Source organism: Sebastes fasciatus, chromosome 6, assembly GCF_043250625.1.
Source record: "Sebastes fasciatus isolate fSebFas1 chromosome 6, fSebFas1.pri, whole genome shotgun sequence".
Taxonomy (NCBI): domain Eukaryota; kingdom Metazoa; phylum Chordata; class Actinopteri; order Perciformes; family Sebastidae; genus Sebastes; species Sebastes fasciatus.
The window spans coordinates 22,133,110-22,250,239 of NC_133800.1; the positions used below are offsets into that span (position 1 = coordinate 22,133,110).

The 117,130-nt window shown below is 41.2% G+C and overlaps 6 protein-coding genes and 1 long non-coding RNA gene across 14 annotated transcripts; 5 read left to right on the plus strand and 2 right to left on the minus strand.

Annotated features, from left to right (window-relative positions):
• Nucleotides 1-764: 764 nt before the first annotated feature.
• nfu1 (NFU1 iron-sulfur cluster scaffold homolog (S. cerevisiae)) lies at nucleotides 765-4,773 on the plus strand. The gene is made up of 8 exons (XM_074638445.1): nucleotides 765-901; nucleotides 2,635-2,735; nucleotides 2,836-2,971; nucleotides 3,391-3,457; nucleotides 3,551-3,668; nucleotides 3,772-3,835; nucleotides 3,940-4,114; nucleotides 4,417-4,773. Exons 1-8 carry the CDS (start codon nucleotides 843-845, stop codon nucleotides 4,453-4,455), a joined length of 759 nt encoding a protein of 252 aa, XP_074494546.1. The 5' UTR covers nucleotides 765-842; the 3' UTR covers nucleotides 4,456-4,773.
• Nucleotides 4,774-6,859: 2,086 nt separating this feature from the next.
• gfpt1 (glutamine--fructose-6-phosphate transaminase 1) lies at nucleotides 6,860-25,025 on the plus strand. Its single transcript, XM_074638446.1, has 19 exons — nucleotides 6,860-6,992; nucleotides 10,169-10,276; nucleotides 11,042-11,149; nucleotides 11,259-11,384; nucleotides 11,511-11,569; nucleotides 11,669-11,803; nucleotides 11,916-11,977; nucleotides 12,064-12,143; nucleotides 12,223-12,331; nucleotides 12,483-12,646; nucleotides 14,182-14,277; nucleotides 14,577-14,674; nucleotides 14,878-14,998; nucleotides 15,377-15,534; nucleotides 18,725-18,839; nucleotides 19,297-19,424; nucleotides 19,813-19,980; nucleotides 21,585-21,746; nucleotides 23,148-25,025. Exons 1-19 carry the CDS (start codon nucleotides 6,986-6,988, stop codon nucleotides 23,190-23,192), a joined length of 2,049 nt encoding a protein of 682 aa, XP_074494547.1. The 5' UTR covers nucleotides 6,860-6,985; the 3' UTR covers nucleotides 23,193-25,025.
• Nucleotides 25,026-28,398: 3,373 nt separating this feature from the next.
• Nucleotides 28,399-52,207, minus strand: antxr1a (ANTXR cell adhesion molecule 1a). Its single transcript, XM_074638447.1, has 18 exons — nucleotides 51,676-52,207; nucleotides 48,439-48,510; nucleotides 48,266-48,337; nucleotides 47,654-47,735; nucleotides 47,435-47,468; nucleotides 46,156-46,235; nucleotides 45,453-45,521; nucleotides 44,879-44,959; nucleotides 43,994-44,054; nucleotides 42,740-42,838; nucleotides 40,084-40,153; nucleotides 39,890-39,968; nucleotides 39,459-39,554; nucleotides 37,478-37,519; nucleotides 36,493-36,588; nucleotides 35,908-36,075; nucleotides 34,996-35,076; nucleotides 28,399-30,255 (listed from the first exon to the last, which is right to left on the minus strand). The coding sequence occupies exons 1-18, from the start codon at nucleotides 51,855-51,857 to the stop codon at nucleotides 29,806-29,808; spliced, it is 1,914 nt and encodes a 637-aa protein (XP_074494548.1). The 5' UTR covers nucleotides 51,858-52,207; the 3' UTR covers nucleotides 28,399-29,805.
• A 2,976-nt stretch (nucleotides 52,208-55,183) lies between these two features.
• Nucleotides 55,184-57,060, minus strand: msmbl (microseminoprotein, beta-like). Its single transcript, XM_074639806.1, has 5 exons — nucleotides 56,913-57,060; nucleotides 56,432-56,502; nucleotides 55,974-56,061; nucleotides 55,780-55,885; nucleotides 55,184-55,424 (listed from the first exon to the last, which is right to left on the minus strand). The coding sequence occupies exons 1-5, from the start codon at nucleotides 57,049-57,051 to the stop codon at nucleotides 55,295-55,297; spliced, it is 534 nt and encodes a 177-aa protein (XP_074495907.1). The 5' UTR covers nucleotides 57,052-57,060; the 3' UTR covers nucleotides 55,184-55,294.
• Nucleotides 57,061-60,548: 3,488 nt separating this feature from the next.
• On the plus strand, nucleotides 60,549-73,037 carry kansl3 (KAT8 regulatory NSL complex subunit 3). Of its 8 annotated transcripts, none has more exons than XM_074638456.1 (20): nucleotides 60,549-60,701; nucleotides 61,906-62,180; nucleotides 62,300-62,470; nucleotides 62,589-62,679; nucleotides 63,393-63,578; nucleotides 63,693-63,821; nucleotides 63,938-64,054; nucleotides 64,145-64,243; nucleotides 64,727-64,798; nucleotides 64,925-64,999; nucleotides 65,153-65,310; nucleotides 65,439-65,502; nucleotides 65,631-65,819; nucleotides 66,814-66,970; nucleotides 67,324-67,401; nucleotides 67,702-67,881; nucleotides 69,165-69,252; nucleotides 69,472-69,599; nucleotides 69,995-70,101; nucleotides 72,160-73,037. In XM_074638456.1, the coding sequence occupies exons 1-20, from the start codon at nucleotides 60,669-60,671 to the stop codon at nucleotides 72,394-72,396; spliced, it is 2,634 nt and encodes an 877-aa protein (XP_074494557.1). In that variant the 5' UTR covers nucleotides 60,549-60,668; the 3' UTR covers nucleotides 72,397-73,037. The 8 variants fall into 8 exon arrangements, with proteins under 8 accessions (XP_074494557.1, XP_074494563.1, XP_074494558.1 ...); XM_074638458.1 differs by having other exon boundaries at nucleotides 60,701-60,837; XM_074638462.1 differs by lacking the exon at nucleotides 69,472-69,599.
• A 265-nt stretch (nucleotides 73,038-73,302) lies between these two features.
• On the plus strand, nucleotides 73,303-75,262 carry LOC141769413 (uncharacterized). Its single transcript, XR_012594294.1, has 2 exons — nucleotides 73,303-73,446; nucleotides 74,250-75,262. It is a non-coding gene; the product is annotated as an uncharacterized LOC141769413 (long non-coding RNA).
• A 5,117-nt stretch (nucleotides 75,263-80,379) lies between these two features.
• bmp1a (bone morphogenetic protein 1a) lies at nucleotides 80,380-116,602 on the plus strand. The gene is made up of 20 exons (XM_074638455.1): nucleotides 80,380-80,616; nucleotides 89,647-89,760; nucleotides 95,322-95,447; nucleotides 95,657-95,774; nucleotides 97,209-97,387; nucleotides 97,806-97,911; nucleotides 105,245-105,369; nucleotides 107,035-107,150; nucleotides 107,289-107,391; nucleotides 108,298-108,414; nucleotides 108,836-108,981; nucleotides 109,085-109,280; nucleotides 109,542-109,667; nucleotides 110,813-110,973; nucleotides 111,131-111,311; nucleotides 111,439-111,564; nucleotides 111,729-111,856; nucleotides 112,348-112,561; nucleotides 113,635-113,885; nucleotides 115,288-116,602. Exons 1-20 carry the CDS (start codon nucleotides 80,469-80,471, stop codon nucleotides 115,420-115,422), a joined length of 2,916 nt encoding a protein of 971 aa, XP_074494556.1. The 5' UTR covers nucleotides 80,380-80,468; the 3' UTR covers nucleotides 115,423-116,602.
• Nucleotides 116,603-117,130: the final 528 nt, after the last annotated feature.

Genomic DNA, 117,130 nt, shown 5'->3' on the forward strand with positions numbered 1-117,130 from the left:
CAAAGAGTGTAAAACAGGCAGATATGATCTTAACCATGTGATCTGTGATATACTGTATTTTGCGCCAGTAAAGGCTGTTGGGAATGACTATAAACAATGAAAAAATATATATTACCATGTAATCCATTTATATCTATATAATCCATCCATCTGCAACCGCTTATCCCGTTAGGGGTCGCGGGGGGGCTGGAGCCGATCCCAGCCGACATTGGGCGAAGGCGGGGTACACCCTGGACAGGTCGCCAGTCCATCGCAGGGCTGACACATAGAGACAGACAACCATTCACGCTCACACTCACACCTACGGGCAATTTAGAGTCCACAATGTAATATAATGTCTATTTTCTAGTAAGTATATTATGAGTATATAACATACATGTATAATAAACTGTAATTGTTTTGTGAGGAATGCATCTTATGTGTGTAAACCAATCCTTTGGTCAATAATTGTATTGTAGTGTAGTGTAATATTATATAATAATGGCAGGAGGGGAAATATTAGTGTTCTTAGTCACTTCTGGAAAGTGGCATTGGTTTAACCAGTGAAGATCTGAACCACTTCGGACGTCATCAATGACGTAATTGGTCTAAAACGATACAAGCCTCGATACACGCGTCGCAGAAAACTTCCTGGATTACTCGACACACGCTCCGAAGCCTCGGCACAGCACGTAACATCACTAATGATCATCCTATCATTCTGCCTTGAATTAATAAAAAAAAAAAAAAAAAACGGCTCTCGGACGGGAGCCGGCTCTTATCGTTCACTTACAAGAGCCGGCTCAATGAACCGGCTCGTTTCGGACCAACACATCTCTAGTCTTTAGGTAACCATAACAAACATGGCTACGTACAGGCAGGTCGGCAGGTTGTTGGGTCTTTCAGCAAGACTTTCACGTCCGTAAGTTTACCTGTTTCTCAATTTGTGACAGTTTGCTTTGTTTAATGCTTATACGAATGCATCTTCCTCTCAAGTACCTGACGTTAACTGTTAGCAGCTAAGATGCAGAGTGACGCAGAAGCAGTCAGAGCAGCATGATGCAATGAACCTGTCTTATCGTTTAAACTCTTTACATCAGAGTCAGACAGTTATTAAAGCTGTTTGGACACTGTTCAATTAATGTCCTACTATAAACAATTATTTTCCTAATACAACAACATTAGGTTTACAAATAAATACACCCTCTTCAAGTCAAATGTGTCCATGTGCGCATCTGGATGTTGCACCGTTATTATAGCAAACATCCAGTCAACTTTCTGTGAGTGTACAGCAAGCTCTGAGGTCTTGACTCTGACTGGACTCTCTAGTGTAGCTTTGATTTTATGTTTGGAGTTGTTTTGTTGGAAAATATAGCTTTTTTTCTCACTGTGCAATATCATTTTCCACTTTCCAATTTTGTTAATAGTCTGTTTATTGTCAATACTGTATATACTGCTCCTATTTTTATACTTCCTTCTATTTAAATGGTTCATATTTTGTTACACTTTGTTTAGCTCTTCTTTTTTTTTACTGTGTTAGCTGATGCATCTTGTTTTTTTGCACTATCCCCTTTGCTGCTGTACACTGCAAATTTCCCCACTGCAGGACTAATAAAGGAATATCTTATCTTATCTTATCTTACCTTATCTTTTGCAAGTCACAATTCTACCTCAAGATGCTTTTTTGTTTAGTTTCTTTACTATCACTGTTGTAGGCACTGTTGTCTCCCATCTCACGCACTACTTTGTCATTCTTGTCATTTTATTATGACAGGAAAATGACACTTAGGAACTTCCAGAAGTGATCACCATTAAACTAATTATGCCACTTCTGATAACAATTGGCTGAACCAGTTATGTTGTATGATTATCATAATGAATGTGGTGAATAGTTTTTTGCAATAGTTTGTGGTTTTTATGTAGTACCTAATTTTAAATCACCATTGAGATGTCTGGTTTCATTTTGACATTAAAGCGTCTCTATCAGTTGATGCGTGTCAAGAAAGCTTAATTAATGTGAAGTTGTAAAACAAGATGGTTAATACTTTTTGTTGGCACCAATCCTAGGACGAGAGGCGAGGTACACCCTGATTGAGTCACCAGTCAATCACAGGGCTGACACCTATTCACACTCACAATCACATTAGCTGCCAATTAACCTAACCCAGAACTTTCTCTCAGACGACAGTAACACCATGCCACGCATATAAGATCATATACTGTATGTCCCATTGTGTATATCTGGATGTGTTTTAATTCAAGTATTGATTGCCATTTTTCATTTTGCCAGATAAAGGCACTATAGAATAAAAGTGAATGTAGTCAAAGACATGTATTGTGACTTCTCCTTGCCAAGGACAAGACAAATGATGACTAAAGAACATAATATGTGCAGCATGAGTCATTGCAGGGCTATTTTACTTATTGCCCTAAGGACTTAAGTGTTGTATTATCACTCTGCACAAAAGGGTTTTAGTGGATAAGTTTTATGCAAGTGATTCCTCTCTGAATGTGCTAGTCCCTACCATGTGGTAGGGAGGAAATGAAAAAGGCTTTCATGGGCAGTGAACATTCTGTTTTTTAGTAGCATAAATGTGGCAATGAATTGTGATTTTTGCTGTAGTAACCTTTTGAATCTCTCGTTTGTGTTGTCAGTCTTGCAGTCAGTGGATATCAGAGTGCTGGATTACACTGGCCTTCACATAACACAGCAGTCCCAAACAGATGGCCACAAAACCCCCATTGGGTTGTTCCTGGTTTGTATTCTTGCAGCATCCTTGCGGCTGTCTAACTTGGAAAAACACTATATAATGACTGAATTTACATTCTTGTTCTTTATGTTTTGTCTCCTTCCAGGAAGGACCATGTTTGTGCAGACGCAGGACACACCGAATCCAAACAGCCTAAAGTTTCTGCCCGGTCGTACAGTTCTTGAAACAGGGACGATGAATTTTGCCAGCCCTCGCGATGCTCATTGCTCACCCTTAGCAAGGTATATGACTTCTTAAATACAAGGTTACTGAACAGAGAGTGATACATTGATTTCTCAGCAGGGAAAAGCACCTAAATGGAATGTAGCCATTATAATAATTAGTTACACTTGTGTTTCGTAAGATTTTTTCACCTGCCATACCAGTTGCACGAGAAACAAAGCAACACCTGTACTCACGGAATAAGAAATAAGACTCCTGTGTGCTCCTCAGGTTGTCCTTGAGTCTGCAGACACTGTACTTAAAGCTTATCTGTCCAGATCTGTTTCTCTTTTTAAGCATAATATCTGTTACTGGTTTGGTTTGTATAGCATCGTGTTTTTTTTAAATATTTAAAAACATTTTTAAATGTTTTAAGTGTCAACTTTGTATTTCATCCCACATGTAATAAAACCTCAGTAACGTTCTGTGTTGTCTACAGACAGCTGTTTAGGATTGAGGGAGTCAAGGGTGTCTTCCTGGGCCCCGACTTTATCACCATATCAAGGGTAAGACCAAGTCAAGTTCACATGAACCTCGCGTTGTAGCACATTAGAATGTCATTGCTTGGAATAGCTCGTTTTCCTTTTGTCTCCATTTAGACTGATGAAAATATGGAGTGGAAAGTAATGAAGCCCGATGTATTTGCTGCCATTATGGACTTTTTCACTTCTGGACTTCCTGTGGTCAATGAGGACAGCACGCCTAGCGCAGATACAGGTACGGATTTCAACCAGCTTTACAGGAAAACAACACTGAAATAGACAGAATGGGTAGGGCAAACTGTTTTCTGAACGCCAAGGAATCCCCACTTGTCTTTCAGCACCATCAGAAGATGACGACGAAGTAGTCGCTATGATCAAAGAACTGCTGGATACTCGAATAAGGTAGCTGCTTGTGAAGATGCACTCTGATACTGTATCAGCATCTGTTCCCTGTTACCATGGCTTTCTGTCCTTTCTCCACACTTGTCGATGCTTTTCTTCCCCAGGCCAACAGTGCAGGAGGATGGAGGGGATGTTGTGTATCGGGGGTTTGAGGACGGCATCGTCAAACTGAAGCTGCAGGGCTCCTGCACCAGTTGTCCAAGTTCCATTGTCACTTTGAAGAGTGGAATCCAAAACATGCTGCAGTTTTACGTCCCCGAAGTTGAATCAGTGGAACAGGTCTGTTTTCCCACCAGAGGATATGTTGTAAACATGCTGCATATATTAGAGTGGCTAAGACTTTAAAAACAGATGTTTTATGGTGTACTTTTGTTACTTGTATAAGCACTGTATTTTTAAATTACTTTTTAGGATGTAAACTGGCACATGCCTTGTCATTACTCAAACCTGCCAGCCACAATTGGCACACAAAGTTGCAGGACAACCAAACCCTTCAAAAATGCGTGACAGAAAATATGGGGTGGGAAAAACCTGTGCTACTTTAAAGTGTTAAACAGAACTTGTTATTATTTTTTCCCCAGGTGAAGGACGAAGATGAAGAAGAGGCTGCTCAAGTTTGAAGTGCACTGAATCCACATTTACACATTCCTCCCTCCTACGGTCACCTGTTTCAATGCGAGCCATAGTTGCAATAAAATGAGCTGGTGTATAGCATAGCTGTCTTCATCAGTCATCCAGATGTTATCATTGATTTTGGTGGCTATTTTCTGGGGACAGAAGAGTTCAGTCATAAGCACTGATGACTGTAGAGCTGACATACATTGTATTTATTATTTCACATTGTTATACCTTTTGAATCAGCCACTAGTCAAAACAGCCTTAAACAGGCTTAAAATACATATACTGTGTGTATATAAATAAAGTTTGTTGAAATATTGTGACTGTCATGCCTCCTTATGTATGCTCCTAATCTGACAGTATTTTGTTGTGTATGTGGAGTGATTAATGTATGTGCTTAATATTACAGACAAGCATCTTGTAAGCAAATAAGTACAAGTACAGTGCAAATGTACAAGATTACAGTTGTAAGATATCACAATCATAGTATTTTATGAACTATACATTATATACACTGTCATTTTCCATGTAGAAATGCCTTAGACAAATATGTTGGTTAAATGTTATTCCATTTTATTAAAACAAAATGGATGTGGTAGTCTCTACCAGTATTACATTATTCCATACCTGGTAGTGTAGAGATGGCGTTGACATACTATTTATACAATAGTGTACTGTAGAGAGATACAAATTTGCAGAAAATATCATTTAAAAGTCAATAACTTAAAGGAGTTGAAGAGTTGTGATTTTGTGAGTTTTTTGGTGACTTGCCCAAAATTTCCAAAAGATGTGTGGGTTGAGCTGGAGAACTTTGGACTTGAGACAAGAAGCAGTATTTCTAAAATCCCTGCTACTTCCTTGGCGTGCACTGAGTTAACATGTTATTGCCAAACGATGAGTCAATCGATGTAAACAATAATCTACATTAATTATAGTGCTGCATTGTTTTGCCAGATTTTACATCTGTGTGCGGTTGGCAGAGAGCACAGGCCTGTCATTACTTAGTAATGTTGACTTTATACTTGCTGAACAGCAGCAGCAGCAGCAGGGGGGTCTATCCTGCCCATGCCCAGCCAACATGGTTATGTGGGCCCCACATGGGTTATGCTAGGGGTACCTGGATACCAAGAGGGTATGTGCCCAAAATGGGCATCTTATCTGGGGCCCACTTGGGTCAACTAATGTGGGTTCTAGGTGGGTCACTAATGGGAAATTAGTGTGTGGGCTCAGAATGGGCAACGCAAATGTGGCCCAGTTGAGTCAACTAAATAGGTCCCACATGGACTCCCCCAAGTGGGATACCCATGTGGGTCCTAGGTGGGTCACTAATGGGAAATTAGAGATGGGTTTTGGTTTATGTTGCCCAGATTGGGCCCAAATAACACCCAGTGTACTCCTGCATGAAACCCACAAGGGTAACTGGCATGGGGCCAACATGGAAACTGGACAAACCCCCTTACAACCCATATTTCAGCCCATGTAGTCCCCATGTAGTACCCACATAAAACTTAAAGCACACACAGTTTATAGTCTAAGTATATAATATATAAGTCTAATGCAGTGAGGGTCCAAGTGCAAATGTACGATGGAGTATTAGGGTCACATTGAGGGAAAAACATCTGAGATTTCCAGAATCAAATCAAAATATTACGTGAAATTTTTTTTAACATTCCGAGAAAAAAGTCATAATTTTATGAGAAAAAATTGTAATATTACGAGGATAAAGTCATAATTTTACGAGAAAAAAGTTGTAATATTACGAGGATAAAGTCATAACTTTACAGGAAAAAAGTCATAATATTACGAGAATAAAGTCATAATTTTACGGGAAAAAAAGTCGGAATATTACGAGAATAAAGACATAGCTTTACAAGAATAAAGTCGTAATATTACGAGAATAAAGTCAGAAATTTACGAGAAAAAAAGAAAAAAAACATGTAGAATTACTACTTTATAATATTCTGACTTTATTCTCCTAATATTCTGACTTTATTCTCATAATATTTTGACTTTATTCTCATAATATTAGGACTTTATTCTCATAATATTTTGACTTTATTCTCATAATATTATGACTTTATTCTCATAATATTATGACTTTATTCTCGTAATCTCAGATTTATTATTTTTCCTCAATGTGGCCCTAATACCCTGTCGTACTGTCGTACCATAGACCTACAACAATGATAAATAAAAATGAAAATGTAAACAAAAAACAGTTATTCATTTCCAGGGAGCCACTGGAGAGGAGCTGAAGAGCCTCATGTGGCTCCAGAGCTGCAGGTTGATGACCCCTGTATTAAAGAGAACAGGTCCCGCCCACCGGATCTGCATCCTGATGCCACGTCAGGAGTGCCTGCGTCGGTAGGTGCAACCTTGACTGACAGGCGGCTCGACCAATCAGAAGGCGCCATGGAAGAAGGCGGTTTGCTCTGAGTCACTGTGACAACAAGAGGAGGCGACTCTTAGCTTATATGTGACAGGCGTTTCTCAGCTACCAGAGGAGCTGTAACTGGCAGCCAAGCTGTAAACATGTGTGGTGAGTACTGAATAAACTCTACATTTATATTATCCAGTGTTGAAATATATAGTATTTGATATTTTACCAGAACAGCATCGTTAGTTTAGGAGCTAAAGGAGCTAAGTCAGTTGCTAAGGGAGGCTAACCTGAGCTAGCTGCTGCTGATGCTGTTAGTTAGTCCGCCTAATATAAAGCAACCCACTGTTTCATGTTGATGTACATGCTGTAATGTTATGTGTTTTCGGAGTTGTGACAGTGTCTAATGGTAAGGCGATATCTGGGAGTACTGTTAACATGTTTCCTTCCTGGTAATGCAGCTTTGCGTAGGTTTGCGGTGACGTTACGTCCATCACGCAACTCTCCACTAAATCAATGTGGTTTGTTGATTCAGAGTTAATGTGTCCAGGTAGCTATGAGTTATTGCCATTATGTTTTTAATTGGGAGTCTTCCACACTGTGTTTTGCTTACAAATGAAAGAAAAGAACACTGGTTGGATGTAACACTATTTTTTTAAATTTATTTGCACATATATAAAACTGCACAAAATCCAGTCAATGAAAAAAACAAAACAATAAATGTATCAGGAGAGGTCAAGAAGCCTTACAGGCTTATACAAAGGACCTCCCTCCAACCCCAGGAGAAAAAAAAAACAATAACAAAAAAGGAAGAAAGATCTAAACTATCATCATTTTAAAAATACAACAAAAGTTAAACAACAGCAAGAAGTACACAAAATGTGCAGAAAAACCAACCAAACAGTGGAAAACAATCCAATAAAACAATGAAATGCATATAAAAAAACAGTACAGAAGAAAAGAAAATATATCTAAACATATTTATTTTTTATTTACTTATTTGCACATATATAAAACTGCACAAAATCCAGTCAATGAAAAAAAACAAGAAATGTATCAGGAGAGGTCAAGAAGCCACAGGCTTATACAAAGGACCTCCCCCCAACCCCAGGAGAAAAAAAACAATAACAAAAAAGGAAGAAGGATCTAAACTAACATCATTTTAAAAATACAACAAAAGTTAAACAACAACAAGAAGCACACAAAATGTGCAGAAAAACCAAGCAAACATAGGAAAACAATCCAATAAAAACAATGAAATACATACAAAAAAACAATACAGATGAAAAGAAAATATATCTAAACATATCAAAAGATAATTAGACATCATTAATTAAATGTGATGATAATTTCCTTTTAAAATGTTCTCAGGCTAACGAGCTCTTGATAACATGTATTTTGGTGTTCCATATGTGTACACCACGATATCTGAGGGAGTACTGGCCAACACTAGTGTATTGCTGTCACACTGCAATAACTATTATTGAGAAAGTACCTGGATATTATTTATTTTGTCATAATGACAGTTTGGGAAATGTAGTTGAGATCTGTCCCTCTCTCACATTGTCTGTCTTCTTCTCTCTCACGCCTGATAACCGATGCCTCTCTGTCTCTCATCACTGTCACTACAATCTCTGTCTACACCTATCAGACCTGATAGACTAGTTGGTATTCTTAGAATATCAAAACAAAAGCTTCCCTATTAATATCTACTGTCACAGCAAGATGTCACTTTGCTTGGGTTCATGTTTACTCTTCACAGACCTATTTCTTAAGGTTAGTCTTGTGAGTTTTTCCTTCTTGCTGCAACACTTTTCCTTGGCGATTTTCTCCACATTTCCTTCCCCCATCACCTGCTGTTGTGAATGAATGCTCTGTTGAGCCAGGGAGCCCTCTGGCTCTATACTTGCATTTATCGGTTAGTGCTGCTTAGCCGTGCAACAGGGCTTTATTTCATGCCTCCCTTTGGCTAATTGACGTGTCAAACCTGTCAGTGTAAGTTATTCGCTGGATAAAGATTGCGCTGGCTGTGGATGCCAGATAGCTGCAGGAAAGACTGCTGATTATTGCTGAAATTTGTCATTGAAATGCTCAAGTCTTGATTCATGTGGGACTGATATTGTACCGTAAAAGAGCTTTGTAATTGTACACAGACAAATTTAAGTCGGATTTACAGAGTGACACTGTAAACATTTTTAAAATCGTGCTAAGAGGATTTTAATGTGCGGTCATAGCTATAAGTATCTTGGACCAAAACATCTTGAGTTAGATTTCTTGTGTTGCTGTGACACTCCCTGGGGCAGGAGATATCAGCCTGCGAAATGTCAAGTCCATAGATATACGTCCATTGTCTCTAAGCAGGTCTTACTGTCCAGAGGAAACAGAAATCTATTTTTTTTTCAGTGCTCCTGTAAGACTGGTTTCTTGTACACAATAGAGTTTAGACTTATAGTCTAGTAAATGGTAGAGGTTGACATCAGTAAGTAATACTTGTCCCACTTTCACATTTCTTAAGGAGTCACTTTACATTCTTCTTGGTTTCAGCCTTTACATATTCATTCTTGTCATTAGTGTTGGTCAGAAAGTCAATATTATCATATATCGACTTCTGGTGGAATCGTGTTGTGACGGTATGATTATAGCATGTTTTGGTTTTACAAAATTCAGCTGTACAACTAAACATTCCAAGAAAAGTTTTGTCTGATGTAATGACAGTAGAACACAGATTATTTTCTGTGATTGATTTTGCACACATTTGTCAAATCAGGATGTATATTTGATTAGAGCTGCAACAATTATTGATTAATCGCCAATTAATCGGTTTGAGTAATTTTTAAGAAAAAAAAGTCAAAATTCTCTGATTCCAGCTTCTTAAATCTGAATATTTTCTGGTTTCTTTACTCCTCTATGACAGTAAACTGAATATCTTTGACTTGTGGACAAAACAAGACATTTGAGGACGTCACCATTTTCTGACATTTTATAGACCAAATAAGTGATCGATTAATCGAGAAAAAAAATCAACAGAATAATTGACAATGAAATCAATCGTTAGTTGCAGCCCTGTATTTTATATCCAAAATATTCATATTAATACAGTATTGTGATATTGATTTCAGCCATATCACCCAGCCCTAGTCCTTTTTGTTCCATCCACATGGTGCTACAAACTCATTTTGGGGATACTAGCATCAATTAAGCATTGAGAGGCAGCTGCGAAACAGCGCTGAATCAACAGCTAACGAACACTTTCACATGGATGTACCACTCTTGACAGGCAAGGCTTTATATTGAAACACATCACTGAATCTTGACATTTTGTTCCTTCCTCTCCCCAGGAATCTTTGCCTATCTCAACTACCAGGTGCCAAGGACTCGCCGTGAGATCCTTGAGATCCTCCTTAAAGGTCTGCACCGTCTGGAGTACAGAGGCTACGACTCAGCTGGTGAGAGAGATGGAAAAGGCTCATATCAACAACAACAACACACTTTCTTTTCTATTAGGTCTCTTTCCTTCACTGTCCCCTCACTGTCTGCCTGCGGGACAGTTATTCTGATAATGCCAACAAGTTGCTGATGGTATTAACAGTGTGTCCAATGTAGCGTTAATGCAGCATTAAACTCGTCTCATCAGTCACACTTGATGTTTTATTTGTTCTAATGAGTTAGGAACGCAAAGCAAGACTGATGTTCACTCTGAATAATTGAACAGCTATTTTCTTGTTGCTGGTTTAGACTTACTGCGTCACTAATGGAGCTAATTCACTGTATGTGAAGTCCATTTTGCATTTCACGCAGCTCTTAAAGTGTTTATGCTTCCACGCTGGTGACAGCCGTGGCCGGAGGCATTGTGTTTTTGGGTAGTCCGTCCGTCTGTCTGGACCATTCTCGTGAACGCGATATCTCAGGAACACTTTGACGTCCACTTGCACTCAAGGATGAACTGATTCGATTTTGGTGGCCAAAGGTCACTGTGACCTCACAAACTGGCCATAACTTAAGAATTAATATGCTAATTATGACAATTTTGCACAAATATCTTACAGGATAAAATGATGAAGTGATGACATTTTAGACAGACATGGGTGTAAACTGCAACTTGACTGGTGGGTGGAGGCATACTGTACAACCGCGAGGTGGTAATTCTAGCTTATAAGCAAGGACTTGTGATCACTATAATTCTCATGCTATTCTTTTTATTATTTTGTTAGGTGTGGGAATTGATGGTGGCAATGGCAAAGACTGGGAGACAAATGCGAAGTCTATCCAACTGATCAAACAACGTGGAAAAGTGAAGGCTCTGGATGAGGAGATCAACAGTGAGCTGAATCAACCATTAACAAATGAAGCCTTGTTGATTTGACATCCTGTACACTGTGGGATATTAAACATCGTCTGTGTTGGCGTGTGTTTGTTTGACCTTTTTAGAGCAGCAGGATATTGACCTGGATGTGGAGTTTGATGTTCACCTCGGCATTGCTCATACCCGCTGGGCCACCCACGGTGCACCAAGCCCAGTTAACAGCCATCCACACCGATCTGACAAGAACAATGGTCAGTTGTGATTAAAGATGGAAATGCAGCTAAATGTTTTACCCTGTATTCCACAACAACTCAGTCACTTTTTTGACCTGGTTGCAGGTATATCTTAAAGTTTCTGATAATCTTTCTGGTCTGCAGAGTTCATTGTCATTCACAATGGAATTATCACCAACTACAAAGACCTGAGGAAATTCTTGGTGAGCAAATATTTTCATAAACTATGGTATTCCAGACATTTGTTCATCACTCTGACAGGAGGACTAACTCTCTCTCTCTCTCTCTTTCCAACTCCACAGGAGAGCAAAGGCTACGAGTTTGAGTCAGAGACCGACACAGAGTCAATCGCAAAGCTGGCGAAGTACATGTATGACAACCGGGAAAATGATGACCTCAGTTTCGCTACACTGGTGGAACGGGTGATACAGCAGCTGGTAAGAACCTGCTCGTGTATGCACATCGCTGCTCCTGTATGCACATCGCTGCTCCTGAAGTGATCAGCAGATAAAAGAACCTGTCTGATGTGTTTGTTTTTCCACCTGCCAGGAGGGATCTTTTGCACTGGTCTTCAAGAGCGTCCACTACCCCGGAGAGGCAGTCGGCACAAGGTACACTCCCACTGATGCTGTCAAACTGTTGCTGTGAGTCATTGCAGATTGAAGTATTGTTAGCTCATAAAAATGTTGCTGTTCAGGAGGGGAAGTCCCCTGCTGATGGGAGTGAGGAGTGATCACAAGCTGTCCACAGATCATATTCCTGTGCTCTACCGCTCCAGTAAGTTTACATTTCTGTTTTTAGTCTAATTTGTTTGATTGCACAAGTGTGACTGAGGTTTTCTTTTCTTCTTCCTCAGCCACTAAAGAAAAGAAGGGCTGCAGTCCCATTGCCAGGCTGGACCAGGACACCTGCTTGTTCCCTGTGGATGAGAAATCCGTGGAGTACTACTTTGCCTCTGATGCAAGGTAAGCAGATACCCGTGTCTTTGCACGCCTTTTACAGCATCCAAATATTTTCCATGAAGCACGCTCCCCAGTTCATACGTCTCCGCTATATCTGTGGAGTGTAATTCAAATGTTTGATGTTGTTTTTGGTCCGTCTCTCTCGTCACGACAGCGCAGTGATCGAGCACACAAACCGAGTGATCTTCCTGGAGGACGACGACGTGGCTGCCGTGATGGAAGGCCGCCTGTACATCCACAGGATAAAGCGTAGGGCCGGAGACTACCCTGCTCGCGCCATCCAGACCTTGCAGATGGAGCTACAGCAGATCATGAAGGGTGAGTGGAAGGTCAGCCTTTTATCTGTTCATTTTCCCCCACCATACATTTCCCCTGCCCGTATTTGCACATAAATCATTGGTGAACTGCCTTGTAATTTGTTCCTGAACCCTGTTGTTATTGTGTAAATATTAATGGGAGACTGGCTGCTTATATAGCTTAGTGAGCTGGCTGTTAACGTCCAGCCTTAGGCCATCCTCCTTATCATCCAGCTAGTTAAAACCCTGCTGGATCAGTTGCACCCCCAAGGAAGCCACTGTCATTAAAATGACCCCTGAGTTGCAGGACTTTATCACCCTCACCTTACCTCTCTGACATAGAGGGCAGTCAGTATGTAATAGGTCCGGACAAACCGACACTCGCTCACGTTAAGCACACAACCTACGCACCTTTCTTAAAGGAGTATAACACATTTTAGTTTAAAAACATCTTAAAAATACATAGATCCCCGATGCTTAGGCCTGTCGGGGAATTAACTTAGGTCCAGAAGGCTGCTGGTCTTGCAATACATTGGCGGAAACCCTGAGACATGAGAGAGGTATCAATCCGCTCACATGTCTCGAGTCTTGTAAAAGAAAGCGAAGAAACTTATTTCCTAAAATGTGAAACTACTACTTTTTAAGGGGACTAGGACTGCATTTTCATTATTCCACTATCTTCATTATTGATCTGCCAAATATTTTCTCGATTAATATTTAGTCCATGAAAAGTCAAAAAGTTGTGAAAAACTGCCATCACGACTTCACAGAGCCAAAAGTGATGTCTTTAAATTGCAGGTTTTATCCGACCAACAGTCCAAAACCCCAAAAATATTACTATCATACAGTATATGACAAATAGGAGCAGCAAATCCTCATATGTGAGAATCTGGAACCAGCAAATAGTTAATCGCTAAAATGTATTGATCAAATCAAATATAATTGTTTGAATTATCCTGCTGCTATGTGTGAATTTTTGTACTTCCTTCTTCTCCATTGACTCTTCCTCAGTAATCCAGCAGAGGGCAGAGGTAAACTGATGTTGGCTGCTCTTGACATTCCTTTGTGGTCCTGTCATTACTCAGCCTCTCTCCTCCGTTTCAGTTTCTGGAGCCTTTCTGCTGAATAACCTAATTCGCATGACCCAAATTGCTGTCAGCGGCAGGCTGAAAAAATGCTCACATATTTCAGTGTCACAGTTTATTATTGATGGAAAACCACTTATCTCCCTGATGTCTCATGTTTGTTTTCCTTCATTAAAGGGATGACTTACCCTGTGGCTCTGAATATGTTAATAAAGCAACAAAAAGACAGTAACTCCCTACATTCCCCAGGAAGCCTGATTTATCAGTAAAACATTGTAAAGATGTTCTTACTTCTCCAGAAGTGGTTTGAGTTTTCAGGTTAATGTGTGTCAACACGACCCTTCTCACACGGCCTCATGTGGGCTCGCATTTTATACATCATCACTGTTTTCTTAAGAGGCATTTATCTTTTTTTTTTTTTTTTATACTAGTGTTGGAAATGTTCCCCTGATTTCTGATCCTCCCACCACAGGCAACTACAGCTCCTTCATGCAGAAGGAGATCTTTGAGCAGCCAGAGTCTGTGGTCAATACCATGAGGGGGAGAATCAACTTTGAGAACAACACAGGTTAGTTTTCCCAGTGGGGCATTAATGTAATATAACCTCTATAAATACACTTTTTCCACTCTGTCCCATCATGCATGTTGCTCAAACACATACATGAACACACGGATTATTTCAGTTGCATGTCAAAATAATACGATTTAAAACAAGGGGAGTTCAGTTTGTATCCAAGATGAAATTGGTTAGATTTCTCACAGTGATTGTTTTCTTACAACGGTCTCATGTGGGCTCTTTGTGGCCCTTTTTTAATGAGGTGGAAACGAATGGAGCAGAGTGATGGATTAGCTGCTTTTCCTTTTCAGTGACACTGGGTGGACTGAAGGACCACATCAAAGAGATCCAGAGGTGTCGGCGTCTTATCCTCATTGCCTGCGGCACCAGCTACCACGCCGGGGTAGCGGTGAGTAGCCACTAACCAAATACTTTTATTCTTCTTTGGCGTACATTCACATAATGGAAACTGTCTGCCATCCGCATTGAATCCATCAGACCAGCAGGTCATGTCTGTATTGTGGACACAGGTGTGAGGTTTGTGCGCTGGCACATTCTCCGCTGGCTTGTTTAAACAGAGTGATGCTGAGCAGTGCTCTGTTGCTTTCCCAGACCCGCCAGGTCCTGGAGGAGCTCACCGAGCTGCCTGTCATGGTGGAGCTGGCCAGCGACTTCCTGGACAGGAACACTCCCGTCTTCCGAGACGACGTCTGCTTCTTCATCAGCCAGTCAGGTGGGGTAGCCGGTGCCATCTGGACATTCCCCATTTGTCCACTTTCCATCTCTGGGAGCCACTCCTGTTCCTGCTGATTTATCTTTTCTTGTGCTCATCTTGAATCTTGTCTTTATCAAGTCAAACTTGAGCAGTACACTTGAGTTTTCTGTATCTGTTCTGCCCTGCTGTAGTCTTCTGTGTGTGTTTCTTTTATTATTTTTTTCAAGATGTGTGTGTGATATTTTCGTGGTGGTTTTTCTGTGAAGCTGTTTCCAATCAGTCCTGTGTGGCGCAAAAGCCATTTCCTAACAAACCAATAAATCAGCATTATTTTATTATCAGAACTGTTACATTGCATAAACTGCTATGTTTTTTCTATTCCTGCCAATTCTCCAGGGGAGACCGCTGACAGCCTCATGGCCCTGCGCTACTGTAAGGAGAGAGGAGCTCTGACTGTGGGCGTCACCAACACAGTGGGCAGCTCCATCTCCAGGGAGACTGACTGCGGAGTCCACATCAACGCCGGGCCTGAGATCGGAGTAGCCAGCACCAAGGTGAGCCTGTTTTTTTATGTATTTCAGCCAGCGGCAATATCTGGGAAATGTCTGCAGTATCTACAATCATGCATTTTTCAGATAAAGGGTTAGGTCACACAAAATGCAATACAACTTATTGTCCTCCTTCCCACACTGCTGCCATAAAATCCAGGAACTCACAATAATTCAGACTTTTTAATTAGAGCTGAAATGATTAGTTTATTAGCTGATTAGTTGATCAAATTTATTAATTAATCAGGAACATGTTTGATAATCAGTTTTTAAAGCAAAAATCCTAAGATTTATTGATTCCAGCTTCTCAAAGGTTCTGACAAATTGAATATATTTGGGTTTTGCACTGTTGGTTAGACTCACTCTTTTTTTCTTTTTATATTTTATAGACCAAGAAACTTGGAAAATAATTTTTAGTTGCAGGCCTAGTTTTAATTGGCGTACACCTGCCAATTTTCTAACTCGTCACAGGGATGTTTGCTTACACTTTTTGACAAGACGGACCAATTAGGGAGAATTCAAGTGGATGTAAACAGCTAGCACATATTTATATGTACGTCACCAGATACTTCTAACTTGCCAAGCCCCACTGAACTTATTGTTCAGTTGAGAAGAACAATGTGTCCATTTAATTCTGGTCACAAACACATGTCCATGAGAACTACCACATTTTCTTAGGAGGAGTACCTCGCATCAAATCCCACCAAAAATATTTGCATGGATAGATGGCACCCGGGTCAGAAGTAACATACTTATATATTAGGTGAACCATTGAATCTGAAGAAACTGAACACCAATCTGTTGCATTATCTCATAAGTGAACTCAACGCCCACTGACACTGGATGAAACCCAGATGACAACTCCATCGTGAGTCTGGCCCCGCCTCCTGGAAGCTGACATTTTCCTCCACTCTGAACCCTCGGGGAGTTGAAAAGAAGCCTGATATTCTCATTTCAACTTAGCAAAGCAAAGATCCTCCTTGGTTTTATGCCTCCCCCCACCCACCCCCTTCTCAAAACCAAAAGGATTTGCCAATTTGGAACAGAGAAGTAGTGGAGCCCCAGCCCCAGCTAGTGAGAGTGGAGCAGGTCCCTCCCTGGCCCAGCCCTTGGGCTTGGCTCAGGGATTCTTGCGCTGCTCCAAAGCCCCTGAGCACGCCTCAGAGACGCCATCATTTACTGCTTGGCTGGCTGGGCCACATACCCACACCCAACTCAACCGAATGCTGCAACCTAGCTCATCAAATCGCTGGAGAACACGTATCGCACCCAACTACTAAGGGACCCCAAATTCATCTACGTGGCCTCTGTTTTCTTAGTTTCATGCTAATTTGAGGTTTTTTGTTGACTGGAAAAGAGGGGGGGAAAAAAGGAAAAGAGCTTTTTCCTATTCCTATGATCATATTAAAGATTTATGGAATAAGTGGAGACAAAATACTTTGATGCTATCAAAAGGCAAATCCTACTGGCAGGTCAACTGACGACATGGAGGGAGAGTGGCTTTATGAATAAGCAGAGTCTATTGGGAATTTACATGGTTACAAGTTTGTTTTCTAGTCCACAACCGCGTCTGTTTGAGAGAAATTTGTTCATGTTTCATCTTTATGTAAGGGTGGACAACAGTTGGCATGTTATGCATGAAATGCACTAAATGTGTGTGACATGAACATCAAAAAAAACAAACACCACAGTTTACTATGTGGATTAAATATGTTGCCACATCTGACCCGCCAGCACAGACTGTCAGAGTTTTCAGGGACTGTGGTTAGCGTGTTGTCAGGGAAAAAAGAAGTGTAAAGGTTTTACAGCTATTTTCTTGGCACTAGATACTGGCATTTCTGAGTCTGGAGGGTCCCGTGAAATGACTTGGCTTCACTCGAGCACTGATTAAATCTCCCAAATGGGCATGGAAGGCCTCCAAACGTGCTCGGAGATGAAGGAACAGAGAGAGGGTGGGCGGTGAACGATGACGGCAGGCATGGAGTCTCCGATGTGCTGAGGTTGTTGTGAGCGGTGACATTTCCAGAATGATCAGAGGGTGTGCTCTATGATGTGATGTTGTGTCTTCATTAAGGTTTCCAGGATGAGAAGCGCTAGCTCGAGTGAGCTGAACTGCATGCATTTTAACGCTGCTTGGCGTGTACTATATCCCATCTCTCCTTCTATTTCTCATCTGGTGCAGATTATTAGCTGGAGACAGAGTTCACTATCAAAGCAGGGAGATGAGAAGCACAAGAACTACACTGAAAGAGAGGCTCAAGTCAGGATCTGGTTGATGCTCTTTGTATTCACTATTGAGCTACAAAACAGGAAAACTACTATACCTTCCTCCCACCGTACAAAAGTGAAGCCGTCTTGAGATGTTGACATCATTTGGAGCCAGAGTCTGCGTAGTAGTGATCTGGGGCTGGAGCCGTGGTATCAAGGTCCCGCCTATGCACCCGCCCGAGTCAATCACGAGCCGAGCACGGCCACAGCTTGGTAGTGTGAGCCACCTAGCTGCTACGTTAGCACCGCAGTAGCCGTTTGGCTAGAAAGACACAACAATTAACCATACTATCTCTAGAAATACATTTATGATCAAATTGACACATTCTATTAGATAGACTCGTGACGGCTATGGAAAGTTAAAGTTACATCTCCTCTCTCGTACAATTTCCAAGCCTCCGGCTGTCTACTTCACTAAGAGCAGCCGTAAATCACAGCTGTCAATCATGAAGTCTTAGCCCGTTTTTATAGCATGAAATCACGAATTAAAACCAAACTTGTCCGAAAAATGAACACTTGAACATACATCAGCGTGATAAGAATGACCTAAAATGACAGAAACCATCCTTGGGAAAAATGTATTTGACTTGACTTTGACTTTTTAGTTTGGCCCATGTCCCACCCTCTAACATGGAGGGGGCGGGATTTATGACCTATACTGCAGCCAGCCACCAATCAAGATGTTCAGGATGTTTTGGCTTCACTTTGGGGGAGCTGTCATGTCGTCCACCTTTACATACATAACAAGCAATGTTGTAAATATGTGACCATTTCTACGTTCATGCATGGGTCGTCTGACAGCTGTTTTTTTTTTATAAATCGGTGGATGAGAAAAACAGTGAAATATGAAAATGTGACTCAGAAATTGCAAAATAATGCTAACATTAATAACACATTCACTCTGCTTTTCTGACTTTGTGCTCTGCAGGCCTACACCAGCCAGTTTGTGGCCCTCATCATGTTTGCGCTCTTGATGTGCGATGACAGGATTTCCATGCAGCCCAGACGCCGAGAGATAATCCAGGGCCTGAGAGTGCTTCCAGGTAAATTGAGCCACGAGTGTTCTGGTTCAGCCAGGGAAATCCTGATTACATGTGAGATTATAATGTATAGGGATGGAAAACCAGCTCTCAGAGCAAAGATCAAGTACACCGAAAAGACTTTCATTTTTGTTGTTTGTTCAAACAATCGTCTTAGAAGAGGAAGCCAAGTGATGAGAGCGGATCAGAGGAAGAGAGAGCTGTTGGCTGTAGGCTCTCTCGCGTGCTTCTCTGGATCTAAAGCATATGATGGCATGTCCCTAATGGTAAACTAATGAGGAATGCCTGGCTGCTCTACTGCTCCCTGCCCAACATTATGACTCTGAGACCATATTCCAGGATGTTGACACAGTGTTTTATTCAAGATTATTCATGGTAGCTTCTTTTTTTTTTTGCTTCTAGTATGCCACTTTTCAAAAAATCCTCAATCCCATCTGTTTTTCTGTTACGTTTGTGTTAGATCTGATTAAGGAGGTCCTCGGTTTGGATGATGAGATCCAGAAGTTGGCAACAGAGCTGTACCAGCAGAAGAGTGTACTGATCATGGGCAGAGGTTACCATTATTCTACCTGCCTGGAAGGAGCACTGGTGAGCAATTACAACCTTATTTTCAGCCAGCTTCATCAGTTCTTTGTTTTTTTTCTTCCAATGTATTAAAATTGCTAGGTGTCTCTGGAGGGCTTTATAAAAGTAATACCAGACTGCAAGAAATATTTTACCTTCTCTTTACTCTGAGAAACCCAAAAAGTTGGATATCTGTAGTGAGTTATATTATAGATACGGTACTTGTCTCTGAGTGTACATCTCACTCCTCCTTTTTTGAATATTAAAATACTGAGCAAAGCAGCTTCAAGTCTTGGAAAAGTGGTGTTACTACAGAGATCGACTGAGGTATTGTGTTTTGAAATGTAAAGCATAATGACTACAACGTAATCTTAGATTTTCTTAACCCGTGGGTGTTTTTCATCCTGTGTAGAAAATCAAGGAAATCACATACATGCATTCAGAGGGCATCCTGGCTGGAGAGCTGAAACACGGCCCCCTGGCGCTGGTGGATAAACTCATGCCGGTCATCATGATCATCATGAGAGACCACACCTACACCAAATGTCAGAACGCCCTGCAGCAAATTGTTGCCCGCCAGGTAAGACCCATACACACACCCCAAAAAATCATATGTAACAAATGTTGATATATTTAGTAAATATTAAAGGGCGAATCCATTATTTTTATTATTATTATTATTATTTTTATTATTATTTTTTAGGTTTTTCTATCATTCTCTAGCTTCTCAGTGGTGTTCTGTATGTATTGAAATCCAAACATTAAAATTTTGATCGAAGTACTTATGTTTTAGCGTCAAAATGCTATTTTCCCAAGCCCCTCTAAAAACTTTTTTCTCATGTGACCTGACGTAGGTTTCTGCATGATGACGCTGCTACATATACAGTATATACAGCTTTATAGTCAGTAACTTAGATGGCGGTTGGCATGCTCCCAGTTTGGAGACGCAGACAGGAGTACTGGCACGGAAGCTAAGCAATGTACTGCTGTGGACGCCACGTCCAAAAGACCCACAATAATACAAACAAACTGACTGATCGATGCAGTAGTAAACCAACAACTCTCGTGTTCTGTGAATTAAAATGACTGTTTTTGTGAATGGAGTCTGGTCTGGTAGCTTTGAAGACAGCAATATAACGGCTTCAGTTCCCCGTTGGAAAGGTCTGTTTGATGGCGAGGTAAATCTGTGAAAATATACAGCTATAATCTATATAATATTTTATAGCGTACACTTAAACTGATATCGATATTTTTTTTTTTAGGTGGCTAAAATAAGTTTTTCTGCTGCTCTCGTCCACAGCCGCTTTACCTCGCTATCAGACAGCCCTTTCCAATGGGGGAAATGAAGCAGTTATATCCCTCTCTTCAAAACCACCAGACTACATTCACAAAAGCAGTAATTTTACCTTGCAGAACACAGGAGTTTACATACAACCCCATTTCAAAAAATCCGAACCAACCCTTTCAGTTATTTCCAAACTTAGCACAGCTAACTTTGACTCAGCTCGTGCTGGTGTTCACATTATTCATAACCTTATTGATTAGCTTTGATTAGCTTACTTTACCTACGTCACTGCTTTTCACAATGGCTGAGTGGGCATTTCTATTTGAGAAAAATGTCACCCACCCTTTAATATATCCTGTTGCTGCGCTAAACCCAAATGACTGACCCTGCAGATTGTTCATTTACTCACTAAAATGCTCAGGAAACATAACGTTGTGGAAACTGACTAAGTCAGTTAATTTGAATTCTGATTTTACAAGCAGTTTTTTTTTTTTTTTTTTCAAAAATCTTTTTTATTGAGTTTTTTGCAGACGTGGCAAAGTCAGCGTATCAAATCTAGAACATGGAAGGGTGTCCAACAAGCAAGTTTTGTTTTTTGTGCCATCATTGTGATTCAGAACATCTGAAGAAGCTACATTTCCATATTTTAATTTTAAACTGCCTGAGCACTTGATGACCGCAGCACATTTTGCATGTTAGGTTAATTTTCACAGTCCTGTCTGTGCCACGCCCCTGATCCTTCACCTCAATAAATACAAGGGAGGGGTCGTCTCGGCGTGACATCATGGGCTGTTAGTAATCTGCAGCAGATGTGGATGTTTAAGAGGTGTGAAAATCAACCGAGAGAGATCCAGGTTTAGGAGCATATTAACAGATGATTTGCTCTGTTTGATTTACAGGGCCGCCCCATCGTGATCTGTGACAAAGATGATTACGAGACCGCCAAGTGCTCCAGCCGCACCATCAAAGTGCCTCACTGTGTGGACTGCCTGCAGGGCGTCCTGAGCGTCATCCCGCTGCAGCTGCTGTCCTTCCACCTGGCTGTGCTCCGAGGTTACGACGTAAGTACTGTCCCTTCAGGCTCGGCGGTTACTGATAATCCTGACCGTTTTACTAGATGAGATTTATTACCTCATCTGTCACTTAAGACACAAAAATGCAGTAAAATATCATTTTCTGAACTCCCCCATCTTCTCCACCAATTGCCTCTGCAGTCGTCATTCTAACTAAAAACTTTCAGTATCACCAATATGCCAGAGTTTAAATATGCTGGTCACAATAAGAGTATACAAGTTAAGAACAATGATTTTGACTTTAAGAGAGGGAGGGACTAGCTACCTAACTAGCCAGCCGTCAGTCTCCGGGAGCTGCATCCGTTCTCCTCCCGACGAGCTGTAACGACACACATTACCACACCACTGACGCGTGTTCTGTTGTCGCCATAACAACTAACAAAAATCACCATTTTCTCTCGCCCCCGGCAAATTACCACGTCAAACCGTTCAATGACCCTTCTACTCCTATTCTATTTTTTTGATGCTGCACCTCATTATAAGGGAGATGCGTCAGTGTAATTGTAAGCCGAGTGTCCCTGATCATCTGGCTGTGTACCACTTGACTGCTCTGATGCCAAAGGCACCGACAACCACCACCAGAAATAAACAACATGCAGTGTTTATACAGTATGTGCAGATCTCAATGTTCCTAACTCACTTAAACAAGTAACTTAATTTTGAGTCAAAGTATGTAAACTTGCTAAATCCGAACACTGTGGATGAAGGTGATATTGAGTTTAGCTGCTGCACTGAAATGATTACAATTACATGTAAACACCTCCATGTGTGCACAAATTCATACATTTTTAACTGTAACAAAAACCGTGTTAGCACAGAACCCCAACTATCACTGTTATTAGTGTTATTATTGTTTCTTTCTCCATTTTTAGATGTAGCTTACTATTTAAACAGGATTGGACGAGTATACTTCACTGGCTTTGCTGTATTGCAGGACGTCAAAGTTCGAAGTAAACAGCTTAACTGAAGTATGGCATGTAAATACAGCCAGTGTTGATGCTAGTTTTGGAGCACTTCACTTCAGAGAGATTTCCTAACAGTGCAGCCCAGTAAGCTCTTGTTTTTAAGTCAATAACCATTCATAACCGCGCCAAATCGCGCTGCTGTTCTGACAGAGAAGCAAACATTTATGTGCACACAGCTCTGTTGTGCGCCCAACAGTAAAGCATGTCCAAGTATCTGGAGTCTGAGTGATGAGAAGTGAGGATTTGGGAATTATTAGTCTGTCAAGCTGCCATATCACTGGCTGTTTTTGTTATGATTTTGGTAAATCGTGCTTGATAGATTGACTGTAGCATTTAGTCAACAGCAGGAGCTCTGTGTTGCTTGTTGTCCGTTTATTTGGCCGTTGTTTGTCACGTAGTAAATGATCTTCTGTTTTGAATACAGGTGGACTGTCCAAGAAACTTGGCCAAGTCTGTGACCGTAGAGTGAACCGCACCATTCATCACATAACAACAGAAGCCTGGCGGACGCACATTCAAACACGTACAGATGGCGAGGGAACGTCTGTACGCAGAAACCAAGAGAAAACTATGTCCCGTTTATGTGTCTCGTGTCACGGCTCTTTTTAATGCAATCTTTTATTCAACAGTTGTGTACCTCACTGTTGCATTTCATCTGTATCTCACTGTCTATTTTTCCCAGGAACCTTTGGCATCATTGTCGTATTATTGTTAGAGAAGCGGTTTTGTCTGTGGTGGCGAGGTCGGGGCTGGCGCTGACATATGTTCATAACGCTCTGGGTTTGTGAAGCTGTAGAAACCGACAGTGACCGTGTTTATTTGCGCTGATTAGTCTCACTGGGAGCTGCTGTTAAAGCCGTTGACTGACAGAGGTTGTGTTTTAAAGACCTTACTGGCTCTTTTTTTTTTCTTTTAGTGCAATGATTTGAAGTTTAGTTTGGATATTTTTCTTTGGCAGCTAATCATTTGAAGTGTCTTTACTCCACAGTTGAAGTAAACGACCGCCTTAAATCATTCCAAGCCCCACAGGTCATCGCTTCTTTGTAATTGCAGCTCAGTTTGCCAGTTTTGACTCGCTTGGACTTTCCTCTGAGGCCACGCAACTTACTGCAAGAGCAACATCACAAATTAGATCACAGAAAAACTTGCAAATACACACTGCTGTGTAAAATCTTCTTGGGTAGGTTACAAAAGCTTGTTCTTGTGTATAAACTTAGTGTTTCGGATTTCAAACTCTGGTCTCGGTGGGATCACTTAACGAGAATGAGCCTTGTTTACTGAGCCACCTAAACCAGAGTGTGAGATTTAATTTTGTTACAATAAACTGTTTCTGCTTTTACCGTTCTCTGTACATTATACTCTCACTTTAAAGCTATTTATGCACAATTTAGTGTTTGATTGTTCGTCTCCAGTTTACATTTAAACTATAAGCTGAAGTGATTCAAGTGAGATGAAGTTACTAACCTGAAGTAGAAGTTGCACCCAGTTGCCAGCCCACACCTCACCACCACAAATACTGCAATATTGGGACCATTTGTAGCTATTCTTTCTTTCTTTTGTTATATTTAATTTCCTTTTTTTTTTTTTTTTAAGGACTTTTATATTATTGAAGTTACTCTTGATTTGAAATGTGAATGTCACTGTCATTTGTCCTGTCAAACCAAAATATCTCTACAATGGCTTTGGCTGTTGTAAACCAAAACATATATATTTTATATGTTCATCCTATATTGTAGCCAAACATGTTACTGATGCTGGTAGATGTGTGTGTGGTATGAAGACGCTTTGAGGCCTATACACAGATTTATGGCAGTATGTCATACTGCAGATGTTTATTTAGATAGGTCAGATGCCAGCTGTGTGGGTGATATCTCAAATGTCTGTTTCAAACGCCAAGGATAGATTGGTGTTGTACACACACACAGTTGTGTAGTGAAGAAATAGGAGCTGCTTGTTTTCTTTTCTAAGCCCATCGCATATTTTAGGTTTAAAAATATTTATCTTGCTTTTGCAATCAAGCCTTAACTTGACTTTTGCATTTATTTCCCCCCTCCAACATTGAGCTTCTCCCGAGGCAGTGAAAGGGTTTGAAAACTGGACAACGTTGTTACAGGTACTTTTGTAACCCACATACATGCTGTAAACAGATTAGCAGATTTAGATTTCTTTGACTGGAAGAGGCATTGGCAAAGGATGCTGCACTGAATCTCAGCAGCATCTGTTGGAAACTGTTTGGTTACTGAGGGAGTGGGGCACTGTTTATTAGTGGAACCGATGCAATAAAGTGTCAAGTACTTCCCTTTTTAAGTGTCCGAGCTCATCATTCGATGACGAGGTGCGGTTCAGGGTGTGCGGGCTTGTTCGTTATAATCTCACACATCCTGAAATATTGACAATGATGCCAAATATTGTGCTTTATTACACAGGTCAGCAATGTCATAATTTTATTGGAATAAAAACATACAGTAGAAATCCATTTACAGATTTGGAATGATATTAAAAGTTAAATCATTTCTGGTTTTATGTACATTATATACAAAGAGTCCGTGTACAGAAGGCGTTCAGGGGCTGCTTATGGGTGATGACAGATCCCAAATGATTCCAAGTACCTGTGCAGAGTAACCAGTCACAGTCTGTAAGGTGGACAGTAATGGTCTGATACATCCACATAAAGTCATAACGGTGGTGAGAGCGAACTGTGAATGTCGGCGGAGTGCAGGCACGGCATGCAGCGCAGACTTTAACCACCTCGCAGTTCTCCCTCCTCCACAGCACAGAGGAGAGCAGCTGTTGTCTCTGAAGGTCTTTGATGAAGCCCAGGTGGAGCAGCTCGAATGCCTGTGTGGGTCCAGTCCCTCTCGTGAGAAGAGCACACCTGCCAACAGCATTGGCCTGAGGAATTTGTTCAGCTTCAGCATGGTTGAAAGGTAAAACGCTAAGCTGTTGGTGAAAGCGAGTGCAATTCTCAGAAGGATTTCATTGCACTGACTAACCACAACGACGGCTTCAAGTGCAGCTGCGGAGTAATTACAGAAGACGGCCACAACTCTGAGCAAATACAGCCTCCATTCTCCAACCACAGGGAGCATTGTGGGTAGTCTCACATCCAGAGAGGGCATCATTTGAAGCATTTCAGGTAACATCCTCTGTGCTGCAGTCAAGTCCTTCACTAGCGTGTACAAATGAATCGCAGCTGCTTTATGGTGTCTGAGTGATTGGGTAACTATGTGCAGGTGTTTTCACCACGGTGACCTTCATTAGTTGAGACATGGCAGTGTGTTCCAATACCCATACTTCCTTACCATTTAGTATGACAGAAAAAGATTCAGTATGTCCCAATACAAAGTGTGTCAAACATGGTATGCCAAAAATACCAGGATGTCCTACTACATCTGTCACATTTTGCAGTGTGCAAACCAGCATGCTTTTCTGGCAAAGAGGGTCAAAGTTCAAGGCACAATGTTGAGACAAAGTAGTACATCCCAATTGTAGGCATACTACATGCAACAGTACGTACTTTGTAAAGGCAGCAGCAGTATGTACTAAAAGGAAAACTACGATTTGGAACGTAGCCATAGTAGATATGATTTATTTATTTTTTTACTTGTCACCACAGGTGTAACACATAACACTTAAGAATGGCTTCATTGTATTAACGTGTCCCAGTGAACCACCACTGACAAAACCAGGAGCCTGAACTGGAACACCTAAATGGATCAGAGCCATTGTCAATGTGATTAACTACACCTGTGTTTCTTATGCTATGACGAGCCAAAATGTCAGCTGTGAAAACGGACAACGGTAGGGTGAGATGTGTTGTGTTTCTTCCTCATTTTGAGCAAGGAGGGTGAAAAGAGGAGATTTCACGTGTCATCAACGCGTCATATCTTTGGGGTACAACACATGCACATTAAAATCTGATCTGCACTCACTGAAATTAAGCCAATAGCAATGCACAACCTCAGCTCCAGTTACACTGCACATACGTCATTCCCCAGAATTCAAAACCGTGTCCCAGCCTCTTTCAATAGGCCTTGATTTTGACAGTGCTTTTTAGGATTTTCCAGTAGATCTAGGAAAATAAGAAGTGTAGGTCTAATTTATGCAGCTGAGCAATCAACTGCCACACCCAGCCTTCCTGCCTGCTCCTGATGATAGTTTTAAAGTTAAACTGAAAGCTTAAAACTGCAGTAATGCCTTTTTTGTCCTTTTTAATCTTAGAATATGGCTGGGCAATATGACAATACATATCGACAAAAACAATATAAAAATTGTTTTTTTCTATATCGTTTCTATCGCAATATAGGCTAGGCCTATATTTATTTATTGATTTCTCTATAAATTCACTTAAAACTGCTATGATCATTTTGCACTCAAGTTCTTAAGAGAAAATAGTTTTAATTTGTAAAGTATTTAATTCACACAGGAGTTTACACAAATAGGCTTCACCATGTGGTTATTTCATAGACTATTTATTGAATTACCAGAAAACATAAAAGCTATGTCGTGATATACTGTATATTGTTATCGAGATATGAAATTATTAATATTGTGATAGAATATTTTGTCTGTATCGCCCAGCCCGTAGAAGTTCGATGCTTTTTTAGAAGTGAAACCCAGTGTTTTTTAAAACTTGTTTGATCAGTAAAAAAGTCCCTGATTATCAGTAGTTGATGAATAATATTTAGATATAGATAAGCACATGGATTTCAGTTTGAATACTGACTGATCTCACGCACATGAGCTGATTTTTGATAATCTAATCTGCCATGCAAGCTGTATGTAGGCCAGACACTCATAGTGCTGCCAAAGTCTGGAGGAAAATCTATTCAATAAACTCGCTAATTAAGGTCTATAGGGTTCATCTCTGATTTAAATGTTTTATACTGATGATAAACTCCACCCAAATTCTTCCTAAACAATTCTATAAAAGGAGACGGCACCCAGCATAACACTAGCGCCTATTGTTTTAATCATATGGGAGACGTCTGTGTAATAGTTATATTCTGTGATGTAATGTTTATATAGCATACGTTAGACATCTGTGCTGTAATTCTTAAAGCAGAGTGGAAACAAAAGCTGGCAGCAGACTCAGTGACATCTTGCACTGAGTTTGCCTGACATGGAAAATCCACTGAAAACAGCCTGATAGAAAACATTCATGCATATTGTCAGATGTTAATCAAAGTCACTTTCTTTGAGACATTCAGAAGCTCGTTACTCCGCTCTGTCCCGTCCGATGTCCCCACATTATGTCACACACGATTAGCACCAGGACACCTAGCCTGCAGCCTGTCCACATTTCCTGAGGATTAGCTGGTGTCTAATATTTTCCAAGATAGCTCACTCCATTCGTGCATGTGACATAATGCAACATATGAACATCTGGGATTAGTTAGCCGTGCTCTGCATATTCTTTTCTCTCTTCTTTTTTTTTCCATCACAGGGAGGGAGTGAGGTGCTCTGTGCTTTTTTGCAAATAGCCACTGTCCACAGGGTGAACCCGTTGATCCCTGCAGCAATATCTGTTGTATAACCGACTGTGAAATAAGAGAATACAGAAGTTCAATTAGAGTGTTACACAATATCCCTTTTGGTGAAAGCTTAGAAAGTACATTGTCAGGAAGTAAACCACGACAGTTTACAGATCAGTAACAGAAAGACAAAGAGTCCACTTTTATACATTTAAATTGTTTACTTTCATTTTGAATGAAACAAACAAGGTGTCACTGTGCTGTACTGGTGGAAAGTTACACATAGTCTTTGTCTTTTCAGTGTTGCCATGACATTTATATAAGACTCTTTGAGTGAAAGACTTTCTGGTTGCTTAAGATGAGCTTGCAATCTGCACTGAGACTCTGATCACCATCAAAGAACAGCTTCATATTATTAACCGTTAATTTAATCTGCACTGAACTTTATATGCCCCATGAAACAACATTTTATCTTTTATCGTGTCCTATGCTTTGAGGAACTGAAAATCACCCTGTGCAAAAGAAACACTGGTTGTCACAAATCCGTGTAGTAGACTTTCTTTTGGACACACACGCAGATATCTGAACACACATGGTTATATCAAAAATGATTATTTACATAAAACCCCTTTGCTAGAGGCCGTGGATTGATGAGCAAGACGGTGAGCAAAGCGTTTCCCTGACTCTGACATATTCTTGTCTACATATTGATAGACGGAGCATATGCAGTGATTGCAGTCATCTTGGTCATGCAGGTCAGTTATAGTAACAGGGCTAAAAATGCATCGGTCACCCTGATGTGCACAAAAAAATGGGCCAGCTGTGACTCACATTCGGCTGGTTTAATTTGGCACGGTAGTCAGATACGTTGCATTGCTGTTTCAATACTGTACATGTGTTTATCGGCAATGGCTGTTTTTCTAACATGAAAAATGTGGTCTGCTCGACAATAAAAGTACAAATAAAAATGCATTTGTGTTGTATAAAACAAGGTAGAAATGTTAAAAAAGAACAACTCAAACACTTGCATGCAATTGCTCAACATTCAAGAGTACAACAACGGGGATTTTTCTTCTTAATCATCCTAAATTTGTTGTATGAGGAACATTTGAAACATGAGTCTTTTATCTCTTATCAGGAAATGTTACACAGGCACATATTTTAGTGTTGTGATCATTTGAACACGACTGTGCTTTAGTTTAGTACAAGCTGTTGTTCCTCTGCTTGGTCAGGATTCATACAATCGTGCGTCCGCATGGAGGGGACAACGGGGCCATGAAGCAGCTCTGAGGACCACGGAGGCGAATGTTTCTGAGCCGGCCTGCATGACCTCATTTGTAGGGAATGTCTGTGTAATTCAAGCATCCGAGCAATTGCACTGTTGGGCTAAATGTGTACAAAAAGTCACTGTAGACAAATAGCTGAAAACATGTCCTCACTGGTCCACTTCACAGGGCAGAAAGGCCACAGTTCACTGAGCGTGGCACGAGGCACTCGCAGGTCCTCGCCATGTACAATCAAGGATGGTCATGTGCTGATTGTTGGTGGGATCCTTGAGTTGCCTTTTTTAAAATCCTATTAAATTCTCTACCATCTGCTCCGGGAGCTCTACAGGCCAGGGCGAGGAGGTGGGCGGGCAGGTGGAGGGGCTCGCCCCGGAGGAGGTCCCTGTGGAAGAGGAGGCAGGGAGCCAGTCGGGGAGGCAGAGGGTGGAGGGGTGGGTGGGAGTGCTAGCGGGTCAGGTATGTGCAGGTTGGTTGGAGGAAGAGCCCGGTTGGGAGGTGGCGTGTAAGGAGGGGGCGTGATGGAGGTGGGAGGGGGCGTGATGGAGGTGGGAGGGGGCGTGAAGGAGGTGGGAGGAGGTGTTGGAGGCAGCAGCGGAAGAGAGGAGGTGGAGAACGTTGGAGATGATGGAGGGCTGCCGGGGCTCGGAGGAAGGTCGCCCTGCGGCGCAGGTGGATTCCTGCTGGGAGGGTTGTAGATGGGAGACGGGTGGTGGTGGTAGTCGGGGTAACTATGAGAGGGAGACTTTGAGCGGATGAGGTTCATGCATCTGCCCTGAAATATGAAAACAGGCCAGATTTTAGAAGAACATACAGTATAGTGATGATAAACAACCTGGCCTAACAACAACTGACGATGTATTATCGATAATCTCACTTAGATTTGAGGCCTTCTAAATGGCCTATTATTATTATTATTCCATTTCCCTCACCACATAAAACATTTTTATTGTGCATATATAATGAGATGGGCGTGTCCATGTTTATTTTTTAACTGTGTTTGCTTCTCATTTTGCCAATTTGATCAAAACTATTCATTTCATATAGTCTGGAGCTTGGAAAATGGCATCCTTGCTTGAAGAACTTTGCTTTTCTAAATCTGATTTCTTTGACAAAACGCACAACTTACCTTCTTTGACAGCCGAATTAGTCAAAGATGTAAAAATGTCCCTTGCTGCTTTCTGCTAGTTTGCATGGACTGATGACTACAGCAGATGGTGACTCTAACTTAAAGAAGCCTTTCCTATTGCCCACACACACCTATGACCTATAGGCGATAAACATTCTGTAATTCTCAATCACAGGTTTAGTCATGGGCAATTATTCGTATGCTGTTTACTCAGCCTGACAAAATGACCTGCCACCACTCTTCCCGTCCAAACCGAAGTGAGGTCATGCAAGAGAGGCTATCATATTCCAGAAACGAGCTACACCCCTGGAGCAGCTGCACCGTGGGGATCAGGGAATTGCAGTGGGCTGATGATAAGGGATGACAGCGCTGCTCTGTGTACCTCCCATTGACCAACATGTTACACATACATACATGCAGGATGGAAAAATAAACTCTAAACCTATGTTTAGTGTGTGAGGGACAGTGAATACCTTGGATGTTAATGGAATATTTGTTTGGACCAAAGAGTATAGAAGCAAAGAGACGAAACTCAGGTGTTTTCGCCATTCTGGATGATTATAATATTTTATTGTTCAACACAGGCCATTTCGGTAGAATATGACAACAGAAGAGAAATACATTTGTTTTACTTTTGTACAGCACTTTTTAGGCGGACGTATTACTGGTGTCCGGTAGTCGCTTTCAGTCCAAAATGGCGGAAGCATATCTTTACTGCTGGGCGCTAATGTTGCGATTGAACGAACAATTCTTGGCATATATCATATCGTATCATTTGATATGTACAAATTAATTTGAGATGAGTCCTGTTTCTTTTATTTCATGTTATATGTATATTTTGTTTGGGGTCCTCCCCCAGAAAAATTTGAGTTTCAGAGACTTTGTTTCCTGAATTCTGGTGACTCTGGTGAGGACTTTCTGGTGCACTGCATAGCATGCGATTTCGGACGAAGTCCATGTGTTAGGTGGCGGTATGCACCTCTAAGCTGGTTTGCTAACTGACAATAAACACAGAAGAAGAAGAAGAAGAAGACCTCAAGGTAACACCTGCCACAGATGTTCAATTTAAGGGTGCACTGTTACAGCTAACTTAAGAATCTGTCAATACTGAAGAAAAATGAGATAGAAAAGTGTTTAGTTGCGTCTGGTGTTGAGTTTTTACCTTGCTGTGTTGTACCCTGTTTGATTCCATTACTAATTGCTAAAAACACCTGTTTTTAGAGGCTCAGAAATTTATGACACATTACAGGAACCTGACTTTGGGTTTCTGTCAGACAGGCAGTAGGATCAACTGGCCTCCTCTCCCGCACCACTGCATTCATTTAGTGGAAGTTATAAAAGCAAGGCTTTGACAAGAGACTCCTAATTGCAACCAGAACAAGCTTGTTTACTGCAAATCATCAAGGATACTAGAGCCGAGCTGCTTTTTCCAGTGCACTAATGAAGAGCTTTATAGTGAGGAGGACTCACTCATATACTTCTAATTGCAGGGTGGTGTGGTAGATCCACTTACTGTAGGCCTACTGAGGAAATGAAGCAAGGGATGTGACCCTCTGAATATAATTCTATTGTTTGACTGTGAGTGTAGTAAAGTGAGCTGGTCCACCTTAAAGGTCCCATATCGTGCTCATTTTCAGGTTCATACTTGTATTTTGTGTTTCTAATAGAACATGTTTACATGCTGTAATGTTAAAAAAAACACATTATCTTCCTCATACTGTCTGCCTGAATATACCTGTATTTACCCTCTGTATGAAACACTCCGTTTTAGTGCATTTCAATGGAATTGCAACGGAATTGCGTTGCCAGGCAACAGTTTGGGTCCCTGTTTACTTCCTGTCAGCTGATGTTATTTACATACACTGCAACAGGAAATAAACTGGGACGCATTTAGAATGTTTACGTTTGAAACCGTGTAATGGTCTAAATATTGTATATTTGTGACATCACAAATGGACAGAAATCCTAACGGCTTGTTTCAAACGCACAATTTCTGAATACGGACTGTGTGTATTTCTCTGTATATTGAGCGTTTTGATAGTTTAACAGTATTTATATAGCACTTAAATCTGCTTTATAATGTAAAAGACCTGAAAATCTCCCTTTTTACAATATGGGACCTTTAAAGATTGGTTCACCTTCAAGGCTGATTAGATAGTATGCCTCAAGTGCAGCTTGCTGTGCTCCTCTACATAAACTGAATATGTTGCTAGACTGTCAGTGCATTTCCTCAGTGTCCAACTGCACTGCATGTTACCTGGAACTGAAGCAAGATAAACTGGCCTTGCTAAGTGATTGATCTAATAAACCCTTGTTTATTTGCACATCTAAAAAGATGCCAAAGCTTAAGTCATAGCTAATTATTTTCGTAATATAACATCTTGTTGTTATCACACCAGAACTAGAATATTTTCTTGTTGACGCCAGTTTTGTATAAATTATATAAACTTAACTGCTGACCATGTGCCAAAGCATACCATACTGTCTTACACTGGATTAGATTGTCTATGTCCTTGAATATGCTGAAAGAAATCAGCACACTGTAAACATACATCAATGGTGTGTTGAAGACAATGCAGAACACTATGTGTGATCTCATTTTGATTGAAACAGCTCTAATTATGTGCTGTGTATGTAATGTGTTTTAGTGCTTTGGCTAGTTTTCTGTTAGTGAGATGTCTGTCAGTTGGTCCATAAAAAGCTGTAAAATGAACCCTTAAAAAGTCGTACTTCTTAAAAACACTGAATGATTGTTTGGCATTCTGTTGGCTTGTTATCACAAAATGTCACACATCTCTTGTAGCTACAGTATATGATGCTTGCATTGAGTGAAATATTTCTATTTCAATGGCTGCACCATGAATCAAAATATTTATTTAATAATTTAATGCACTTTTCTGCACTACCAGCTATAGAGCTGGCAAGAATCTGGCGATACGATACGTGTCATGATACAGGGGTTATGATTCAATATATTGAGATATGTTGTGATAATGTAAGCAATGTGACATATTGCAATTTTTTTTAAATCTAATTTTAGGAAAACTGTCATAGTATAAAGAGCACACCACCATACCATCTCCGTAAAAAAGTAATAATACGTTTTTTATGCAATCAGAGCAGTGGGATCTGCATTTGCATTTATCATTGTCCCTGTAACGTCTAACATCATAGCCAGGGTCTGAAATTACGTTTTTCATTTGTACCGACATTTGTAACAGACATTAGAAATATGGACTATATCATATAATGAATCCCTGCCTATTATTAATTTAATTGCTTTTTAAACTAATATTAACATACGAGAAACCACCGTTTACCCTATATTTGGCAGGTGACGGGTGTTAATTTAATTCCCCTGATCATAGTCCTACTTTTTGTGCAATCTGCACCACTGTCTTCTACGAATCTTTGCATGTAAACTATTAAAAATCAATAGTGTTTTTGAGAATCAATACAGTATCACAAAATATTTTCTTACACTCCTAGCTTTACATACTGTATGGTTACGGTATCTTCATCTGTAAACTGGTCCTGTTATTCCTTCTCTACCTGTTTTCCTTTTGTTGAAACAGCAGCACTTAATGATGATGATGGCATCCTAACACATGGAGTTTCATTCTTCCCAATTCAGTTTTGTACTCCTCTATGACTTCAGAGTCAAAACAGCTGTGTGCACCCTAAACATCTTTGTGAAAATAATTGGACCAGCATTTCCCCACATATATAAAAAGGCCTGCGTTTAACAGCAGACGTCGTTGTGTGGATTGTTTGCACATTCACAACTGAAGCGGACTATAAATTCTCTAAAAACAGTAAAGTAACCTTAACTAGAAATGATGCTAAATACTTGTTAAAATGTACAATTGGCAAGACGGTGAAGTAAATCTGAAAGTTTCTGAAGATCTTTTCTGCTCTTAGATCAAAGTGTCTTACTCAGGGAAAGATGAAGCATTACATAAACGCTTGTGGGTGAGGGATTATTTTATTATACACAGACTTCCCTCAGACTCATTTTTTCAACACTTGTAGATCGGACTACTTGTCAGCTGCCAACAGTAGAGGTCATCGCGCTGCTATCCCCCCACACTACAGCTGGTCTTTGAGGAATTACATTTGCCTTTTTATAATGACTCTCCCAGACGTCTTTACATTGCAGTGCACTGTAGCGAGGCGCTGCAGTCTAAATCCCAACTCACGCCAAGTTTTCCCATGAGCCTCGCTGCTGTGCACACTTCATTGCTCACAGCTGGTCCATTTTTTCAACATTTTCAGATACAAAAGAATTTCCTACTTTGCCAAAATGATAATGAACAGCCAAGACCTTACGTCAGTGGGTAAAATGTGGGATGATTAATGGTTTCATGCCTTTTGAGTGATCCTTACCTTGTCACCTGGATGAGGTCTCATTACAGACACGCGGTCGTAGCCTTTTCTTAAAAGTACCCACAATGCATCCAGTTTGCTCTATGGGAACAGAGAAGGAATCAAACTTAATCTTAAATTACCTTTATTCTTAAAATCAGGTTTCCCTTTTGTTTTCTCTCCTCAAAAACACAGTTCCACACTGTGCACCTAACTCGAGCTGCAGAGAAACTATTACCTATTATCCACTATTATCCAATTCCTACTGCCACTTCACAGTGACAAACTGAAATGGTTTCAGTTCATCGTGAACTGACTCTTCATAGTTTTCAAACACTGCAAATACTTTGAGGATAAGAGTAGAAAATGCAGCTGTTTTTCCTCACAAAAGTGCTGGCTGTGCAGCCCTGCTCCCTGGAGGTCAGTCCAACAGGAGTCTGGTTTCTATTAGCAATCCCCCGCTGACTGCAGGCTTCACAGCGACTCCTAAAACCCCATGCTGGCCCCGGAGGAAGGGATTTACGCCAGTAGTCACCTTACCATTATTACCTCAACACATCTCAAGCTACTTTCACTATGGCATTTTAATAATGCTATTACTTATATTACATATCCTCAGCCAGATTAACATGGAGTAATTTGTAACAGATGTTGTGCTTCATGCAGTACACATGCTAACGGATGAAAAAAAAGCATTTATCCCAGCAGAACCAAACAATCCTGGATGCTTTAATAGATTAACATAAGCTGAGCTATATTCACAGACTTCGTAAAACAACAACAACCATTTCTTCTTTTGTATGTTGAGCAGTTGAAACTCATCATTCCTATATGTTTGCTAGTTGTAGTTGTTGTCAACAATGAGACTTGAAAGAGCATCTGCAGACCGAACACATGATAGTTTCCTCCTGGCTGTTTCTCTTTGTACTGTACCTTGATGGGTGAGTACCACTTGCGTGGCCCCGGGGGTTTGTGCATGCCGTTGTTGAGAACTCGCATGGGGGCCTCCACATAATCCTGATCAGGCATCTTCACTTTGGCATTTTTGGCCTTTTCCAGCTTTGCTCCTTCTTCGGTGGAGCCTTTCTCACCCCAGCGGACCTGAAAACCGGAGAGTATGGAGAGTCAGAGATGTGTGACGGTGCCTCACACTGCCTTTAATGTTTTACATCATTGGAAAAATTATGGAAAAAGATGGTCAGGATCGTTTAATTGTGAATCTGTCCGACTTGAAATCCATAGATGAGATGCTTCATTGGTGCAATTAAAGTTTGATTGAGTGTTATTTGAACTTTCTGTAAGTGTTGCTGTCTTAAATCAATCAAACATCTTTAATTGACCCTTCGCTAGGTCCCGCCACTCGACTGCAGACTGGCCAATCATAGCGTAGCATTGGGCAGCTTCGACGAGGCTCCGACAACTACACGACTCTGCTCCATATAGACTCTCATGCAATTGTTTCATTGTTAATTAACAAAACAGATTAGTTTAGATAACTTGAGATTTGCTTGATCTCACCTCCATCCGTTTGATTCCCCCAACTCCTCTTCCTCCGTAGTAGGAGGCGTCTACAGTCGGCCATTTCTTCTTAGGGGCTTCAAAGTCGTCATCATCCTGTGGGAGAGTGACAGGAAGTAGGCTTTGTATTTATTAATGAGCCATTTGACAGGCTAGCTAGCTACAGTTAAGGGGCAATAAAAGGGTAAATTCACTGTTTTTTACATGAATGCATGCATACCAAATGAACACCAAGGAGTTACACCTGGTATAAATACCCTATCACTGGTCACTAAATACCTCTCCGTCTTCCCTCCCCCACTCCAAACCCGGCCCTTATTTCTGTCCCTCTGTGCTGTTTGTCAGATCAGAGGAAATTAGAAAGCCCACTGGCCAAGCTTGTTATGTTTTAGCTCTTTAATACACCCTGTCTGACTCATAATCTACTAGGATGTCAGACATGGGAAGCCATAATGAAGGCTGAAAGTTGTCTGTGAAGCCATGGTTGTCATGGAGTCTGTTTTTGGAATAGATTTTACATGTTTAAAACAAATTTTCAGTTTAATTGGTGCAAATAAATGCAACCTGGTGTGTCCCGCAGTCGCATGTCAGCTTGCTCTTATTGCATTGTGAGTTTAGGCAGTCGAAATGTATTTTAACAACATGAATTTGTTGATCAAATTTATGTGAAATAATTTCACTAAATATTCCATGACGGTCCAAAGAGCTCCACAGGAAGTGATTTGGAAGACATGAACACTAAAAGAGAGGAGGGGAAAAAAGTGAGGATTTCACTGTTATTCTTAGAGGGCGTTAACTCACATTGGATGAATTACTAGATGAGTGATATCAGAGTTTTATGCCAAGAAGCTAGTGGATGACGCCGTATGGTGATTGAGGTTTAAAATACACAACCTAAACACTGGCAGCTGTCTGAATCTTTAAATAATGAGCTTTTCTTTGCAGTCATAAGAAACAGAGCGAGTGGAGACGGTGCAGCTCCTACCGAACTCTCGTCCACAGCTGGCGGAGGGGGTTCATGGATGATCTGTGGAGGGGAAAAAAGATTGCATGAGAGGAGAAGAGTGGGGCGGGACAATGAACATCACAAACGCATATCAAAATTGATTTTCATGTAGTTTGCAACAAGATACACAACAACACATCATTGAGGAATTGTTTTTTTCACTGCACTGACCTAGAAATCTGCTCTCCAGATTCTTTTGGCCTGAGATTGTTGATTAAGAGAAGGGAAGAGTCTCTCATAAGTACCATATTATTTGCTCCTACGTTCTGCATGGAGCAGTATTATAGTATTTATACTTGTTGAGTATGTTGTGCAGCCGCTACACAGCATGATTGCACATGACCAGGATGTATTTTTAAGCAGTTTGGTCTGCCTTGCACTATCCCCTCGTGTCCTTTCCCGTCACCACATGAGCCGTCAGTGTGTGTTTTCACCAGTCTACGCTAAATGCACTTGGCAAATTAAGCGATCCTGATTCTTATTTGTGATTTTTCCTCCACGCTTCTCCAAATCCTGGAGCACGAAACGATTCCCCATGGTAACCTCACATCGCTTTCCGAAACAGACTTGCTGCACAGGCTCGAATTTGCAAATTTTAATGGACAAGAACAGAAAGAGTAAAGGGAGGGACAGCCATGTTGTAAAAGCTGACATCTCTCTCTGGCAGTTCTCAACTTTCCCGTTTCCAGCTCTGGAAACATTGGAGGGGACTCTGAAGAGACACTACACTCTTCATTTGAAAGTAGAAATACAGATTTTTGACAGCGAGCGGCTGGTTACAAGGGAGTTTGCTGAAATATTGTGACGTTGGCAGGTGGACCACTGTCTAAATAGTGGCACAGGCATGTTTTTTCCCGGGCACATTTCCTCTTGTTAATGTATCCCGAGCATAAAAATACTTTTCATGAAACTTTATATTTATGGTGAGTTATTTTGCTTCCTAAAATCTCATAGTAACAAACAAATAGTTTCCACAACACTAGCTGGAAATTCAAATGATTCAATCGGCCTCATTATTGATGGAAGAATTTGTTAATTCTTTAGTTTTCCAGTGAATGTACTGAGGAAGTATTGAGAGGTGATACCAATGGATGTATAAAGAGAACTGGGTACAGCGTCGGAGGCGATGCCCCATTCATTCCTATGAAAGTTTCTCAGTCGCGCATGAAGCAAAAAAAGTTTGACCTTCGAGTATGAAATTAACTGGATCTTCCTGCGATCTTGCGCATCGATTTGGGCCAATAAAGCAGGAGCAACGTTTCCTTTATTTTCGCCTCCCAGCCCTCGGTCCATCCTCGGTCTGGGGCAAACTCACATGAACAGAGGAAGATAAATAACTCTGGATTCGGCTATTAGTGCATTTTACAACTTTTAGGACCTAATGATTTAAATAAGGACTATTCAAGTGTTTGTACCGGGAAGTTGATTTAGCTAAAATTATTTACAGACGTCTCTTTCCCAATGTAAGTCTACAAGAAAAAGTATTTTTGTGCCCAATATCACGTGAGGGACACAGAAGTTGTAATTCCACCATTTGTCCCCTATTTATAATTTGCTTAAAAACCCAGCGCTATTCCCGGGGGCTTGGGTGACACTCAGAGGTCACCTGCTGTGACCTCTGGAAACAAATTATTTAAACAGCAGCATAATTACCTAAACACACGTTCACCCGGTGGCCTTGACCTCTTCTGGCCTAAATTCAGCGCCCTTATTGACTCATAGACCCTAACCTTCTCACCATGGGAATGTTGTTTAGGTTAATAAGATGCCTTCAGGGGGCGTTAGCCAGACAAAACAGACCTGGCAAAGACATTTCGCTCTGTCTTATTGTCTGCAAACAATGTCACTGCATTCCAAAAGTGTTTGAAGCCATCTAAAATTTGAGTAGAGTAGACCATGGAGCTATCTGTAAAGCAGCATGTGCATGTTATTATTGCACTGGTGTTTTAAGAAAACTCACCACAGTGCAGCAGAGAGGCCAGAACCACCAGAGGAGAGCCAAGATCAGGAGCAGCATCAGGATGAGCAAAGCTATGGCCAGGATGGTCCCATCAGACTGTGACAGAGACAGACACGTCAACACAGACTCTCTGAGCATGCAGAGCCATGAGAGCCAGAACCACTTCTCAAGGCTTAATGCTGTTCTCGGGAAAGAGGCTCTATTGGTTTTTATCTTCCATGGAATCAGTACTTAATGACTGTGATTCAGCTGATGCTGAAATACTTTAATTAAACCGCATCCATCATGTAGACATCTCCTTAAAGTGTGTATTGCACTGTTTGGATTGGTTTGTTGTCTATTGTTAGTGATATTTTTTTACAGTTGGAGTGCATCATTAGCCAAAAGAACATAGTTTCAACGCTAAATGCTGCCACATTATATGTACTCACACAGCCCACAGTGGTAATGGTGACCGAACTGGAGATGAAACTGAGACCTTCGTTCATACTGACATAAAGGTTTGCTGCCCTGGAAAAGGAAAAAAGAAAAACGTCTCGGCTGTCACTTATGCGGCGCCGTAGAAAAGCACAGTGGATGGTGTCATATGAAACTCGCATTTATTTTAATACATTACAGGACTTACATCCCCTCCTCTTGAAGTACTGGTGCAGGGCAGAGAAGATAAGTATCTTCCACAATCAAAGGCTTCACCACTAGAGAAGAGGAGGGAAAGGGGGTCATGAAAAAAGGATCAGCCAAACGTTCCACTCTTGTAACAGTCAGTATTCACAGACATGTAAAACTGAGTTTTACCCACAAATCATGACCTGTATCACCTTTCAGATTATGTCATTGTTTAGCCTGATTACAGTCTCACTTTACAGACTGAATGATGCCACATGACTTCATTGTAATTCAATAAGTACGCACATGTCAACAAAAGTTAAATGAAGTCACATCTTTCACCGTAACTCGATTAACAAAGTGGCTGAGAGGAGTGTTTCTTCAAGACATATGCTTTGTTGTCTACTGTCTGAAGACATCTGTGTGAAACACCAGTACCACCGCAGCCTTTGTTTTTCAGGCAAATGTAGATCCTCTCCCTATCCAGCTGGCTTTTAGGAAAGCGGCTCCAACAAGCATCGTCGCCCAATCCTGTCTGTTTATACTGGCAGGGGAGAGCATACCCCAGAACTGAGGAAATCAACACAAGCAACCGCTTGGGTCGCGATTTGCTCTTCTCTAGAAACACCATGCAGAATGAAGGAGAGGGGGGGGGGTGATCAACGCTGCCAAAAACAGCTCACAAACTGGGCCAGATATGATCCCCTCAGAGTTCACCTCTGCACCCACCTCGCACTCAGAATGGTCTGACGCTATTAAAGCATGACGAAAATGCGTGAGAGCCTTCGTCAAAGGTCAAATTACAGCGAAGTCCAATAAAGAGCTGGTGGGAGCTGATCCTGCAGATTTCCACTGTTTAAATCTCTTGAGGATTAAAATACTGGCAAACATCCAGAGTCCAGGTCATGATGTTTTATTGGACTGTTTACTCCCCCAAGCCGAGAGAGAGAGGTCATGTTTTACTGTGAGGTGCAGACAAGACAAGTGCCCACTAAGTTCAACTGTAACCATAAAGTTAATTGGAATTACTGTTTAAGATGATGGCAGATGTGCAATCTCTGAGAGACTATTCACTGGGACGGACTGTCGGCAAGGTCAATTTACAGTCGATTATTAAACAGCAGCATGTTTGAGTTGTTGAAGGAATTTACGTAAATTATTTGAATTCATCAGACAGAATTGTCTCGGTATTAATATCATGTTAATAATACACATATGATAATATTGTGTAAATAATCCAGAGTCTCTTAAAAACGCTCAATAAACAAACTTAACGATTCATTTTACTTTTCTTTTTTTTTCTATAGATATCGTGATTGTAACGTTATTATGAATTATTTTTGCCACGATAATGAAATGATGAAATGAAAATCTGATATTTTGACAGCCCTAATTCACACTGTTCAATATTGTCCATGGCAACATCTGTCACCAAAACAATGGACAGCTCAGGACAGGGCCTGCCAATTCCCAGCCCGCCTGACTGTATTTGCTGCTACTTTTTCCTGGAGACACAAACTCAAACATAGATTCATCTGCTCAACACATGCAGTTAACATATTGCTGCTTTCCTTTTTACCATGTCACCATATTTGCAAAGTATGCAGAGGGCTGTAGCGGGGGAGTCAGCGGGGGCAAGTAAAGAGAAACGTTTTTTTTCTTATAGCCACACATCACATATTAATCTACCGGTGAGCTAACCCTGGCCTAATTATTTACATTTAATGTTTACCCCTGATGTGAAGTAAACAAGTTCCAGAGGATTGCGTGTAAACAATCTAGAGAATTGAACAAATCTGGAGGAGTATACAAGTATAATGGGATTGACATAAGGAGATAATTTCACTCAAATTGTTTCCATATCCGCTGTTTGTCTGCAGGAAATTTGATGTTGTATCACGCAGATATGATTATGATTCTGAGGAATTGTTAAGTTTCATTAATACTGAGAACTTTCTTTGATTCAAAGTGCAAGTACTGACAGTCCCTGTGGATAGCTAATACAGCATGCATGCTATAAAATACAGTATAAACATGAGAAAGCAGAACAGATCAGAGTATTTGGAAGACAATGAAGTCCAGCTGTCTGATAAAGTCATGGAGATGACAAAAAAGATAAAAAAGAAACCCGCCTGTTCACCACCTCTCCTTTAGAGGAGCTGACATTTTGTTTGCAACTCAGTGCTGGTGAATATCGTGCTTTGTAATTAGACCAGTACGTTCTGCAGCTACTGTGGCATGCCTAGTAGGAAGTGGTTTTAACAACTAAACCACCAGTAAAAGAAACTGGCTGTATCCTTAAGGCCTTTTTTCCTCCTTGTACCTCGTGTGTGGTACTCTACTTCTCCAGTATCTCTTGGTTCAGGCTGTAAAATTACACAATGCGTTGTTTAAAACAACAAAAAACATGAGTAACATCAGCATGGCTGTTTGTTTGATCGCAGAGGAGTCCAGCTGTGCGGATGACTTGGTGTTTGACTTTTTGGGAAGCTCAGTGAGGTATCATTCAGATGAATGTTACACTCCCATGTTTATTCCAGCTGCTGTTTTTATTGCGCGTGTTCAGCTTTGAGTCAATGTGTACTCAGTTAAAACACTTGTGTGACGAAACAGTGCATTTACTGGATTAGAGGTTGTTTCAACACTTGGGAAATGTTCAGCGATGTTTCACTCACTCTTGGTGAGGGTGTCGTTGATGCGGAAACTGCATAGGACCTTATCGACGTTGCGGGCGTGGAGGAATCCATTTCCTCTCACCACCACCTGGAAGGACTCTGAGCGAGAGGAGAAACACAAACATCAGCTCAGGAATTGAAAATACATGTATCTGTGATTGGTGTGTGATTTTTGTGCTGGTTTATAGTTTTAACCATTAATGAGGTGGCTGTTACATTTCTTGACACCAGCTGTGTTTTGCTAGTAAGTTGAACAGTCTGTCCCGTGTTGAACAACGTAGGAGTGACGTTGCCGAGAGCTTTTAATACTGTTAGCCGCAGTGTAATGCAGAGCGCGTCCTACTGGTCAGAATATGTGATAACAATATTAACGAGTTACCCAAACATTGTTATTGCATTATGTTCAATTATAGTGTTTGTGTCGGCGCAAATCGGACAACAAATCGCAGATATTGATATATCTGTGAAAGGCTAATATCGGCCGATTAAATCAGATGAACGATAAATCGTTCGGGCTCTAGTATCTGTTATTAGAGTGTGTTAATAAGAGGTAATAGGTAATGTCGCCACTACATGTAGAATATGTAAGGGATAATATACAGCGAGCCGGTCATTATTGTGAAATAAACTCCGACAGGGCGGAGCGGAGGGGTCTCTCATTGCCCTGAAAGGGTTTATTTCACAAAAATGACCCGCTAGTTGTACATTATCCCGGTTATTACACTGGAACTGCAGCCATAGCAACGGTCTGTTATACATAGCAACGGTCTGCTATAAAGAAATAACAGACCATAGAACGCCGTGATTGACCAATCAGGATAGAGTATTCAATAAAGCCGTGTAATAAATACACATAGTGTAGCCTACATTTATTTGTCTGTACATGTCTTTTAGGCAAATATGTGTTCATGTATGAGACAACATAAAAATCTGATAATATTTCCTTATTTGGTGCAATAACAATGTTTTACGGACGTGTCTGTGTTTTATCAAATGTGCTAGCCCAGTTTGTGGTAAAAGGAAGGATTACCACTTCAATACTTTTCTACATATTGGCTTTAAATATGGTCAGAAAATATATATTCAGACAGAAAAAAAAGTTGATTTAGCAATTATTAGTTTTACACATACAACAGGAAGCCAGTGTCAACAAAGGTTAAATCATGAAGGGTCAACTAAGATGTGCTACAGTCTGATTTCATTCATTAAGTGGCCTGATGAGGAAGAACAGGAGGTAAATCTTCCTCGTCTTACCTCCTGCACAGATACTAGAGGGCTCTGCTGCCAGGATCTCGATACAGGACTTCTTCAGGATCTGAGGAGATGAGAAGAAACACTTTTCAGCAGCCAGCCAGCAACTCTCAGATGTTGGAGCATTCTTAAACGAACCAACAAACTCTTTTACTCAACCACAGCCATGACTTTATGTGCCAATTAATTAACCTTTCCCCCCCGGGGTCTCTGGCCTTGAAGTTTCTATTTATTTTCATTTGTGTAGTGCAGATGTATCCGTACTCGCTGCTTTCTAGGAACTTACTAACCGTAACCCTGAAGACGAAAAAGACTGATTCATGACCCCCTGCCCCGCTCACGTGAATGAGAAGCGACAGCTTTGACTTTGCTGTTAATCAGCTCCAGATGACAGTCAGCTGGCTGACCTTTAACTCAGCTCAACAAACCTCGTATCACAGTGACAACAGCCCTTCATGCCAAACTGGCTTTCGTTTCTCGAGCTAGCAAATACAAAAATTGAAGTCAACACCACTGAAGTGGGTCTTTAGAGATACAGCACACGCTTTGATCGTGTTTGGCCAGACGTCAGCCGTGATGATCAAAAGCAGAGGAGTAACAGTCGCAGCAGGTTTTCCTGGAAGTCTGTTCCTGGCTGGGCTCCATGGGTGGAATAACTTGTTGTGCTTTAAACCTGTTTTCGTCTCGTTTCCTGTTCGCTATTTGAGCAGCGTGTTGACGGAATAAAGAAGAAGTGAGAGAGGGATCACATTAAGTGCATTAAAGCAAGAGGATTTCTTGTGGACCTTTTAAGACACGTTACTTTTCAACTCTATCGGTCCTCAGTGGCACTACTGCTGATATATTCAACGCAAGTGCTGTTTGAACATGTTAGTGGGTTCTGCTCACCGAGTCGATGACTCCTTGCAAAGCCTCAAATCCATCATTTACTGGGAAGACGTGGTCCTTACTGTCAGCAATGTTTGCCAGCTGTAGAGGAAACAAGTTATTACAGTCACAAGCGACTTGCACACTTATTCATGCAAGACACAATGGATTACAGGAGTGGCTCATGAAATGATCAACAACATTACATAATTTCCTTGTTTCAGAAGACAAACTAAAACAATTTTCACATTTCTACATAATGGAGGAAAGAAAGCTTCTTAACTCACATTGTAATAGGCTACCAAATATGTGGATAACGCTAAGAGACATTTGACTTACATCTCATGTCCTTCCCTGCAAAGAGAGTTGGCAGACTGAGTGCTAATTTGCAAAGCAGCAGATTGTTTTTAAATTGAGGTGAACTGTGCCTTTAAGTAATGCAAAGCACTTTATAACTACTCAAAAATACAGATTTTTTCAAAATAAAAGTTGGATTTACAAAGCTTCGAATTTAGTTGTTTACTATCCATTTCACTCCTTGAAGCTTAGACGTCATGAGACATTAAGGTACAGACTATAGGTTGAAAAAACATACCTGTGTCTCATTGAAGTCCTTCACCCCCACGCAGTAAACAGAGGCACCCAGACTTCGAGATCGGTTGGCCTGTCAAGTATGCAGATTCACAGCAAAAACAGGAAGAAGCTCAGCACCTGGGTTCAATTACACCTCGGCATTGCATAACATCAACCAAAACATAGTTAAAAAAAGGCTTGTGTTTGTCGAGATTTTACAAGAAGTTGAGCAACACCATGTTCCCGGTGAACAATGTTATTCATCGAATATCATATATTAATAGAAATGTCACCCAGATGTCTGCATGCAAAACAGAACACACAAGTCAAATACTCTGACTGTTGGTGCTGACACTGAACAACAACCTTAAGACCTCCCACAGCCGTCAAGTTGAACATTTCCAGCTACTGGAAACGTCAGCCCCACTTCATCCCCGCTGTTAACATGTGTGTGAGGACGCTCAATGCCTCAGGCTTTCAAACACCTTTACCTGTAGGGCCTGAATGGTCTGAGGAGCGAATAAATCAGTACATGGACAGATGTGAGGAGAACGACTGGGCTCAGATGTGTAAATCTGACGGATACTCTGACCTCATTCTTCGAGAGGATCAAAGCGGTGATGTATCGGGTGTCAGTGTTTGATCTGGTCCATCGCAAGCTCAGTCGCACGTTCCACCTGGTTAGAATTTGCGTGACCCGTTTAATCTCTCTTTATCTCGCTCACCTCTCTCTCGGCATAGTAGAAAAGGTCTTCGTGCAGCTCTCCATCTGTCAGAGCTATGATAACACTGGCAGTGCGATAACCTGCAGACACAAAGAATTTGGTTAACCCGCTGCAATTTCACACCCTTATCTTATCCTCCATTGCAAATAGCCATGCAGCCTTATCAAGATTACTGCCCTTTTGTAGTATTGCAAAATCTAATCGCTTCTCTGATAGCATCTAAATGGCATAATTATGAGTTACATCCCTGAAGGCCTCCTACTCAGAAATGAACACACTCATTTACACAAGGTCAAGGAGCAAATCCAACTTACTTAATGCAGTGCATCCCAACCGTTTTGGCTTGCGACACTTTAAAATATATATAATAATATACATTAAGTAAATTCGAAGCCCTTTATTCAAGATTAATCTGTAACCTTGAGCTGTGAGCAGGAGGTTTAATTTAAACTTTTTAATCATCTCATGACCCCTCAGATGTATCTTGTGACCCCTTTGGGCGTCCCCCTGGTTGGGAACAGCTGACAAATAACCACAGAAATAGACAAACTTGATCATACATTCAAAAAGTTCTGGTTTATCCTCAGTTACTTGAAAATGTTTTCTGTGTTTGCCTGTCTAAAGTCAGTGGGCAACTCCTGGGTCTGAAAAGTGACGCCAATGCAGAAGTGCTTTAAACTTGCATTCTTTCTAATCGCCAGCAGGGGGCGACTCCTCTGGTTGCAAACAGAAGTCTGATTGTATAGAAGTCTATGAGTCTACTTCTCACCTGATGTATTACCTCAGTAAACATTGTAAACATGAGTTTATGGTGTCAATCGCTAGTTTCAAGTCTTCTTCAATACAGCATGATGTTCATTTAGTAAATTATGGTCCCATTTAGAGTCAAATAGACCATAAAGCAGGGCATGCTTTAGGGCGTGGCTACCTTGTGATTGACAGGTCATTACCACGGCCTTGTCCAGTCTGGGAGTTGTCCGTGTTTTCGTCTTATAACTTAAACCCTTTCACAGTTTGTTTTCAGTTCATGAAAGTTAATTATAACCTTTTTGGTCACTTAAAAAATGTTTTATTCAGCGTTCAGTCGTGCTTAGCTCTGCCCTCTCGTGCCGCTTCTGGTTGCAAATAACCAAGATGTTGATGACCAAAAACCAGGATGGCGACAACCAAAATGCCAAACTCAAGACTTCAAAACGGCAGTCCACAAACCAATGGGTGACGTCACTGTGACTACGTCCACTTACAGTCTATGGTCTAAGTAAAGAAAAGTAATACACACCTTCAGTGTTTCCATAGTATATCTGCTCACTGGCCTGTGGAAAAAAGAAAATCTGGTTTGAAACACCATTTATCTGGTAGCATGCAGTACATAAAGCAACACCTCCATGCTCTAACACGACAGCCATTTAACTCTCTGGAGCGTATGATGTTTGTTCTGGAGCCAATGTAGAGATAAAACAGATGCCAGCTCGGAGTTGGACATGCAGAGGCCGCTCACCCTCAGGATGCCCTCATGCATGAAGGTGTCCCCCCCTGGAAGAACCCTCTGTAGCTCCTCCAGACCTTTACGAATGCGTTCCCTGAGCAGACACACAGAAGACGAGACAATCCACATTACTGATAATCTAATCTAATTGAAAATATTTATTTTGTCGGATTCGTTCGTGAACATATACTTTTGACTACAACCAGGCGCTGCGAGGCGTGGTAACAGAATAGTTTCCATAAGGGCATCATTTGCAGAAAATACCAGCAATGTGTTACAGATGAATGAATTGAAACAGTATTGGTTTGTATTGGCTCGAGAAACTGTCACGCAGATAGACAGGAAATGAGCTCTGTGTAGAAGATATGAGGGAAGCAGTGAAACAAAATATTTTGTGACATTCTGCTGAGGAAAGATTAGACACACAAACTGTCCAGAGCGACGACACTGTGGACAGATCACAGTGAGGGAAAGTATCTGTCTGGAATTTTCTTGGTCATAAAAATTCAGAGGGATCATAACCGTGTGGCCTGCGTCCAAATCTGGCATAACACTCCTTCCTCTCAGCCGCATGATATAAAACAGCAAAGGATTAAAAGTGGTTTTGAGGGGCTCTGCACCCACCTGTCTTCTGTCAGGCTCATTAAGATCCTTCCCTCAGTGGAGAACACAATGAAGGACATCCGCAACTGTGGACTGGGGAGAGGAGAAGAGAAAAATATACTCTCACATCAGTGATCAGTTCTTGTTACATGTTTTTCCGCAGACACTTGATGACACATTAGGATTTGTTTTACCTTATGAATTTATGAGCTAGATGTTCAACAAAGTTGTAGATTTCTGACCAGTGATTCTGCACGCTCCCAGATCTGAGAAGAGAAAAGCCAAATTAATATGGGGATGTCTTTTTCAACCACTGCTGTGCATCTGAGCTGCATGTCCTCTTCTCTGTTTGAGTGATGTCAAATTAACAATAGACCATAGATGGACTATGAAACAATGGTCCCCTGGGCACAAACATATAAAACTCCCTCCAAGCCTCTCACATAGAAGCAAGACCCCATATCAAAAGAGACACACAATGACTATAAATGATGCATCCCTTTGAAGGCATCTTTATAGTTGTTTTGCATATTTTTCTAGCTGTTTTGGATCTCTTTGTAGATGTTTTTTCGACTCTTTGTAGACATCTGTGTCTCTATAGTCATTTTGCATCTCTTTGTAGACATTTTGTGTCTCTTTATAGTTGTTTTGCATATTTTTGTAGTTGTTTTGCGTCTCTTTGTAGACATTGTGTGTCTCTTTGTAGATGTTTTGTGTCTCTTTTTAGAAGTCTTGCGACTCTATGTAGTCTTTTTGTGTGTCTTTGTAGTCGTTCTGCATCTCTTTGTAGTTATTCTGTGTCTCCTTGTAGTCATTTTGCATCTCCTTGTGGTCATTTTGTCTCTTTGTAGTAGTTTTGCTATTCTTTGTGGTCATTTTGTGTCTCTTTGTAATTATATTATGTATATAGTTGTTTTGCATGTCTTTCTAGTATTGCATCTCTTTGCCTTTTGCATCCCTTTGTAGATTGTTTTATGTCTCTTTGTACTTGTTTAGCGTGTCTTTGTAGTACAGTAGTTTAGTTTCTCAAGTAGTCATTTTGCATCTCTTTATAGTCGTCGCCCCCTGACCCTTTGGGCCCCTGGGCCTATACCTGTTAGATCAGTAATCCATCCATGTTATAGACCTCTAAAGGGAAGAGGAGATTAGAAAGAGCCTGCAGAATAGTTTGCATGAGTAAATGCTTTGGGCAGCCCAGCTAGTTTACTCTGAAGAGTAGCAATGATGCCGTGCTCCTCAGATTACTGTTAACATCTTTATAATGCACCTGCAATTACACCAGTGTTATTGGATTCGGATGTACGTACCCTCATTAAGCCTTCATGCAACCAGCTCTGTGATCACAACTAGGTCAGTGTGGATGTTAATCGTCTTGCACTCTATTCCCTCTTTGCTAATGAACTCCAAACTGACCTTGTGTTATTCACATTTTTACTTGATGTTTTTATTGGTTTGTATAGCAACGGCCACACTGCTGTTGTTATGAAAGAAAGATGAAGGGATTAACGATTGAGGAGGAGAGAAGTTCCTCAGTATTTTGTATCATCTAATCTAATTATCTGCAGATATCAATATACAGTTGTATCTGGTTAATAAAGAACAGTTTGTGAGCTTGCATGCGTCAGTGTTGATGCTTATCAAAATGTCTGTCATTTAAATTATGTTTTTAAACCTCCACACCCCCTGCAACTAATATCAAAACACCTATTTTGCCATTGTTACCATGACACAAGTCCCAGCACAAACAGCCCAGCCAATGGGCTGATACACTGGAACATCTGGATGTAATGGAGAAAGGGTAGAGCAGAGACAGAGAGGCGACAAGAAGGATCAGGCAGATAGAGCAAGAGGACAGTGAGGGCAGGTGGAGGACATCATTGCTAAAAGGTAGCAGAGCGAGCTAATATCCCGTCTGGAGAAAACACAGTATAAGAAAATTAAAAGGAACAGTTAATGCAGCGAATTGATGCCTGGCAATAAATGCTGTCAGTTCGCACATTTAATATAAATCTGGGTCGTTAAAACATGGCTCATGCTAACAATTACTCCGTATTACACTCAACTGCCTAATCTCCCCCCAGAGAAACAGCAGTGTGACTGGAGGTGGCACTGACATGTAATGTAAAACCACTGGAAAATCCATCACCATCTCTGGAGGGAGAGGGAGACTGCAATCCTACAATCCCGAGTTCAGATAAGAACAATGGCGAGTTGGATGATACATTTGTTGTTGACCTAGTTGGCAAACATTTTGGCTTGTGGTTAAAAAGAAATGTAATAAAAACTATTAGTTTTAAGCCAGGTTTGAAAAACACAAATGTCATAAGGGAATCACTGTGTTACAGGCCAAAGGCAACAGCCTGGGTAAGTTAACTGTCAGTGCCAGATGAGCTGTGTACCCCAGCCAGGTAAACACTGCTCATGTACGACATTGACTCCTTTTTGAGAACCTTAAATTGTTTTCACTTGTCTGGCTTTGTTGACGAGATTGCTCAATAATTCCTGTTTAGCAAAATTTTTAGAGCATGGAGTTTAAGGTTTTATCTTCAAATGCATCATGTATATCCTAAGAATCCTAAGAAATGAAAGGATATCATGCCTCATCAACATCAACATCAAAATGGTCAAGGAAATGTTCAGTGTGCTAGTTTTGATCAGGTGCCCATGATGCACGGCTGAAAGGAAACACAGAGACCACCAAAAAGCAGGTTAGATAAACATGGAAACTATTTCTAAATCAAGACCAACTTTGCAGGGAGGCCAAACATCCTGTGTCCTACTTGAGATACACAGACCATGTTAGAGCTCCAAGACGATGCACTTACTGGTGAGCAATTCTGGATAAAAAAACTGCCCACGTGGTATATGTTGTGTTAATGAGGATGAACACCAAACACAACAGTCAGTCAGCTACAGTGGTTGCAGTCTGTGCAGCCTGCAGCTGACTGATGAGCGGGGGAACACCTAACAAACCACTAATCATTACCATCTGTAGACACACCACAAGCTAAAATATAGATCGAGGCCTATCAAAGCAATGCATCATCATCATCCAGTCATCAATTTTCCTGCATGACATGACATTAGAGGGGGTGTAACGATAACAGAAATGGGGATGACATCATGAAAACATTTTGGCAGACCATGATGGGAGAAGCACAGGAACAACATAAAATAATGCATATGTACTTAATATGCTTTCATGATAATGCATAAAATACCTTTTTTTAAGGCCATAAGTATAGACAGGTAGGTGGATTATTCAAGTCAAGCTCAACCAGTGGAGATAAATACTTAATTTTCTTTTAAATAATTCAAAAATAATGAACACATGTTCCTCAGACTTTAACATAAATGGCTTTCTCTTGTCAACAAAAACCATCATCCATCCCCTCTTAAGTGAGTCAGGTAATGTGTGTCAGGTAACTCACTTGTCCAAAACAAAGTAGAGGTCAAAGCCCCCAAAGCATGAGGACGACCCAGCCTGCCTCCTGTCCTGGTTCGGTCCAGCGTTACCAGCAGTGAGAACAACCAGCGCAGCACCAAACACCACTGGAAGCCAGGAGCTTCTACTCCAGCACGAAGGCATTATTCCAGCTGCAGAAAATCTCATGACTTCAATACAGAAAAAGTTGCAAAGTTAATCCCTCCTTGCAGATTCTTCTTTCAATCCTTCACAGGCGTCTTCAGCATAAAGAAAAGCAATAATCCAAAGAAGAGCAGTGAGTATAACTCAGAGATTGAAGTGGAGGGGGGAGAGAAAGCATGAGTGTTGTTGGGACCCTCTCATCACAAGCTCTGACACAGCATGCACAAGGATGACAAGAGCTCCACAACCTCCCACTCTTGCTGCTTTTTGTTAATGACGAGACCATGCAACAGAGAGGTCCTCAGACCCTGGATGTCTAACTCTAAGAGTCTTTGCAAAACTCTTTGTTTTTTTCAAGTCTCTCTCTCTCTCTCTCTCTCTCTCTCTCTCTCTCTCTCTCTCTCTCTCTCTCTCTCTCTCTCTCTCTCTCTGCAGAGGAAGAGAGTGATGAAGACAATATAGTGGAAACACCAGAATCTGCTTGCTTGTCCTGCCGCCTGGTGGTGATAAGGGGCTGGTGGCTGCCTTTAAACCACCAGATCATTATTAGTGATGCACCGATCCGACTTTTTCAGTGCTGATACTGATAGCGATACCTGGGCTTTGGGTATCGGCCGATACCGAGTACCGATCCGATACCAGTGTTTAATTAATAAGCTGTAAGCCTCACTGTGTTGAAGTGACTGGGATCATTCTTTTATATGTAAGGCAACATCAGGCTTGACTTTAACATTGCTGTCCTGACTTTGTAAAACAAAATGTAACAAATAAATATATAGATATAAATTTACTGAATTGTTATTTATTATTAAAATAATATATTGTACACCAGCAACTTGAAAAATCTTCAAGATGAACAGAAATCACCGTTCAAGTGTAAACCTTTTTAATGCAGCAGGAATTAAAATTCCAGTATAAAATGTATATAGTATGTAAACATAGAACATAGAGCTCGGCTACATTGTCACCGATATCCAATACAGGTATCTGCGTCAATATCAACCCAATATCCGATCCGGTATCGGTGTCCCTAACCATTATAAATAGAAACTCCCTAACCAGAATACTGTAAAACTGCAACAAGTACTGCCTTTGTTTGTTTGCAACACCATTGCAGCATTAATCAGCCTTCATGAAGGGTTTATAGGAATTATTTAAAGAGGTGCTGCACGCTTAAACATGTTTTTTGAGGTGTAAACTAAATTATATGACTGTACTGTACTGAAAGTACTGAAAAGTGTCTAGAGATAACTTCTGTAATGATTTGACAGTATATAAAAATAAATTGATTTTGACCGTTCTTACCAAATTTATAATAATCGGCATGAAAATAGCTAAACACGACATCTACTGTTTAAAATCAGGCCAATGCTGACATATACAAAATAGATTCAAGTCCCTAATGACACATTAATATGTATTTATTCATTTGAATTTGTATTCGTAGCACTATTTTGTTTTTCATTTCCAGCAGCTGTAGTTCAAACCATTAAAACAAGCCGTGTTTTGTGGTGAGAAGCCCATTGACATGTGCCTCCTAAATGCCTAAATCTTTTAAACCCCACAACTCAAGTTTGCAATGGAGGCTCTCTGTTATAAAATGTAGGTCTCAAGCCCAAGCCCAGATAACCCTGATTACATCATCAGGGTTATTTTTTTAAATCTTTGGAAAGCTTCCTTCCAGAGCCACAGAAGACATTATACAACTGTTTACACATCCTGAGTATTACTTCTCATGTTAAAGAGAGCCCCTTTAACATGGTTTCATGTCCCATACAAAATAAATAATGAAATGTAAGATGTAGCAGTATTTTATTTTCAATTTCCGGCAGCTGTGCTTCCTGCCAATGAGGGATCACATCTGTATGCCTCTTGATCTCTCTCCCCCCAAAGAAGTACTCCAGATCTTCAGACCACTCCATCACTTCCTCACCATGGCGGAAATAGGACATAGTACAGATGGGTCGTCCTTCTTGTACACTATGTATTCACAAGCCTCTGGGTCAAACACTTTCACGCAGTAGTCAGGGAATACCTCAGGGGTTGCATACCTGCAAATACACAGCAAACAGTAGAATATGTAGATACCAATGTGATGAATTATCTTCCTTTCTATTTACTTTTTGTACTTACCCAGTGCAACATCCACCGCAATTACAGTTCATACATCTACTGTTTCTCCATTAAGATCCTACAGCATGCCACGTCTCATCCACATTGTCCTGACAGTGGGTCATACCTATGGGGGGAAAGAAAAAGTAAATATTTTTCATAATGTGGCATCATGTGTGAATATTTGATATTGTTCTGATGAAGAAAATGTGTGTGTATTTACCATAAATATACTATGTGTGTGTGTGTGTGTGTGTGTGTGTGTGTGTGTTTCTTTCTTTTACCTTCTTTCGTGGAGGTCCTGTAGCAGTAAGCATTTGACAGTGACGGCAGAGAACAAAGCAGCAAAGCCAGAGTCAAATATTTCTTCACAGGAACAAAGAACGTCACAGTTTTAAAGGACAATAATACTTGCATGCTCATTTGTACATTGAAAGTTATTGGTGGTTGTAATCATTCCTCCTATCCATACTGGCCTTGAAGATATCCCTTGGTAGTATAGGAAGAGATCTAATAATACGATTCCAATGAAAGAGATGGGGTAGTAAACTATACTATAGTTATATTCACTGTTTTTTGATCGGGTGCAGTGAGTTCCTGGAGTCTTGTTTCTGCTTCCCGAAAATAACTTTTTTTTTATGGATTTATAGATTATATTACTTTTTTCCAGAGCCAGGCTAGCTGTTCGCTAACACATTTTATTCACATTTTCTTAAAGTATAATCAAGGAAAGTTTGCTGCATTACAGTGCTTATTGAAATTGGAAATAACTTTTATAATTTCTTCTAAATGGTTTAGTAGAATGAGTAATGATTTTATATGTGCACTGCAATTCGATCCATTGGAATTTGAAGAAAGGACATTTAAAAGAACTTCACTTCAGTCAATTTGTAAAAAATTAAAAAGCCGTTTTTTAAAAACAGCTACCAACGATTTTAGCCCAAAAATGATTTCAGAAACAACAATAAAAACTCACCATGATGACACCAGATTTGTCCAGATTTTTAATGCTGGTTAAGTAAGAGCATAAAAGTCTGTCTGAGTGCACAGAAACCTTTGGAATTAAACAAGAGGAGGAGGGGTAATCTGTTTTATCTGCCTGTTACTTCCAGCAAGTCAGGGTGAAATCATGTTTGTGTTAGGAACAGATGAGCCGCTATTGGTCTTCTAAGGACTGATTATTAATTTACTTGTTTTATTTGGCACATTACAAAGAAAAACACACACAATACTCTAGCCAGAGAGAATGCCATTTATTTTCATTTTGTTACCACGGTATGAGAAAATTAACTAAAATATCTCAACTTTCATGGATTCCCCTCCAAAAACACTTCAGACCTTCAGACCAATCACTTCCCTACCCCGTGATAGATAGGACACAGTACGGATGGGTTGTCCTTCCTGTGCACTCTGTATTCACAAGCCGCATTGTCGAACACCTTCTCGCAGTAGTCAGGGAATGAAGTCGGGATTGAAAACCTGCAAACACATAGTAGAATATGAAGATACCAATGTGAAAGGACGATTCCAGTGCGTCATTCAGCCATGATTTTATCCCCGCCTAAAAAATCCTGAACACAAAACTAATGAAAAACAGTTTAACGGCATAACTCCACAATCCAGTACAACAATGTTCACAGTCTTTGCACATGTTTTCAGTAACTATTTTCCAACATGTATAATGTGGTTAGAAACAAAACTCTGATTTCCCTTTACAGATTTCCCTTCAAATACAGAAATGTTGTCATCTGTGTACTTATGCAGCAAACAGTAGAATATGTAGATACCAATGTGATGAATTATCTTCCTTTCTATTTACTTTTTTTGTACTTACCCAGTGCAACATCCATCGCAATTACAGTCCATACAGTTACTGTTTCTCCATGAAGATCCTACAGCATGCCACGTCTGATCCACATCGTCCTGACAATGGGTCACACCTATGGGTATGGAAAGAAAAGGTGTTAAATATTATTCATAATGTATGTGTTTACCATAAATATACTGGGTGTTTTTCTTTTCTTTTACCTTGTTTCTTGGGCTTTACGAAGCAAGAAGCGTTTGACAGTGACGCCAGAGCACATAGCAGCAAAGCCAGAGCCAGAGCCAAATATTTCTTTATGGAAAACATGGAAACAAACATCACAGTTTTAACATTTTGATCTCAGCACACTGAATCCAGCTAGAGATGTATCCAAGCATGCATTTGTAAAGAAGCAATGAATCGCCCTGAATAGTGATACAGCCATGATCATATATCTAAAACACAGATGAATCATATCATAAAGTGTTGCCATTTCGACAATCATGACTTGAGCTCCATGTCATATAATGAACCAAAGCTAATTATTATTCACTATAAACCTCACATTTTATAACAACTCTCTTCACCTCCATGATTTACATTACTTAAAGAAACAGCAAAAACAGCCAACAACAAACAATTGCAACCAGAATTTCATAAAGCAACAATTCAACAAACTCACCATAGTGGCAGTCAAAGTTGTCCGGTTTGAATCGTGTTGAGGTAAGAGGTTAAAATATAAGCTATTGTATTTTTAATGAAGGGCTCTGTCTTTTAAACAGTGTGTCTGCAGAGACCTTTGGAACTAAATAAGGGGAGGAGAGGGGTGGTTAGTTTACTGGACGAGGTCACTACTGTTTGTATTGAAACAACAAATAAAACTAAATAGCTGCTAGATAGAATAAATGACACACATAACAATATTTCCTCAGAGTCACGTCTACATTTATATGACTTTTTTGGAGTGAGAATATCTATTTTTTTTGGTGCCATTAGACATTATGGCAGACTAAACTGGGATAACACATTTTAATTTAAGCGTCACATGACCTCTATTTCCATTCACTTCTGATGAAGAAAATGTGTGTGTATTAACCATAAATATACTATGTGTGTGTGTGTCTGTGTGTGTGTGTGTGTGTGTGTGCTTTTCTTTCTTTTACCTTCTTTCATGAGGCGCCTGTAGCAGTAAGCATTTGACAGTGACGGCAGAGAACAAAGCAGCAAAGCCAGAGTCAAATATTTCTTCACAGGAACAAAGAACGTCACAGTTTTAAAGGACAATAATACTTGCATGCTCATTTGTACATTGAAAGTTATTGGTGGTTGTAATCATTCCTCCTATCCATACTGGCCTTGAAGATATCCCTTGGTAGTATAGGAAGAGATCTAATAACACGATTCCAATGAAAGAGATGGGGTAGTAAACTATACTATAGTTATATTCACTGTTTTTTGATCGGGTACAGTGAGTTCCTGGAGTCTTGTTTCTGCTAAAATAATTTTATTTCCTTTTTCCAGAGCCAGGCTAGCTGTTCGCTAACACATTTTATTCACATTTTATTAAAGTATAATCAAGGAAAGTTTGCTGCATTACAGTGCGTATTGATATTGGAAATTACTTTTTATAATTTCTTCTAAATGGTTTAGTAGAATGAGTAATGATTGTATATGTGCACAGCATTCGATCAATTGGAATTTGAAGAAAGGACATTTACAAGAACTTCACTTCAGTCAATTTGTAAAATTAAAAACCCGGTCATGAAAATGAACAAATGGTTTTTAAAAAACAGCTACCAACGATTTTACTCCAAAAATGATTTAAGAAACGACAATAAAAACTCACCATGATGACACCAGATTTGTCCAGATTTTAATGCTGGTTAAGTAAGAGCATAAAAGTCTGTCTGAGTGCACAGAAACCTTTGGAATTAAACAAGAGGAGGAGGGGTAATCTGTTTTATCTGCCTGTTACTTCCAGCAAGTCAGGGTGAAATCATGTTTGTGTTAGGAACAGATGAGCCGCTATTGGTCTTCTAAGGACTGATTATTCATTTACTTGTTTTATTTGGCACATTACAAAGAAAAACACACACAATACTCTAGCCAGAGAGAATGCCATTTATTTTCATTTTGTTACCATGGTATGAGAAAATTAACTAAAATATCTCAACTTGAATGGATTCCCCTCCAAAAACACTTCAGACCTTCAGACCAATCACTTCCCTACCGCGCTATAGATAGGACACAGTACGGATGGGTTATCCTTCCTGTGCACTCTGTATTCACAAGCCGCATTGTCGAACACCTTCTCGCAGTAGTCAGGGAATGAAGTCGGGTTTGAAAACCTGCAAACACATAGTAGAATATGAAGATACCAATGTGAAAGGACGATTCCAGTGCGTCATTCAGCCATGATTTTAGCCCCGCCTAAAAAATCCTGAACACAAAACTAATGAAAAACAGTTTAACGGCATAACTCCACAATCCAGTACTGCAATGTTCACAGTCTTTGCACATGTTTTCAGTAACTATTTTCCAACATTTATAATGTGGTTAGAAACAAAACTCTGATTTCCCTTTACACGGCCTTTAAATACAGAAATGTTGTAATCTGTGTACTTACGCAGAGCAACATTCATCGCAATTACAGTTCATACATCCACTGTTTCTCCATGAAGATCCTACAGCATGCCACGTCTGATCTACATCGTCCTGACAATGGGTCACACCTACGGGTATGGAAAGAAAAGGTGTTAAATATTATTCATAATGTATGTGTTTACCATAAATATACTGGGTGTTTTCTTTTCTTTTACCTTGTTTCATGGGCTTTCTGAAGCAATATGCGTTTGACAGTGACGCCAGAGCACATAGCAGCAAAGCCAGAGCCAAATATTTCTTTATGGAAAAACATGGAAACAAACATCATAGTTTTAACATTTTGATCTCAGCACACTGAATCCAGCTAGATATGTATCCCAGCATGCATTTGTAAAGAAGCAATGAATCGCCCTGGATAGTGTTATAGTAGCTTTATACACATCCATGATCATATATCTAAAACACAGATGAATCATGTCATAAAGTGTTGCCATTTCAACAATCATGACTTGAGCTCCATGTCATATGATGAATCAAAGCTAATTATTATTCACTATAAACCTCACATTTTATAACAACTCTCTTCACCTCCATGATTTACATTACTTAAAAAAACAGCAAAAACAGCCACCAACAAACAATTGCAACCAGAATTTCATAAAGCAACAATTCAACAAACTCACCATGGTGGCAGTCAAAGTTGTCCGGTTTGAATCGTGTTGAGGTAAGAGGTTAAAATATAAGCTATAGTATTTTTAATGAAGGGCTCTGTCTTTTAAACAGTGTGTCTGCAGAGACCTTTGGAACTAAATAAGGGGAGGAGAGGGGTGGTTAGTTTACTGGACGAGGTCACTACTGTTTGTATTGAAACAACAAATAAAACTAAATAGCTACTAGATAGAATAAATAGTTCAGGTTAATTTTAAGATTTGACACACATAACAATATTTCCTCAGAGTCACGTCTACATTTATATGATTTTTTTGGAGTGAGAATATCTCATTTTTTTGGTGCCATTAGACATTATGGCAGACTAAACTGGGATAACACATTATAATTTAAGCGTCATATGACCTCTATTTCCATTCTCAAACTGGGGCTTGGTTTCAACTAACTACCTTAAAGCAGCAGTAGACGAGATTGGAGCAAAATATTATTAAAAAAAGTTATTTTTATAAAACGGTCGCTATATCTTGACAGTAGTGCATGAGACAGGTAATCTGAAAAGAATCATGTGCTTCTGTGTCCTTCGGTGTCCTCCGGTGCTCCTAATGGCATCTGCAAGATTTCACAGATCGGAGGAAAACAACCAGTCAGAGCTGATCTGGAGTCTTGCGAACTCCAACCAAACGGTCAAACTAGGCAGCACTGATCAAATATGAATCAATACTATGTATTATAATAATATATAATATATTAATATATATTATAATATATATATATATATATAATATTATATAATATAATAATAATATAATGCCTATTTCTCGTCTCAAATGTTTTCAGAAACATCTTGTTGTGTACTGTTTAGCTATAAAATTAGAAAGTTTGTGACCCAACAGCCATGTTGAGATATGTCGAGGAAATACCAAGCACCGCCCACCAGCTGGAGCACAGCCAATAGGAACGCTCTGTCTCTCTGAAATGACCTGTGATTGGCCAAAGTCTTCCGTCACGGGTTAGATTTTTTTAAAGCATGAAAACAGAGCCATGAGGAGGTGCAGAAGTCTAGTTTTCTCCCAGAACACTTGAATTACAATATGCTGAAAGGTTATTATGGAATTTTTGCCCAATGATGCCAAAAATGTACTGCCTATTGAAGCTTTAATTATCAACTAAGGCACTAATTACTTCAGTAAATGTAGAGCAGATCATTTAAATTGTGCATTAAAACATCAACGCACTCACGAATGAGGTTTTCTTTTTATTAATTTGCACATATATAAAACTGCAAAAAAATCCAGTCAATGAAAAAAACAAAACAAGAAATGTATCAGGAGATGTCAAGAAGCCACAGGCTTGTACAAAGGACCTCCGCCAACCCCAGGAGAGAAAAAAACAATAACAAAAAAAAATTCGCAGGCATCAGGTTTATTATTTTAAGGTAATAATTAGTATTTTTGTAGATCTAGACTGGATCATGTATTAGTCCCTCGAGGGACTAATACATGATCCAGTCTCTGATGAATCCAGTCCATGTTTTGCGTCACTCACTGACGCGCCACAAACTAGGGTTGCCAGTTATTATGAAATGAAGCCCTGCCTGTCTTCCTTGTTTTTAGTGCTCTGATAAAACGAGGGTTGTAGAGCATAACATGGCAACAAATCGCACAACAAAAGGAAGTGAGGTTTGTACGCACTAAATATTACTGTTTTTATATATAAACCTAGAATTAACAAAGACATACGCATTTATTTAGTCTTATCTGGCTATAAAAGAAGAGTTTAAACCGACAAAACATGGAGTAATAACAGAGAGAAGAGGTGAGCAGCGGAACAGAGATAGCGCCGTTTGTGTAGCCGTTAGCATGCTATGCTAAGCTAACGTTAGCATGCTATGCTAAGCTAACATTAGCATGCCAGGCCAGCTCATAGTCGTCAGCCCCTTTTGCACAGTTAATGATAAATATTGAATATTGAGCTTACAGCCACGTAAAGTTATACTATTTAACCGACATGTTAATGGTTTAGAAGTTATATTTAACCCCAAATTGGTCAATTATAGACAATAATAGTGATAATGACGTAATGGGTGGTGCTCTCTGTGGTTAAAGCACATGCATGTTTGAACGTCACATTATTGCTGCTAAGGCTTTAACTACCTATTAGTTACCTTATCAATTAATCTCAGTGTTATTTCCTCCATAACGTTAGTCGTTTAGTCTGTAAAATGCCAGAAAATAGTGAGTGATAGTCCATCACACTCCCAGAGTCCATGATAACATCACCACTGACAATAACCTGTTATTTGCAGGTGGATTTTCATTTCATTCTCACTGTGCAATATCATTTTCCACTTGTGCAATTTGTTAATAGTCTGTTTATTGTCAATACTGTATATACTGCTCCTATTTTTATACTTCCTTCTATTTAAGTGGTTCATATTTTGTTAGACTTTGTTTAGCTCTTTTTTTTTTTTTTACTGTGTTAGCTCTTGTTTTTTGCACTATCCCCTTTGCTGTTGTACACTGCAAATTTCCCCACTGCGGGACAAATAAAGGAATATCTTATCTTAGATATCTTGTTTTGGCCAACAGTACAAAACCCAAATATATGCAATTTACCATAGTAGAAGTAAACCAGCATATAGTCACATTTAAGAAGCGTGACTATTTTATTTGGGGACAATTAAATTATTGATCAATTATAGAAATTGTTGCCCCATAACTTTTCATCTCTTGATTATGTTCAATATCACAATTGCTTCTTTGTAGAAATGTTTTTAAAGAAGTGCTGCCCCTATATCATATTAAGTTCCTTGGTGGAAGGCAAAGAAAGGAATTCGGTTTTCTCAGCCTCTCAAATAATACATTTTTGGCTCCTCTTTGTCAGGTTGGTCTGAATCCACACAAGTTGTCGAGCTCTTCCCGGGGCCCCTTGGGGCCCAGGAAGAGGATGCATCGTGGTGGGGATAAGGACTTCCAGACATCGGCACGAAAGATGGGCACATCGTTGCTTTTCCAGCTGTCGGCTCATGAAAGAGAGCTGGATTTGGTATTTCTGGACCACAGCTATGCCAAGCCATGGAATGCCCACCCAGATGCCAGCAGCGCCCGGCCCACAAGGGCGCTGTTTGTTACCCCTCGTCGCCAGCCTGAAGTCTTGCTGTGAGTCAAAAAGCTCCTAATTATAATCTGTATCTGACATTGATCTCCTAGTAATCAGTTTAATCGCTAAGCTATTTTTCTGCCTTGCAGTAACTTGATGTTCTTTTCTTTGCCTGCAGAGACTCAGAGTCTGTGTTGGATGTGGAGACCGTCACACCGTCACCTGTTCCTCTGTATGATAATCAGAAAGCTCTTAGTGTGATGAAGGAGTGTGAGCGACATGTTCTGTTTGCTCGCACGGTTGCCGAGAGCCCGCCACCCCCTGATGACTGGGAGGAACATGTCAACAAGTAATCAAACATCTGGAGAAATCCACCTTTCATTTATTATCTACTTGACACGTGTTTATTGAGAAGATATTATGATTGAAAATATCTTAATGTTGACTTTATCATTATTCTGTTTCAGAACTGGATGGTCAGTGGCCCAGAACAAACTGTTCAATAAAGTCCTTAAAGCTCTACAAGCTGAAAGACTAGCCCGCCTGGCCAATGAAAATGTGAGTTGTGCTAATTTCATCTAATTCTGTTCTCAAGAGCTTTAAATTTAAGACATTGTTCTTCAGCACCATTTGTGAGTGCTGGATTGAAACCATTATTGCTCTCTGAAATCATCAGTTATTGCCCAGTGTACATGCAACATCTACATTTGCAACAACGTGTGTGTGCTTTCCCACTTGTTTGATGACCTGGCTACTGTTAAACAATATGTGCTTTGATTATTGTTTGGACTCTATAGAGCTTATATAGCTTACGTCACTGCTTGGATTGTCATTATAGACATGCGTAATTTTCATTTGTCATACTCCCAACAAATCAATGAAACCATATCTCGAAGGCTGTTACAAAACAGTGTACTCTGTTGGGAGTAAACATATCATTTTGCCAGAGAAAAAAACCTTGCAAACCAGAACAGTTGGGTTTTAGTGTCCAAATCACAGGGTTTGGTCTTGTAACAGATCATCAAGTAAGAGAGTAGATCAATAATATTATAAGAAAAGTCTGCATTTTTTTTATGCCTGTAGTTGTTTTTAACTATTGTTTTTTGATGAGCATGTGGATTCAAACATGTATAATCATTTGAAAAGCACCTGCCCAGTTATATCCACGTCCTTAAAGTTAAGGCAAAGCGTCATCCTGTTAAGAGATATGTGTGACTAAAGCCATTTGTAAATTGGCATTGTTGGTCTTTGTTTGATCTTGTTTCCCTTAGGCTTCCAACGAGCCAATCTTGCGGAGGATAGCCGTGGACAAGTGTGCCAGGAAGGTGCGGCATTCGTTAGCCAGTGTGAACTGGGACACCAAACTGACGCAGTGGTTACACACTACCATGATTGAATCCTTAAGCCTCGCTATGCTTGCTGCTTACCTAGATGTGCTGCAGACTCTCAAAAGCAAGGTATGATGTGTGTGATTGAAGAGTAAGAATTATATTTCCTGTCAGATGTCTGCACCAGTATTTACAAGATCTGGGATTCTTGATTCATTTCTGTTCCTATTTGTGTTTTGGAAGTTGCCGTTGCTGATTGACAGAATGTTGCTAACAACAGCAAAGACTGGCGCTCCAAGTGCAGAGGCCCTGTCGCTGCTATTGAAACGGCCCTGGGACCCAGCGGTTGGAGTCCTTTCTCAAAACAAACCGGTAACACTTAACCCTTTATAAAAGAAAGCATTGTTATACAATTTATTTTTACTTTGTTCTTCATGATTGGTAATAGTTAAAGACCAGATCCCTGTCTGTTTTCTTCTATGTTTCAGAGCAAGCTTCCTGGATCCCCACTTATCCTAATTGCACCATCAAGCCCAACCAATCCTGCCCTCTCTACCTCGCGGCGAATGAGATTCTGGCAGTCGCAGCTCTCTTGTTTGGGAAAGGTAACAAGTCTCACCCAGTTAAATCTATGTGTTACCAAGAATTTTGGTTTCCATTAATCTCAGAAAAATAATAGCCGTTTCTTTTTTCAGGTCATTCCAGTGCACAGTCACGTGAACAGCGGAGCCAATATTGGCATCACACAGTGCCTAGAACACATGTTGGGCACTGTCAGGGCCAAGGTCATGGAGGTAGGATAGTCTGTTTTTTATTTGCTACTTATGTAACTGTAGTGCAGTGTGATTGTGATGTTGCTTGTGAAATCCAGGTAGTTGATTTGTTTTTAATGTGCACATTCACAACAGCATTCATTGCATGGATGACTTTAGCAAAACAGACTCAGTCTCTTTCAGTTTCTTAGCCCTTGCAGAGTACTGTTTTTATTTTATGCATTATTTACTGGCGATGCTAAGTGCATGCACATTAAACCACACACTGACCTACTAGACATGTTTTGTTGAAATGTATTATTAGCATTATTACTATTGAAATTAATTACCCGAAAAATTATCTTGTCTCAGCTGTTTCGTTTCATACATCAGTGATCATGTATATGAAGGTGAAATGGAAAAAACAACCATTTAGAATACAGATTCTGCTTTGTTTTATGTTTGATTTTGCAAATGATGTGTCTGCAGCTTTATTGATTATGTGTTTATAAATTTAACCACCAGGTTCACAGTCACTTCCCCCACAAACCCATTATCCTGGTTGGCTGGAACGCCGGTGCTCTCATCGCTTGTCACGTAAGACTTCTTATAATGCATCATTGAAATCAAATGTGAGGCTGAACAGTTTTCACCCATGAAAAAATACAAATTGTTCGTTTTCTTTAAAGGGTCATTAGTTAATTAAATAATGATTAATTACAGGTATCCCTTATGGAGTATCTGACCGCTGTGGTGTGTCTCGGCTTCCCCCTGCTAACAGTCAACGGGCCTAGAGGGGTAAGACTTAAGACATTATCTTCCAATGGTATGCATTTTTCTTTTTCTTAATGTTAATACTTGTTTCATTTAATTGTTTCTACCAAGAAAAACTGACTTTTGGTTTCAAGCCACAGTAGTTGTAATGAATGTTTATGTGCTACTGGTTTGCAGGATGTGGATGACCCGCTGCTGGACATGAAGACCCCAGTGTTGTTTGTCGTTGGCCAGAATGCTCTGCAGTGTAGCATCGAAGGCATGGAGGAGTTCAGAGAGAAGCTGAGGGCAGACAACAGCATGGTGGTGGTGGGAGGATCAGACGACAACCTCAGGTCAGTCACAACCTCGGACCGGCCGTTTAAGGATTATAAGAATAGAATATTATATGCTTTCTAGCTGAGTATAAGGATTTTAATGTCATTCAGTAGTAATAGTAACACTAAATGGTCTCCCTCCACAGAATCAATTCAACAAAGATGAAGTCAGAGGGACTGACGCAGACCATGGTGGACCGCTGCGTTCAGGTCGGTCCTTGTAACTGGAAACACTCAATTTACACCATTTGTCTGGAGTGTTTCTCATCCTATGTAGTACCTTTTTAAAAAAATAAATAAATACTTATGATGATTCTTTTCTCATGACTGATCTGCAGGATGAGATAGCCGACTTCTTGTCAAGTGTCCTCACACGGGCAGAGGGCCACGGCCACGGCTCAGGGGAGATGAGGGATCTGGACACAGAGAAGAAGAAAAGGCCTCGGCGGGAGCTTCCCTTTGACATGGAAAGAGGACGACCTTCCTCCCCTGCACTCAGAGTTCCCATCTCACCATCCGGTTCAGAGGTCAGTTAACAGGGGCTACAGTTAGTGTTACTTATTTTTAGCCTTTATAGATGAACCACCAGGGCTGCATCTGGTTATTCATTTACAATAAAAAATACTTTAAAGAGTAGTACTAATATTTGTATTTCTTGATGGAATAATAATTGATTAGTTGCATCATGTGTATTGATTGCTTGGTTTGCTTTGTACATTTTAGACGAGCTGTCCAGTCATGAATAAATTACGGAAAATAGGATAAATGGTAGTGCTTCGAAAGTCGTTGCGTCTTCCTCAAAAGTAAATGGTAAATGGACTTGCATTTATATAGCGCCTTTCTAGTCTTCCGACCACTCAAAGCGCTTTACAACACATGACAACATATACCTGTTCACACACACATTCACACACACATTCACACACCGATGGCGCAGCCTTCAGGAGCAATTTGGGGTTCAGTATCTTGCCTAAGGACACTTCGACATGCGGACTGTACTTGTATTAGGGATAGAGCGGTATTTCTTGGCCAGATTACAGCGAATGTGCGTTAGCATTTTCAATACATTTCCATTCACATACCCTACAACGGTGAAGCAACACCGACACTATGTCTTCGTCTTATACACAACTCTCTCTACGTTGCTGTTGTAGCTGACAGGCGGGTCTTCCAGCTCCGGCGTTTCATTTGCGCTCGCCTTCTTCTCATATAGGATATTATGAAAAAATTATTCTGCTAATGTTACCTGCTTTTTAGTTTTAGGGCTGCTGCAATCTTGTGCGACTCGCAGTGCCACACATTTCTCCCACACGGCTGCGTACCCCTGGTTGCTCGAGGTCGGACGCTCGCGTCACTTTTACTATGAACTATGGGAGCTCAGGGTAAAGTGAAAATTTTCAAAACATCATCCTAAACCATTATTTCGAATTAATTGATAAAATCGATTTATCACGCAGCTCTCTGCCTGACACTAGTGAATCATTATTCATCAGGTGTTCCTCCTCTTCACTGTGTCCTCAGGATCTGTCCAGTGTCTGCAGCAGTCCCACTTCAAGTCCCAAACCCAAGACGTCTGGTCTGTCTCCAGCACAGAAGTCCAGTCTGATCACAGCCACGCAGCTCCTCAAGACACACATGCAGCGCTCTGGCACCGTACTCACTCACAAGCAGGCTCAAGGTTAGTTCACAATCACACTGAAAACACACAGTACACAGTCACGTTCACCAACATGTGCGCAGTGATCCTTGGTAACTGTGCGTACACAGCTCTCACTTTCGCCCCACTTGTTTATGTAAACTTGTTACAATGAGTCATTCACCTCAACTTCTGCTAAATTTTGCAAAAGCTGAGCGAGCTGAGCAGATGGGTGGTATGTGAGATGTGAAAAACAATTATAAAAACATTTAAGAGATTATCACGTCACAACATCTGATAGGGCGAGATGGAAAGTGACTGAAATACTCTCCTCTCATCCTCTCTCTTCTCTTCCTACAACTTTCTTTTCCGGCTTTTTTTCCAATTCATTCCAGCTCAGTTTGCTGCTTTTATGAAACAAAACATGCTTGTGAGGAAAAATCTTCCTCCTGGCACCCCTCCTTGTATTTTTGGTAAGTGTCTATCCCTCTTCCTTTCTCTTTCCTCTGTGCCTTTTCACTTCTTTCCTTGTTTCCATTGCCCAATTTGTATTTGAATGTCACACACTGAAATACTGCACTGGCTCTCAGTAAACCTCCAATGTCATCCTTTGTATTTTACAATTCTACATTTTTATTGCTGAACTTTTTTAAAAGCAGGTTTATATTACAGACAGACAAGATTCAATATCAATGGTGGGGTTAACGAAGGTTAAAACAGCCCAGGTTCAAGTCTGGTCAACATCTGTGTGTTTGTTTGTTTATGTGGTGCAGTGCCAGTGACCAGTGATCAGATGGAGGGCCTGGACAGAGATGAACTCCGGTCCCATGGCAAGAGGAGGCAAGCACCTAGTCCCACGCCAAGCAAAGCCGCCAAGAGAGCCAAGATCAAGGTCACCATTGTTTCCCAAAGCGAGTCAGCAGGGGGCACCATCAGCTCAGCTGGACAGGAAGGTACAAAACCTGGTATCCTAACTTCATTACTTAGATATGAGACTGTTTAAGCAGTAGTTTGATATATAATTTGCAGGATTTATTCTGTTTACTTTAAACACTGGAAAAAATTCCCTGGGCTTTTTTGTTAGTATGATCAGAGTAAACAGAGGCCCTGTTCAGACCTGGTATTAACATGCGTCCTCAGTGATCGGATCACAAGTGGACAGCTCTAAGTACGGCCGTGAACACACTCAAGACGCAGTGAGGACACGTTGAGATCCGATCGCTCAGACCACATTCAGAGGTGGTCTGGGCCACATATGGCCACATTCTTTTAGCAGTGTGTACACGAATGTGTCCTGGGCCACATTGAAGGGCCGCCTACTCAACTGACTTCCAGCTTGGATCCACGGGGTCTCTGCGCTCTAGGCAAGACAGGCAGCAGCATAGAACCAGCTTCTGTTCTCTACTGTATCCTGTCGTTACAACTGTATTTTATTAAAATATATCTTATCTATAGGCTACATAGTCTACAGACAATCAGACTAGGCACGGAAAGTGCATTATTATCATACTGTCGATGATGTGTTGGTGTTGGTGTACATGGTGGTTCGGTGTGCCAGTGCCCTTCACAGAGCTGACGCTCGCCAGCTCTCATCCCCGGCTCTCTGTACCCTGCTGTTGCCTCGTAAAGGCGGCGGTGTCGGGGACTGCCGATAGACAAAAACCTTATATTTTGATGTTAATAAAATTTACCAAAATTCACAAATATATAGGATATTACTACTGACATTAATGTAATATTACATTGCAACATCTGCTGTATTAGCCATGTGTTTACTACGTGTTTATTTGCATATAGAGCGGGGAAGTGAGATTGGATCACAAGTTGTCACTCGAGACGCATGTGGAGACGCATTCTAATGCCAGGTGTGAACAGATGTACTAAGAGCTGTCCACTTGTGATCGCCAAGATGCATGTTAATGCCAGGTCTGAACAGGGACAGATACTGTTGTTTGTTGTCTTGTGGATTGATAAAATCAGTAGTGGGCCGATAATGGGAAAGTTTGAAGCAGCTAACCTTCATACCTTCATCTCTAGATGGAGTGATAAGAGAAACATGTTTTTGTTTGGTGTACAAGTATTGCTAAAATGAAAGCAGGACTTTTGAAAACCATTTATTCCTGAAAAATAATGGTACCTAGTTAAGTTTATCTAGCTTGGTTTCCTAAAGAATGATCATATGAAGTATCTCTTATTGAAGGTAAATAACCGACCATCATGATATGTTTCCATGCAGTGGGTGTCTCTGGGAAGCCCTTAACAGTGACAATGGGACAGACTGTGGCTGGCGCCAAGGAGCTCTCTGGACTTCTCACAGGCCAGCGGTAAGCTAGCCTGCCCTGCAACACCTGGGCACATTCCGTATAGAGCGCTTAAACCCCCAATCATACCTACACCCACGCCCATACCCCCACCCTTTTGGACAAAAGTGTGTCTGGTGCAGAGGGATTGATGAGTGGTGTAGTCTTGGAGCTGAGTGATGGCCAAACATCACTTGTTGGGGTAGCTCCTGAGTAGATTGGTGGTTATGTGTGTCACTGCAGGTCTGGTAGTCTCTCAGAGGTATCTGGTGCCCTGTCCCCAGGCTCCAGCTCATTCAACAGCTTGCAGCCTTGCATGGTGTCAGGGTCCTCCACACCAGTCCATGCGCAAGCTCCGGCTACTGCCCAAGGTATCTCTGTCCTGTCCTGCCCTGCACGCCTGTTTGCACTCTGAACTGTGCAGCTAATCTCTGCACAGTTACCTCAACACACAGTGCAGTTCTAACCACTTTGTAGAGCGAGATTCAAGTTTTGAACACTGGATGAGAACAGTGTGTGAGGACAGCATATTTAAGCAAACATCATCATTGATTACCTCTTGCGCCATCACTGTCTGTCACTGTCCCGAACCTTACCCTTTGGACATGACTTTCATTCGGTGTGTTTGTGTGTGTGTGTGTGTGTGTCTGTCTAGTTTAGGCCTGTGGGGGGATTGGGTGGGAGCAGTTTGTAAAAAGAGTTGTTGTGTTAATATTTCACCCAAATTTCACCTCTATTGATTCACTGTCTTTGTGTTTGTGTGTAGCACCTTCCGCCAGCAGTCTGCTACAAGGCCTAAGTTTCAGTCTTCAGGAGATCGTCACCAAAGCACCTAGCTTTCCCTCCACAGCAGCCAATGCAGGCGGCACCCAGGTACCTCTTGGTTACATGGTTACATTGCATAAAAGTTTGAATGACCACAATGGAAGTTTTGCTTGCTTTAAGTCCAATCACAAGGAATTATGTATACTATACTGACAACCAAATTATTATTAAGTATGCACAATTTTGTAGTTGGCTAAAATATGGAAAACCACCAGTTTGAGCCTGTTGATAGTGTGTATGGGTGAGAGAACACATTGCAACAGCAGAGGATAGATTTAGTAGAGAAATACAGGCCTGCCAACCTGTACACGTTTTTCGCCGCAGGCACATATTTTGACTTCAAAGTACGCTGGTACGAGTTGTTACTTTAAGGTATGCGAAAAGAGGCCAGTTGTCTTTTGTTTTACACTTAAAGTGGCAGTAGGTAGTATATTTTTGGCATCATTGGGCAAAAATTCCATAATAACCTCTCAGTATATTGTAATTCAAGTGTTCTGAGAGATAACTAGACTGCTCCTCCTCATGGCTCTGTTTTCAGACTTTGGAAAATCTAGCCTGTGACGAGAGACTTTGACCAATCACAGGTCATTTCATTGAGAGAGCGTTCCTATTGGCTGTGCTCCGGTCATGTGTGCGGAACTTGGCGTTCCTTCACCAGATTTAACAATGGCAGCGGCGTCACAAACTTTCTCATTTTACAGCTAAACCGTGAACTACAAGATGATTCTGAAAACATTTGAGGAGAGAAAATAGGCATTTAACGTAACATAATATTGATTCATATTTGATCAGCGCTGCCTAGTTTGACCGTTTGATCGGAGTTCGCGAGTGATTGACAGCCGGCTCTCATAGACGGCAGCTGGACAGCGGATCTCAGATCAGCTCTTACTGCTTGTTTTCCTCCGGTATGTAAAATCTTGCAGATGCCGTTAGGAGCAGCGGAGGACACAGAGGCACATGATTATTTTCAGGTTACCTGTTTCATGTACTACTGTCACGATATAGCAACCCTTTTATAAAAATAACTTTTTTTAATCATATTTGCTCCAACCTCGCCTACTTCAACACCTACGAGTGTTCGACTGGAAAGTTTTAATTTTTCTGAACGAAAACGAGCACATCACTTGCAGGTTTGATTTACATTTGACAGACAAAACAGGCCTTCTAACCATGATTGCTTGTGATTCAATAGTGCTAGTTTTTCCGCTGCGCTGTGTTACGGCTGCGACTTGGTTTTTTATTCCGTCCTCCACAAAGCGTCAAACCGGCAGCATTTCAGAAGCAGAGCGATTTTGTTGACTTGCAGATTTTGTTTGTTTCATCGATATTTGTGCTTCTACCATAAGTAAGTAAGTAGGCTACGTATTTGCCATGTTTTAATTGGTTATTGTTGCTACTGTGCTGTAGCCTACAGACAAAGTCAATACTGTTAAAAATCCAGTTAAGAATGACTGATCAAAGATTTGTGGCTGTGTGTGTGTAAAAGGCAGAACGGGCCTGTGGCCTGCTAGGGGGTGTGTTTGTGTGTGTGTGTTTGTGTGTGTTAAGTACAATATGTAAAGAGGGATGTGATAGCTTCTACATCTGACACATCTAGGATGATGAAGTGGCACTCAGAACATTTTTGTAGGGTTGGCAGGTCTGGAAATCTATCTCTACTGATAGATACACGGGTTAAAACTGAGGGTTTCATTTCTTACATGAACAGGTGTTGTATACAAACATATACTGTATAGTACACTCAGCTGCCAGTTTATTAGGTACACCTAGTTGCAATAAATCCTACCTTCATAAAGGTTATAATATTTAGTTAAATAGGTGTTGATTCCATTATATTTATTATTTTTGAGCTTGTAGTTTGTGGTGGTGTTGAATTATGTTGTTATACTGAGAGTGGTTTGAAATATTTTTTCCACCCCATTTATATCAATAAGAGTTGGCTAAATATCAGACACAAATGTCAGTTTTATCTTAGTGTACCTAATGAAATGGCAACTGAATGTCAATTGTACATACAACAGGAACATGTGCAGACTGTAGTTGTGTTATTGTTGTATATGACGAGACCTTAAATTATGTGTTTGTCTCCTTCTCTTCCACCCTCAGGCGGTCTGTGGCAAGCCCCAGGGTCAGGTCCTGAGCTCCGTCGGTACCAGCAGCAGTACTCTGCTCCGGGCGTTGCCTGTGGTCACCACAGGAGGAGTGGCTAAAACCACCGCCATCCACCAGCTGCTCACTAATGGCGGGCTGGCCAAACTTGCCAGCAGCTTGCCCGGCTTGGCGCACATCACCAATCAGACCGCTGGTATGTCTCGAACTGCCAAAACACGACGGCCACGTTGAATGCTCAGAGTTCACTCTTCCTTTGTTTTGGAAACACTAGTTCAGGACGTCTGTAGGCCAGGAGCAGTAGAGGACCGTAGACGACAGCTCTGTCGACGTGTGTGTGTGTGTGTAGATGGAAGAACCTGACTGTTATAAAGTTAGCGGAGTCAGGTGTGCAGATCAGCGCCGTATGACATGTTTTGTTTTCATGTTCAGAAAGAGCCATATGGGAAATGTAAGGTCAAGTGAGTTCCCTGCTTGTTTGACACCATGTTTATGTAGAAAATTGATTAAAATGTAAAATAAATGTATGAAAGCCTTTGATACAGAAGAATTGTGATTTAAGTTAAAACCAGTGTGGTTGACCAACTTTAATACGATACCCAAAAGTTCAATCCAGACTGCTTTGTATGTCCGATTTGTTTGTTTGTTTGTTTGTTTGTTTGTTTGTTAGAGCTGTCATTTCATGTTTGTGTGTTTATTTTGTTCGCCTCTTCATGTAATAACATTTTGTAAACCCTTCCATTACTTCACCTGCTTATAATGTCCATATGTATGAATCCTGACCTCTTACATGTTGAAAAGCAATAACATTATTAGCACATGGCATTACACAAGCTCTGTTCCTGATGTTACAATAAAGACTGGAATCAAACTCATGTTTTCATTGCTCCTGTTTTTCTTTTTCTTTCAGTGTGAATCAGTTGTACTTCTCACCCCTCTCGCCTGACTAAAACTCCAAATTTGCTTTTACCTCTCATTATGTTCATTGTCCAACAACCTGTGATTGTTTTGCTAACCGGACCACAAAGCAAAAAGGTCATTCTGACGACCATCGCAATATGTTTGACAACTTTAAAGTCAAACGCTCTGGTCCATTTGTACTCAGTGTATTTTGGGGGTAATTATGTATAGCTGTTAGTGTTGAGCAGTTTTGTTTGTGTGTTAGTAGGGCAGAAAGCCCCCACTTCGATAACGGTGACCCTGCGAGGAGCACAGCCGAGTAGAGTGGGATCTCTCGGCCAAGCTGGTGAGGTTGTGACGCCGGCTCACACCCTTGAGCCTAAGGTGCGTCTCATTTAACCGTCTAATTGACATTACAACTCGATATTGTCACATTTTACTTGGAGCTCTTTATTTTGTTTCTTATTATTTCTAATGTGATTCATGCAACAGCTTCCTTTTTGTGCTTTCACACTGCCCACATTGTTATCCGTACAACCCAAGGCAATTTATCTTTTTGGCTAGTTTATGAATATCTACACTGCCATGGCAACCACAATGCCATGAAATAATTTTGCCGATCACAACTATTTTGTGGAGACAGAGTATTAAGTAATGAATAATTAATAATCTGCAATAGAAAAGTATAATTTACCCAATTTGTCATGGTATTTTGTAGCTTAATGTGCATTTTTAGTTACACACAAACTAGCAGTTGATGCACATACTGAGGTTTTTAACTTTAAGGCACACTGATACGGTTTCTAGTTTGAAATGACATTGTGTGGCTTTTACTCAATTTAATCAAATACCTTGTTTTATAGAACAGCTGTTTTAATATTTTGACATACAATTGTTATAGAAAGCTACATTAAAATCTGCCATGACTGCAGTGAAAACGACTTCCTCAGCTAAGTTTTATCTTAATCCATCTAAATAGGAGGCTGTGTACCAAAGAGAGCTGCACTTCTGAAAATATCCTCACATTATTACTGAAGACACTGCGTGCACTCTAAAGTTGTTGTCAATCCTAGAGTCGAAGAAGTAAATGTCAGACGTCTCTATGTCCTTAAAACTTTAATATAAATAGGCTTATTATTATATGTTCTGCAGTGTGAGTTAATTAATTCCACTGTGACCTTTTGCAGCAGTGAAAGGTTTCCATGTGGTGATACACCTGATGTAAGCTGGTGCTGTGCCAGAGGCATCTGGGAGCCACAGCCTGCTGATGGGACTGTACCTTCCCTGCAATGATGCACACACCACCCCACAACACGCACAACACCTGCCTCGCCTCCTCCAGAGAGCTCCCCTGTGTCGAGGTGGTTGGAAAAGGCCAGGCAGTCGCTGTCGGCTGTCCTGAGCTGCTGCGTTGCTTCAACTCTCGGTGCAGATGGGTAGCGCTGACTCTAACACTGCAACGGTGGACTTCATGCTACAGTCTGTGCACTCTTCCTACACCTTTAACATTGTGACAGCCAGGTATAAAACATGATCACATGTTATAAACCTCAAGGGAGGATATTATATCATGTGAGGATAAACTGCAACCTACCTGTGATAACCCCGCTCTACAGCCTACAAAAGGACCGTGCTGACTGTACACCTACATCTCAACTTAAAAAACGATTTAAAAGAACTTTTTCTGGGTGTATAATAAGTGTAAATCCTTTAATCATGATCTGTTTTGCATTTATCTTCGGCCTAGACAAGCTATATGATTAACAGCTTGTGTGTGGAGCATTTTGATGTCACAACTGTTTCAAAATATATCCATTTTTGTGATCTAACTAAATTTGAATGTTAGTCGTGGCTTCGATATTATTTGTCACAGTAATTACATTCACAACATTACAGTATTTCATCATAATTGCTTTTCGTGTAGCGGTGTTTTTCTTTCACCGTGACAAATAACTTCACCATAGGATAGGCTTTAATTATGTTAGACTGAGATCTAACAGTCAACGCTAATTAAATGTCAGTATTGGTTATAATTATGTGATTGCAGAAGCTACAGTGTATTGTCAAAGATGCCTGTGCAATGCTCACTTTGAATAATAAGCACTCAAAAAGCTGCATTACAGGAAATATCATGTCCGTCTGTATTTACGATAAACAGTCTTTGTTACATTTGTTTCCACTAAACTACTGCATAAGGCAATATTTTCCATCTGCACTGTGTCATCACTTCACCCTATATGGACATTTTGTTTGAAACAGCCACAGTAAAAAAAAAAAAAAAAAGTATTCCCTGAGGACACTCAACTGTGTTCCCTGTTTGCTAATCTAAATATTTGGTCCTTGTATTGAGCAAGCTGAGAGAAACTCCTCTTATTCAAGATATAATGAGGACGCTCGCTCTCATGCACGATAGTTATACTGCTGTGTTTATAGCAGCAGCATAAATACAGCCCACTCATCTCAGCTGACATCCTGTCTTAAATTCCACACACACAGGCAGCAGTCAGATAAGATAACGAGAGGAGGAGTGCGTCTCCTCCCTCTTATATAAGCCAGGTTTTGTATGTAATAGGCAGGGACAGGATAACTGATGCCAGTAAGACAGAGAACAACAGAGCTGCTGACAGAGCCTCCCATCCCAGCAGCAGCAGCAGTGGATATTCAAGCGAGCCATCCGAGGTCTCTCCATCCAGTCTACACCACACTTCTGTTATTGTTTGTTGATGTGTGTGGAATCCAGAGACTGGAAAGAGTATTTCAGCTTAGTGAAGCGATCTTCACTAATTAATGACAGTGACTAATTAAAGCAGCAGTAGGTAGAACTGGAGTAAATATGATTTAAAAAAAGTTATTTTTATAAAACGGTCACTATATCCTGACAGTAGTGCATGAGACATGTAATCTGAAAAAAAAAAAAAAAAATCATGTGTCCTCTGGTGTCCTCTGGTGCTCCTAACGGCATCTGTAAGATTTCACAGACCGGAGAAAAACAACCAATCAGAACTGAGCTGGAGCCTTGGCGTCTCTGAGCAGCTGTCAATCACTCGCAAACTCCCATCAAACTGTCAAACTAGGCAGCGCAGATCAAATATGAATCAATATTCTGTTACTGTAATGCCTATTTCTCACCTCAAATGTTTTCAGAAACATCTTATAGTGTACGGTTTAGCTGTAAAAAGTTTGTGACCCGGCAGCAATAGGAACGCTCTCTCTGAAATGACCTGTGATTTGCCAAAGTGTTCCGTCACGGGAGAGCCTGAAAACTGAGCCATGAGGAGGTGCAGAAGTCTAGGTATCTCTCAGATCCCTTGAATTACAAAATGCTGAAAGGTTATTATGGAATTTTTGCCCAATGATGCCAAAAACATTCTGCCTACTGCAGGTTGAATGGCAAGAAATTGTCTATAATGTGCTAAATTGAGAATAAACTGAGGGAATATTGTAATTTCTCTTCTTTCTTAATAGGCCACCATTTTTTCGGTTGATATTAAGATCAGTTTAAATTCGATAGATTAAACATTGAACATATACACTGTGCAATGTTAATGCCAAAAATAGCCAATACTTTATAACAGGAGAGACTTCAGAGAGCAGGTCCAAAGCACACAGATTTAAGGCAGTCAACTTTAATTAAAGACTAACGTTTTGATGCCGACTGCGTCTTCATCAGAGTCAAACAGATCTGAGACTCACATCCTCTTAAATAACCTCCCCTAGTTGGGAACTGATTCAGCATATAGGCTGGAAAAATGGTGAGGGAACAATAAGTATTATTATACATCATATAATGATAAAAGGATAGAAGTAGAAGTGAATATATAAATAGCAGTTTCAGTGACAACATCCATGTACATATATCAAAAATAATTTAGTCAGAATGATAATAGTGTTAAATAACGATAAAGATAAATACATCCAACATCCAACTATCATAAAGATCTTAAATATCTTAAATACCACTCCCTAATGAGGAGCTCCTGTCAGCAGTGTGAAAGTGGGCTACAAACTGATTATCAAGAGATAAAAAAGACATAAATGAGGGGATATAAAACATCCCTACCATAGATAATGATATCATCTCCTATTGAAAACAACAGTAAATAGCATGTGCCAAGCAATATGGCTATAGTGCAAGTCAAAAGAAACGGTAATACACAGGATTGTCCTTGTGCATTAAATTGGAACCAACAGAATAATATGTATAGGGAGTCTGAAAAGTGCAAGAGTAAAGCAGATCATTTGGGGGAAATATGAAAAACAATAGATAATAAATGTGATCAATTAATGTTAATTAATTAATTAAATGTGTAGTTATAGGCTACACTCCCAAAAGAAGCTCAAGATTCAAGATTCAAGCCCTTTATTGTCATTGTGTAGTACAACGAAATTAGATTGTGGCAATCCCATAGGTGCTAATGAAAAGATAATACAATAAAAAAGAGATAGTGCAATATCAATATAAAACATATAAAAGATAACACAATATAAAATATAAAAATACAATATGTATATTGATGAGATGACCTGTTCCTATGAATACTTTCATAAAACACTTTTTCTTTTGCCAAACTCAGACTATCATGACACACACCTAACCTTTTACACCTTTATTGACTTTAACTTACAATCTCTTCTACGTGTAATGTTTCATAAATCTCCAACAGGTGTCGCTCTAATCACTTCAATTCGCTCGTGACTGCTTTATAATGCGAGTAAAGCCTATTCCAGAGGTCAGACTCAGTTTGTGTGTTTGCGCGTGTGCGTGTGTGTGTGTGTGTGTGTGTGTGTGTGTGTGTGTGTGTGTGCGTGTGTGCGTGCGTGCGTGTGCGTATTAGCTCGAGGGGGCAGCTGAAGAGTCGAGCGCGCACGTGTGGATGATTGTGCGTAATAGCAGCGCGTGCGCTCGTTTGTGAAGGAGTTTTTAATGTGTGCAACTTTAATTAAACTGTAAAAAAGATACGACCCTTAAATGCATCATGTAAGTACAGTTTGAACTTCTATAAACAACATGAGAGCCGATTAATTGAATCCCCAAAATGTCTGTCTCTAGCTGGCTACAAGCACAGAATGCAAACCAGAACAACATGTGAGTGAAGAACAGAGCTAATTCACTGATTTTCCAATCATGTACAATGTACAAGCCTCACATGTGCAGATCAGGTCCCAGAATTAAAAAAATACTGAATGAAACTGTTACTGATGATACTTTAGACAGCTGATCAGCAGTAAAGTGCTGTTTTTTAAGAATGCATTATAGTTCAGTTAAAAAACGGCCTATGAGCGTAATTTAACGGATTTTCTTTTGTATTAAAGGTCCCATATTATAAAAAAAGCGAGATTTTCATGTTTTTTTTTTTATTATAAAGCAGGCTTAAGTCCTATATGTGAAAGTATCGAAACACTCAATCCACAGGGAAATACACACAGCCCGTATTCATAAACTCTGCATTTGAAACAAGCCGTTAGGATTTCTGTCCATTCGTGATGTCACAAATATACAATATTTAGACCCTTTACGCAGTTTTAAACGTAAAACATTCTAAATGTGTCCCAGTTTATTCCTGGTTGCAGTGTGTATGTGAATGACATCAGCTGACAGGAAGTACACATGGACCCAAGCTGTTGACTAGCAATGTTAATGCAATTCTGTTGCAATTCTGTCAAAATGCGCTAAAACGGAGCGTTTCAGACAGAGGGTAAAGACAGGTATATTCAGGTTTGACAGTATGAAGAAAATAAAGGGTTTTTTGAACATTAAAGCACGTAAACATGTTCTAGTAGAAACACAAAATACAAGTATGAACCTGAAAATTAGCATAATATGGGACCTTTAACAGTAAAGCTCTGTTTTTAGCAATAACAGGTTAATACTGTTGAAATCCTGCTGTAAATTAACAGCAATTGTTTACAGTGTAGGCTAGTGAACCAAACCCCCTGATGGATCCACTAGGGAGCAACAATATATAATAATGTATATAATGTACATGTAGCTATATAATGTATCTTTAAACAGTAAATTAACTGTAAAATACTGTGACATTAATAAAGTTCAAACAGTATTTTTCATTAAAAGTACAAAGCTGTAAATTTCAGCGACAGTATAATAATGTTAATTTTACAATAACATAAAGGCAACCCTGCCGCCAGTTCTTTACTGTTATTTTACTGGGAAATTCTTAACAGTGTAGTGATTGAGACCATAAACTCATGTTTACAATGTTTACTGAAGTAATAAATCAAGTGAGAAGTAGGGTCATTTTCTCATAGACTTCTTTTTGCAACCAGAGTAGTCACCCCCTGCTGGCTATTAGAAATATTACAAGTGGCTTCACTTTCCAGACCCCGGAGTTGCCCACTGGTATAGAAATTGGAAGAAGCAAATTCTTTCCATTTACCCCTTTTTTTTGCAGATAAGGATATGTTGACAGAAATAAGCCAGCTGATGCACCTAGGAATTTAATTTATTTAGGGAAATTCTTAACACTGTAGGCCAGAGGTCTTCGACAGGGGGTCGAAGAGGTACTGCAGGGGGGTCGCGGAATTTTCTCATTATTTTTTTTAATTATTATTATTTAATTATTATTATTTTATATTAATTTTTAGTTGATTAGACTATTTTTTTTATTCCCCCCACAAATTTAAATGTCTTTAAATACACATTATCATGAATTCAACCTATTGTAGCAAACAGATAAATGGAGGCAGAAGTAATATCATGCAATTGACAGATATTGTTGATATTGGCATTGGTATCAGTTAACAAGGTATGTTTATAAATGGCATTGGCATGGCCACCCTACTCACTGTACCTTGCACATGTTTAAAATAAAAACATGAATATATGAACCTGTGTATTATTTGAAAAGCTTAGTATTGAATGCACAATAATAAGGTACATTTATACATGGCACTAGGCCCAGTTTAATATAGAACACAATTTTATACAATATATATAGTAGGGGGTTCCTGCTCCATCTATCCATCAGTTTGGTGGTCCTTGGCCTGAAAAACGTTGAAGACCCCTGGTGTAGGCTAGTGAACCAAAATGTATAGTCCCTCATGTGCTCTCCAAGGACCTCCTGATGGATCCACTAGGGAGCAACAAATACGCACAGGACAGAGGGCATCATCATGGAGTAACAGAGCTTTTTCACCGCCCCTGTGGAGCTGCCAGATCATCAAAGTTTCTCCTGGAGGCTGGAGGAGAGGAATCACTGAAGACACCGGAGAGAGGCTGGATTTAAAACCCGCCCTCCACAGGGATCTCGTTTCCCCCCAAAAAAACCTCCCATTTTCTCTCTCTCTCTCTCTCTCTCTCTCTTTCTCTCTCTTTCTCTCTCTCACTCTTCTGTCTCTCTTCCTTTACCTTTTATCCCTTGCCTTTCTCCGTTTCCCCCACCACAATAATGGATCTCACTGCGAGATGTTTGTGTCTGCTATCCTGCTGTCTCGGCGTGGTATTGGCGATCGATTTGGAGGCGATTGATCCGGGCTACTATGTGGACTCCAGTGCCACATCAGAGGCGATCGACTATAAGGATCCCTGTAAAGCTGGTGAGAGATTTTCCCCTTTTTTTTTTGCTGTGTGATTCACCTTTTTTTATGTGGAAGGTAGAAAACATGCCACGAATCTGTTTTGAGGAGCTCGCATTGGAGAAACGCTGTTTTTTGGAGAGATGACAGTAGAAGATGTAGTTTTGAAAAGGTTTTTAAAAGGGAACATTATGTGCATTTGTTTTTGTTCTGAGTGGCATAGTTTGTGCAGTTTAAAACATTTAACGCACAGAGTCGCCTTGGATAACCCAGCTTTTGGAGAGCGCCTGCAAAAGCTTGTAGGAATCAAAATAAAAAAGATGTGAATGCATTTTCTTGAGAAAAGTTTTTGGCTTAAGTGAAAAGTTTTGCAGCAAATGCACTTTTATTTTCTTAAAATGGGACCTTGTAGTTTCCTGCAGGCGGTCTGCTGCTGTGTGTCATTATTGTTGTGCAAAAGAAGGATTCCTGCACTTTGATTCTTCTTCTGCTCTCTTTCTTTGGTTGGGTTTTCTGCACAAATAGTGTGTTTTTTCCCCACCGGCTGTTCACACGGCCACTAAAACAAAGTGGAGGAGGGGAGAGAGAGGAGAGTACAGTGGAGCTCAGAAATTATGCACACATAATAATTATGTTGGATGTTGTCTTTATGGCTCAATGTATAAATATGTGTGCTTATTTTTTTTGTGAGTATTGCATATTTGTGTTTTAGCATTATTTGGCAAAAGCATATCTGACTTGTCATTGTAATCTTGTGTGTGTGTGTTTGTGTGTGTATGTGTGTGTACTGTGAACTCACTGTCTTGCCAAATCCCTTTGGGGGAGTTTGAACAGATTGTGTTTTCCATCTGGTGAAAGTATTCAGGTTACAGATACAGAGAGTTGGCTTCACTCGAAATGACCTCTAAAGTCCTGGAAGTGCTTACCGATTTGGCGTTTGAGAAATTTCTGATGTGGCAGTCAATTACAAAACACAATTCAATCCTCCCAACTTCTCCTCTACCCAACCTTTTATGTTTTCTTCATCTTTCCCCCTGAGAAGAAGAGTAGTCAAGTCAATTGTATTTGTATAGCCCAAAATCCCAAATTTGCCTCAGGGGGCTTTACAATCTGTACAGGATACGACACCCGCTGTCCTTTTAGAGTGCAACCCTCTCAAAGAAACCCTTTTAACAGGGAAAAACAAGGAAGAAGCCTCAGGAAGAGCAACAGAGGAGGGATCCCCCTTCCAGGATGGACAGATGTGCAATAGATGTAGTGTGTACAGAGTACCAACATAATGAAAATACAACATAGACAATCCATATGACAGAGATTAATACCTATAATGTAACAACCTCCTCTCCACGCCAAATAGATAGAGCCAGAGCATAACGACCTCCTCTCCACGCCAAATCGTTACATAAAAGTGTCGAGGGAGATGTAAAGATTTAGGAGAGATGTGGCTTTACATAAACATGACAAAGGTCAGGCTGCAGATGACCCGCGTGAAGATGTTGCTTCCTGTGATTGCCTCACTGTTTTAGTCATTCAAGTGGTCATGCCAGATTGTGTTGCATCACTAGTATGGATTAATGGACGCGGTGTTCTGATGACTCCTGGAGGGTAAACTAACCAAGGGTCAACGATACTTTGTTTGTATTTCAAGTTCCCTCCCGTTGTTTCCGAGAAATTGTTGATATCTAACGGAAATGTGTCATCAGGGACATTCCCGCTTGATAATAATCCCCAGGTCAGAATCAAGAGTTTATCTTGCTTGTTAGGATGTTATCATTATTAGTAATCCAAGTTTTAAGTAGTGTCATTTGGATGTTTTTGTTTATTGTTTCCTCTGGCCACGTCTGCAGACAGGTGGTTGGGAGACGGTCACAAGTACAAACTCCCACTCTCTCAACCCTCCCAGTCTCCAGCTCTTCCAACACCCACCTGCTTTTCTCCTTCTTTCCTACTAAAGCAGCAAAACGTCCACAATGTCTCAGCTCTCCCTTCTTGTTGAGACAACATTTTTCACTATAGTCAACTTCGTACTAGTAGATCATGATTCTTGGATTATTGATTTCCTCTCTTTTTTCCCCTAATTTTTCAAGCACATCCCTGCACTGAGTCCATTTGATCGCTCTTTGTGGCCTCAGGGTCAGCGTTTTTTATGTCATGCTGCTGCTTCCGCTCAGGAAAATGCTTACGGCTGTGTGAGGTGTCTAATGCAGTATAATGCTCAGCGAGGAGTGCATTTCTTTCTTGCCCTCTCTGCTCGGCTGTCCTTGGTTAACACTGTTCTTCGATGTCAGGATTTTTACTACCGTGTGTGAAATACTTTTCCTCTTGGAAGTGAGTGACATATATAATGACTCCCATTCAGGTGGAAAAACAAGATGACACATTGTTGTGATACTCGGCTAATTTGTCAGTCGGCTAATTGACCGAGTGGTGACCATTTCATTTAATTCCCTCAGATCATTTATAAAGCATTGAGTAAGTTCTTCATTTCTTGCCACAACACATTGTGTGTCACTCCTCCTCCTCCCCAGTTAAGCCCAAAAGAATCCCTCAAAACTGTCTCCCATTTACAAAGGATTAAATAACTCATCACTACACCAGACATGATAGAAAATGTGCATTGATTGAAGCGAGCAGTGCAATAACACCGAAGTAATGCCGTCTATTTAGGAAGTTAACCAGTGGAAAATTCCTTAGCTTGCAGAACTCCAAAACTTGGCAGCATCCCAGGAAGTCATTTAAGACTCTAACAACCCTCTGAGATTAGAGCCACTCATTTCCAAAATGAAAAATGGATGAGAAGCAGTCACGCTCATTGTCTGCTCTGTTTAAATGATAATCACGGAAAGCAGTGATTGAGTTTGACGTGTACGTATTAATTCATTTATGAGGCAAACATCTTAATCTACGAAAGACTCCTGTGATGGCGTTGTGCGTCTGCGTCGTCCCGTTGTTCAAGTTTTGGATGGATGCTTTTGCAGTTTGTGCTGCTGCAGCTGCAGACAGGGCAACCTGAACACCCCTCCTCGTCTCTTGTCCTCTCTTATGCAAGTGGTTTCATGGTCTGTCTGGGCACCCAGCTCTCTGCTATGACTGGCTCTAACACTTCACACACAGACTGTAGGTCATTCACCTCGTGCCAAGGGAAAGCACGGCTGGAAGGTGGAGGGAAGGCCAGCCGCGCTGTGCCACACCAACCCAGGTGAGGTGAGAGCCGGCCATTCACGAGGGGGTTCACTGCCTCTGAAGAATTTGTTGCTGCCGCTGGATGTCGGGCCTCGGCTGTGATTTGGCCATTTAGAGGACTGCAGCTGGGTTGTTTTTGATAACAATGTTTCGGCGCTTTTACTTTCTCCTGAGTCTGTTTTTCATTCTCTGAAGGAGAGCTGCAACAATTAATCGGTTAATTAAGTATTTTTTTTAAAGGAAAAAAAGTCAAAATTTGTTAATTCCAGCTTCTTAAATGTGAATATTTTCTGGTTTCTTTACTCCCCTTTGAGTTGTGGACAAAACAAGACATTTTGAGGATGTCGTCTTGGGCTTTGGGAAACACTGATCAACATTTTTCACCATTTTCTGACATTTTATAGACCAATGAAAATGAAAATAATCGTTAGTTGCAGCCCTACTTTCTCATAAGTCTGTTTTTTTATTCTCTGAGGTGTCACTCAGTTGCTGCTAAGGGCCTCTGTGACCTACTACATTACAGTCACTTGTGTAGCATGATAAATAATATAATGTTAGGATAAAAAACAATCTTCTGCTAAAAACCAAACATCAACATGATGTGGGTTGTGTTGATCAGTTTTTTTGTGAATTGCCTTCATTCACAAAACTGAAAAGTTTTTAGTTTTATTTGTTTCTTTGGGTTTGTCTCATCTGAGTCTCTGAACAGATGCCACTCGTTACCCAGCTCCCTCCCTTAGTCCCGAGATGGGGCTGCCTGTTGAACTTCATGATTGGGCCTTTAAGCAACACTTAAGCAGATGCCTTTTTCTTTTATCATGGAAGGCAGGCGGTATAGCCGAGCCCACACTGGGTGTTTTTCTTACATTACAGGACCCCTGCCACTTCTGTCCCTACAGGGTTCAGGTGATTAGGGAGCCGATCTATTGGCACGATCTCGGTGCATTAGTTGGAACAATATGTTTGTCGTCAGAGCTAAGTAATAACTAATCTCGCATTGCATTAATACCGAGCCTGGAGTCCGGAGCCCAAGTAACAACAAATACTCTGGGAAAAGCTCATTTAAATGGCTCGAATGATGCCCAATTAGCCTACCATAATGAGCAGCTTAGCAGCCACTTCTTCATTATTCACAGTTTGTTTTTTTCTAAATAATTCAGTGGTGCTACGCTAAGAATTGTTTTTCTGTTCCCTCCACCTGTGGTGAATACAGATAGCTATTATTTATGGAAAGTGTTGCAGGTTGAAGAATCTTCCAGATTTAGTTAATCCACAAACCCATTTAAACTTTGCTTTGGACATCTGTTTCTGAGAAAGACCTGCTCTTTCCTCCTCACACCAGACTGCATGACTATGTGTTAGTCTGCTGTCTGAACCACAAATATGAAGTCTGGATGGTCAAAATAAGTTTTGTCAAAGGTGAGAATCCCTGCTGTGTGGCGTTGAATTATTCATCCATACGGAGCTTGAATGCTGTGTATGGTTGACATTAAAAAAGACAAACGGCTGGCAAGCTGATGAGTCAGTGGGTAGGGTATATCAGTAATCAGTGGCAGGGATGAGCTGGGAAATCCAATCTGCTAATGGGCTTGATGGAGTGTGAAATGTTAAAGGGGAGGCAGTGTCTTGCTGTGTGCCCTTTGCAGCTCTCATTTTGTCGATAAGATTGAAGCCGCGGTGCGGTGACAGTAACTTGGGGTTGATCTCAGCGGTGGCTGTGATGAGACTTCAGGCTCTTATTGGAAAATAATTACTTGAATCTCAGGTTGTAGCTTGAGACGTCGCCAGAATCTCTCTTCCAAACATACCGTAGTTTTTGAAATGAGTAGCTAAGTGGATTTTTTTTCCCTCTACTGCCTTGGGCTCAAATTGCTGTGTTAGGAAATGTCAAGGTAAGCATTCGCTAAAGAAATAGCAGCTGTTGTTGTTTTTAGGGTAGAGAGGTACCATATTTACATGACAACAGGCCTGCATAATACAATTCATCATCCCTTAGTTAGGATTGTTTCCTTACTTTTACTTTGTCTCAATATTCCAGGTTACACCGGCTTTGCTACTTTCTGTGTAGCTTTAAACACAGTGTTTGGAGGGATATAATTGCTATACTGGCAGAAAGGGCTGGTACAGAATGAAACCTGAAAAGTGATACTCACTGTCATCAGATGGTAATCAGCCTAACGCAATACACTATTGGCCTCCATTTGAATTCAAATGCAGCGTTTGTTACCAAACACAGGCGGTGAAAGGCGGTGCCAGGGCATTGTGATGCGTTCCAGGCTTACATATTGGCCGGGCCTTCTCATCCCTCATCGTATCGGGAAAAGACTGTCTAAACATCTCTGTAAAGCACAGCGAGGAGTGAACCGTGGCCTAGCAGCAGAGTTGGCCTTCTAAATATAGGCTGGTGTTAGTGTCTGTATAGGCTTAGTATTGATGTTTGTGCAGGTTTCAGTGGCAGATGTCGCGGTCTGGTATTCACGGAAGGAGATTTATAGGAATAGTCCTGGAGTATTTGACACCGCGGCAGAGGTCGAGGCTAGGGCATTACACGAATCAATGGGATTAATTTGATCGAGATCTCATGTGTAATCTGACTGGATGTCGCTGATTGTTGGGGGCAGTCTGAGATGAGAAGGATTATGATGGTTTAGATTAACTAAAAAAAATTCAGTGGATTTGGACTTTATCACATCAAATATGTTCAACCCAAAATGTCATCAAATGTTAAGTTTAGTCTCATTAGTTTGTGAAATATACACACATATTTAACCTTAGATTTAAACGCCTACTCTTTGTGGTGTCCTCTGACTAAAAAGGGACACCTAAACTAGAACAGCTAAAACCCCTACAACTATTACCTAACTATTTAGCATTACAGCTGCAGCTGTTGTCATTTAGGTAATGAATAATGTTTGGAGAGAGATGCACGCTGTACTCTACGGTGATCTCTTGCCATCTGCCACATTCACTAGGTTTTAATCTACAGTACAACACTCGAGTCTCCCTGTGTTTGTACCTCATATCATCACAGCGCTCTGTATCTAGATGAGTTTATCACCTTTCTCCATAGCTTGTCCTCAATCCCGGCCTGCGGTCGTGCACAAAAGATTCCCTAAAACCGTGCGTCTGTGGATAATTAAAGCCAGGAGACAAGGGGATTAATTCGCAATCCCTGAGAGTCTTTCCATAAACCTGCAACAGCGTCTCCAGGACGACTGCTGTGCCCGGGGGAAATGAGTCCTAATGCCGCCGGGCCGTGCATTTGCTCACTTCAATCTCCACTGTTGTCTGAGAACAATGACACTGCGGATTAAGCGGCCTGTCTCCGGCACGGTGGTGGATGATTGGGCCAGAGAGCGCAGCCCTCTGTGAACCTCATGGGGGTGGGAGGAAGCCTGCGTCTCGTTATTTGGCCACAGCCTGCACATAACACTGCTAATGTGCTGCAAGTTGACACTGTATGTGAAAAGAAACGTCCTCCAATTGTTGTTCCTCATTCGATATGGAGTGAAAGAGAGTTTCATAGCATTCTTTTGAATACCTTTTCTCCCCGCTTAAGGCCTTATATGACAGCAACTTGGAGTTAAGCACTGCCTGTTCTTTTCAGCGCTTAGACAGTTCTGGGAATCAAACAAAAAAATGTGAAGATAACAGTGGAAAATGTCCTTCTGTTGTCAGCCTATCCATCCTATACTGCGTGACATCTGGTTGCTTCTTTATCGGTGGTGTTTTTGGCAATGGCTGTGCTGATTGTGTGTAGTCTGTTTTGTGTCTCAGGGATTTGGTTGGAGTGAATTGCTGTTTTTTTTTTTTTTGCAAGCACAAATTAGAGGAACCCTTTGACCTCTGGAATTTAAGCCTGTCCTCTGCGTGTCCCGTCTTGCTGGGCCGTGATCTACACCTTTTCTTATTGCTGTCATTAGCCTCTAATCCCCAAACACACTCATTCTTCTGTGCATCCTCCTCCACGTCCTGCAGGGTGGAAGATTGGCCTGTCTCCCAAAGCCAGCTCCAGATTGTTTCAATAATACTCTTCTGGTGAATGCGAGCCAAGTGTTTTTTTGTCTTTGCTTCTATTGTGCTTTTCATCCCTTTCTCTCTTGTTTCAAACCTCTTTCAAACTTTTAAAGGAGTGCAGGAGATAAAAGATCTTTCCTGTGGATGTTTTTGTTGCGTGCTAAAAAACAAAAACTGCTTTGAATCCAGATAAAATCAAGTTTATCTACACATGATGTATTTTCTTTCACAGTAAGGGTGGCTTTTATCGGGGCGATGCATTGAAGATTTACAGATTCAAACTTTTGACAAACAACTGCTGTAAATCACTCCCATTAATTTTTACAGTTTAGTGGTTCTCCCGGCTTCTTACTCCTCTGGGTTGGTCTCCCCTCCACCACGCTAACCTCCAAACACACATGCAGAAGGCTGTCATTTTCTTTCTGCTCCACATCTGCCTTCCCTATTCAGAGCTGCGGTGATGTGGGCAGAGAGGATATGCCTTCTTCCTCTCTTCCCTTCCCTTCCCCTCTCGTTGTCATCTCCCCCTCTGCTTCTCCCGAAACCCCCATCGCCCCCCCACCCTCACCCTATCCCCCCAACCCCCCAAACTCCTGCATACAAGCCGGGCCATAAATTCTAGAGATGTGCTGGTGTTAAAAGCCTGTGAAAGTGAGCACCCTGTCTCTGCGGAGAGGACTCCTAGCTGATCCTCATACAGAAATGGGGCATTTAGTAGGAATCCCATAAAGCACATTCCTCATAAAGTGGGACTATTTGGTTATTCTTCTCTCTCTCCTTGGCCTCATTAAAGAGCTATTACTTGCTCAAGGTGCCCCATATTACTTCACTGTGTCAGTGTCTCACTATATCATATCTGATTGCTCTCATTAAAGGGGAACACCTCTCAAATTAAGAATTCCAATATGTTATATCCATGGCCATAAAGTTCAATCAATGTGTGTGAACATGAGCTACTCTCTCTCAACGCCAGAAACCAGAGAAGTAAGTCCCAAACTTGTGATGTCATAGGGTATAAAGTGTGGAGCTGCTCCATAGACAATGAATGGGTGTTTTCTTTTTATACCAAAATGAGCTTTATTCTATTGTAGTGTTGTGAGTTGTGAAACAGAAAATGTTCCCATATACTCAGATCATCCCCCTGGGTGCTCTCAGTGTCATCTATAACATCTCTCCCATTCATTGTCTATGGAGTGGCTCCACACTTTATACCCGATGACATCACAAGTTTGAGTTTTAGCACTCTAGTTTTTGGATTTGGGAGAGAGTTGTTCATGTATACTAATATTTTTTTGGACTGTCATAGACTATAGGAGTAACATGTATGAATTTTGAAAATGGGCATAGTTCCCCTCTAACTCTCCAAGGAAGACGCCAAAGCACACTGTGTGAATTTTATTTGGTGACATCTGGACTTAACTTGGCTCAATTAATCACATCAACGGTCCAGTTTCTGAGTTCATACTCTCTCTTCATTGTGTGAACCCTCATGAACCTTGTGCAATATGCTGCTTACATTTCTGTCCTATAATTTGGAGCCCAGACAACGCAGCCTTTCCTGTTATCCAAACAGACACACTGCTGTTTCACAACTCTATTTCTATTTCGCTGCGAGGAAAGGGTAAACAGAACGGAGTCAAGAAAGGAATGAAGTACTGTATATGTTTTTTATATTTATGTGTTACACGCTCCAGGCCTTCCACAAGTGCTTTGACTGGGCCTCCACGCAGCCTACTCTGTCTGAGCAGCAGGAAAAGCTCGAGGCTCCTTGGAGGCTCAGACTGATGCTCCATATTGTGCAGTCGCCTTTACAGTCCTCTGACATGTGCCATCTCTGTTTGTGTGTTTCAGTTGCCTTTCTGGGAGACATCGCCCTTGATGAGGAGGACATGCGGATGTTTAAAGTGGAAAGAATAATCGATTTGGCTCAGAGAACCGTCCAGCTTGTTAATCGCACAGACGCAGGTAACCACTGCTTCAAAGATTACATTTTGAGGTGAAAATCCCTTGTTAGAGCACTGAGGCAAAGTGTTTTGGATTGGAAAATTGCAACAAAACACTCAAAATGAACATTGTTTCCGCATTTTGTTTCTCATTGAGGAGTAATTCTACGCAAGGACATGTTACTTTCTGTCAAACCACTCAGATCCTCTCCAACTGAGAGTCGGCAGCAGCACCTGTCGGATAGCAGTTTTGTGCTTTTCATGAGCCCCTCTTTAAATGTTTATGCCTACAATTGTCCTGTCATCACGACACATTGCTCCACTTGTATCACCATGGTGGACAGTAATAGCAAGGCTTTGTCAGGTTAACTGTTGCTCTTAAAATAAAAAGCCGTTATTAAGCAACAGCCGTGAGTCAGCAGGGACCGATAGGCTTCACAATCCTATAAACTACAGGTGAGCATGAACCAACAAGTATGTGCACGTTGCCGTTTGTGCTTTAACCGCTGTCAGTTTGTTGTTTTTCCACTTGAGTTAATGAGCATGCTGAGGAAAAGAAACATTTTGCTGGATTTACGTTTCAACAACTCTCAAAATATCCAATGAGTGAGATTGATTTATAGACTAAATAGTGACCCCCGAGGCAGGGAGATAAGAGCAGACTCATAGTTCAGGACTGCGTGTACACTCATCTCTGAATATCCATTTGTCCACTTGAGCAGGTTAGTCATTGTGCATCTAATTGTTCTGTAGGAACAAGGATACTCTAGTGTTGAAACTGAAAAACACCATCAGTGTAGTTGAATAAGATTGTTGTTTAAAACAGTGATTCTCAAAGTGGGGTCCAGGGACCCCCACGGTACAATGGCACTCTGCCAGTGCGTTCAGATTCATTCATTTAAATCATCATGATATTAAATATATATATATATATTTACAAAAGGCTTCATAGTTAAACAAATAATATTTTTATTTTAAAATCTATATATAATAGTTCATGGATTACGTTCTCATCTAACAAATCTATAACTCTTATAATCTGCAATATGTTTAATACATGCCTTTCTAATGTTTCTCTTGTTCTTTCACATAACTAAGACTATAGAAGTGTAAAAAATAGGCTACGTCAAATTATTTCAAGGGACGTTTTTGAGGGGGACCTCAGTATATTCTCCACCTTGTAAGTGGTCCTTGGCTGAAAAAACACTGAGAATCTCAGCTTTTAAACACAATATTCATTCACAGTAGTGTTTTGTTCCCATGAACCTTCCTCAGGCTGCACAGACAATCTGTCACTTCAGTATGTACTGTATACCAGATCGTCTCACACAGGTGTGGATCCTAATTAGTAGTCAAGATAACCATTACACATTATTATTTCTACCATATTAGGCCACCACAGAGGTCCTCTTAAATCCAGATACACACAAATCAATCAAATGTCCAAGAATAGAACGTTTCAGTTATTAGGGCTGTCACAGTTTTCTTTTAATTTATTCTGATTTTAATGTCTAAATACGCTTTATTTTTAGGCTATTATTATGTATATTGTGGAATTTTAAATTGCAAAGAAGACAGTTTTAAATCTAATTAAATACTTTATTGATAAATGCAGCACATTAAAGGGCAAAGGGGCGCAGCATTTGTTTTAGCTAAGACACTTTAGTTGCTTCTGGTTGCTATGATACGGAATACCCGCTGAAGTAAAAATGTCAGCACAAGGTAGAGTACTTGCTCTGGATGAAGGGAAGGCTGAAGCACGTAGGGAGAAAGGACGGACCCGCCGATCCGTGTAAATTAATTTCTCCTCCATTGTTGTTGTTCAGCACGTGGAGGATGCAGCAGTTGGTGTTTGTGGTATTTGTTCCGCCCCTCCACCATTGTGATTGGACGGCTGGGTAAAAAGTGATAGTGACGAGTGCAGCGCTTTCCCCCAAAGTTTAAGATTTTTCAAGTCTTGGCAACCAGAAAAATACACCAAAAGTGCAGCGTTCAGTGCAGAATAGACGCTCAGCGCCTCGTCAAGCTGCTGGGTGTTTGTAGCAGTGTAAATACGCAGCGCTCCCATTGCAAAGAATTCTTTAAAACAGAAAAAAACATGAACATAGAGGTTGTGGCGGTTGATTGCCATCCCTTGCGGCTGGCTTGTCAATAGCGCAGTATTGCAATATTGCGGTTATTGCGTCAGACCTAACAGCTACATATTTATGAATAAACACTTTAAAGGGACAGTGTGTAGGATTTGGTGACATCTAGTGGTGTGGTTGCAGATTGCAACCATCTGAGTACCCCTCCGCTCATTCGTCCCTTTCCAAGACTGCGGTAATGTGAGCCGCCAAGTGCAAAACCGTGGTAACGCCGTTCACCTCGCTCGGAGGCCATCCATACCATAATAACACTACTTTAGGAGCAACGGAACTCAGATGACGGCTGGCGGTACCACAGTTTTGCACTCTGCGGATCACGTTACCGCAGTTTCACAAGCGCGTCGGAGAACTACGGTGGCCTTCAGGTAATGTAAAACAAGAAAGTCTCTCTCTGGAGCCAGTGTTTGGTTTGTCTGTTCTGTGCCACTATAGAAACATGGTTGTGCAACATGGCGGACTCCGTGAAGAGGATCCGCTCCCTGTGTAGATATAAAGAGCTCATTCTAAGTTAACCCTAACAACAAAACACAACAAATCTTAGTTCATGTATTCCATTTCTACAAATACATCCCCCGAAATGTTACACACTGTTCCTTCAAGTATCTTAAAGGAACATTCAACTTTCATAAGAAATTGGTACAAAAATGTTCAAGTAAAGTAATCATTTTTCACTTTTCTCCACCCACTCTTTCACGATTAGTTCTCAGTGTATGCACATCATTCAAAAGCGTTACTTATTAAAACAGCCATCCTTATCTCAGGAAACAAGACAAATCATAATTTATTTATTCCATATGGTGTCAATGAATTAAATTTGTGGATTCAAAACATTTTTCAATGCTGTCTCAAGTCTGTCACTTCACCTCACTGGACTATGAGCTTGCTTATCATAAACCGGAACGCGGCAGCTGTGTGATTAACTTCTTCTTTTCTACAGCTGTGGTCGTATTTCTTCACCTGATCCCAACTCTAATCCTTATTTTTCAGGCCAGAGGAGCAGGGGCATTTGGTTGAATAAATAACATGATCAGAATAACAACTAATAAAACCTTTGACCTAAAAACCTTAAAACCCATCTAACTATGAAGGTGGTAGATTTAATCGTATTATTGTAATCAACACATCTTCCACAAGTTTTATCTCCCCAGCACTCTTTCCTATCAGCTATCCGAGCAGATTTGGCTGTTATCAGGCTTTTCCTCAACACATGCACAAGTGTATGTGCTAATTGATCTCGCCAGGCTGCTAAGATTTACTCTTGCAGACTGAAATTCGACAGAACACATTGTTCCAGCAAATAAAAAAAACTGTGGCTTGCATGTTAATCATATTTAGTTAGCGAAGATGAGGGCTCGTAGTCGCACGGCTTCAAGTATTGTTATGGAACAACTATCCGTGTGCAGGATGCACTCAAACCAGATGTCTTGTTTCTACAGTGATAACTTTATTATGAGACCGACACGTCGACTTTGTCAGGGTCATCCAGGTGATGCCTCACAATAAAGTTGCTCTTTGTATTACAAGTGTTGCTGGAGTTTTGGCCTCCTCAGACTATTTCCCTTTACCATGCACCAGTAGGGGAAGCTGTGCCAGAAATCCCTGCTTTACTGTTTCTGCAGCGATCACATAAAACTCCTCGTTGGATAGAGGTCAACATGCTAATTAATTGTTTTAATAAAGGTTAAATTAATCATTTGATAACTCAACACCAGGGACAGGCATCAATGTACCATGGGGGGTTTTGTAGGTTTTCATTAAAGTGAAACACTGACATGTTTAACCCAGATATGAGAAACGATATGAGTTGCTGTTGGAGTCTTTATGTGGAAATAAAAACCTGCAGTGTCCCAGCCCTCTAAAGCACATCAACGTTATCTATCTATAAACATTTTGGTCAGGAAAGTAGAAGGAACAGCACATTGTCTTTTTATATAAATGTTAATTGTATGGCTTAGACTTCTTCCCAGCACACCCATTAAATTCCTGCACTGCGTGAACTCTATCTAAAAGTCAGTGGCTCTCGGCCTTGGTCATCAGACCTCTGAAGTTTTCTCTCCTACACACATTTACTGATCCCCCGTCTAAGGAAAGGAGTCTACTTTTTAACAAGGATATATTTTTGTACAATGATGCAATGTATCATGCATAATCCAAAGTCAACATTTATTTCCTTTAAAGGCCACAGAGTCTCAAAACTATAAAACTGTTATTTCTGGATGTGGTTAAAAGGACAAGAAAACAACATGTCGATGGTGTCTAACTCTGTATTTCACCATCTTTTTGTTTTCATAAAAGTTGCGGCAGGAAAAAACACGCTGAGGCATCACTTTACTTCCGGATGTTATTCAATCCTTATTTTCAGATTCATACTTGTATTTTGGGTTTCTACTAGAACATGTTTACATGCTTTAATGCTAAAAAAAAAAAGGTTTATTTTTCTCATACCGGCTGTTTTGCAGCACCTCTTTTCACCCTCTGTTTGAAACGCTCTGTTTGAACTACCGCCTCCCCCCCCAAAAAATCCCAGTCTGCTCTGATTGGTCAGCTCTTCAGACTCCGCTCCAGCTCCGCTCTAAGTAGCTTTGTTTGAGGGCGTACCAAACTAGCCACTAGGCAGGTATTATGCGTTACTTGGTGACATCACCACGTTACGAAAGAAAAGGCGGGACTTTAAGCAAGGCGTTTCAGGCAGTTCAGGAGCGGTGTTTCTGTGGGGGAGAGTAACTCCCTTTGGCGTGGGCTTTGTAACTTTGCAGACCTTTTACATGCACAAAAAACTAACACATTAAAGGAAAGGGAAAAAGCACAATAGGTCCTTTTTAAGTAAATCAATTTGAAACCAACAAAAACATATACTTAACATTATTTCTAATATTTTGGATGCACACTTTTTTCTGTAACTGTTCAAACATTTTCTGTAAAATGGGTGTATACCAGATGATAGCGGTTATATTTTCTATGATAAAAGTTATGCCTGTTCTGCAGCATAATGAAGTACAGTGGGGAGCTCGTGCTACGTGTGGTTCACATATGGATGTTTCTTATTATAATCACCAGGTTTAGGTGGGAGCTTAGTCTCCATGGTTACTCTGCATTTATGTGCGTTTGAGTGACATTAAAACGGTGAAATTAATTTTGGAAGAAGAAAGAATTCAGCTTCAATAAAATCCATTTGTGCAAAATGGAAAGAACACTGAGCAAACGTCTCTTTAAGGGAGTAAATGTAATTTCCTAAATGAGAAATAATAATTAGAGTTTCATCAAACCTTGAATGATATCCTGTAGTTTCAGGATAAAAACTTTCTTTTGTCATCCGAGGAACTATCCAAAGATAAAGCATATTTGCTCATCATAAAAATGCTGGAGGAGCATTTCCTCAGTCAGAACCAGAAAAGTCATTAATGTTGTTTTTGTTGTCTTTCTTTGAAATCTCCAGGATCAACCAATCAGAGTAGCCACAATAGGCAAGGTTCACGCCGCAGGAAAAGGGCTGCCACCTCCAGACCCGAACGTGTTTGGCCCGAAGGTGTTATTCCCTATGTCATCAGTGGAAACTTTAGTGGTAAGATTTACTCATCCTCAAAGAATGTATTTATTTACATGATGTAATGTTGTTGCTGCAGAAAATAAAGCTAATTCCTAATTCCTCTAAATGAATAAACTCTACATCTTGAAGTTGATTCCAGCTGTCCCCGTTTCTATTCATCTCCTGTTTTCTATAAATGTTTTTGTCAGCTCCACTGATCTCACCCTCTCTATCGTCCTATTCAGGCAGCCAGCGGGCGATATTCCGCCAAGCCATGCGGCACTGGGAGAAGCACACCTGTGTGACCTTTATAGAGAGGACACAGGAGGAGAGCTATATTGTCTTCACCTACCGACCATGTGGGTGAGTCAGTGGGGTTTTCTAGCTTCCACATGAAGGAACTGAACAATGGTCGGCCTCTGTCGGGCCTTCGTTATCTCCAGCTAATTATTTAGCGCCTAAGTACTTTTCCTTGCTTCCTGCTCAGCAGCCTTTCACCATTGTTCATCCTCTCTGTTCGCGGTCTCTGTGCGAGTTGTTATTTCAACCCCCTGCCAGCCCTGAGAGAGACGGCCATTCAGTGGCCAGGAATGTTTCCTGCGCCTCATCATCACACTGCAATAGTCACCGAGTGTCAAACATGGTGTACAGAATTGCATAGCAGCAAGAGACTTCCTCAATAACCTTGTTTACCACACTCCACTAAAGTTAGGCTCAGTGTCCACTCAGCATTTCTTCTTAAAGAAATACTCAGGGGAAAAGTGCTGGTTGTGGCGCTTGTTGTTGCTAAGCGACTATTGACAACCTATTTGGACGCACAGGGCTCTTTTACTAAATGATGAAATATTTTTTTAAATTAAAGCACTTGCTGTTGTTGGGAACACAAACCATAGCAACCTATTAATTTGAGTTTTTGAGGAAAACGTATTAGAGAGCTTCCCAGGGGACATACAAACTCTAAATGTTCCCAGTTCCCATGATTCAACCACACACAGATTTAAACCACAAGCTGGAACCATTATGTCATTACACACAATGTACCTCTCCCACTGATATGTATCATTCAGCACAAACCGCTTAACAGAAAGCGGATGCAGCTCATGAAAGTGAGCTTTTTTTTCCAGCCAACTGTTGATAGCCATTTTTAGCCTGGTAACTGGCCTCTGGAGCAACAGGGATGACATTATCCACGCAGGCGGCAGCGGTTAGCAGTGGGAAACGCTTGACTCTGCTGCATATTCAGCAGGCCCCCATCTGTCCTGTGCAAAGTTCAAGGCGTGTCTCAGGAGAGCCGGGCCTGGCTCGCAGTAATTAGAGAGCGGCTGTCTGGCCCACAGGGCCGCGATGTGTGCCCGTCCTCCCAGACTCCCACACTGAACCTTTCATGTCACGCTGAGACGGAGCGCTGCAGCCGGCCAGCTACCACCGTCACTCCCGGCATTTGGCAGACGGATGAATGAATGTCGCTGCTGTATGTGTGGAGGACGGGTCGCCTCGTACACAGCTCTCCTGTAAAACAGACCAGAGGTTGTTGAGATAATGTTTTTCTCATTACAAGCTCAATTATATACTGTATATGTACTGAGCGCGTTAAAATAAAGAGCTAGTAAACATTATAGAGCCAGAGACACATTCCTTCTTCTTCTCCTCTGGGAAACATAACTTTTTTTGGCCTCCCTCTGTAGTTTCCACTTGCATGTTGGTCATTTTTTTTAATTTACTAAATCATTAAGTCTAGTCACTATTTTGGCTTTGTTAACACTGCCTGTGTGTGTGTGTCTGCCTGCTGATTCATAGGTGCTGCTCCTATGTGGGTCGCCGTGGAGGGGGTCCTCAGGCCATATCCATCGGGAAGAATTGTGACAAGTTTGGCATCGTGGTGCACGAGTTGGGTCACGTGATTGGATTCTGGCACGAACACACGCGGCCCGACCGAGACGAGCACGTCAGCATTATCAGGGACAACATTCAGCCAGGTAGGAGCCCAGGTCTCATCGATCCCGCAGCAATAATGTTGGAAAGAGACATAATAATAAAAGTAACACATGTGTACACACAGAAAGTCTGGGCTAAGATGATAAAATGGGGAAAAAAATACACCAGTGGGGTATACGCTCATCCTTAGAAGTGTTTATAGAGCTGGACAACGGCATATAAATAGTTGATCGTGACGGTCGGTATCAAGGACAGCTTTTTAAAATGTATTAAATATCAAATGTTGAAACGTTTGTCATTGTAAAATGCATAAAATATCACTGTGACATATCGACTGTGTCTGGTATCTGTAGCCTCATTGTATGATCTAGTAAACTGTACTCACCTTTGACATACATATCTAAGGATGCACAGTATGACTCTGCTTCATATTTCAACTGTGCTTTTCCCTTTTCACAGGACAAGAGTATAACTTCTTGAAGATGGAGCCGGGGGAGGTGGACTCTCTGGGAGAGGTCTATGACTTCGACAGTATCATGCACTATGCCAGGAATACATTTTCCAGGTAGGAGCCAAGTTCCATTCCTCACGCCGCAGACGTGAAAACTAGTCTTAGATCACGTCGGGACGAGCTGTTTCCCCCCACTCTGCTGCAACCTTTTAACCCATTATCTTTATTTTCCATTTCTGCTCTTAGTGTTTTATGAGCATATAGATCTGTAATGCTCCAGGTCTGTGTCTTATGGGCTGCTGCCGAGTGATGTGGCAGGATTCCCAAAGGCAAGAATGAACACTTAATTCTCCCCAATAATAAATCACTAGAAAACTAGCATGTAGCCTGAGGACAAAGAGTTTAGAAGAGGCTCACTGTTCTTTGAATGCCTGTCATTGATCTGAATTGTCTCCTCACTGTTTGAGTTCAAGTGCAAAGAGATAGAAACTGGTTTCTTGGGAGAAGGTGGGATTTTATTTATAAAGTAGCTCCAACAAAAAGCTTATTTTTTGGACTAAGGACTCTCCTCTTGTCTACGTTTGTTTTGGCTGGACTTTTTTTGGACAATTGATGCTCTCATTGCACGGGGCTTTAGGGAGACTGATGTGATTTATGTAATATTTGGACAAATTGGTTATTGCTGTAATGGAAATAGTGAGGAAAAAAATATCCATTTAGCTTAGTAGCCCTGTCAGTTTCACATCTAGCTTTGTTGTTCCAAGGGTTTTTACCTGTTTTGGCATCCGAAACCGTACACTTTTCATTCTCATTGTGCAGCATTTGCAGCTCTAAGCAGTGTTTTAAAATTATTAAAATCCAATATCTTTTTTTATATTATGTTTTTTTTTCTTTAAAGTCAAAGCCAAGTCTTTGTAGCCATAGTGAAAGTGTTTGTCTGGGATGTGCCAGCTCCTTCCCACAGCCTGTTCAAATTAAGGCATCACTCCTCAGCTCCTGCTGCTTTTGCAGCAGCAGCAGCAGCCCCAGTAAAGCAGCAGTCAGTCCTGGGGCTGAGCTAGCCCAGCAACAGTAGCCCTGTCTCATCACGACAAAAAATTCTCTGTGCTACTTTCAAGGCTACGTGGAGCTTCTTGTAAAAGTTGTGCTTTCACACCACGAACCACCTCATTACGCTCCTAAAGGCTCTTTGAAGAGGCTTCGGTGATTAGGAGCATGATGTTCACCCGAGGCTGCTGCAGGAGCTCATAGAGATTTATTTCCTATGTCTGCTGCAAAGCCTTTTAGCACCTTCATAGCACTCAGGTGTTAGAAGACATGCCTTGCTACTAAATGTCGTTACTGCACTCCAAGCACAATTTAGGTCAACCGCTAATAATCACCTACGTATGGTAAGGATGGAGGAGGGAACATTTTATTGGTTCAATTAATGTTTTCCGCGTGTTTAAGGAAAAGTTCTGCCAAATTTCTAATGCTCCCCAGGCTCAGTAAATAGATTCACATGACTCGACTGTATCTTAGACTTTGGACATCTAATTACTTTAATAGGCATAAATGGCTAAAAGGCGGGGACCCAGATTAAACCAAATTTGATATTGAATTAGTTGGATACTGGAAACATGTTGCATAGAAAAAGTCCTGTTTGTAAAAGCAGAACTGTAAATGTGTCAAACTTAACACGTCATCTTGTCGCCAGCTGACCTCATTCCTTACTCCCTGTCAGATGCTACAGGAAGCTTTCCCAGATGTTGTGCTGTCATTCGGCACTACACCCAGGTGTTGCGGAGTCAGAGGAATGATCCTACTAGAAAATCCCCCATGACAAACACTGGTCAGTCTGGGCTCTAGTCATCTTAGGCTGCGGTTAATTTGAAGTCTTATTTACCAGCTTGGTGTCTGCAAAGCCAAAATAGACCTCTTGGGAGAAGTTGACTCAGATTCAGCTTCTGAGTCATCATCGTAATTACAAAAGCAGCGCTACACTCACTGCAAAGTGGCTTTTTGACAACCTGTTCCTGTACATTCAATTATATCACAAGCTGTGACAACTTCACATAGAGTGGTATAAATATTACAGTTACCTCCTGCTGCCACGTGCAAGATATGACTTCAGTTTTGTGAATGAAAACTGATTTTTTTTCCCTTATTGCATCGATAAACAAAGTGGGAACCTTTCAGACAGCTGTAGGTCTCCTCACCTATACAACTTTCTACCTATAGCAGGAGTAGTTTTGACAGTGTTCAGTGAGCCAGAGTGGGTGTAATGTGATCTATTGGCACACAAGCAAAAAACAATGCAACCCAGACTATGATCTTTACTACCCTACTCTGGTATGAGAACCAGCTGTTGGCTCTCCTTTTGTTCCTACTTGGCCCTCTGTGTCAGCTGTATATGTATTTTTTTTCATTTTCCCCACCAGCAGTTCTCCCATGCCCTGCGTTACTCTCTCAGTGTATGGGCCTCTTCCCAAGTCAACTGCCATGCCCTTGCGGCAAACGGATTCTGGGAAGCAGAGAGGGAATCTTTGTCTAAACGGAGGCTGCGGCTGGGTGTAGGCCAATGTACAGAAATGCCTGTCTGGCCCCGTGCATCCAAACTGTAGGTCGAGAATGCACTTAACACAGGATGGAGCTGAAATATTGCAGAGTTTGATTTTGTCCGGAGGTTTAGTGTTTAGTATTGTACAGGAAAATGAGGGAACGGAGAGTCATAAATTAACATCTGGTATAATATTATTCTCCAAACTCCTTTTAGTTCATACCAACAACAGCTATTTCTCCCTAGTGGGCTTTTAGGTCGACGGGATCCTTTTGTGCCCTGATCAAAGTCCACCGCTGCTGTTGACAAAAAGAAAAAGAGGACTGTTTTATCTCTTATTGGATTTCAGTCACTTAAACAGTAGATCCATTTAGTAGCTGTCACTCTTGGGTCAAGATTTGGACTTAACCCTGTGATCCTCTAAATTTTGTGGTATGCACTACCAGCCTGCTGCACAATACATCAGCCCAGCCTTTAAAGTATGTTTATGTCGGGTAATCCGCCCTGTTCTGTTTTCTCTCCCAATTCTTGCTATCCTAATTCGTGGAACTGTGTTGATCAATAAGACTGTTTATATACGAGAGAGAGGGGAATGGCTGCCGCTGCCGGGGAATGTTTCACTGAGCTGTATCAGCAGACAAGGGGCTCCTGTTAGCTTTTCACAAGTCATTCCAAGCACTTCTTCTTGAGTGCTGATTGGCTGATTTACCTGTGCCAGTGTCTTTCTTTGTTACCCCCTTATTAGCCAGCGTGTTTGCTCCGTGTTGTACAGTAAATCACCGTGGGAAGCCAGGGCCTTTGCAGCGGGTGTTGTTCGGAAGATTTCATGGCTTGTCTTGATGTTTATCTGTGTCTCTCGGGGACAAACAGGGCTGATCCCCATGCTCTTTTTGTCTCCGGTGTGTTACCCGACCCACAACTGCCTGCCCCCTCCTATTGCTCCAGAGATATTTTTCAGGGCCGGTGCATGGAGCAGTGCCAACTCAAATAGAGACCTGCCAGTGTGCCCTTTGTCTGCTCTGACACCGGCTGGAGTGGCGTTTTTTCACCGACAGCCAGCATACGGGCTCCTGGAAGCTCACAGACAGACGGGCAGGCACAGTCTAAACTGTTAGCTCAGGCTGCTCTGTTTGCACATGCCTGGCGTTGATAGGCATGTCACCATGGGAACGGCCAGGGAGCCAGGCCGTTGCTCGCCAATACTTTGAGAAAAATGGAGATGATAAACTAGCAAAGTGTCAAGTGAGACAGCAGTGTGAAAAGAGTTTTTCTGTACTTACTGTTCTCTTCCGTCTTTAAAGCTACGTACAGTAGATGCTTTACCTGATCGTTTAAAAAAAAAAAGTTTGTTGACGTCCCTACCGTCACAGCTTATGCAATTTATTTTGATCGCGCAGTACCTCAGGAGAAGGCTTTTAGTTTGGGTCCATCTGTAGGGCAGACGCGTATTAAGAATGATGTCAGAGTTAACCTCAGAAACAGACCGTATGACCCCGACCTCAAAGGATGCATCTGGTGCGTTTTAGTCCGAGATGAGTAGATCTAAAAGAATCAGAAGGTTAAACTTAATTGATTTAACCTTTCCACTCCACCCCTTTTTACCTTAGACCTGTTTTTGTCTTTTTTAGGGGGGTTCAGGGGTCTTTAGGGGTAGATAGCAGGTCAACAGTATGTGTCACATAGAAGTGGTGTACATCATCTGAAAGCTGGTAACATGAAGATTAATTTGAGATGCAGCTCCGTACTGTGTATCAAGTTTTTCTAATCATAAATCAGAATAAAAATAATGAATTCATTAAAATAAATTGTGAAAGTGCATAAGAACATTATGATAGAAATATATGATGGCCATTCCCGTGCTCACTTATGTCTTATAAGTTGTTGCAGCAATTTTTGGGTTGATGCCATTTGTTACACAGATTTGGTGATAAATATAACCATTTTGTTACCACTCGAGAATTGATAAAAATGATCAAAAGTATCAAAATACCACATTAAGACACCAAGACCTTGAGGAACACCATAGAAAAAGCCATGCTGTTTATTAGATATCAAAAACTTTTGACATTTGGAGATTTCTGGTAGAATTGCATTCGATCCATGCATGCGATTGGATGGCGAGCGCTTCTGTTCTGGAAACTGCTCAGAAATTTTTATTATACTCTTATTTTCAATATACTAAGGAAAGCCATCCATCCTCTGAATGCCCTAGGTCTGTAGTTTGTGGCTGTAAAGTTTCATGAGGCTGTGATTATCCTAGAGGTCATTTTATACAGTGAGGTCAAATAAAAAAATTATAATAATTAAAGCTGCAAGCAGCGTTGAATGGGCCCTCGCCCCTTTGCGCACGTCGGGGTTACCCGCTGCCGTGCATTTCCATGAAAGTCGGACACTGCACGCAACAGTTAGAGGGTATTTTCTGCGTGGAGCGCGTGGCGCTGTAAATGACCTGATAATCAGTGGGACATCCTTAAAAGGCACTTCTATGAGGGTGGGTGGCAGTATACAACAATTTCTTGTTGCCAGTAGGTAGCGCTATCACCATAACTCAATAATGGAACGTGTATGTCTTCAGGCCGGGACTCTTATCCAGCTTGTGAAGTTTGGGGCAGATTGGAATATGTATAGTCAAGTTACAACAGCCTCCTGTGTCATGTCGTATGCCTCGAATGGTTGAGGTTAGGATAGGTCGTCTGGCAGCGAGTCTCACAAGAGTTTTTGCAGATCTCAGATCAAATTTCGCAACTTACAGGCTCCTTTCTAGTCGTTAGTCGGGAAGCGGAAAATCAGGGCTAAAGTCGAGTAGAGTGAACTTGCTATAACCAAACTGCCAATCACTGGGCATTTTCACAACGTAGTAATCACATCTAGTACCAACCCGAAGGGACTGGAAGATGTTTACTCATTTGTTGTTTTTTATTGTACATCTGAACCCTTTGTTCAAACTCTGTATAAGCTGAACCTGTTTATCCTCTGAACACCCACACAGGTGTTTTCAGTTATTCTGGCTGATTAAACCTCTACTCAGGTTGAAGGTAGAATTCATGAGGTCACAAATCTAGAGATCATGAGATCTAATCAACCAGATAAACTGTGATACACACCTGTGTGGGTGTTCATAGCTTTTATCGCAGGGGGCAGAACCCTCTGAATCTCCTCCACTGTCACATCTCTGTTGTCAGTGTCATTCCTACACCCAGACTGAGGTGTAGGCATTTGTGGTGTAGAGACTACAGGTAAAAGAAATGCACTGCACTTTTTTTATTAGCTTCTGGTGCCTGTAATTTCAGATATTGTACTGTCATCACCTATAATCATGACAAAAAGCATATCCGTGTGTCATTTGGTCCCCCGTTACATTCATGAAGTCAAACCTGCAGCTACTGGTGACAAAGTTAAGAGCGAAAAACAAAAACGTTACTGGGTGAGCGATCTTATCGACGTGAGCGTCAGAGTTTGGGTGTGTCCCATTGTCACTCGTGGGAAAAGAGGCTGAAAAAAGACAAACTTATTGTCTGTGTTATTTATTGGTTGTGATGTGAATTATTCACACTCTACGGTGTTCACCACATTAAGTCAGAATGATTAGTGACATGGTTTGATTTGAGTAAAACCTGATTCTACTGAGCAGGTTCCTCAGGCACGGCTCAACAATAAGGATTGCTCACTTGCCGGGGGCAAGTATAATGCCACGACTATCACTCATAATGGCACGTATATGTCTTGATGCCGGGACTCTTAGAAAACTGCATGTTTTTTGCCCCAAACTGCATGTGAATATCATAAAGTGGACATGTCTGTAAAGGGGAGACTTGTGGGTACCCACAAAACCCATTTTCATTCACATATATTGATGTCAGAGTTCAAGGGACCTCTTTGAAATTTGCTGCCAGTTTTTCCTCGCCAAAATTTTGCCTAATTTCGGAGCGTTATTTAGCCTCATTCCCGACATGCTAGCGTGATACATGGATGGTACAAATGGATTCTGTAGGTTTTCTAGTGTCACGTGATACCAGTAGCCTGCTACAGCCTCTGAAAGACGGTAAAGTGGGGGCCGAGGGCGCTGGCGACCTCAAGGAGTGGATGAGGTTCAAATAAAAATAAAACGCACACTCAGGTTCACATTCCTATATGTTGGTGGGAGATGGAGGAACACATGGCAATTGAGTTAAGAAAAAGCACAAAATAGATTTCTTATCTATTTTAAATAACATCACTGGTCAAATGTACCTCATTAGAAAGTGATGATGGGTCAAGTGGAAAAGCCACATCATGATTGGTTACTTATTAAAAGAGTGTTTAAATGGTTCAACAGTCCAAGCCGCTGGGTCAGGACCATGATAATACTCTTGTGTCCACATAGGTGTGGGTGTGCATGAAGGCTTCATACCGCCAATACACTTCATACCGCCAATAACTGCCACAAGCATTTTATCAGCATTACATGTTTTAACTGGAAGAAGTATCAACAGATTTTTATTTGATGTGGGTTTTACATCAGAAATCTCAAATGTATTTCGACATTTTATGGTAACAAATGCATATCAGTGTTCTGAGTCACCAGGTTTACATGTCTGTTTAAAAGCTTATCCAAAGTGAATATGAAAATGAGCTCTCCATGCCCCTCTTGTCTGACTGCTGGATTTGCTCTATTTTTCTGCAAAACGGCCGGATTTTGTTTGGCTTAGCCAAGAATGGCAGGGCTCATTTTCACCATTTAGAAGTCTCTAGAAACCGTTAATGATAATGTTGACAGTGATTGAATTGCACTGTACGATGGTAAGTCACTTAATCCTTGAGCAAACATGTTTTGTGGCGTGCGTGCATGTTGGAATAGTTATCGGGGTTGTGTGCATGCCGTCTCGGTTTCACGCGACATTAACATTGGTCTCTCTTGCTGAATTACAGAGGCATCTTTCTGGACACCATCCTGCCACGCTACGATGTGAACGGAGTGCGACCACCCATTGGCCAGAGAACCCGACTGAGCAAAGGGGATATTGCACAGGCACGCAAACTCTACAAATGCTCCAGTAAGACCAAAATGACAGATGCTGTCGGCTATGAGGTTTTTCCTGTCTATTTTTGCATGTGTGTGTAACATTGCCCTGAGAGAGAGAGAGACGGGTCTGCAGCTCCTCCTGTCTGCCCTACGATAGAGGCAGCTCAGGCTGTGTGGAAATAGCCAAGCATCTACTATAGATGTGGTGTGGTTCCTTGGCTACTGCGTCCAAGACTCCCAAGCCAGTATGAGTGTAAACACTATCCAGGGACAGGAAGTTTGTCATAATTTTTTCCCAGACAGACGCAAAAGAACAGCTGTTTTTCGAGAAGACAATGACTAAAGCGATTGTTGGGAAAAACGCTCAGATCCGCACATCACAGCATGTGCGATGTAAACTATGAGGCTATACACCATGGAGAGTTACACAAGCCTGGCCCTTCTCCCAAGCACTTACTTTGTTTATGATTCATGGAGTAAACAGATTTATAGCATTAGCAGATGTACATTGACAACCGCCTTCTGCTGAATAGATTTGATGACAGAGTTAATTGTAGGTCAGGCCGGGATAGCTGAGCTGTCAGCCTCACATTAAAGCTCAATGAATAAACATAGTGATGGTCACCAGAGCCAGTCGGTGTGGTTTTAGTGGAAACCTGAAAGGGATCTACATATATACGTGTCTGTGCAAGCGTTCTGTCTCTTTCTTCGAGACAGTTTCTGTCTCGTGAGGAAGAAACTGACTGGATGATGTGACGCACGTTGTGGGGGATGAGGTGGAGGAGTCTCCACATGTTCTTCGGGGGGGGGGGAATAATCCTTAAAGAGCCACGGATCTCCCATTCACCCAACGCAGCATTCCTGGAAGTGTTTGTCATCCTGGTGTGTTCCTGAGAGCTTGTTAATAGTTTAGTACAGGCAAACCTCTGCCAAGCATTATTACACACAACTCATCGTAGCTCAGGGCTCCTCGTTTTATTGCTTACACACAAACCTCAAGGGGGAGGCAATGAATGCGAACAGTCGGGGGAGATGTTTTCCTTACTCCTTGAAAAAACCCCCAGAGGTAAAGATAACACAAAGTAATAATGAATGCTTACACAGTTCTCAAGATGGTCAAGAAGATACAATCTACTCTCTACCATTTCCTCTCTGTCTTAATTAAACACATCTTTCCCCCACTTGGCATGAGCCGCACCACGAGGCTGTGTGTTTGGAATCAGTCCTCCTCACACACTTGCACACTTTAGTTTTTGCCAGCCAAACTAAAGGGTGGTTTTTCACTGGCAAGGCGTACATAATGCATCACGTCCTCCAGAGGGCTCGGTTATTTATAGTGGGCCAGGTTTATTTTCAGAGGATGCTCAGAGAAAAGTGTCTCACACTCTCAATTCCTTTGTGTGATCATCATCTGGAGTAGGTAGGGGGGGACGGGAGGGGTGAGGAACGAGGTTGTGGGTGAATATTATCAGCAGATGTGCCTTTGAACATAAAAGAGCAGCTCTTTACTTCACATTCGGTGTTGTAATTCCAGCATCTGTCTCTGCAGCGAGGTTTCAGGGGATTTACTTCAGAGCTGATGTGTGTATATAGTTTGAATTAGTGGCTTAGGTGCTTTTCAGACTAATTGGCGGTGCATCATGCTCACGGCTCAGGCCTTACATCAGTATGTGTGTGTGTGTGTGTTTGTGAACAGGATGTGGGGACAGTCTGCAGGACAGCAGCGGGAACTTCTCCTCTCCCGGCTTCCCCAACGGATACTCGGCCTACATGCACTGCATCTGGAGAATATCAGTCACACCGGGGGAAAAGGTATGAGCATATGGAAAGATGGACTTTGAGATGCCTGAAAACAAGCTTCACTGACTGTGTTTACCCTGATGTGGTGTCTCTGTTACTTCTTATTTATCTGAACCGTGTCAGTAATCACGCTCTCCTTCTTTTTTTAAGATCATTCTGAACTTCACCTCCATGGATCTGTACAGGAGCCACCTGTGTTGGTACGACCACGTGGAAATCCGAGATGGGTACTGGAGGAAGGCGCCTCTAAAAGGTCAGTTCTAACTGGAGAATGCTGCACTAGAGTCGCAACTAACGAATCATTTCATTATCCATTGTGATTATAATTTTCTCAATTAATTCACAACAAAAAGGTGGCATCTCCAAAATCTATTTTTGTCCAACCAATAGTCCAAAATTCAAAGATATTCAGATTACTATCATAAAAGAAAAATACTACAGTAGTGATAGCTAAACACAGGCTTTTCGTGTGTTCAAATTAGGGCTGGGATTAAAATATTTAATCATGATTAATATTGCGTGATTGTCCATAGTTAATCCCGATCAATCACACATTTTTATCTGTTCAAAATGTACCTTAAAGGGAGATTTGTCAAGTATTTATGATCTCTTATCAACATGGGAGTGGGCAAATATGCTTGCTTTATGTAAATGTATGTATATATTTATTATTGAAAATCAATTAACAACACAAAAATGGTACCAATGGATTCTTCAGGTTTTCTAGTTTCATATGATACCAGTATTTTCACTCTAGCTTTAAAACTGAGCCCGCTACAACCTAAAAATCACAAGTTGTGTTAATGCACTAAAGAAATTAGTGCCGTTATTATCACATTAACTTTAACAGCTCTAGTTCAAATATATAGAAACTGTAGGGTAAAGACAGTTTTGATGGGTGAAAGTGGTGACACTTCTATTAGTCATACCGAGGACATACAGTTTGCTATTTGCTAAACATTAAATGCTAAAATAAAGATGATAATTGTTTAGTTTATTGTCTATTTTTGAATTCAATCTCTCATTTTGTCTTTTATCCTTTCACAGTGTGTTTAGTTTTTATGAAGTAAAGAGCTGTGTGGAGGAATTTCAGAGCTATCTCAGGTGTTGTGATAATCAAATCATGGTTTATGTGCGTGTGTCTTCACCTGTGACCCAGGTCGTTTCTGTGGCGACAAGCTGCCTGAGCCAATTATCTCCACCGACAGCCGACTGTGGATCGAGTTCCGCAGCAGCAGCAATTGGGTGGGAAAAGGTTTCTCCGCCGTTTATGAGGGTAAGCGACCATTCCCCCGACCTCGCTGCACCCCATTCCAGCATGCCGCTCAGCTGACTGAACGCATGGCCGGTCACACATCCAACAATGTGCCTAGAGGCTGCAGTAATATCCACAGTCCTTTGGCTCCCCTACTGCTGATGTGTCAGGCACTTTACGCTGCTTTAATCAGATGTTGGCCGGCCTTCACACTCGGCTCCATTGTTTCCAGACCGTGCAAAGGGATGATTTGTGTTTGTGTGTGTGCATGTGTGTGTGGGGGTGCTGGTAGTGGAGGCATTTCAGCTAATCCACATCGGGTAAATCAGAACAGTGAGCACACGTTTTGTTTTTTTCAGAGGCATGTGCTGATGATATTGCTGTTGAGGGAGCTCAATATTGTTTTTTGTTTTTTTAATATTGTTTTTTCTGCTACATGCAGCCATCTGTGGTGGGGAGGTGAAGAAAGACAATGGCCAGATCCAGTCCCCCAACTACCCTGATGACTACAGGCCCAACAAAGTGTGCGTGTGGAAGATTACTGTAGCTCAGGGCTACCACGTAGGCCTTACCTTCCAGTCTTTTGAGGTGAGTCCTTTGTTACTTATTGATTAAAACTTGATTGATGCATTTTGTGATTAATTTGGATATTTTGCTGAGCTCTCACCTCAAACCCTCTGACCTTCCTCAGATTGAGAGACATGACAGTTGTGCCTATGACTACCTGGAGGTGCGCGATGGAAACTCTGAAAACAGTCCCCTACTGGGCCGCTTCTGTGGCTACGACAAGCCAGATGACATCAAAACCAGCTCCAACCAGCTGTGGATGAAATTTGTTTCAGATGGCTCCGTCAACAAGGCCGGCTTTGCTGCCAACTTCTTCAAAGGTCAGAGATCAAGGGTTGTAAATTCTTGAAAGAGAGAATATCAACATCTGTTTAATCTGACATGTTACAGCAGTCTGTCTGTTGTTATCTTTTAAACATTATATGGCAGTATGAGTTTATTTCAAATCTTTTTGTTTCACCGCTGGGTTCTGTGCGACCCTCTTTCCCTGGCTCTGCTTGTTGTTTTGGGGGATTTCTCTTGTAAACCACCGAGCCAGGGGGGCCGGCGAAAAGGGTCCTAACATATCTTTGTGTTTTCAGAGATGGATGAGTGCTCCAAGCCGGACAACGGTCGCTGTGAGCAACGCTGTGTCAACACACTAGGCAGCTACAAGTGTGCCTGTGACCCGGGCTATGAGCTGGCCGCTGACAAGCGCAGCTGCGAGGGTAAGTACAGGGAGAAAAGTCACCAGCCCTGCTCACCATGTAATTTACATGCTAAAGCACTTTACACAGTTAGCCACCCAAATACAATAAGTACAGTCATTCCCTAAAAGTCGGAAAACGGAGATGCTTGTGCTGGCCGGGCACTACCTTTTAAAAGATTTGAGTCACAACAATGCAAGCATTATTTTTAGCTCAAATTACATGTTGTTGTTTAAGACCTAACTACTAGCATACAAAACTGTACAATATCTGGTTCACCACTTAGCCACTGTGCGCCCCTAGAGAAAGTCAGCCATCACTACAGCTTTGCCAATGTGCATCGATATTCAGCTTATGCAGTAGATTTATAAAGACAAGCAAATTACATTGAAATAACACAATCACAGATAAAATGGGTAAGAAACGGGTGCCTTACATCCGTTTATTACACGGCTTTGTTAAATACTCCATTCTGATTGGTCATCACGGCGTTCTACGGTCTGTTATTTCTTTAGAGCAGACCGTTGCTATGGACGCAGTTCTGATGTCGGACTGTTTTTGTGTCAAATTATTGATTTGTTTAGTAAGTAGCCGTGTAATGAGCGGGATAATGTACAGCTAGCGGGTCATTGTTGTGAAATAACCACATCGCCCTGTCGGGGTTTATTATACAACAATAACCGGCTCGCTGTACATTATCCCTTACATAGCATGTAAAAATAGCTAATAGTATTGTAACTTTACTTTTCCAACATTTCGCCAATATCCACATTTAATAACTTTACAATCCATGTATCAACACGACATATATTCTAAAGCGCTTTGAGAGGTCAGAAAACTAGACAGGCGCTATATAAATGTCCAAAAGTCCATTTACCATCTATTGCAGTTGGTAAAGATCAACACTGCACATTAAGTTTAGTTAAAAATAGCCAGGTGAGGGGCAACATGTTTGTATTGCGTAACTGATACAAAGCTTGCCTGAGTCCTCACGGGCAGGTCAGGCAGTAATCGGGTTTATTCCGAACACAAAAGGATATTTCAGAGGGCTTTCTTTTCAGCTGAAACATTTGGTGATATAATTCATTTTCTGTCTGCACATCTGTACCGAGCTATAAACTATTTGTCCTTGTCTTTTTCCCATGATGTTGTGTTTTCTTGTCCAGCTGCCTGTGGAGGCTTCATCACCAAGCTGAATGGGTCAATCACCAGCCCGGGTTGGCCCAGAGAGTACCCCCCAAACAAGAACTGCATCTGGCAGCTGGTCGCCCCCACGCAATATCGCATCACTCTGCTCTTTGACGTCTTCGAGACTGAGGGCAATGACGTGAGCACTAGGGTTATTTTGAATCGGCACGGGGTGGGTTTGTTCTGTGCTCTCTGTCTCTGTCATCGCACACGCCTTCCTGTCCTCCTTCTGTTTCATGATTAAAGTCAGATAAAAATGTCCCAGCCTCTTCACATGCTCTGTTTTCTCTGCTCAGGTTTGTAAGTACGACTACGTGGAGGTGCGCAGCGGGCTGTCGGCAGACTCGAGGCTACATGGGAAGTTCTGCGGGGCAGAGAAACCTGAAGCTATTACCTCCCAGTACAACAACATGCGCATTGAGTTCAAATCAGACAATACGGTGTCCAAAAAGGGCTTTAAAGCACAGTTCTTCTCAGGTGAGTCCCCTGACTGACAGCGATGTGCACAGCATCACAAGTCTTTTCAGTCAGTCACTTGGAGCTGCTATCTGTCAGTCTGGAAAGGAAACAGTCAACCAAGGTTGTGTCCCCTGTGCTTCCTCAGACAAAGATGAGTGCTCTAAGGAGAACGGTGGCTGTCAACACGAGTGTGTCAACACCTTTGGGAGCTACAGCTGTCAGTGCAGGAGTGGCTTTGTGCTGCATGAGAACAAACACGACTGTAAAGAAGGTATTTTCATCTCAAACTCCTGTCTCTTTGATACGCTTGCTCATTTATTCTTGCTCCTGACTTATTTCTTGCAATCAGAGCAGACATGCTTATTTGTGTCAAAAACAGTTTGAGTCTGTTCCATATTAGCATGATACAGAGGTCTGCGTTGACTCTTTTCACAGCTGGCTGTGATCACACTGTGAATAGCGTGAGCGGCGTCATCACCAGCCCCAATTGGCCGGATAAATACCCCAGCAAGAAGGCATGCACCTGGGCACTCACCACGACTCCGGGCCACCGCATCAAAATCGTATGTGTCACTTCCTCCCGCTCTCTGTGTAGTTTCACTTGTCAGTCATGTATTTATTTGTGTGTGGCTTATTTGCATAATTGAATTGCTAAATCCACTGAGGACATCTGTGTTTACTGTGCTGCTGTCAGAAACTGTTATGCCATTCCCAACGATGATGTGTGGCTCCCTCTTCTGTTATTCTCGGCATTTTTGTCACTGACATAAAGTACATTATTTTAAAATCTTTAACATTTGTAGCGCTCGCTGAAAGAAAATCAATCTCCAACTTATAATCAAAGAATGTCATGCATGCCTCTGTTTCAAAATAATGCAAAAAGTTGGAGGACATCGTTTAGTCAAATATTTACTGTTAAACTCTAAGAATGTCTTTTTGATTTAAAAAAAAAAAGAAAAGAAGAATAGCATAAAATATTTAAAGTTTGATCCTGTACATCTCTATTTGTAAAACACTTCTTGAAACATACTCATCACCTTTGTTTTTTTCACAGGCCTTCAATGAGATCGACATGGAGCCCCACCTGGAGTGTGCTTATGACCACATTGAGATTTACGACGGGCGAGATGGGAAAGCTCCGACCCTGGGTCGCTTCTGTGGCACCAAGGAGCCCGAAGCCATCACGTCTACTGCAAACAAGCTGTTCATTCGCTTCTTCTCTGATAACTCTGTGCAGAAAAAAGGCTTCGAGGCTTCCCATACTGCAGGTAAGAATTTAGTTTCTCTTCCTGCTTAAAGGGATAGTTCAGGTGAAGACAACTGAGTAGAAGCGTTGCTGGGTCTTTGTGGTAATCACATACAGGTACTCTTTGGATCCTTCAGGTGTACCGTGCTTATTTAATCTTGTGAAGGGCTCATTGCATGGGTGGAATATGATCTCAAAGTACAAAATCTCCTTCAATCATAATCCAATCGCAGCAGCGAAACATATTTTAGCCACCTAAAAGAAAGGCTCACCTAAAAATAATCGATATCAGTTTAAGTCTACGCTATATGTAGAATAATTTTGCCGGTTTACCATGCTGTGAGAGAGCCATACAGTCTATGTTTCCAACGTGGAACTGAAGCCGTTACCTATGCTGTTCTATCCATCTATGCTCTCGCCAAAGCAACCAGTCCCCACTGGAAAAAACTGTAATTTTACCTCGCAGAATACGGGAGTTGCTGGTCTACCACTGCCTCGATTGGTTAGTTTGTTTGTGTTATTGTGTGACTTTGTTTAGTTCGGATTCACCAAAGTCACACTAGCACAAACAAACTAACCAATCGAGGCAGCGGTAGACTAGACCCCGTCTACAGCAGTACATTGTTTTGCTTCCATGCGGTAACTAAGTGCTTCTCCAAACTGGGGGCATGCCGAGTATCCTCTACTGTCGGTAATACACTGACTATAGATAAGGACCTCTCACAACCCCATCAAAACACCCAAACTATCCCTTTTAAGGAAAAACACAATGATAGGGCTTCCAGTAAAATCTCTGAAGCCTTCATGTTTTCGGGACATAAAGTTAATGTAAGGTCAATTACTCACATGTCAAACTTCACAATGGTTTTTCGATGTAATGCTTCCAAGATTTAGTTTTGGTCACAATTCATCACCATGTCTGAGAATGATTATGACTCATATCTAACTGCAGAGCATGTTAAAGAATCCTTTTTTATCTGTATGACTGTAAAACCACCAATTAGCCAGAGACCAACAAGTACAACGGCTGAACTTGTAGCTTATCAACGCTGGCCTCTGCCTACAAAATGTCCAACTCAACTTTTCTGGTCACAGAGTGTGGAGGTCGCCTAAAGGCTGAGGTCAAAACCAAGGACCTCTTCTCCCATGCCCAGTTCGGGGACAATAACTACCCCGGAGCATCCGACTGCCAGTGGGTGATCTCGGCGGAGAAAGGCTACGGCGTGGAGCTCATCTTCCAGACCTTTGAGATTGAGGAGGAGGCGGACTGCGGCTATGACTACATGGAGCTCTTCGATGGAGCGGACACCAAGTCCCCACGGCTGGGACGTTACTGTGGCTCAGGGGTAAGGACATTTTCCTAATGGCCGCTACTCTTTAAATTACTTTTCTTGGCTTGTCACAGCACTTTTTTCAGTTTTATAGTATAACAGCAGGAGTATTCAGACAGTTATTCTTGGATTAGCGCTGCTGTTGAATAACCTTTGCCAGCGGTTTGTAAAAGGGTGGCTTTGTGAACTCCATACTCCGACTTTAATCGCTTTGTTAAAGTTGATGTGTTCCTCTGGGTTCGGGAGTGTAGACGGTTGTAGGTCAACACAAGCCATCGCTCCCTGGTTGCCGATAGCCTATCAGAGTCTCTGGCATTGGGTTGTAACAGCAATATAATCAGCCAATGCTGAGGCTGCAGCCTGAGTCTGGAAGAATGAGACCAGCAGGGAATAGAAACACAAGTTTCCTCAGGTCAGAGAACAGCTTGATTTCATTTACACACTTCAATAATAAGCTCTGGCCTTTTACTCACGCCTGTTCCTGTGAGTGATTTGCTGGAGGGGACATAACACCCCCAGAACCTCCGGGGAGCGGCTCCTCAATCAAGTTTCCTTTTATAAAATGGGTCGAAATAAACTGACACAATTCAGTCCAAAGTAGGGTGAAAACTCATTATAGTGTGGGGAGGCTTACTTTTAGCCCAAGGGCTTTTCTCAGTTAAACAGCAGACTACGTTTTGCTGGGTGTACAATAAAATTTGTAGGCCACTGTCTTCTTGCGTTTTAAATCCCTTTCCCAATAAACCAAGACTTATGGGCTATTGTAGATATATTATTCACGTTATGAATGACAGCTTTAATCAACAGCCCGGTGTTTTACAGTTGGTTGCACAAGCTTTGCCTGCTCTGACATGGCGGCGCTCGTCTTTGTCGTAGAATGCAGCTGCCTGAGCACCTCAACCACCTAATTATTTTTCAGGACGATGTTCTGAATTAATATTCATGTGATACCGCTATCCTGACAAACAGCCAGGTCAAGTGTTGCATATTTTCTGTGCACACATAATGAAGTTAATCCCCCCTTTGTTTCATTGGAAACAGTTTGGCCGACTTTATGCTCAAGACAGTAGAAGTATATGAAGTGCTGTGCAGTATATGGTTTTGTTCAGGGAAGAAATGAGCTCGGTGGAGCGGCGCACCTGGAACTAATCATCAGAGTATATTTTATCCTCACTTCAATAGCAGCCAAAGCCTTAATCAGAATAAAGCTGGAAAGGTCTAGTCCTGGTCCCGGACCTTTACGTGGCCTCTGGCTGTTACAGAACCAGCAGTCCTCTGCAGGCAGAAGCCATTCGTTATGGTCACTGATTTGACTTCAGTTTCAGCATGTGAGAAGTCTTTAGTTTTAATTAAAGTGCAGTCAAAGAACCACAAAGTGACAGAACAAATTAATCTATTGTTTTGTCCCTCGTGACAGCCTCCAGAGGAGATCTACTCGGCCGGTGACTCCATTGTGATCAAGTTCCGCTCTGACGATACAATCAACAAAAAAGGATTCCACGTCCGCTACACCAGCACCAAGTTCCAGGACACACTGCACTCACGCAAGTGACCAGCGGGGGCCGGAAGGGGCCGTGCGGGGCAAAGGGGCAAACGGAGGGGCCCCCAGGGGAGGCGCCAGCCTGACGCTCGGAAACCTTCGGCCACCAAGATGAATCAGACACGACAGAACAGCCGCAAGACCACCAACCGCACCTCAGCTCCTAGGGGCTCTAGCTCCCCCCACAGACTGTGAGGAGTAAAGCCATTCTGCAGTACACCATGTTTTTACCTTTTTATGGTTAGGATTTGGGTGGGAAGATGAACGTCCGCATTAGGCGTACAGTAGGGGAAAATTTATTGACCCAGACCCCATCCAGATATTTTTTTGTTTGTTTCTCCGTTTTTTTTTTAATCATGCCTCTTTATGAGAGGCACAAAGGAAAACAGTGGATTCTCAGGACCTGTAGGAAGGCAGGCATCAGCTGGACAGATCCCTGCTTTTGTCGGGCCAGCCCACCACATCCAGGGGGAGGAGAGGAAGAGGGGGAGGAGTATGGGAAGGTCTCCCTGCACTCCTCAATAATTCCTCTCCTCTCTACACACTCAACCCTTTGGTTCAAGGATTCCTATCTGTAAAAGGATTAGAAGGACTTGACTTGAGATTTTTGATACTGTATGTCAGTCAATTGCATGTAATTACAAGGAAAGAAGGAAAACTGTACAGTGACAACACCAGCATTTGTAATTGGCATTGTCCTGGCAACCAGTGGCAAGATTCTCGTTGTTACCATTAACAAGGAAATTAAGGAAGCAGTTATCTTATTAAAGGACTAATACATGAATTATGGTCCATGTCTTCTGGTTGGTAATTGCTTGCCTGATGACTTGCTATTACTGTACCTCCATGTATAAAGTAATGTGTATGATCTTTCAAAGGGAACATGTGCTTTTCTCAGCTCGAACCAGTTAGCACTTTACAGTGAATTGTTCCAAAATCATGAGCTTATGAATTTTTGTGAAATGCAATGCCAGTTCACTTATTTTTAAATGCATTTTATCTCTTATGCTTCATTGTTTTTTTTTCTAATTGCTCCATTTAGTTCCTCAGGCATACTTGAACATTGTGTGTGCCCTGTAACATGGGGTAATAAAGATGACTTATGTTTCAGTGTTGATTTACAGTTCTGATGTAAAATAATTTCTCTCCAGAGAAAATGCCTTTTCTTGGTACAATGAAGTATTTCACAAGAGCCAAATGAGCCTGGGTATTTATTGTTATAGTAATTGCATATATAATGTAAAGGTACTGTTGAAATTAGCCCTATAATTGCCTTCTAATGTATAGCCATTGGTCTATGTTGAATATACTATGTTGCTCACTCATTCCTTTTCTCCATTTATTTCTCACTCGACACGATGAGAATTATGTTGTGGGACACTGTAGCTGTCCGATGCATCCGTTAGATGTCTGACCTTTGTGCACAATATTAACTGATAACTGTAAACCTGTTTTGTGCCATTTCAGTTAAATCATGTCCTGCATCACAATGGCTGAGTTGCTGGTTGAGTGCAAACCAAGACAAGTGAGTAATACAGAGCTGAGGACTTAATAGGCCTACTGGTCTGTGTTTGAAATACCTTTCTGACACCCAGCAAAAAACAACAAAGCCAAATATAAATATCCCTTTTCATCTTATCTTTAATCCACTATTTATAGATGGAGCTTGTCATTGCAGACAACAGAAGGAAAGCATTTCATTTTCCGCCTTGCTAAATTT

What these genes read in the sequence shown, in the direction of transcription:
- nfu1 (XM_074638445.1), top strand. Translation starts at nt 843, where the DNA reads ATGGCTACGTACAGGCAGGTCGGCAGGTTGTTGGGTCTTTCAGCAAGA. An exon ending in ACTTTATCACCATATCAAGG is followed by an intron (nt 3,458 to 3,550) that starts GTAAGACCAAGT and finishes GTCTCCATTTAG; the next exon opens with ACTGATGAAAATATGGAGTG. An exon ending in CACGCCTAGCGCAGATACAG is followed by an intron (nt 3,669 to 3,771) that starts GTACGGATTTCA and finishes CTTGTCTTTCAG; the next exon opens with CACCATCAGAAGATGACGAC.
- gfpt1 (XM_074638446.1), top strand. An exon ending in GCTACAGCAGATCATGAAGG is followed by an intron (nt 12,647 to 14,181) that starts GTGAGTGGAAGG and finishes CTCCCACCACAG; the next exon opens with GCAACTACAGCTCCTTCATG. An exon ending in CTGTGCTCCGAGGTTACGAC is followed by an intron (nt 21,747 to 23,147) that starts GTAAGTACTGTC and finishes TTTTGAATACAG; the next exon opens with GTGGACTGTCCAAGAAACTT.
- antxr1a (XM_074638447.1), bottom strand. Translation starts at nt 51,857, where the DNA reads ATGAGATTTTCTGCAGCTGGAATAATGCCTTCGTGCTGGAGTAGAAGC. An exon ending in GGGGAATCAAACGGATGGAG is followed by an intron (nt 36,076 to 36,492) that starts GTGAGATCAAGC and finishes TCCGGTTTTCAG; the next exon opens with GTCCGCTGGGGTGAGAAAGG. An exon ending in GACCTCATCCAGGTGACAAG is followed by an intron (nt 30,256 to 34,995) that starts GTAAGGATCACT and finishes TTCATATTTCAG; the next exon opens with GGCAGATGCATGAACCTCAT.
- msmbl (XM_074639806.1), bottom strand. Translation starts at nt 57,051, where the DNA reads ATGAGCATGCAAGTATTATTGTCCTTTAAAACTGTGACGTTCTTTGTT. An exon ending in CAGGCGCCTCATGAAAGAAG is followed by an intron (nt 56,503 to 56,912) that starts GTAAAAGAAAGA and finishes CCCTTCATTAAA; the next exon opens with AATACAATAGCTTATATTTT. An exon ending in TGCGATGGATGTTGCACTGG is followed by an intron (nt 55,425 to 55,779) that starts GTAAGTACAAAA and finishes ATGTGTTTGCAG; the next exon opens with GTTTTCAATCCCGACTTCAT.
- kansl3 (XM_074638456.1), top strand. Translation starts at nt 60,669, where the DNA reads ATGGCAACAAATCGCACAACAAAAGGAAGTGAG. An exon ending in CACCCCTCCTTGTATTTTTG is followed by an intron (nt 67,402 to 67,701) that starts GTAAGTGTCTAT and finishes TATGTGGTGCAG; the next exon opens with TGCCAGTGACCAGTGATCAG. An exon ending in AGCTCCGGCTACTGCCCAAG is followed by an intron (nt 69,600 to 69,994) that starts GTATCTCTGTCC and finishes GTTTGTGTGTAG; the next exon opens with CACCTTCCGCCAGCAGTCTG.
- bmp1a (XM_074638455.1), top strand. Translation starts at nt 80,469, where the DNA reads ATGGATCTCACTGCGAGATGTTTGTGTCTGCTATCCTGCTGTCTCGGC. An exon ending in CAGTCACACCGGGGGAAAAG is followed by an intron (nt 107,151 to 107,288) that starts GTATGAGCATAT and finishes TCTTTTTTTAAG; the next exon opens with ATCATTCTGAACTTCACCTC. An exon ending in GAGGAAGGCGCCTCTAAAAG is followed by an intron (nt 107,392 to 108,297) that starts GTCAGTTCTAAC and finishes CCTGTGACCCAG; the next exon opens with GTCGTTTCTGTGGCGACAAG.